At 50.6% G+C, this 140954-nt stretch overlaps 3 protein-coding genes across 8 annotated transcripts; 1 reads left to right on the forward strand and 2 right to left on the reverse strand.

Annotated features, from left to right (window-relative positions):
• The first annotated feature begins 2273 nt into the window (after positions 1-2273).
• On the forward strand, positions 2274-13759 carry LOC128338009 (glutathione hydrolase 1 proenzyme-like). The gene is made up of 12 exons (XM_053279870.1): positions 2274-2446; positions 3792-3919; positions 4700-4789; positions 5240-5432; positions 6125-6282; positions 6488-6637; positions 7709-7845; positions 8775-8959; positions 10590-10717; positions 10961-11073; positions 12120-12233; positions 13286-13759. Exons 1-12 carry the CDS (start codon positions 2274-2276, stop codon positions 13427-13429), a joined length of 1713 nt encoding a protein of 570 aa, XP_053135845.1. The 3' UTR covers positions 13430-13759.
• Positions 13760-21507: 7748 nt separating this feature from the next.
• Positions 21508-45573, reverse strand: GGT5 (gamma-glutamyltransferase 5). Of its 5 annotated transcripts, none has more exons than XM_053280385.1 (12): positions 45238-45569; positions 36105-36235; positions 34730-34819; positions 33194-33389; positions 31975-32135; positions 30354-30500; positions 29342-29478; positions 27558-27748; positions 25334-25431; positions 24084-24196; positions 23340-23450; positions 21508-22089 (listed from the first exon to the last, which is right to left on the reverse strand). In XM_053280385.1, the coding sequence occupies exons 1-12, from the start codon at positions 45399-45401 to the stop codon at positions 21943-21945; spliced, it is 1686 nt and encodes a 561-aa protein (XP_053136360.1). In that variant the 5' UTR covers positions 45402-45569; the 3' UTR covers positions 21508-21942. The 5 variants fall into 5 exon arrangements, 4 of the variants coding, with proteins under 4 accessions (XP_053136360.1, XP_053136363.1, XP_053136362.1 ...); XM_053280388.1 differs by lacking the exon at positions 45238-45569 and adding an exon at positions 44743-44761; XM_053280387.1 differs by lacking the exon at positions 45238-45569 and adding an exon at positions 42173-42281.
• Positions 45574-58251: 12678 nt separating this feature from the next.
• SEZ6L (seizure related 6 homolog like) lies at positions 58252-121249 on the reverse strand. Of its 2 annotated transcripts, none has more exons than XM_053279946.1 (17): positions 121049-121249; positions 84441-85160; positions 82777-82910; positions 81303-81495; positions 78291-78476; positions 78023-78188; positions 74307-74473; positions 71548-71742; positions 70410-70548; positions 64806-65002; positions 63933-64127; positions 63437-63628; positions 62743-62937; positions 62606-62638; positions 61468-61579; positions 60898-61000; positions 58252-60185 (listed from the first exon to the last, which is right to left on the reverse strand). In XM_053279946.1, exons 1-17 carry the CDS (start codon positions 121128-121130, stop codon positions 60156-60158), a joined length of 3039 nt encoding a protein of 1012 aa, XP_053135921.1. In that variant the 5' UTR covers positions 121131-121249; the 3' UTR covers positions 58252-60155. The 2 variants fall into 2 exon arrangements, with proteins under 2 accessions (XP_053135921.1, XP_053135920.1); XM_053279945.1 differs by having other exon boundaries at positions 61468-61582.
• Positions 121250-140954: the final 19705 nt, after the last annotated feature.

Below are 140954 nucleotides of genomic sequence, written 5' to 3' on the forward strand. Positions count from 1 at the left end.
GTTGTTGGGGGGTGAGGGGTGGGGGGTGGTAGTCCCAGATCCAGGATCATGACAGTTTGGTGCCTTGGCATGAAGTTCTCCTAGTCTCTTATTGCTGGGAATAATCCACGCTGAGGAATGTTTATGAGGTTTATCTTCACAGTTCTGGGGGTAAATGATCCACCAGTCTCCAGGGCTCCCATGGACCTTAAGAATCTTAGTTTTTAATTCTTCCACCTGTCAGTGTGTTCTTCTGAGAGGCTGTCGATTGAAAAGTAACTAAAAGGAGCATCAAGGATCTCAGAACTATCAATGTGGAACAAAGGAATTTATTGCTGCTGTTTCAGTGGGTTCACTTCTGATCCCAAAGAAGGCTTTCGGGAGTGAGAACAGAAAAGACTTCGTTGTGTAGATAGCAAATGTTTGATTACTGGGTTGATGGGCATCATGGTAGCATGCCAAAGGGACCGGTCAGATGTAGCCTTCCTCAGAGAAATGGCCTCAAGGCATTTAAAGCTGCAAGCCCATGCATTTGGGAGTGAGCCCCAGGGAAACACAGTGGGACTTCATTCTAGGTATGTATGGCTAGAAGTGGGGTTGTCTTTCCTGCTTCTCCTAACCGAACTCTGTGTTCCCACTAGAATCCCTGGATGCCCAAACATTAGCTTGTAAGCCCCTGATGAGAAAGAGTTTTTAGAAATCCTGGCCGAAGTGGGTTGTACAGACAGGGAAGTTGAGAGCCAGCTGGTTAGAGTTAGGCTAAGACTGAGGCATCAGAGTTCAAATCCCCATTCAGCCATGAAACTCACTGGCTGAATCTGGGCTGGTTGCTTCCCTCTCCAGCTAACCTACTTCACAGGCCTGTTGTGAAGATAAACACAACCATGTGCACTGCTCTACCTCACAGGGTTGTTGTGAGGATATAAATGGCCATGTGCATCACTCTTGGAGGAAGAGAGGGATAGGAATGCCAAAATAAACACATGCTGTTCTTGTCAGAACACTTCACCGGAGGGCTGCTGTGGCTCTGGGCCTCTAGCCTGCAACAGGTCTTTAGCAATATGGTTCTTGTTGGAGGAGTGGCAAGAATGCATGTATTAAATCCAGGTTTGTATGGGTAGCAACAAGTTTGTATATGTGCCACTGGTCAGCTGCTAGAATGTGCAGGTAGCCCTGGAAACTATCTGCTGGTCACTGTGACCATTAGAAAAGAAACGAGCTGGGTGTTCTGTTCTTGCTATGAGCCGGCTTAGCTTACTGACATTGTCCTCTGTTACGGAACAAAGTTTCCTGTTCCTTCCAGCTGTGAATCACTGCTCAGCTGTGACGATTCTCTGCCATAAAAGGGCAATCTCGATTGCATCTCACCCATCTGTCAACAGAGTGCAAAGGTGTCAACGGACGGTCCCAATGCACTGATAGCAGTTCCGAGTCAAATACTGGCCCTAGTTTGCCTTCGGGGGAGATCTTAGTGTGGGTCTTTGGAGCACCAGCCTCTTCCTCAGGTGTCCCAGAGTTTAAAGTCTGAAAGGGGGAAGGTGCACTTTGATGTTTGCATGCAAACATGCACAGGCACACCCACGGATTAAAAAACCCACATAGGTTCCCATAGGCCCACACTGCAAGTGCCTATCGAGGCCAAAAATGCTGCTGAATATGTCTCAGCTGCAACTGTCGATAAAGATCACAGGCAGATCCATTATGGGATCAAATATTACACAGGCACGAGAGTAAGTCGGCAGCAGTCTTTCTCAGTTCTGACTGGAGACGCTGCCAGGGACTGAAGCTGGGGCCTTCGGCAAGCAAAGCAGACAGAGGCTCTCCCACTGAGCGAGGGCCCGTCCCCTCAGGGGAAGATCTTTCAGCAAACCACACTCACATGTGGCCACCCATCCACATGCAAACGGAGGCAAATCTTGCTCAGCACAGAGGACTGTTCATGCTTGCTGCTGCAAGGCCAGCTCTTCACTAGGGAGGCTGGGGAGGTGGTGGTGGGGGGGCTGGTATTTTGCCACCCCACTGGAGTCCCCAAACTCTGCCGCTTGAAGGAACTACCTCACCTGGCTTCATGGTACGCCCACTCCTGACAGGGAACACCTATGAAAACAGGCTCAGGTAATGGTGATGGATCTCTCTTAATACTTCCCACTTCCTTTTCTTAGTCTTGTCATGGGTTTCTCCCTCTCCAGAGCCAAAGCTGCTACTTGGGCTTTCTCTGTCTTCACTGGAATCTTTTTTTTGAGCCCGGGTAAGAATTAATTGTTTAATTCTTTCCTGAATTTCTTCCCAGAAATATGAAGAAGAAACACTGGGCAATTGGGATTGTGACAGCACTACTCCTTATCCTTATTCTTTTCCTTGGACTTTTCTTTGGGCTACACTCTAAATCATCACTCAGGCATGAAGCACATGTCTACAAGAGGGCGGCCGTGGCCACAGATGCGGGACCATGCTCCATCATTGGGAGGTAGGTCGGCTTCTCTCCGGTTTCCCTTCCTAGGCGAGGAATCAAGCAACGATATGCCTGTCTTCAGCAATAAAGCAATTAGGGGAGCTGTGTTGGCCATGTCTATGGCAGAGAAGCTCTATGTACCATGTGGAGGCCCTGCCTCCAGAGCAGCAGTCACAGCATGGAAAAGTCATCTAGGGAGGCCATTTGTGCTTCCTCGGGATAATAAGTTTGCATGCATGATGGATTCGGAGCCTTTTCCTAATATTTGACTGTGGGCTGAGGAACATACAGACCTATTGGTATTCTCCGAAAATGTGGAAAGAAGCTGAAGTGTGTCTAATGACACACTGTGTGTGATCCTATGCCTCAATACGACTACTAATAATAAATAATATATTTTGTTTGTAAGCTGCCCCATAACAGATTGTTCTCGGGGGGGCTCACAACACAGCATTAAAGCTTCAAGTAAAAACACATCATATAGGAAATCACAACACACCAAAACAACAACAATCAAAACCAAAACAAAACACAAAATACAGTACAAAACAATCTGACAACTTTTATTAAAAATTCAGTTCTAAATATCAAATTTAAAAATCAAAATTTTAAAGGCCAACCTCATCTGCTTTCTGAGATGGTTCCTCTGTCCTTTCCTCCTTACTACCCAGGATGCCTGGAATTCCCTCCCATAAGAGCTACATGGTGCCTCCCCTCCTTCAAATCCCTGCTCAGCCTCTTTGGCGTAACCTTTAGTCTCTTTGTTCAGGGTTAAAATTTTTATTCCTGAAGGGCCCGTTTTACTCTGTCGCAAGAGAAACCTTTCATCTATCCATCTGGCATCTATCTATCTATCTATCTATCTATCTATCTATCTATCTATCTATCTATCTATCTCAACTGCTTTGGAAACCTTTGTTGAAAAGCGGTATATAAATATTGCAGTAGTCGTAGTAGCAGAAGCAACAGAGTCTTGGAGCACCTTAAAGACCTCTCTGGAGTCATCTATAGTGTCAACTTCTTGAGGCCATCTCCCTTCTGTTGCTCTGCACAATGCGTATGTTAATTGTCATGAAAATTTAAGAGACCACCTTCTTCGTTATGAACCCTGCCGCCTATTAAGATCTTCAGCTCAGGTGCCTCTGAGGGTGCTGCCAGCTGAGGACAAGCCTTCTCTGGAGTTGCCCCAGGGCTGTGAATGCACTTCCTGCTGAGATTAGAGCTGCTCCATCCCTGTTGGCTTGGAGGAAAGAGAAAGTGGCTCAAATGGAGCTGCAGTCACATGGCTACCATAAGACTGTGATGGGGAGCTGTGCCACCGTCAGCTGGCCCTGATGCTGTCGTCTCTTCTATTGTGCAGGGATATCCTCCAAAAGGGAGGGTCCGCCGTGGATGCTGCAATTGCTGCTCTTCTCTGCGTGGGCCTGATGAACCCCCACAGCATGGGAATTGGAGGAGGCCTCTTCTTCACCATCTACACAGCTGACGGTAAGGACAGGCAGAGGGAGCTCTCTGCGTGCTGCAGAAAAGTTTCCGAAAGACATGTGTCGTAGAAACTCTCCACAGAAAGAAGACCACAGTAGGGTGAGGGTTGTTTCCTAGGACCGTTTTCATTTTTCAGTGGGACTTGGGTGTCTTGGACTGGTCTTGTGAATACACCCAACCCCAACCCAGACATATCAGGTGAAGGTGGACTGAAGTGGTCAATAATACACAGCATTATGGATGTGTTGTTAAAGCCTTGATAAGCCCCCGGCTTGAACTGAAACAGTCTCTGTGTTGGCTTTAGTATGTGAAAGATGGTTGTGTGAATCAGTCCCTAACCGTGGGGTGGGTAGAAGAATTTGCCAGCTCCCTTAATGGAGGTTACTTAACTTATCCTGTGCTTGCAGGAGAGGTAAACCGATCTCTCCATCACATCACATCACATGTTGCTCTGACTCCACCCTAACAGTGTGGTGTGGCAGTGCACTGAGAAGCTCTTGTTCCCCTAATAGTTCATTTTAACTCTTAACCTCTGCTAACTGGGCCACGAGGCACCTTTTTAATGTGGTGATTCTTTTTATTTAGCAGGGGGAGAATAACTGGCCCTATCCACCCCCAGATATGTTTTTTAGATTGTGAGCCCTTTGGGGACAGGGAGACATATTCTATCTATCTATCTATCTATCTATCTATCTATCTATCTATCCATACAATTTTGGTAACTTTTTGTTGAAAAGTGGTATAGAAATATTTGTTGTTGTTCCTACTTTTGTCTTTTCAAAGGGAAAGTGGAAGTCATTAACGCCAGGGAGGTGGCCCCAAAGAACTCTTCCAAGGACATGTTTGGCAACAGCACAGACCTTTCCCTAAAAGGTAACATGGCGTGTGTCTCTGATGTAGTTGCCACACGTACGTTCAGGCTGATAGTATCTGGCTCATCTGGATTCCAAACATCAACTGTTTTTGAATTTTCCTCTCTGCATGAGGCCAAGTTTCCTTACCTAGGTTCCCCGAAGCTCCACATTCTTACTGTGACTCTTCAAAGGTTGTGATGCAAGCAAGGATGGTAATTGATCAAAAAGGCTTATGGATTAAGAACCCTCCACTTAAGACCTCCGATGAGTGAAGGAGGGGTGGCCACCATCCTCCATAAGGTACAAAATACTTTCTTCTGTGATGGAAACAGCAGCAGCAGCAGCAGGAAGCAAAGATGGTCCCTCAGTAGCGGCATTTCCTAGCGAGAAGCTTCCCCAAGTCTTCTGCTCCTGGGTATCAAAGCCAGGAATGCAGCGACCTGATCCATTTGTTCTCTGCCTGCTCCAGGAGGATTGTCCATTGCAGTTCCAGGAGAAATCCGTGGCTATGAAATGGCACATCAACGTCATGGCAAGCTACCCTGGAAAGAGCTGTTTTTGCCCAGCATCAAGCTGGCAAGAGAAGGGTTCCCTGTCGGGAAAGGTGTGGGAGCATCCCTCAAGTCAAAAAACCAATCCATTGAAAGCAACCCATCCTTGTGGTAGGTTCTGCAGGAGACTCTCTAAAGTAGGGCTGCACAACTTTGGCCTTTCTGCATAGGTTGGGCCACAACTGGCTAATGTGGCAGGGGATTATGGGAGTTGTAGTCCAACAGCAGCTGGAGGGCCGATGTTGTGCAACCCTGCTCTAAAGTATAGGGAGAGCTCAAAGGAGCCAACAGGGAGCCCCTTATGGGAGAGTGTGTAAACCAGGCAGGCATGGCTAGTTTTGATATTCTCAGAGTGGTGGGTCTTTATTTGGCCATCCAAACAGACCCCTTCATAAGTGGTCAGGCTCCATAATGAAGTCGGCACCATCTAGCAGTAAGGGCTTTTGGCTATTGAGCCTTTATGCTCAGACCTCTCCTTATGTCTGCCATGAACATTCACAGGGGATGTCCATACCAAAGTCCCAAATGACAATGTGGGCAAGTGTTTTATCTTCCTCTGATGGAAACTTGGTTGAGTTACCAGGGGCTTGATGAAATGGCTTCAAAAGTTGAATCCAATTCCTAGGCTGCCAGTTGCCTGCAAGTTAAACCATCGCAGTGATTTATTCTGGGGTTCATGAAACCAGCTAAAACCTGGCTTGGAACTGACATACCGTTCTGCTAAAGTCAAGCAGTGTGTCCTAGGCCAAAGGGTCTCCCAGTTGAAGCCTGACTCTCCCCATCTCTTCTTCTTCTGTCCTCAGCGAGGTCTTCTGTAAAGAAGGGAAAGTCCTCAGCGAGGGGGAAATTCTCAAGTTGCCCAAACTAGCAGACACCTACGAGATCTTGGCCAACGAGGGACCAAATGCCTTTTATAATGGGAACTTAGGTCAGCAAATTGTCAGAGACATCCAGAATGCAGGTGAGAAATCGGTATCTAATATTGTAATGAGAGCCGATCATTGCAATTTTAATATCTTTTCTTTTTGTCTGTGTAGACAGAATTGAGCTGGATGGACTAATGATCTGACTCAGTATATGGCAGCTGCCTATGTTCCTATGCCCTTATACACATGTCTGGGAGCTCTGATCCAATCAGGACCTCCACTGCTTTCCTCTTTTCCTAGGGGGCATCATTACAATGGAAGACCTGAGGGACTACAGGCCAATTCTAGAGGAAAATCCTTTAAACATCTCCCTTGGCGATTTCACCATGTATGCTCCTAGTGCCCCATTGAGTGGCCCTGTGCTGGCACTCATCTTTGGCATCCTGGAAGGTAAGATCACTCCTCCTCCTCCCTCTGCCTTTAGCCGCAGAATGTTCGGAAACAGAGTGGCTCCAAATAAGCATGCTGGGCCCATAACCTCTTGTGAGAGAGAATGAAGAAAACATGCAGGGGGTGTGGCTGTCGTACACAAGGAGCTGCCAGGGAGCAGGGAGCTCTCCTCTTTAGGAGAGGAGAGCTGGTCTTGTGGTAGCAAGCATGACTTGTCCCCATAGCTAAGCAGGGTCTGCCCTGGTTGCATCTGAATGGGAGATTTGATGTGTGAGCACTGCAAGATATTCCCCTCAGGGGATGAAGCCGCTCTGGGAAGAGCGGAAGGTTTCAAGTTCCCTCCCTGGCTTCTCCAAGATAGGGCTGAGAGAGATTCCTGCCTGCAACCTTGGAGAAGCTGCTGCCAGCAGTCTGTTAAGACAATACTGAGCTAGATAGGCCAGTGGTCTGACTCAGTATATGGCAGTTTCCTATGTTCCTAGGGAGAGGGGTGCACACAAGCCCACTCTCCCCTAGCTCCATGCCTGAACAGGATCCTGGCTCTGAAGGCTCCTTGCTATGATTTAGCAGAATCTGCCTTGGCTGCTGTGTGCAGCTCAGCCTCTGCACAGACCTTCTTTCTATCCTTGCCTTCCAAGCAGATAGACAGGGAAGGAATTGGCATTAATTTGGTTTTGGCCATGCAGGCTTTTTGGGAGGACTGTTCTAGGATTCAATCCTAGATTTCCCTGTGGGCTTTATGGCTGATGAACGATCAATAAGTATCCACAAGCTCGTGAAGAGTTGGACTGATGCAATCAAGGGTGAGACTGAGAGCTCAGCTACTATCCCTGTTCATCCCACCACATTGTCTTTTCCAGTGGTTATTTGCTGGTGTCACCCTTAAGGACAATGAACCATTTCCCCCCAGTGGTTTTGCTGTGTCATCTACTTTGGAACCCTTTTCTGTTGAAAAAATATAGAACACTTCTCAAAGGATTATGAAGCTGGTCCAGAACCAGTCTCCCCTGCTTCTCTAGGGAGGGGTCCACTTGCATGTCTGATGCCTCAGTCTTTGCCTCGTGTTGGCAGGATTTAATTTCTCCAGCAAGAGCCTCGAGACTTTGGAGGAGAAGGGCCTCACCTACCATCGCATTGTGGAGGCTTTCCGCTTTGCCTTCGCGAAGAGGACATTACTGGGGGACCCAAGATTTGTCAACGTCTCTGAGGTAGATAGCTAACTAGTCTGTAACAGGGGAATGTGTCATGTCATGAACTCTGTCGCCTATTAAGATCATCTGGAGAGGTCCGGTTACGGCTTGGTGGTGATTCGAGACCAGGCCTTCTCTGTGGCTGCTCCGGGGCTCTGGAATTTGCTCCCTGAAGAAGAGCATCTCCTTCTCTGTTTGTAGGAAGAACCTCAAGACGTACCTGTTTTCCCAGGCTTTTAACCGACATTTAAATTTTAGTATGTTTTATTATGCTGTTACTTACTGAGATGGTTTTTATCTGTTTTATGAATTTTGAACTGTTTTATATTGTTTTAATATTATGTTTTAACTTGTACACTGCCTGGACATTTCTATATCATGGTATAGAAATATGACAAACAAACAATTAAATAAAAAATGTTTTTGCTATTAAGGTTAGGCTAGGAGAAGCCTCCTTCCTTAATTCGGGAGCTGGGGACACTCCAGATTTTCAGTCACGTGCTATATAAAACAAAGTATGGTGCAGGGAGTTTGATCATCTCAGCTGGGTAGGAGAATTTCCCCACCAGCCTTGTTCAGAAGTTGGAGATGGAAATCTGGATAGGCCGTGCTCCTCCTACTCAGCTGGCACTTGACTGATGACCAAGCTTCCCAACTTGTTTTTATCTAATACATGATCAAAAGTCAGGAGTGTGCCCACCTCCCAAATTAGGTCGATCATGAGAACAGCCCTTATGGGTGGAGCAAATATCATGCCTTGCAAGCCTAGACTGATCTGCTCTAGGAGGGTTCCTTTTATTTGCGGTAGAAGAGACAGAGATCTCTTCCAAGACTTTTGCCTTTCTTTGGAGAGAAGGTGCTCCAAGTCTCTGATAATTTTAGCCGCCATCTTGTATACCTTTCCCAGTTCTGTGGGATAATCCTCTTCTTCTTTCTCTTTTATCCAGGTGATCCGAAACATGACTTCAGAATCCTTTGCAGAGGGTCTGTGGGCCAAAATCACCAACGTCACGCATGAAGTGAGCTACTATGAGCCAGAATACTACACTCCAGATGATGCTGGTACATCCCACGTCTCCATTGTGGCTGACGATGGCAGTGCTGTGTCCGCCACCAGCACCATCAACCAACAGTATGAGCTGAAATTTTATTTCCATGTAGGGGCTCTGCTGACGATGGTTGGTATAACCCTCACTGGATTGGTATCACTGGAAGAGCTTAACGGGGAGAATTCAGACTGGCGTAGCTCATGTTCTCTAGTTTGCACAGCTATCGAGGCTGCATATATTGAGTTATGCCTTCTGTACCTTTACCTTTCATTGCAAGGCCTGGGAGCCAGCAATGGCCTCCATCAATCCTAAGGGTGGATTCCTGCTTAATTGCTTATTGGCACAGCCTTCTTGACAGCATGCAGAGTTGATCATTTCTACTGCACAGTGCTGGACTTTGCCCAGTGCTGTTAGGGCTTCTTTAAGGGGAAACAGATCCCACCGTGCGTTCCAACGCTATCTTGGATGGTGCACATGGAATGCTGGGAATGTGGTTGCTTTCCCCATAGAGCTCTATGGGGAAACCAATAATGGAAAGGATTACATTACAAAGCACATTGATCTCCATCAGTTGCCCAGTTGAGTTTCAGCACCATCTTGGAAGACACTCTGGGACTCAACAGGGCTCCATTTCTCTTAGTGTGTACCTGGATGCTGGGAGAAACTCAGCATTGCACAGAAACAAGCATGAGGGGAAATGCCTCTCACATTGAAGGGTTCTGGGTGGGTTTTTTTTGCAAGGTAGTCCCTGCTCGAAAAATCATCAAGATCACTGCTTTATGCACAGTAGTTGCAGATTCAGTGTTCTCCATGTGGTGGCTGCAGTGAGTTACATTTGGTGGTGGAGCAAATTAATATACCAGGAGGTTTCACAGAAAGAGCTTTATGCTGTGGAGTATCCAAGGAGCAAATCTACTTCGCAGCAGATTTGAGAAAGTTTAATCCAGGGGATTAGGTGGACCATTCACATAGCCCTCAGCTGCTCCCCTACACATATCAAAGACAAGCATCAGAGTTTAGCAGAAACATTGAAGGTTTTTTTCAAAAGCTGCTGGAAATAAAGTATTATTTTAAGTCGGACATATCTCGTGCTAAGACAGAATTTGGAGCCTCCCTTTGGGGAAAAACAAAGCCCTGTCTGTCCTGGTCCCTGATAGCCCGCAGGGAGGTCAGGTTAAATACAGCGAATATGTGGACTGGCGCACTCCAATCAGGAGTGGATTCGGTGAAGTGGGTGGGGGGAACCCTGTCTGTAAAACCTCCAAGAGGTCCATCTAATCCCTTGAATTAAAATGCCTCAAATCTGCTGTGAAGCAGATTTGTTCGTTGGATACCCCAAGGCATCAAGCCATGTGTGAAAAACCTCCTGGGCAAGTTCCTGAAGAATAAGGTCCCAAATACTCAATTCAAAGGCAGGATACAAACTCTACATATCTAAATAGAAACTCAGAGATGCTTCTGGGTCCATTTCTACTGTAAAATTGGTCAGAGATCTTTGCTATCTGCTGTCTCTACCTGCATAGCATATGCATACACTCCATGCGCATGTTCACATGGAAAAATCACTCATGTGGAAAGCAGCTGGCCATGGTGCTGGGTGGCCACCTCACTCTCTCCTGAGCTTGTGTGAATTGTTGACCACCAGCTTTCTGCATGGAGGCTTGTGGTGCCCACTCAGGTTTTGCTCCACTCAGGTTTTCTTGTCTGGCTTAGCTTTGGCTCCGAAGTTCGTTCCACTGTGAGCGGAATTATATTCAACGATGAGATGGATGACTTCAGCTCTCCTCATATCATCAATGGCTTTGATGTTTCCCCTTCCAAAGCAAACTTCATTGCCCCAGGTAAGACCCCTGGAGCTAGCTTCTGGTTGCAGACTTTCTATACAAAATGGATCCCATCTGTTATAAAATCAGTCGTTTCATTTCATCACAACAACTTGTGGCAGCAAATACGGTACATGAATTATGTGTTTTGTGACAAAGGACTTTCTTTTGCCTGTCCCGAACCTGTCACATCATACACAACTGTTGTTAATTCATTTTGCCAGGTAGAAAAGATAACCTGTGTTTCTCCATCCCTAACAGGTAAACAGCCTTTCTCTTCCATGTGCCCATCTATCTTGGTGGATAAGAACAATAGGGTTAGGATGGTGGTTGGTGCTTCTGGAGGGACGAAAATCACCACAGCTATAGCACTGGTAGGTTCCACTCGCTGGACTGGGAAAGGCTCCCAAGAACCCAAAGTGGCTGGAAAGGAAAACACTTGGTGATTGCAGGAAGGCCTACTGCTGGGGAGTATGGCATCCTTCAGCTGATAGCCCATGGCGGGGTAGGCAACCTTCGGCCCTCCAACTGTTGTTGAACGACAACTCCTGTCAATGAATAGTAGCTGGGAATGACTGGAGCTGAGGTTCAACAACAATTGGAACACCGAAGGTTGCCTACCCCTGGCCTGTGCCATCCCAAAGGCATGGCAATAGGAAATTACACGTATGAATACAGAATCCAAGTTGTAGGGATGTGCACAAAACACAAAAAATTCAAACCGGTTCTAAAAGGTTCTACATAGGCTATGATGGGGACTCAACTTCCCTCCTTCCTTCCTTCCTCTCCCTCCCTGCTCCCCCCTCCCTTTCTGAGTTTACAGATCTTGATCATCTTGTTTCCTCATCTAATTCACACAACCTCCTTCTCCTGAAGGGGCTCTTTCCTCCCTCACAACCCCTCTCTTCATAGACCCCTGCCTACTATCCTTTTATATACAGAGATTCCTCTCTTCGACAATCAAGAACAACTTCCGACCAGTAACAGTTGCATTCCAACTGACCTTAACCATCACAGGCTCCTCCCCACTATCTGCATATGGAATCCCCACTGCCCAATCACCATGGTGCTTCTGCTCTCACAAGCTCCTCCTCCCTATCTGCATATGGAATCTCCACTGCCCAACTCATACAGCAGGAAGTCCAAACACAAATTGGTTTATTGGTTGCTATATGAGTCAACTCAAGAATTAAAAGCAGCAGCACACACACACAGTCACACCAGGGGGGAAATGGTTTAAAACAGAGAGGAATGGCGGGGAGGAGCAGAAAAGCAGGCAGGCAGCGAGGGACCGAAGAGAAAAAACATAGCACAGATTGGTGGGGCACTATGTCATTATACCTAGGAGAGTGCAGATCTCATAAACGCCTTTAGAAATGTGGTATTATACGCTAATGTTGTTGCATTTTGCCTTGTTCAGACAATAATCAATTCCCTTTGGTTCGGCTATGATGTTAAGACGGCTGTGGAAACGCCCCGAGTCCATAACCAGCTGTTTCCCAATGATACCGTACTGGAGATGAAAGTGGAAGAGGTCTGTTTGTTTCTGGGTAGTAATTTCATCACCTTTAGTCATGTTTCATTGTCTTATGGTTGACTAGTCACTGTGCAATTTTAAGATAACATAGATCTCAAAAAATATGAATCAGTGTCTAAAAACAGGTGGAAGCAACAGTTCAGCAAACGCTTTTAACACAGCCTTATTCAAATGCCATCAGGCTGCCTGATTACTGGCAGGTACACAATGAGAAATTAATGCATGGCATGTGACTGATGAAGGCCACTAACAGAAGGCTGTAAAACAAAGTTACGCAAGCCCACCAGTGACAATTAACCTCCATGGAACTCCTGTATGAAAAGGGAATATACCTGGAGGCCGGGGAAATAACAGAGATGGGCCATAATGACATGTGCATATATTAAGCTGTCTTGTACTGAGTCAAAACACTGGATGATTTAGTCAGGTCCTCAGCATGGCCTACCACCGAAACTAGGGAACAGCCACAGTTCAGGTCTCCGGGGTAGGCTGGGCCTGCTCACCATTTCCCCCCACAAAGTTATGTTAGAGGCATTGCGACCATCAGTGAGGAGCTCAGGTGACAGTGATGAAAAAGAAGCAAGAGTGGAAAGACCCATAGGTGCTGCCCCAACCAAGGTAACCGCCTGCCACACACACAAATTTTATGGAGTCTAGCCTACCCACATAGGAGAAGGCTTGGCAGAGGACACTTTACCAAAGGCCTCCTTGAACCTGGAGCTGGTCTGCATCTTGCCCAGTACTGTCTACTCCGAATAGCAGCCGCTCTCCAAGTTACCAAACAGAAGCCTTCCCTTGCTCTTCCGCCTGAGATCCTTTTAACTAGACTAGCCAGGAATGGAAGCTTCCAGGATGCCTCTAGCTAGTGTCCACTGGCAACAGCATTGTCAGTCAGCTGGGTCTAATCCAGATGGTGCAATCCAGATGGTCTAATCTAGCCAGGCAGTTATTAAATATGGAAATAAGTTAAAATTCTTAGACAGAGCTGGAAATGGTGTGCAATCTGCATTTGTGTTTGTTTTTGTCCCCCCCCCCGCCCCCGCTTCTAGGGAATAGAAGATGAACTACGGAAAAGGAGGCATAAGATTACTCGAAACAGCTCAAGGGCTGTTGTGCAAGCCATTCTCCGGACAGATGATGGCTGGGCTGCTGCTTCAGATTCCCGGAAGGGAGGCTTCCCAGCAGGCTACTAAACTGGTTTCAAGTTGTTCACATGGATTGGGACTTAATTGCAGATCTGAATGCCAGTTTTTGGAGATCACCAGTGCAAAGTCACTTACACTTCAGTGGGCGTGACTTGCATGTTATTAAGCAAGATCTGTGTTTCTGATGCTCCAGAACTTCACCGTTTCAGATAAACTTGGAAATGACTACTCTAACCACTGATCTCTTCTGTTCCATAAAATACCAAGAGCACAGGAGAAAATTCCAAGCCCTGGCGAACTTGTTTATGAGGGGAAACATCTAAATTGGGTGAATGTTTGCACAAGGAAGTTGCTTGAGATTCGCTCAAACCTAGGAGGTGCAGCAGATTTATCTTGCATCATTTCGAGATTCTGAGCACCTGAAAATAAAACTTTCTACTGTGACAAATGATGCCAAAGAAATAAGGATAAATTCTATAGTGAAAAGCATTATAATGCTAATTAGAACAATTACAGAATAAACATGCTGAAATGCAATATGATGGTAACTCGAAATGCAATAATGAAGATGTGCCCACGTATAATAGTGATGAAGCGTATCAGTAGAAAGCAACTTCTTGACACATTGCGAAATATGTCAAAAGCATGCTTCTGAAAAATGGTGGTGCAGTAGCACTAAACATCTAGACCTGAGGACATTTAATTATTTATTTAAAGGTTTCAGTATCCCGTCTTTATTTTTTTTAAAAAGTATTAATCTTGTATTGGTTTTCCAGCAATGAACAATAATAAACATTTTGACAGATATTAATATACAACAATCTTAAGTGTGCAATGCATGACATATTTATGGTATGGTGTGTGTGTGTGGCGGGGGGGGGGAATAACTGGACCTTTCCTATTTACTGCAGTAATTTACTTAGCTGCTGTGGTAAAGTTTAGAAGACTAAACGGACCTGCGGAAATCTGGTTACAGTTACCACCCGCTCATCTGGTGGCAACTCAGGGCTGGGCTTTCTCTGTGGCTATCCCTGGGCTTTAGGATGCACTCCCTGTCAAAATAAGAGCTTCTTCATCTCTGATTACTTTTAAAAAGACTCTTAAGACACAGCTGTCTTAAATCTAATTTTAAACTGTTTAATTGTTTTACTTGGTGAAATTGTTTTTATTTTATTCTGTGAATTGTTTTTATTCTGTTTTAATAATTTAACGACAGCGATGAATGCACCATTGAGAGACCTTAAAAGCCAAATTGAAGACAGATCATCCTGGAGAGAATCTATCTATGTGGTTGCTACGAGTCGACACTGACTTGACGGCACTTAGTCAATCATATGCACATGCACACGCGCGCGCGCACACACACACACACACACACACTTACACTTACACTTATATATACATATACAGTGTGTGTGTGTGTGTGTGTGAGAGAGAGAGAGAGAGAACAAGAGAGAGAGAGAGAGAGAGAGAGAGCTGGTATATAAATATGATCAATCATTTGTTGCTTTGTAGTCGCAAAGAGACTTACAATTCCAAATACATGTAAAAATATAATAAAATTAAAATTTTAACAGCAGCAACAGAGTAAAATAAACCAAGTATAACAACAGTTAAGCACAGGCAATAAAAAACGAATCAATTAAAAGCTTCACAGAAGAGGAATATTTTCACAGCCTTTCTGAAAACCGCCTAAGGGGTTGCACAATTGTTCTGTTCTTTAAAATAAGATAAGAAAAAGAGTTGTCTCTTCCAAGATCTAAAAATTTATGGAGGCAACATGGGGAAAATACAGATAACACTACGGTGACAATATCACATAGATGCTCTTTAAGTGAACAGAGGGTGGTGGTGATCCCAGAGTAAAGGCCTTGTCAGGAAGCACCCTTCTCTTAAGGACTGGGTTACTATATTTCCCTTTCAGAAAGGTCTTTGTTTTATGCTCCTACTGTTGAAAATATGTTTTGTGTTGTGACCAATTTTGTTTCTTTTTAATGTGATTGTTCTGACTTGTTTGGTAAAATATTAAAGTGTGTGGACTAATCATTGACTTAACAATCATGACCAATTTAAAAGGCTATTTTGGTTGCCTTGTGACAGGAGTAACTGAGGGGATGAAAAGGTTGGCTTGTCATTTGGATGGCGGAGTCTTGAATTGGATATTCTCCAAGGCCATTTACTGGGCAACATCAGTGCCTTACAGGAGAGTACATGAAGAAAGGGACAGACAGAGATTTATTCTGGGACAAATGAGTTTCCTTCCCTTACTGGACAATTTCCCTTAGGAATTCCCCAGCGTGGCCTGCAAAGGCCTGTTGGTTAAGCCCCTCATGCTGCTGTCTCAGGGGAACTTTGGCCTGAGTCTATTGATTATTGAACCTGTTAAGAAATAGCGCTGGGTTGAGTACAGAATGTGCCTTGACTCGTCTTATTAGGAGCAGGGCCCAGTTGGTGGTTATGGCTATTTATGTCAGCCAGCTTGGTGTCGTGGTTAGAGTGCTGGACAAGGACCAGGGAGACCCAAGTTCAAATCCCCATTCAGCCATGAAACTAGCTGGGTGACTCTGAGCCTGTCACTTCTCTCTCAGCCTAACCTACTTCACAGGGTTGTTGTGAAAGAGAAACTCAAGTATGTAGTACACTGCTCTGGGCTCCTTGGAGGAAGAGCGGGATATAAATGTAATAATAATAATAATAATAATGCCACACAATACACCAGATATAACTGTAGTTGAGAAGAAAGAAAAACAAGTCAAAATAATCGACATAGCAATACCAGGGGATAGCAGAATAGAAGAAAAAGAAATAGAAAAAATCACCAAATACAAAGATCTACAAATTGAAATTGAAAGGCTGTGGCAGAAAAAGACCAAAATAATCCCAGTGGTAATACCCTGGGTGCAGTTCCAAAAGACCTTGAAGAGCACCTCAACACCATAGCGGCCACAGAAATCACCATCAACCAGTTACAAAAAGCAGCTTTACTGGGAACAGCCTATATTCTGCGACGATATCTATAACAACTGACAATAAAATTCAGCCATCCCAGGTCCTTGGGAAGGACTCGATGTCTGGATAAAACAAACCAGCCAATAACACCTGTCTGACTGTGTAAACAAGAAATAATAATGTGTGTGTGAGAGAGAGAGAGTTGTGTTGTGATCTGTGTAAAAGAACGCCATTCTCATTGTGACGTCTTTCCATTCACCAGCAAGCACAGACGCCGGAGTCTTTAACAGAACATACATTTATTTGATAGGGAAACTGTGAATATAATTCTCATGAGTGATCTACACTCACAGAGGCTGTTTTACCCTCTCTAGCCTCCCAGAGGCAGCCATTCATTCTCCCTAGAGTTCTGCTCCCCATCTGCTGGGTTTCCCGACCACAATAATGTGGGGAAACACCTGTGAATTATAAATCCTCCTGCAAAAGTCTGGCTGCTGCACTAACCAGGGAGGAGAGAGAAATTCCCTCAGGGAGCTGAGGAGGCCTCTTCAATAAACCCACAGAGGGAGAAGTACTTTGGCCTAAGCTGAAGTCAGCCACCAAATTAATAGTGTTGGTATTTGAATTTAATTGATAATATGTGACTCAAAAAGAGCTCAGGTGATTTATTTGAACAAATTAAGGAACTGTATATAAACTGACGGCACTCAATCAATCAATCATATTCCAAATTCAACCATATTCCAATCAATCAATCAATTCCAAATTCATTTGAAAAGAACAGCAGACTGATAGGAAGGAAAGTTTTCCCTCAGGAAACTCAGAAATCAGCACATCAGATTAAAGGCCTCTACAAACAAACAAAAACACAACCCACATTACGCCTGAGGGAAACATTGGGCTCAGTTTTAGTCACCACATTAATCGTGTTTATATCTGAATGTGGCAAATATTACAGGACTCAGTTAGAGGCGTGAGGAGAGGCACCTAGCCGAGGGGCAGAATGACTGGTGTGAGGGACCATTGTGTTGTGATTTGTCTAAGATAAATTGTGTTGAGATTTGTCTAATTAGAATGGAACATGTACACCCACTTTTAAAGGGGCTAGAGATTTGCATCCCATCAGAGTTCTCTGAGGGGAACATTGGCTAATAGGGTTACAGCAGCTGAAATAACTATATCGTTTTGTTCAGGGCTGATACTTGAATGTGCTTCATAAAGCATGTAACTCTACTCAGCAGAGCCCAGCTGAGCCTTATTATGGGACTCGTTTCTATGTACACCCCTCCCCCCCAGATATTTATATACTGCTTTTAAAAAAAAAGTCCCCAAAGCTATGTAGAAGGCTGAAATGATGTAATTCTGGAGATCTTACACACTTTCTCTCTCTCAAGCACTGGAAATGTTAATATCCTTATGGACAGAGAGCCAGAGTGCCTACAGGAGAGTGGGAAGTACTGAAGTACTGGCTGACTAGGGGTGATATATATATATATATATATATATATATATATATATATATATATATATATATATATATACAGTATGTGTGTGTACACAGAGAGCGAGAGAGAGAGAGAGAGATCTGCTTCTCAGAAATCTGAAGAAAAAACCTTAAAGGGACCAAACTCCCTCAAAACTGCCCCACATGAGGCCATGGGGGATAAAATGTTCATGGGCTCATGGAACTCCTCCACAGCAAGGGAAGGAGGAATTCTGGAAAAAGAGCGGGAAATTTCTGAGTTTGAGCTGCCCCTTCTGCTTCTGAGGGGAGAGAGAGAGAGAGAAAGTTGTCTGCAGAAAAGAAGGCTCAGAGTCTGTGTGGCTCCCTCACCAGTTCTGTTTCTGAAGGGGAAGGAGTCAGTTTGACACAATTAGTCTCTTGGTCTTATGAAGTGTTATGAAATGTTGCCCTCTCATGTGGTGGGCAAGTTTTGAGGGAATTTCCTTACAATTCCACAGCTTTATGGGAACACTATAGGGACAGCACAATCAGATATAACAGAAGAAATGGACCCTAACCCACTATGTAGCAATTACACAAAACTGAAGCGCCCTGCTTCTTAATATTACCCCTTGAAGCTTTAAGGCTGGATGAAAAAGTGGGACTGAGCACCAGTACCCCCCTTCAACCCTGCTAACTTGGCAAAGAGGCACCTTTCAACGTGGTGATTCTCTTTACTGAGCAGGGGGAGACTAACTGCCCATATCCACCCCCAGCACAGTATCCCTTCAGCAGTGACTGTGGATGGTGTCTATCTTGTGTTTCTTTTTAGATTGTGAGCCCTATGGGGACAGGGATCCATCTTATTTATTTGTTATTTCTCTGTGTCGCCCTGAGCCATTTTTGGAAGCGCGGTGTAGAAATCGAATAAATAATCCCCAACCCAGTGGGTGGTGGGGATTGTGAATAAAGGTTCAAGTTGCTCACTTTTGCTTTTTCACTATGCTCAGCTACTCTTGCACACTGTGGGATATACAACTGCAACATTCTGCTGCAGATCAATACTTGTCCATGAAAAATCCACTCGGAAAGGGACAGGCTGTACAAGCCAGGAAGGAGGAGGATTTTTCTTCAGGGACCAGCACACTAGAGCTGCTTGTTCAATAAGACCCACACAGAAGGGGAACTCTGGTCTAATTCTGCTAGCGAAGAATATGTGAGGAATAAATCCACCTGGAAAACAGAGGGCTACACTAGTGTGAGAGAAAATTCCCCTCAGCAAGCAGCATACCAAAGTGATCTAACTTAAAGTCTGCTCAATAAGCTTCACATTTTTCTTTGTCAAGAGAAAAAGGAAGCTGCAGCAGACTCATAGCCAGTACAGTCATGCCCTCTTGGATTCTCTTACACAGTCTGTATGAATTACTGTATAAAGCATTTTTGACTAAAGATCAGCAGGAATATAGGCTAGGGTGCATGCCTCCAAAGTGGCTGCTGCCACCAGAGAAAGGGCTGGAACGGCCCCAAAACTGGCAGAAACGGCCCTTGGAATAGTGGGGGGAGGGGAAAATGGAAGAGACCTCCCCCCCACGTCTGCAACAGCACCCCCTGAGGCCACTGGACCCGGTGGTGGGTTTAAAAAGAAATTCTTGTTTAAACTTTAGAACCCCTGAACCAGCCCCGAGCCAGCCCAGGGGGTTCGGCTTGAGGTAGAGCCGAGGTCTGGCTCAATGGCAACCCGGCTCGACCTCGAGCTGGTTCGCATATCCCTAACCAGGAGGATTTCCAGATGGGGCTTTTAGCTCACTTCTCCTCCAAAATGGAGGGTGTGTGTTCACATATCTGCCAGATTTACTCTGAAGTCCCTGTGAGTTATCGGGGAGCACTCCAGACATGATTCGGGTTTTTCATTCATCCATGTTAAGAGCATAGCCTGATTTATGTCCGGGTTAAAAACAAAACAAAACACTTTTAGTGTCGTCTTTGGGTGGTGGGGGTGGTGGATTCAAACTCGCAGTAAACCTGCAGTAAAGTCTGCTGTCTGGAAATCCTCCAGGCTGCATTTTCTTGTGTTGGGTTCTTACTAAAAAATGCATAGTGTAAAGGGGGGGGGGGAAGTTCCTTTCAATTTAGAAGCAACTTCACTTTCCTTTCTTTGCTTTTGAGTTACTTCAGAGGCTTGGCTGATGGCCCAGCAGACTCCTTCTCAGCCCAGCTGCATCACATATAGTGGCAAAATGTGTCCTAATAAATGCTAGCAGAAGTTAGCTAAAGTAAAGATGAGTGAAAATTTTTATTCCCAGCAGGCAGAGTTGTTCCCCACACCCAAATGAAGAACAGTGATGGTAATGAGTGACTGAGAGAGAGAGAATTGCCAACATGATAGCCAGTAACGAATCCCTCTGCTACAGCCAAGAAAAAAATAATGTAAAACCAATTTTATTAAAAAACAAAGCAATTTTGCAGAACAAACTTGCACAAAGAAAGCAAACTTTATGGTTCTTGGATGGGTCTCTTCATATGCAATCCATTCTTTGGTATCCACAAGATTATAGTGGGGAGGGACAAATCTCACACTCCTGCTTCTGTTATGGCTTTTGATTGAATCACACAAGGTGCAGCTGCTATACCTAAATGGCTGTGTTTCTTGGAAGTCTGTATTCTGTCTGGAGGGCAGGGTCTAGATCAGGACTTGCACTTCCGAAAGGCTTTCTCTTGTTGTCCAGCAGCAAGTGTCTCAACTCAAAACAAAAAGACCACCATCAAGACAGAGGGTAAGCTCTGCTCACGACAGGAATACGAAAACAACCCACTTGATACATGACACACATCCCAACACATACGTCCACCTGCAAACAGGCCCTGCTGCTAGGAAAAGCAGAACACAAGACTAGCATGGAGTGCAAACTGCAAAGGAAGCCCAGCACAAAGCGGGACAGCAGCTAGGCGGGGCAGAGGAGAGGAGAAGGGCTGGTGCAAATACGCGTGAAGCAGCAATAGCAGCAGTCCCTGAGTTAGAGCACAGAATCAAGGTTCAGCAATAACCTCAGGCAATTCCAGAAGATCCAGAGTTCTCCTGTTCCTTGAAGAGGCTCTAAGCCTGGCAAAGGCAAGCAGAACAATCAAGGCCAGCGGTTCTAATGCTTGCAAACAAAATAAAAATTAGTCATTTTATGAGGGGAAGTCTTGGCTGTGAAGAGCTCCCTTGCATGTTTTAGACATTTTCTGGGGACAGAGACACTGAGTTGGTCTTTTTTTTTTTTTAGTACTGTACATGAAAGATAGTGTGCATGCTCATGACATGTGTATGCTCATCTCACCAGTCTTTGCTTATAGATTTTTTGTTATGCTTCAAAAACATAAAAACCTGTTGGACCAGAAAGAGCCGTCCCTTCAACTCTTAAAAACACAGGTGGTTCGCCCGTGCGCCTATGTTCCTTCTATCCATTCATTTGAATTTTGGAGCATGCTCTTCTGAGCTCACTTTAAACACCAACAGACATTTTGTTGTTCTAAGAACTAAGAAAGCTTGTCCCCCAACTCTTCAGACTGGAAAAGCTCTTCAGAATTGCAAAGGTTATTGACTGATTTTGCTCGGAAGCATGAAAAACACCACATTCCCCAAACAACCAAGGTGTTGCTGGCAACAGCCTCAGCAGCCTTTAAAAAACATATTGAGGGCCATTATGAGGACACGGGCTCCATTCAATGAATATTCCCACCCCACCCCACCCCACCTGCCCTTCACAGTGTAGCAGGCCCTAAAATAAGGGTCTGCCTTCCCCTTAAACATTCAATACTTGACAGGTAAGAAGTTCCACATTGGCTCACAGGTCACTCTTTACCCTGAATGCTGCAGCCAGCAGCTACATCCATGCAATCTCATCACACAGCCTGGATGGAAACTTCTGAAACTTGCAAGAAACTAGAATCCAGCTCTGCTTCCTCCTCAGATACTGAGACTGCAATAGAAGGCAGGCACACATGGCTGCTTTTTGGCTCAGTTCTTCATCTTCCATATAGCTGCCCTGAATAGGAATCCATATGCAGTGAGTTCATTTGCTTTGGGTAGGACCCAGACGGGGCTTGCAAAGCCACAAAGCTTCAAATAGGCTTCAAAAATGTCAGGAGGGGGCAGACAGGCTGATCCTCCAGGCCCTCTCCAGTGCTAATAGCCAGATGCTTCCCCTAGCTTCCGTTTGTCAGAGTAGGGGAAGATGCAAGAGCCATCGGTGGAGATGCCTTGCACGACATTTAGTGTCAAATTAGAAACCGCAACCTTGTGTCCCTTTTTGCGCAGTTCCGCCATGATGTCCTGCAAGAAAACCAAGACGAAAGAGTTCAATGTGGCCAGCTGCGGTTTTATCCACAGCTGTTCTGAGACAGTAAATTGCAAAATGGCCTTGCCCTGCGGCAAAATGGAGCAGCCATCTCAGGCAGTGGATTTGGGGGACTATTAAATGGCAGCAGTGGAGTGGGAGGCAGGTGGTCTGATCCACAGGGCCCACTTTGCCAGGAAGCTCCCCTGCTTGAGCCCCACAGAAGTGAAGAGGAGCAGAGCAAGGGCATGAGGAAAGACTGTACAGAACTGGTGAAGGCCAACAACCTGGATGGCTTTAGGGGGGTTTGGATAACTTCATGGAGGAGAGGTCTATCAATGGCTACTAGTTGGAGGTCTATAGGTCACCTCCAGCCTCAAAGGCAGGATGCCTCTGGGTACCAGTTGCAGGGGAGTGACAGCAGGAGAGAGGGCAGGCCCCTTTCAACTCCTGCCTATAGGCTCCCAGTGGCATCTGGTGGGCCACTGTGCAAAACAGGATGCTGGACTAGATGGGCCTCCTTGAGCCTGATACAGCAGGGCTGTTCTTACATTTTTATGGGGCTGCATGTGAAGGTAAACCGCCCTGAGCCATTTTTGGAAGGGCGGTATATAAATCAAAATATAAATCAAATAAATAAATGAAGGTGCACACCTGTACTATTTGGTGACCTTCCTTTTAAATAATTCAATACAAACTACGCCACCCAGAATATATTCTAACCAGTCCCAACATTTGCATCTTTGCATCACACAAGGCAAGACTCAGAGTAAATTAGTCCTGTCTAAGCACTACTGAAATAAGACATCTTGAATAATTTAAATGGTCCTTAGTCATGACTCATTTAGTCTGGATCCTGCAACTGATGTAAACCTCTTCTTCCAATGGTTTGTAAATAAAGTCCACAAACAATGTAACAAACTTGGAACAGGGGTGTAGATCTGTCCAAGCATTTGAGTCCCCCCTGCTCACTTGACTCAATGCACTTATCCTCAGAGTGTTTTTGTTTTCTAACCGTGTTTCCCGCCCCTGTGCTTTTCTGCCCCCCAAAACATACTTTTCTCCCCACAAAGTATCTTCTCTCCTCCTCGCAAAATTCAAGTGAAGAGTTACTCCTTAAGCTTTCCCCTCTGCCTGCACCCCATTATGGAAGCCATGTATTCCGAGAAGATGTAATTGTAATGGGCCTATAATATTTCCGAGAGGCATCTCAGTTAACAGAGTGGAGGCTGGTCACATCTCTCACCAGACTAAAGTTCTTCTCAACCTCTATCTGGTTGTTCCAGGAGGCATAGAGAATAGGAGCTGCAATAGCGCTGTCCAGATCATAGCCAAACCACAACTTGTTGGTGATTGCCTGTAACAGAAGGAGGTTTTGCGGAATGAACAGATACTATCCACGACAGCTAAACCAGACTTCTATGTTCAGAGGCAGTGGTTTCACAGGTTACTCTTTCCCCTGAATGTTATAGCCAGCAGCTACATGCAATCTCAACACATAGCCTGGATGGAAGTTTAAAAGACATTCTCCTGGGCAGAACATAACATAATATTTAGGACTGGTTTTATTCAGATAGATAGGAACATAGGAAGCTGCCATATACTGAGTCAGACCATTGGTCTGTCTAGCTCAGTATTGTCTGCACAGACTGGCAGAGGCTTGTCCAAGGTTGCAGGCAGGAATCTCTCTCAGCCCTATCTTAGAGATGCTGCCAGGGAGGGAATTTGGAACTTTCTGCATGCAAGCATGAAGATGCTCTTCCCAGAGCAGCCCAATCTCCTAAGGGGAATATCTTACAGTGCTCACATGTAGTCTCCCATTCAAATGCAAACTAGGGCATTTGGGGGACAGTTCATGCTTCCCACAGCAAGAGCAGCTCTCATCTCTCTGATGTGTTGTGGATTTTGCAAATTTGTCAACTTGCATGGAACTGGAAATTTGGTTTCAGTTGTACAGGCCAAGGTTAGGGGTCAAGAGTTGCCTACTCACCAGGGCTACAGCAGGGACAATTAGGAGCCCACCTGAGCCTCCGATCACCAGCTTAGACTGGCCGTTCTTGGAAATGAGAATGGATGGCGTCATGGAGGAAGGGGGCATCTCTCCTAAAGAAAAAACCACACACACACACACACACACACACACACACACACACACACACACAGGATGAAAGCGTTAGCTACTCATAAATTCCTTTTTAAAAGCAACGCCCTGTACATGTGGTGTTTAGGATATCGAGTTTTGCAAAATAGCAGCGTGCCAGAATGTTAGCCCGAGATAAGGCACAATTTCATTCATTATGAAATGATGGCCCTGGCTTGCATTTGAATGGGAGACTACATGTGTGAGTGCTGTAAGATATTCCCCTTAGGGAATGGGGCCGCTCTGGGAAGAGCAGAAGGTTCCAAGTTCCCTCTCTGGCAGCATCTCCAAGAGAGGGCTGAGAAAGACTCTTGCCTGTAACTTTGGAGAAGCCACTGCCAGTCTGTGTAGACGATACTGAGCTAGATAGACCAATGGTCTGACTCAGTATGAGGCTGCTTCCTATGGCTTATTCTCTTCAAGAACCATGTTGTCATCCCTCAATCTAGGTTTTTAGCTCTCATTAGAAAGGTAACCCAAAAAAGTGAAAAGTAATCCTATAGTTCTTGTGAGAAGATAGCCAATTGGGGCCAAACTTCCAGATTGTTGGAATTACAGGAATTACTGGATGATTTCTAGCCAGAAAATAAAAAGTTAATGTTACCTTTAACTTCTGAAGGGGGGTGGGCATGGAGAAATTGATAGGTTAATCAATTCCTGCATGCCAGCAGGTGCATACTTCTCTCCTTCCCAAGTGCATGTAACCCAGCTTTCTCATCCAGCAGGGATAGCAAAAATCAAGTTTCTTATTTAATGTAAGCCTAAAGTAAAGTTTGTTACACTGATGGCTTGTGACTCTGTCTGAATTCCTCAGAAACATCTCTGCTGGCACAGGTGTCCTGAGACAGCATGAAGAACAGACACACTGGCCTCTGCCCCAGGCTGTCAGGTTAGGGCTGCTGGGTGAAGGTTTTCATCACAAGCCGTCTTGGAGAGCATTTGATCAAAAGCTGGGGTATTCATTTTCTAAACAAACAATCCTCTTAAATTTTTAGCATTGTCGCTATCTTGATTCAGCATCCCCAAATCAGAACACTTTATCCTTCTCCTACACAAGTGGTTTTGGAGCATATTCCTCGGCAGTGGGGTGGGGGGCTTACCTGGAGATATCTTTCTGCTTGATCGTTTCATGCAGAAGTCAGCAAGTTCGTTATTTAAAATAATCCCAGTTTTTTCAGAATATACCATAGAGCCAAATCTAAGCATGGGGGAAGAACACAGATGTGAGCTCATCACCACAAGATGGTTATTTATATACACCTTTCTTAAAAGAACAAATAATTCTCATAGGAAAAGAATGAAAAGAGGATTCTCTGCCCCCAAAGGTATTATGTAATGCAAGAGCCCTCTCCAGCTGTATTTCTGCCTGGGGTGGGGTGGGAGGAAGAGTTATAAGTGTCAGGAAAGAAGAGGGCTGAACAACCCACCCTACTAGCCCCCCTGCCCCCCCATTCCCAAAGCCAGACTCCTACAGTGACTTCTCATTTTTTGAAAGTGGGGTTGTGAGGAAGAATAATAGAATTGCCTGTCCTAAACAGGGCATCAAAAGATGAAGTCAACTGCCTGCAGAGGAACCTCTTTCTTGTGCGCAGTCTTGGAGCTTTCCAGATTAAACCCTACAACAGGGTCACTACTGATCTGCTAAGTGTGCTTCCGTACTTTCTGTGTTGTGACACTGCAGTTGCTGTGCTGACAGCAAGGTTCTGTGTTTTCTGTAGCTGTATTTTCCCGTTGTAGGTGTTTTGCGCAAGCTAGAAAAGACTGCTCCCCTTACTGGTGGCTTTGCACAAAAAACAGCTGGACCTTCTATTTATGTTTCAATGCAATCCTGCCAAGCCACATTTTACCTAAGCGCTTTCCAAATTACTCGCCAGAACAGGGGTAAAATGCTTCAACTTGGCAGGATCGTATTGAAAACAACCCCCAGAATCTCTACCTCCTACAACAGGAAAATACAGCTATTTTTCTGCAATGGACTTGCAACATTGTAGCACTACAATGCAAAGATAAAACCTGAAAGAAGGCATCAGAAATGTGGACGGCACCTTGCTGTCAGCGCAGAGACAGCAGTGTCACACAACACAGGAAGTACAGAAGCACACTTAGCAGATCTGTCGTGACCCTGTTGTAGGGTCTAATCTGGAAAGTGCCCCAGCAGCAGTTAGTCCACTCTTTCCTGGACTGGAAAGAGGCAAATCCAGAGAAGCGACTTGCACAGCAATACAACGGGCAACCTCCTCCAATATCAGTCATTTTGCAGCGTCTGCATTTGAAGAGATAGGACAATCAGCAGAGGAGCTGTGCTGGCACAGGACTCTCCGTTACCCCGCTCGCTACGATTCCACTGCCTCCTTTGCTGCCCCAGGACAGCTCCCTGCTCACGCCCAACCCCCCTGGGTCGCTTTGGAGGATCTCAGCTCACCTCAAGCCTTTTTGCCTATCTGCACTCAACGGAAAGGGGGCTACTCTCCCAGCCCAGCCTGCTGCCCTCCCCAGCACAAGGGCTTCATTGGAACAATCCGGCAGCAGTCTCTCTGGAGTCAAGGCAAAAGCTGCTCCTCACAGGGATGTGCACGAATCGGTTTTTTCAATTCGATTTGTACCCGAATCAAATCACCCCCGATTTGTTTTGGGTCCAAATCTGGCCAGCTAGCACAGGGGCGATTTGTTTTGTCTACAAATCTCCCAAAACAGGTAGATTCGGGTACAAATCATTTTGTACCCAAATCAGTTTGCACAGACAGCAGGTGCAGGCAGTGATTCTCTCAGCTGCAGGAAGCGGGTGAAAAAAATTCCCTTCTCTTTTCCTCAGTCAGGAAAGCAGGAACAAAAAGCAGAGAATCCACTCCTGTCACCTTAAGTACATTTGAAAATCCCTCCTTCGAACTCCCCCCACCCTTGTTCCTTCCCCTAGCCAATGCGGTATCAGTCACCCTTGGCAACACAAGATTTGAATGGAAATGAGCCAATCTGGAACCGGGGGGGGGGGAATTGCCAGCCGATCGCTGCACACTGTAAGTCACCAATCTGAAGCTTGGGAGGGCGGGATTTTCAAAACAATTTTCTGACACAAAATGGAGACCGTAAGAGAGAGCGCCACAAAATGGAGGTCCGAATCTACAAAATTTTCAGGTCCAAAATCTGGTCGATTTGTTTTGGACCCGAATCTGGCCAGCTTAGCTAGCACAGGGGCGATTTGTTTTGTCCACAAATCTCCCCAAACAGGTAGATTTCGGGTACAAACAGTTTTGTACCCAAATCAAATCACACACCCCTTGCTCCTAACTCTCCTTTGCTGGCATGTCTTAGCCACTTCCCACTTACGGGTGGTTGATGGTGCTGGTGACTGAGACAGCGCTCCCATCTGCGGCAACGACAGAGACATGAGCGGTGCCGAAACTCGCCATTCTCAGCTGTGGGTTGTTGTAATGGGAAGCTGAATGGTCCCCTCTCTCGTCGATCAGCTGCCTTATGTGGTCAGCAAAGGGCTCCGATATCAGAGCACGTACAATTCCCTAAGCAGAGAGTGTATCTCAGTCAGGGGGAAAAGGAGACAGTAGCCAACATACCAAGGAAAGTTACTCAAAGTTTCCCAATGAAATTTAAAAGTTCAGCATTTCAGAAGTTATGTCAGCCAGTGAGCAAGTTCTCCCAAGGACTAAATCTACACAGCACTGGTATTTGCAACAGCTTAGCTCTGTTTTAAAAACAAATAAATTGAATCTTGATCATTCAACAAGCAGAGCAAGAATCATTATTTTGCTGATTAAACATACATAAGATATTGTGCTGCAGTTCAAGCTAAGCTTTGCAAGAGGTGTTTTGTCAGAAATGAGCTTTAAAACATCTCTTCTTAAAGACTTGTGTACCACCATGGGTGGCATACCGCCATGGCAGGAAATTTTCCAGAGGGTGGGCAGCAAAAGTATATATTTACCTTTAAAGAGCTGTAAATTGCTCTGCATTACTCTGGGCATGAATCCCCCTTACTACAGACACTCATGAATATCAGTCCTACCCTCCTCAAACTGGAAGAGGATTGGGGCTGGAAGACCTAGGTAAATGTGGGGATGGCCATGTTGTAAGCAAGTACAATATGCAAGGCTGTAGAATGTTAGTGTCCGCATAGCATGAAGTTAAGGGATGTGCCTCAACTGGCAATTTTCATGCTTCGTCTTGCTGATGTGCATTACCTCATGATGATTCAGTCACGTGCCAGCATACCCACCTGCCCTGAGATGTGTGTTACTATCTGCATCCTCTATTTGTCTCTTCGCACTATCCAATGCTCACAGCTACTATTGTCATCTTCTCCAATTCAAATGAAAGCATATATAGAGCAAGCAGAGAATTAGTATGTAGCTGTTTGGCCAACAGAGTTTCCTGGGTCTCCAGAACTATGGAGGAAGAGTACTACATTTGCCATTGATGTGGGCACGTAACTGCACTTCAGAATTAAATACAGGCGCACTCACAAACTGGTAGTGGCTATTTTTCGTTTGGGGAAAAGGTTCCACTAGGGAAGCTTCAATATATCAGAAAGATGTGAGCTGCACAAACTACTCTGTGTTAAATGATGCATTAAAATGGAAGCTTTGAAACCTCCTAAATGTTAGGAACATGCAACTGATTTAAACAAACACAAGCAAAGGAGAATAAGGAGAACTCTGCAACATCCTTGGAAACGTTACCTACCCTTAACTGCCCAAAGGGGACATGCTAGGTGGGCAGAATCTAGGCTGGTCAGCCATGGCTAAGCACCACTGATATCAATGAGACAAGTCCCATTAATTTTGATGAGTCTTACCTTAACTGAACAGTCACTCCTGTGGTTTTAGTCAAGAAAAGGAGGAGACTCTCCTACAACCACTTCCTCCACACCCCTCTTATCTTCCCCCACCAGCAGTAGGGTTCTTTCTCCTTGGTGACACAGTGGAGACCCAAACTTGAGCCGTTTGGAACTTGAACACTCGAATGTGTTTTATTCTTCGATTCTTTTTAGACGCATGCATGTCTCTAAATTATTTTGCTCCAGCATTGGGGTGCAACAGGCTACAGCATTTAAGCAAATAAGCTCACAAAAGGGCCTTCTTCCAAAGTCCACCTACCTCTTTTATTTTGGAAAATTCCAGGTCTTCCACTTTTGCTCTCTGGCCATTGGCAAACTTCAAGGTTTCGGCAATATAGTGGAAAGCCTCTGCCTTCCTGACAGGTGTGCTCATATACTCCTTGGTGAAGTTGAACCCTAAGAGGTAGGAAGAGTTGGCAGTGAGTGCTCAGGAAGAAGGCAAGCAAGCAAACTCGCGCAATGTTGTTTCTGCCTCCTATGAAACAGACAGCTGACAACATCTGGCCTTTCTTTAGTGCCTACATGCAAGCCAATGGAAAGGTTCCAATTTCACAGGCCACAGGTGTGTGTGTATATATATATATATATATATATATATATATATATATATATAGCACTTGCTAAACACTGCTCTACAACTCCTGACAGCTCTTTCCATGGGTAGCGAACAAGAATAGAACTAGCCACTTGTTCATTTGCAGGAGCTAAATTAATCCGAACGTACGCCCCTCCAGAACTGCCAGTTTATAGTCATTGACATTGAGCTTTCACAAGAAGACAGGGCAAGAAAACAACCTTCCCTGTGCTACAGACCAGGATCTGGACTGGAGGAGAGCTGGTCTTGTTGCAAGTCTTGGTTGCAAGCATGAATGGTCCCCTTTGCTAAGCAGGGTCCACCCTGGTCTGCATTTTGATGGGAGACTACATTTGTGAGCACTGTAAAATATTCCCCTTTAGGGGATGGGGCCGCTCTGGGAAGAGCACCTGCCTGCTTTCACGCAGAAGGTTCCAAGTTCCCTCCCCGGCAGCATCTCCAGGCAGGGCTGAGAGAGATTCCTGCCTGCAACCTTGGAGATGCTGCTACCAGTTTGGGTCAATAATACTGAGCTAGGTGTACCAAGGGACTGACTCGGTAGAAGGCAGCTTCCTGTGTTCCTATGGGCCATGGTCATCATTTGCAATGAAGGCTGTAATTCTTCTCCACTCCCCAAATGTCTTTCTGCCCAAAGAGCAGCACACAACTGGCCAGAGGTCTCCCTTTATCTAGTTACCTTTGAGGACATTGAGGATAAAGAGGATAAGGGGGCCTGCTGCCGGCTGGGGGGCAGAGTACATGACATATTCCCCCAGTGAAATATTCACGGGTTTCACCACTTTGGCACGATAATTCTTGAGGTCCTCCAATGTCAATCTCCCACCTAGAAAACAAGGCGGAAGTGAAAAACTCTTACAATACATACCATTACTTTAGTCTGGTTTTTACTGCTGTGTGCAATGATTTTTCTGTTCAATTGTTCACATTTTACTATGTTTCTGGTTTGTTTTGTTTCGAATGAAAGTTGTATGGTGAGAAAAAGGGTGCAAACTTTTTCAGAATGGAAGGAAAGGGTGTGGGCTTACTACTGTTACATCAAAGGCAACAAAACAAAGAAGGCCGGAAAAGTCAGCTGGGAGGCAGTCTAAAAAGGGAAGGCAGAGACTAAAACAGGCAAGAGTGAGCTCTTCTTGTAGGCATATGCATATGCATTTTTAGGATGCTGGGAGACTAAGAAGTTTGCCTGCATCCTCCTTGGCAGTGCTACTGCAGGGATGCACAGGCTCCAGGCTGCTGTGATATATTTTATTTAAAATATTTATATCCCAACCCTTAATCAAAGTGGATTAATTGAAAATTGATCAGTTTTTTAAAAACTGGGAAGTGGCTAACAGCTTTTGTCTTTAAAATCACATCAGTAACGCACAGGACACAAACATGGCAGAAGAAAAAACTAATCATTAGCAAATTAAAAGCTGGAGAAAACAGCCCTTTGCTTTTAGTTAGAACCTCTGAGACCTAACACCACTTGGAGCAAGATTCAAAATTGCTAGTCCAGGAATCGAGGCAATAACCAAGTGCATCTCAGAAGCCCTTGGCTCAGAGAAATGAATTTGTACTTGTACACACACACACTCAACTCTACCTTGAGTTATTACTGATCAGGGATCGAAACACCACACTCCAGAAATCAGCCGGTAGTGCTACACAAATCTTGTGAAAAGCTGCCAATTCATTTATTCTGGACATGCACACCCTTGTCCTCTGCCCACATGATTGTCAAGGGGGTTTACAAAAGAATACAATACTATAACGAGCTGTCCACCAGCTACCTTTGTTTATCCAGCCAGTAGCAGAGCATGGCACAAGGGCACACAGTACAGCCACCTTGCTGAAATGAAACAGCTCTTGGCATGGTCAGCGCCCGGATGGGAGACCCATGGATGCCACCTTTGGTGATGGTGCTGTGGCTTTGCATGCAGAAGGCCCCAGGTTCAATCCCACCCTGGCAGCATCTCCAGGTAGGGCTGGGAAAGACTCCTGGCTGAATCCCTGCAGCTGCTCAAATGTGCATTTTTTCCAGACTCAGTTGGGGGGACGGGACTTGGGAAAACAGGACATGATGAGGTGGCCCTTCCTCAGGCAGCAGATTACTTGCTGGCCAGCAAGATGCCCTCCTGCTTTAGAAGAGGAAAAGAGGGAAGGAGGATGTGAGCCGGGAGCACCCTACCTCTGGGCTTGAGTTGTCACTGTAACGGGATTCCACAGTGCCTTAAATCAGGTGCTTTAAGTTAATTCAGAGCCTTGGCAGGCACTGAAGGAGACCATGCCAACGAAGAGGCACAATAGCTGCCTACCTTGCTCCTGTACGTCCCTCACCAACTCTTCTGCCGTCTTCCCCATGTAAAATTCGTCAGTTCCATTTTCTGCCACAGCCTTCAGGGTTTTCACCAGGGCTGGCCAGTGGAGGGTTTCCCCAGTTGTCATCATGGCGCCTCGGCCATTGAGAAACAGTTTGCTGTGAGTGAGAGAGAAAGGATGCCCTGCGTCAGCTGCTGACTTGGATTCCAACAAGAGTGGAATTTGCAAAAGGGATTCAGGGCCAGCTCGAGATCTGAGGGGGCCTTTTGGCAAGTGACCCCTGGTGGGTCCCTTCCTACCTGGGTGGCCCCTTCCCCTTAGGGTGGTGGAGGATGCAGTGCCACATGGTTCACTGTGCGGGGGGACATGGACCACATTTGCCACCTAGCATGCTGTTGCTGGACTACTGCAAGGGAAAGAAACGTGCATCTATTGCCATGGCAAAGGGAAGTGGGCCACCGAAGTAGGAGAGATCCCAGAGGGCATCTGTCTGCGGGACCCCTCAGATCTGGAGCAAGTCCTACAGCAATGGCTCTCAGAGGCCTCAGCTGCTGCTCAAGGTGCTTTGTGCTGGACAGCAGCCCTGCAGGGATTGTTCTTGAGGTCTGACTTATTAGCAACTGCAAGTGTGCCAAGTGAGTGAAAAGGGCTGCCCTCCCACCCCTGCAAAGTTTGAACTTGGGAAAGTCCAGCTTCCATTCTGCTTTGGTGATGCAAGAAATCTGCCTGCTTCACCTCAAAACATTTACACTTCTGCACTGCAGAATAATCTCATCTGTTAGAAATCTTGTCATATTCAACAGGCCTGACTCTTTTAGGGTTCTGCCCTACAAGCATGTGTGGACACAAATCCTTGCTAAAGATGGGCTAAATGTACCCATGATGCCAGTTCTTGGATCAGCAGCACTTTTTAGCAGGAGCCATATTTTGAATTGAATGAAGGCTAGGGAACAAGCAACTTTGGTTTCGCCCACCAGGGTACACTCTGAGATACAGGCAGAGATTAGAGGCACAAAATAAGAGAAGGAGGTCCTTGGGATCAGAATTAAGCCCCTACCCTTCTTCTTTTAAGCCTTCTTGTCAAGGCAAAATCAAGGAAGATTTTTCCCATTAGGAACATTATTACTGCTGTTTCCGGGACTCCAGTAAAGAAATATCTAAAGGGGATGAATTGCTACCTATTGTCTGTGACCAGTTTTCATAGGTTTCCCTTACCCCAAGGATGAATTTTTCAAAGCCGGCTGCAACTGTTCGTGGTTGAGGAACTTATTCAAAACCTCAGGAATCTTGATTCCAGCCTCCAGAAGTTGGATGGTTGGTTTAAACAGCCTCCCCCATGGCAACTTGCCATAGCGTTTGTGGGCTTCTTCATAGCCACGAAGCTCTCCTGGAACTGCAATCCACTGAGACCCTACACAAGCAAGATTCATGCTTTTCCATTACCCATATTGCAGTAGCTTCTCCACAGAGAGGTTTTGGAGACACTCCCTGTTTCCTTTCACTGTTAAATGAGTCACTATTCTTTCTGGCAACTGGGGGTGCTCCCAAACTCCATTCCAGTTTTCAAGGACAATCTCAGAATCCCAGCGGAAGAATCCTTCACAATCCCAATTCTCATTCAAAGTAGTAGGGATCTAGTCCTCATGCTTGTATACGGAAGCAGGGAGGAACAGAAATCTCATGGCTTTATGACCTCAGGCTCATTCACCAGAAAGGAGCTGGCTGTGAGGATGGCAAGGTAAGAGAGGTGCCAAAGAGGAATTATTTTTGCCAGGGGTCCCAGTTGCCGACAATGCCCCCACCTACAAGCAAGAGCCTCCGTGATTCATCCTCAGAACAGTGGGAGATGTGCAATGCTAGCATTGAGTTGCAGGCCAATGGGACACTGTAGACCAGGCCTCCTCAATTTAGGCCCCCCCCCCAGTGTTTTTGGACTACAACTTCCATAATCCCCAGCCCCAGTGGTCAACAGACAGGGATTATGGGAGTTGTAGGCCAACATCTGCAGGAGGGCCAAAGTTGAGCAGCCCTGGAGTAGACGTTGGAAGACACTACGGTCTGACTAAACATGCCCGCCCTGGGGTTGCCAGTTGTCAGGGTTAAAAAATGGGTAAAATAGTGCTAGTACACTGGACTGGGTGCTGCTGCTGTTGTTTTATTGTAATTATAAAAATTGCCCAGGGTGCTTTCCAGATTACCTGCTCAACAGCAGTAAAACGCTTTGGTGTTGGGCAGAGCACATTGAAACCATAAACAAAGGCTGTTGTGCAACACCACCAGCAGGGGGGCAGTCTTGCAAAAATTCCACAATGGGTAAATGCAGCTATTTATTTGCGGCACGCATGCGACGTTATAGGACTATAATAATGTGGCAATAAAATCCGAAAGAAGGCATTGGAACTGTGAATGGCACCTTGCTGTCAGCGCAGGGACTGCGGTGTCACAACACAGGAAGTATGGAAGCACACTTTGCAGATCCGTAGTGACACTGTGGTAAGGGTTAATCTGGAAAGTGCCCAGGATGGGGAAAGCACAGCCGGGCACAGGAAGTGTAAGAATGCAATGATATCATCGAGATCTTCCAGAGAGTGAGTGAAATGTGGAAAATTCCAAAGAAAAGGAGTAGTGCGCAAGCAATCAAGGTGTGCCCTGTGAGAAGGGAGGGCCTTTTCCACCCACACCAATTCTCCTCCCAACCTCACCCTCTCTCATCCTTAGATAAAGGAATTTTGTCTCTGGTTCTATGGTTACCTGGTAGGAAAGTCAGACGACACTGATTCAGCAAGCTTTCCGTCATGTTTTGGGGGGCTGTCTCACGGGCATTGATCACCTCGACTGTTCCTGGAAATAAAGAGAGGAAACCTCCCTGTAGCCTCAGCCTAGTGCTGGAGGTTTTATTCCAAGCATCGTTTGCTCAAAATCGTGGAGGAGTAGGGCATCCAATGACCCTTGAATTATACATATGAATTATGCAGCTCAGTGCAGGCTCCAGAGGAGGATGGTCTCTGGTCAACATGGCCACAGTTGATGAGCCAGGCCCACAAATTTTGGCCATCGGTACCATAAGTGGTGCAGCGGGGAAATGCTTGACTAACAAACAGAAGGTTGCCGGTTTGAATCCCCACTGGTACTATATTGGGCAGCAGAGACATAGGAAGATGCTGAAAGGCATCATCTCATACTGCACGAGAGATGGCAATGGTCAAGCCCTCCTGTATTCTACCAAAGAAAACCACAGGGCTCTGTGGGCGCCAGGAGTCGAAATCGACTCGATGGCTCACCTTACCTTTTACCATCTCAGGCGACAAATGCCCATTGTGATTTTGGGCAACATCTACCCCCTAGAGATAGAAAACAGGTGAGATCACATTGATATAGCTTTCTCTGTGTTCTCCCCGCTTCTTTATCCCGGCCCCCAAACAATTAGGGTAAAATTGCAGTCATTTTTGCACAGAGGGAAGGGCCAGGGTAGAGCTCTGCTAGGATAACAACGGACAACTTCCTGCACTCTCTCCATGGAACAATCTTTGGAGAACATTCCTGCAAACGGACATTTCCATTCCTCTGGCAACATCGATAAAATGTGTGTTTTAAAATCTTTTAAAAGCTTTTAAAACAGCATTGCAAATTTGGACACTGCAGGCTTGAGGGTCAGGACTATCAATGCATGATAACACAATGGAAGCATTGTGATGCTATCAGTTTTTCATCTTTATTTATTTATCATATTTTTATACCGCCTGATAGATAAATCCCTAGGCAGTGTGCAGGGCTTTAGGAGTGCAGGGCTTGTCAAAAATCACAACGAGCATTCTTCTCCGCAGATGTACCAATCACCCCAGCTGTCTCATGGATTACCACCACCACCACCACATTTCCCCAATTTTGCCCAGACCATAATTTAATTTCCCTTCAAACACTTAAAACAACATGCTACCAAGACATACGGTTGCATTGTTACGGCTTGTAAGAGCAGGATTTAATACATGCCACACAGAATTGCTGCAGAAAGCAAACTACTCTTGATCTCCCAGAGACAGCCTTGACCACCCCTTGGATGCCTCCACCCACTGATCTGATATTCCCCTACGGAGTAGCATTCCCCTACAGGTATAGCCGGCCATACCTGTGGTTGCGTTATAAATGGTAAAGATGACACCTCCCCCCAAGCCCATGCTCTGAGGGTTCAGGACCGAGGTGCAGATCAAGGCAGCAATGGCAGCATCTACAGCAGAGCCGTCACATAGCAAGATATCCCTGTTGGGCACAAAGGAGGGAGGGAGGAGAGAAAGAATTTAACAATCAGAACACAAAGAAGAGAAGGTAGAACAGCTTCCTTACTAAAAATGGAGAGATGTGTGGACAAACACATGGAGAGATGTGTGGACAAACTGGGATGTCATGGATGCTAGAGGGAACTACCACCTCCCCAAATAGATATTGGTAGAACACAGGAAGCTGCCTTATGCTGAGTCAGACCAATCGTCCACCTAGTTCAGTATTGTCTACACTGACTGGCAGCGGCTTCTCCGAGGTTGCAGGCAGGAGTTTCTCCCAGCCCTATCGGGAGATGCTGCCAGGGAGGGAACCTGGAACCCTCTGCATGCAGGTGCTCTTCCCAGAGCTGCCCCATCCCCTAAAGGGAATACCTTATAGTGTTCATGCATGTAGTCCCCCATTCAAATGCAAACCAGAGTGGACCCTGCTTAGCAAAGGGGACCTTTCATGCTTGCTGCCACAAGACCAGCTCCCCTCCTAGGGTTCCTGATCTTGGGTCCTCGGCTGTTGACTACCATATTCCCCAGGAACTATTGCCTTGGTGGCGGAGGGTGATGGAAGCTATAGTCCAACAGTATCTGGGGCCCTAAGACTGAGGACCCTTGACCTAATCTGTAGTTTGGCCCTCAGGTTCTGGGCAACAGGAACACTGAAGCTCCCAGGGAAACTCATTTTAACAGCACTGGCAATGAAATTGGGTGGTGGAAGCCAGCCCCCGTGAGACCTCGTTGAAATTGATTTCTGCACATCTGGGAATGATGTGGATGAGTGTTACACAAGCAGTGTCAACACCAGCCAATTTTCTTCTCCCTTAAAAAGAAAAAAACCCCAGAGGAAACGCAACATGAAATCCAAGCCAGCCTTCTTAACCAGCTCACGATGCTTCACAAAAACCAATCAGACGAAAGTGACAAGGATGGTGACGACAGCTAAACAGACGAACAAGGTCTTTGTCATTTCTGATCACACAAGGCTGGTCGGTGTATCCAGCAGCCGCCTCGGGTACCAGAACTTGGGGGGCAGGTGGCCATGGAGGTGGCGACCACTGCCCCCTGCAGTGAATAGCCCAGGCAGCTGGGGTGGGGGCAGGTGGTGATGAAGCAGATTATACTGTTAAGAATTTGTTAAAATGTCCCATGGCTGCTGCCCTGCTCCACATGGAGTCCACTCCTTTTCAGCTGGTGGGTGCACCAAGGTGCCTCTTTGCTCCGTGAGCAGGGGAAAATATGCCTAATATACCTAATCTCGCAGCTGCTAAAAGGTAGGCTTGAGCTACCATAAATGAATAGGGAGGAGAGCTGGTCTTGTGGCAGCAAGCCTGACTTGTCCCTTTAGCTAAGCAGGGCCCACCCTGGTTGCATTTGAATGGGAGACCACATGTGAGCACTGTAAAATATTCCCTTCAGGGGATGAAGCCACTCTGGGAAGATCAGAAGGTTCCAAGTTCCCTCCCTGGCAGCATCTCCAAGATAGGGCTGAGAGAGACTCCTGCCTGCAACCTTGGAGAAGCTGCTGCCAGTCTGTGAAGACAGTACTAAGCTAGATAGACCAATAGTCTGACTCAGTATATGGCAGCTTCCTATGTTCACTTTCGCCATTGCTCCTGTCCCCTCCCCACCAGTACTGCTCCAGTTACTACTTTCCCTGCTCCCGTCCTGACATCCAGCCCCCAGACAGTTGGAAGCAGAACAGAAATTGAGAGGGAGCACGTGGGAGCCGTGTACTACTGAGATAACCCCATGCCTCTGTGGCAAACACAGGCCATCATCTCCTCCTTAGCTACACCCGGGAATCCAAAGCAACATAATTCACCATCCAATTTCCATGTGGTTTATTGTTTGAGTATCTGAGTCCAATTTGTACTTGGCACCAAAGCTCATGAGGATTGAAGGAGCAGGAAAAGAGTTCAGCAACAGAAACACAGGAAGGAAGAAGTGCTGTAGTTATACTTGAGAACAACAGCATGTCACTGCTCTTATCTGGAGGGGTCAGGACGGACACACACTTAAGTCTTTTCACATGATGAGTTGATCGCTCACAGGATATGCCTCATCGTAGATGCTCATTAAGACAAGGTCAATACCCGGCAAGCAGCCGAATCAAGCCACGAGACACTCAGCCCAGCAAGATTTAGGGGAAGTTTCAAGACTCCTGGCCTCATACTTCATGTTGTGACTGAGCTCCCATGGGGATCATTTGTGGCTTTTAAAATCTGCAAGCCCTTAATGAGGAGGAGTGTATCACTTTATTGGAAGTGGCTGAGAAACACTGAAAACACGTAGCAAACCCATTGGCGAGAAGGGGGTTATCTTGATGTAGAGGAAGCACACCAGGAAAATAATTAAGGGGCTCATTGATGAAGGCTCAACCTTCCCGTATAAAGCAACATTCTGGGCAGCTGCAGCTCCAGACAGGGTGAGCCACTCAGAAAGAGGAAATTCTCCTCCCCCAGCTGCAAGGCTTAGTGAGATATCATACAGATCCAAGTACAGCCAACTTTCTCCCGTGTGGACAGCAAGCCAGGAGCGACTCTCGAACTAGTTTGGGAGAGCAAAGCGGTGGCAATGACACCATCCAGAGGCTTTACACTCAGGGCGTATGAGCACGGTGAGCAGTCCCAGAGATAAGAACATAAGAACAGCCCTGTTGGATCAGGCCCAAGGCCTATCTAGTCCATCATCCTGTTTCACACAGCAACCCACCAGATGCCTCTGGGGAGCCCACAGTTAAGAGGTGAGGGCATGTTCTCTCTCTCTCTCCTGCTGTTGCTCCCCTGCAACTGGGATTTGGAGGCATCTTGCCCTCTGAGGCTGGAGTTGGCCCACAGCCACCCGACTAGCAGCCATCGATAGACCTGTCCTCCATGGATTTGTCTAAGCCCCTTTTAAAGCCGACCAAGCTGGTGGCCATCACCACACCCCATGGCAAAAGACTTGCATAGATTAATTATGCACTGTCAATTATGTCAATTCATGATGCCAGATCAATCTGGCAGCCACATTTTGCACCATCTCTCGTTTCCAAATACTTTTCAACGGCAGCCCCACGTAGAGCGCACAGCACCAATTCAAACGCAGCATGGCTACGGCATGGGTGAGAGAGGCCAGGTCAGCCCTCCCAAGGAAGTGTCTCAGCTGGTGCACTCACCGAAGTTGAGCATGTTGCAGAGCAGCTGAAGTTACACCTCAGAGACCCATCCCTCTCAAAAGGCACCTCTTTCCCCAGTTAGCAGGAGCGGGCTGCACAAGAACATCTGGAGGCTTCTTCTGCTTGGCAACGTGCCCCTAACTCCTCAATCTATGTATCAGCTCCGATTTCCCCGAAGCCCTTGCAAGTCATTCATGACCCGGCTGGTTGCTCATGCAGGCTCCCTGTTCTCCTTCCAAGTCAGGGGTGGGTGGCGGGAGTCTATGACATCATATGTAAAGTTTCCTTTTGCAAAAGTCCCCATAAAGGCGTGCAGGGACAAAGATGAGCAACACACACACACACACACACACACACACACACACTCACACTCACACTCACACTCACACAGGCATTCCCTTGAAGCAGCAAGGTGTAATCAGATAGGCTGGCACATGGGCAAGACGCAATGCCCACAAGGCAGGACTTCCCTCCCAGTGACAAGACAATGCCAGCCTGGTGTCTTTGCTAAGGTTTCCCCAAATCTGAAGCAAGCTTCTGCAGCGCTTGGGCTGCTTTCCTGCTCTCTCACAAAACGTTGCCTGCATTCGCACATAACGGGGGACTGGAGGTGCAGGGACCCATGGTTTCCTTACCGTTACGTCTGAACATGTGCAACCCCAGTCCCATCTGTAGCGCAGCTGGAGGTTGCACTGAGGAGACTCAAATTTGAACCCTCTGTTTGTGGTGAGTTCTGCTGCTCCAAACCAAGGGTCCATGGAGCCCCTGTTCCGTCTGAATGCGGCACTGGAGGTTGCATTCAGCCAGACTGGAGTTGAGGGAGGAAGATCCACCCTCTCTCCCGCCTGTGGCTCGGCTTAATACAGCTGCCTAAAGTGGATTTCTGGGGTGGTAGGAAAGAGCTGTTGCTCAAATATTTTGCAGGTCTCCTCAGGCAATGCAGGCTTTGCACCCTTTTTGTAATGCTGCTTGCTTCTCTTTCAGATGTGTCTGTAGGTCTTTACCAGCTAAGCTTGCAGCAGTGATGCTGAACAAAATTTGCATACATTTTCCCTTTAAAAGCCCTACATGTGATCTAGTACTCCAATAGGTGTAGCACAGCCATCATAGGAAGAGGCCTTATACTGAGTCAGACCCTTGGTCCATCTAGCTCAGTACTCTCTGCACAGACTGGCAGTGGCTTCACCCAAGGTTGCAGGCAGGAGTCTCTCTCAGCCCTATCTTGGAGATGCTACCAGGGAGGGAACTTGGGACCTAGATGCTCTTCCCAGAGCAGCTCCATCCCCTGAGGGGAATCTCTTAAGGTGCTCACATGTAATCTCCTATTCACATGCAACCATCTCTGAGATGCTGCCGGGGAGAGACCTTGGAACCTTCTGCTGTACCACCGAATGATGGCCCCATCCCCTAAGGGTAATATCTTACAGCGCTCACATGTAGTCTCCCATTCAAATGCAAACTAGGATGGGCCCTGCTTAGCATGGTGATAATGCATGCTTGTTGCTACCCCAAGGCCAGCTCTCCTCCTTTGCCAAAATAGGAGCTTGGGTTCTCCAGATCAGATCCATTCTTCAGAAGCCTCTTTACTTTTTGAACGGCTCTCTTTTTGCTGTGCCACTGGACTGGCAAAGTAATGGACTTGCAGTGTGTGAACTACACCCCATTATTTGTCAAAGCTCTTTGAAATGCCTCCTCCTGCCAAACATGGAGGAATGTCCGGGTCCAAACGGAAACGTGTCCCCACCCACCTGCAAAGACCGATTTGCAGTGTGTGTCCCCGGCTTGGGAATGTACTTCAAGGGAACGCACTTCAGTGTATGTTTAATTGTAATCAGTCAGAAGGCAGCTTCTCAGAGGCCTCTGGAGGGCCATGTGGAAAACGGGACGCAGGACTAGCAAGACCTCACGCCCGCTCTGGGAAGGCTCTTCTGTTCCGAGGCTCCTTCCAGGCCTGGGATTCTGTTATTGGAAGCCAAGCCTCAGCTGCCAATCTAAGCCAATCCTAGCCAGATGAGGCATCTTCCAGCATTTTGCTGGTGAGCCCAGGCAGTTTCCTGGAAAACAGATTTAGGACAAGAGGCAAAAGAGAAACAGACATGAAGGAACAGAGTGGTGGTTTTGTCTTTGACTATACCTCATTTGATCCCAGTAGAGCATGTTTTAATAAGAGGCAGTGATTGCCAAGTGGCTGGGGAAAGGGGGGAAAAAAAGCACATTTTCATGGCGTGATGATGTACATCTGGATCACTGAAGGCCAAGCCACTCTTAAAGGCACCGGAGCACCAACTATGATCTCACTTAACGGAGCATGTGGGAATCAACACAACAGAGTGCAGTTTTGAATAATGTCACATCCTCCTCTTCATACTCACTACAAACTCAGTGAAACAAGATTTCATTGCCTGCAAGCTTGGAGAAGCTGCAGCCAGAAGCTTCAATAACATACAATGAATATTTATATACTGCTTTTCAACCAAAGTTCCCAAAGCAGTTTACATACAGAAATAAATAAATAAATTAAATGGCTCCCTGTCCCCAAAAGTACTCACAATCTAAAAAGAAATGTAAGAAAGACACCAGCAACAGCCACTGGAGGGATGCTGTGCTGGGGTTGGATAGGGCCAGTTGCTCTCCCCCTACTAATTATGAGAGAATCACCACTTCTAGAATGTGCCTCTTTGCTCAGTTAGCAGGGGACAACACACAGGGCTTCTACCCTGAATCTACTTCAGAGGAGAATATGTGTGTTCACACACCAGCCAAACTTACTCAGAAGTCCCTTCGAGATTCTTGGACCAACTCCACACACAAATCAGGCTTTGTGATGCGAATTCTAGCTTATCTCTATGTATTTCCGAGTTTTTTTAAATGCTGGTTTTAAGCTACTTTTTCTGAAAACACGGAGCAAATAAGGAGAGGCACTGATGTAGAACCGTTAGCATGATAAGAGGGATGTTCTCTTTAGAAATGCAGCTGTAGCTCATTAGGAAGCTCTCCCCCACCCACACGCCACTGGCTAGAAGGAAAACACGGAGCATGCCATGTGAACTTGTTTCCAACAAAATCTGAGAGCAGAGGGGAGGGGATGCTTCCCTCAATGCTGCGAGTGCGATTCGAAGTGGCTTCGCTCAACATTTACCCCGAAGAATGAAGCCAAGTGCAAATAACTCCCAGTCTGGGTAGACAATACTGAGCTAGATGGAACAATGGTCTGACTTGGTATAAGGCACCTTCCTATGTGGGAACATCTTTCATAGGAACATAGCAAGCTTAGCTGCCTTATACGGAGTCAAACACTTGGTCTAATGTTTCAGGCAGGAGTCTTGCCCTGTCCCAAGGATTGAACTTGGGATTTTTTGCATGCAAAAGCAGCTGTTCTAGCATTGAGCTATGGCTCTGAACGATGGCATGACACCAGCGTTGCTTCCAACACTTCCAGTTGATCAAGACTACATAATTGGCTCGTTTGCTCGGCATTGTTACAAGACCAGACACTGGGAAGCAACACTTTTTTTTTACCCTTCTCCAGTCTCACCACATTCCCGGCCTCAGCTCATCCTTGGGCAATAAGTTTCACACAAACCAACAAAAGACAGGGAACAGCTGCTTATGTCCTCCAAGACCCTATTCTGTCATTCTCAAGTTGGGCAAGAAGCGTTCTATAGAACTGAAGATCCCAGAGCAAACAGATTGCCCAAACAGGCAACTGGAGGTCCTCCAGTTTTCCTTGCCTGGAGCACAAGCACTTGGGACAGCGAATGTTCACTGTCAAACATCTTTTTGCCCCAAAGCATCAAGATCTCTGAAGCTTCAGCATCTGGAGAGAGAGAGAGAGATGGGCCAGACAGGGCTTAAGACGGCTGGTTTTACTGTAAAAGACATTGGGGGGGGGGCCACATGGAGAGGAACGCACAGGAGAGCAGCACAGAAGGAGGAGGATGAAAGGACCTGGATCACCCTAAGATTAAGGGAGCTCAGGGAACTGCAAATATTTGCGCTCGATAAGGGTGCTCAACTGCTTTTCAAAGGGAGCTAAAGTAGCCCAGTGGAGGGTTATATGGTCCTAGACAATAGGCTCAGATGAGATACCGGAGGGGGATCCGATCAGCTGACACATGGTATGTCTGACCTCCAGTACACGTTCCTTAGAAGCTTTTAGAGAGGAGGGCACACCACTGCCCAAGATATCTGATCGGTCACACAGCAAAAGACTAACACGTTAATCCTTCTCCTTGAAGCGTCTCCCAGGTCTGGACAAAGAATGGGAGCCCCTGGAGGATTGTGACCGCTGTCAATTCCTCCCTCCACCCCAGGCCCTCCCCAGGGAAGCTGTGTGTGTGTACCCCGTGGAAAGAGACTCTCTTTAAAAGCTGTTGCTCATCTCCAGCCCAAGTCTCTGCTCATCCAGAGGCCAAACATGACACACACACACACACACACACACACACACACCTGCCCCCGAGTCAGACCCCGGAGCTGCTCACTATCTTGAAGCACAAGGCAGAATCACCAGACCACATCAGCTCCAAGCAACAGGGTGGGCAGCACCCTGCACATCTTTAGGAGGGCTTGCATTCGGTCCTGCTGGGAAAGCTGGTGGTTGTTCTGACAGGTGAAGGAAAACCGGGGTCCATATAAAAGCCACAATCCTACAGGGACATTCTCCTGCATGTGTCTTGAAAGGAAGAGTCCTCCAAGCTATAGGAATTAGAAGATCATGGCCCCTTTGCCCAAGGGGCTTACAATCGAAAAAGAAATACAAGGGAGGTACCAGCAGCAGCCCCTAGAAGGGACCCCTCTTCTGGGTTGAATAGGGACAGTTGCTCGCCCGCTGCTCAGTATGAGAAAGGCGCCTCTCAGGTGCCTCTCCACCACCAAAATCACCTTCTCCACCTCTAAATGCCCCCCAGGACAGATGATTGCAGAGTCCGTGCATACAGCAGGCAAGAAAGAGCTTCTCCGGTGTCAAACAGCAAGGGTTTGGGATGTCCCGGTCACTATGAAAAGTTCCCAAAGTGGGTTACAAGCACGTCCCCATTTTCTGCACATGGTGTCTAGAAGGGCTTGGTGTATCAGGTCTATGCTTTGGGGAAGCTGCTGCATAGGTCAATAGGATGCTTTTTCAAGCACAGCACACCCAGCCTAGCCGCTTTCCGAGGGCATTGACTTCTTTGCCTAGTTAATACATGATGAGGCCGCAGCAAAAGTGAGAGCCCACAGCCTGCTAAGCAGTGCGATGTGTCAACAGGCAGCCCCAGGAGGACACATGCTGCGCCTCTAGGGGGTCAGCTGACGACAATGGCACATGTGCCGAAAGGGTTTTGCATCATGGCACTTACACCAGCTCCGAGAGAAAGCTCAGGGATTTAATGGCGACAAGTTCAGCAATTAGCAGCAGGACCCACTTCGTCTTCTGTACTAGATGGCCTTCCTCCCCTGCCTCCAGAAAAGGACCCTGGGATTTCTCCACATCAATATCCAGGGTTGGACATCATTAGTGGGAGGGTCTCAGAAATCCTGCTTGTCTGGGAACAACTAACCAGGTAAAAGCTGCAGTTTAATTTATTTAGAATGAAGCATTTTAAAGACATTATTTTCTTTATGTACAATAATAGGAGAGAGAGAGAGAGAGAGAATTTCCACATGTCCATTAAAATGAGTGTTAAACTGTTTGACTGGCCCACCAAACTTTTAATTAGAGAGAATAAATGAAGGGGGGGGGAGACTTGGCACACCACTTCTGAAACTTCCAGGCAGGCCAAAGAGCTGCATTGGGAGAAGAGCACAAGGCAGGCTTTCCCCCCACCCCCCACCCCCCGCCCCCCGCCACCTACCTGCCAATGTCCGAGCAGATCTTGGCGTCAGCAGCCACAGCTGCGTGCTGGAACCTGTGTGGGCCACACCTGTGTCGGGTCAGGATCAACGCCAGGGCCAGCCCAAGAGCCACCACAGCCAGGCTGAGCACCACCAGGCAGCCCTTCCTCTCCCAGAGAGACATCCTAGCAGTCGTCAGAGAGGGGAGCTCTGCTCCAGCAGCTCGCACTCAGCCTGCCTTCCCTGCAGCCTCACTCTGGGAGGGGTCTCTCCTAAGGAGCTCTGCTTCTCATGGGCTGCCCCACTGTGGACTGGAAGAGGAGTGACCCGCCCCGCCCCTCTCCACTGCTCAGCAGTGAGGAGCTTTCTCTTGGCTGCTGCTGCTGCTTCCACAGACCCAGCATACTTCTGGCTTGACACAGGAGCAGTCTTGGGAAATTTGCAAGAGGCTCTGTTTTCTTTTCGAATTTATGAGAGCAGTTCACGAAGTCCTTCTTCACTGCTGCTCCCATTGCAAAACCTCCAGCCTTTCTGGGATCAGCCTGTCTTGCCTGTTCAACTTGGATTGCAGAATTGAGGCACCACACAGCTCTGGGTAGCTTGGCTGGTTTATGAGCAGGTTTACAAGCTGCTCGCACCCTGGCAGGGCGTCTGGACACCAGCCTGCAGCAGAGTTTCTCCAAGGCCCAGGGAGGAGGACAGGGAAGTGGAGGCCGTGTGCTGTGTTTAGGAACGTAGCAACATAGGAAGCTGCCATATACTGAGTCTGACCATTGGTCTGTCTAGCTCAGTATGGCAGCGGCTTCTCCAAGGTTGCAGGCAGGAGTCTCTCTCAGCCCTGTCTTGGAGATACTGCCAGGGAGGGAATTTGGAACCTTCTGCTCTTCCCGGAGCGGCTCCATCCCCTGAGGGGAAGATAGTTTTATATATTTTCAACCTCCCTTGACTCCATAGCCACCTAATGACACAGCGAGGAAATGACTTGACTAGCAAGCCAGAGACTGACAGTTCAAATTCCTGCTGTTTCCCAGACTATGGGATACTCCTATATCAGGCAGCAGTGATATAGGAAGGTGCTGAAAGGCATCATCTCACACTGTGCGGGAGGAGGCCATGGTCCACCCCTCCTGTATTCTACCAAAGACAACCACAGGGCTCTGTGGGCACCAGGCGTCGACACCGACTCGACGGCACACTTTACCTTTAGTGGGACCAAGGGTCTGACTCAGTATGAGGCAGTTTCCCCCGTCCCTAGATCAAGCGCAGCACTTGGACATTGGGACACTTGCATATCAAGGGAAGGACAAGCTTGATGGACCGAGGGTGCCGAGAACGAGAAGGCCACACAGCTGGCAGCAGATGGGCATGGGGAAGTGTCCGTAATGCCACTGGAGACCACGCGATGGCAAGGAGCAGGTCCTGCATTAATGGACCCATGCTATGGCATGGTGTGCACCTTGACTTCCCCCAGAGCTGGACTAGCCTAGCCTCCGGCCCCTCCATCTGGCCACTTGCAGGCTTGACCCAGCATTCCAGCTCTTGAGCCTGGCCACAATTCAGGATGATAATGCAGGCGAGCGTTAGTGTGCCTTTTCAGCTCAAGGGCCCTGGAGCCGTTCCGTTTCTGTCCCCTCCGTGGATTGGCTCAGGAGCCGTCGTGGTGCTTCCGGGGACTGGCGTGTGGCTCCTGTCTTGCGCCGTAGGCACCCTCGCGATTCGGCCCTGGGGAGGGGCACAAAGAGCCCAGCTGCAGAGGACTTGCTGCAAGACAGGACTCACAGCTGCAACCCGTCCCAACCCTGGAGCTTTTCTCCAGTGGCAAGGCCAGATGAGTGCCTCAGGGCTTGAGAATGCTCCTGAGGGTGTTTTTCCCTCTCACAGCTTCTGTTCTCCCACTCACTTGCCTTGAAATAAAATAAATAGTGTCAAACAGTTCAAGAATTTCTAGGATGTTTGCCAAGCCTTAGGGCTCTCTGTTGTTCCCTGCCTCTTCTGCATGGCCTGTACAGAGTTTAAATAAAGCTGGGCAGATTTGTTCGTGTTCAAAGGGACAGTGTGGAGCTGTGGTGTGCTTGTTATCTGGGGCAGAAGTGGCCCATTCCAAACCATGTTCTCTTGTGGCCTTTGAAACAGGGCCCAAAATGCAAGTTTCTGGGCTGTCCAGGGACATGGCAACCCTACCAAGACCAATCACACCCTAAGAGCAATCGGGGATCATTACCAGGATGGGTGCACACCTCCTCATCCCACAAGGCCAATGTTTGGCTATAAGTGAAGCTCGGTTGTCCTCACCCATTCTGTGCTTTCCCTCCCCATCCCCTGGGTGTGCTGCTTCCAAAGGTCCCCTGCTTTCCTTTTTGAGAGTACCCCTTCCTTGCTTTTCCTTTTCCTCTCTTTTGCAAGGTATTTTTGTGCATCCCCTTGATCCACCGGATACCCCTGTGGTACCCTCTAGTCAGTGAACTCGGGCAACTGGGAGTTCTAACAGGCCCCCTGCCTTCCAAGAAGGACGTCCGCATCTAATGCCAGGGAGTTAACCTGAGACCTTCTGCACGCAAAGCAGACGCTCTATGGCCCCATCCCCTGAGGGGAATCTTTTACAGTCGGCAATGCTCACAAGTAGTCTCCCTCCCATCCCAATGCAAACCTCCTTAGCAAAGGGGACAATTAATGACCACCACCACAAGAGCAGCTCTTCTCCCCAAAAGGGAAGAAGGGGACACGGTGTTGCTCCCTGCTGGCATTTACATGGCCTAAAGCTGCCCAGAGCCCTTGTAGGGGTGTCTAGGGAAAACTGCATGTCTGCTTAAGCTGGATGGGTTTGTTGGAGAGCCTCCAGCCTGTAGTTTTAAAGGGTCTGGGTTAACATGAAGGGAGCAGGCTAAGATGGCTACGAACCATGTTGACTTTGGGTCTCGCACATTCTGAGAAGGCTTCTCACTGGCCTAGGAGGAGAATATTTTTTCCAAAAAGTGGTTTATTGTCCTAATTTTCTGGGAGGCCTGATCCCTTACTGTTGCTATTTCATTTAATTAAATTAAAGAATTGCATCATGTTCCTATGAGGACGACACAAAAAGCAGTCCTGCTCTATAAAGCTGAGCCAATTTTAATCAGCTCTGCTAAGGATTCCATTTCTTGGATGGATTCTTGGGGGCTGCGTTTCCATGGCTGAACATGTCCAGGCCTCCATTTCTGACCCGACTTGAGAAGTCCATACATTGCTGTGTATGACTGCATATCCACCGAAGACATGGCAAAATGCAAAGACATGACAACAAACTGAAGTCCAGCCCCCCCGGTCTGCAGCACAAGGCAAAAGGCACACTGTGTCCTGGACTATTTGGTTTGTTTGGCTTTATTCTGTGGGGCTGTGCTCTTCCCAGCCGTGTCTGCACATTCCTTTTTTCACTTTCTCTACCGCTGACATCATTCACTCTCTTGTTTAAGAACCCAAAGAGCTCCATATCAAAGAGGCACCTTTTAAAAGTGGTGATTCTCTTTATTTAGCAGGGGCAGAGCAACTGGCCCTATCCATCCCCAGCACAGCATCCCTCCAGTGGCTGTTGTGTTGCTACACCTCACCTTTTCAGTTATCGATAGCTTTGCTGTGGTGCTACCATCCAGTACGAAAAAGGCCCCTCTTGGGACAATCATGAGAAGTGGTGGAAATGCTGGGGCGAGAACTTTCCCCTCCACCATTCCAATCCTGTCATCCAAGTTATGGTTAGAACAAACAGTTCAAATCCTTTCTCTCGACATTAATTGGTGTCACATTCTTTAGGTCAGTTCTTGGAGTAGCTGGAACAGGCTCAGCCTCTGAAGGCAACAAAAACACATTTTGAGGATTGAGTCTATTACTTGCACTTGGTTAATGAAAGGATGAACGTGTTTTATCAAGTAACCAAAGAGAATAAGATGTTTTCCTGCCTGCCTCTGCTACGATCAATCCCCCAAAGGGTCACAGGAGTAAGCCCCCACTCACCCTCCAGCCAAAGATGTATGGGGTGAACTTTAGCTAAAGTGTGCCAGATGGGTGTCCCTGCATGCAGAAGTGCACCTAGGTAATTTTAGAGCCTGGAGCTAAAGGTCTTTGGAGGCCCCTCCCCCCTTGATAATGCAGATTAAGCATTATCCTGCTCAGCTGGGTGACCACACTACCCAGGGCAGAATACAGAGGATTGGAGGGTCCCCAGTGGCTGTGGAGGCCGGTTTACTTCGGCTTGGCAGGATCATATTGAAACCGTAAATAAAGGATGTTGCGCAAAGCCACCAGCTGGGGGAGCAGTCTTTTCTAGCTTGTGTGAACCTCCTACAAGGGGAAAATACAGCTAGCTTTTCAGAGAGAGAGAGTCTGGGGCTGGTGGGGGTTGTGTTTCAGCAACATCTGGAGGCCCCCAGGAGCTTTCCCAGACAGCCAGCTTTACTGCGGGTTATCTCCAAGGCTTTAGTTCAAAGTTGCCCCCAAAACCTGATGTAAAAAGTGGATTTATCTATTTCTTTTTATTTATTTGTTTATCAAATTTGTACTCCGCCGCAAACTTTCATCTCTGGGCGGTTAACAATAACATAAAACAAGTTAAAAGCATACACAAAACTTAAAACAATTTAAAGCATTTAAAACACCCCACACCAAATCCCCTGGTGATCTCTCCCAGCGGTTTCATGTAGATGTTAAAGAGCACTGGAGAGCGTATGGAGCCCTGAGGGACACCATACTTATGCTCAGATTTCGAAAAGCAACACTCTCCAATCGACACCATCTGGAATCTGTCTGAGAGGTAGGAGTGGAACCACTGTAAAAACAAAACAGTGCCTCCCACCTCCAACGCTCTCAGACGTCCCAGAAGGATACCATGGTCAATAGTATCGATTCTACCCCGAGTATAAATCGGGCTACACTCTAATGCACGATGAAAAACCCGAATTGTGTGTGAAGTGCTCCCCGATAATTCACAGGGACTTCAGGGTCAATTGGGCTGATAACACACACCTTCCATTCTGGGGGAGATGCAAACTAAAAGGCGGGTGTGAAAAACTTTCCGGTTGGGAACCACTGATTTATAGTATATAGATCTACACGATTTATGGTGATTGAAGCTACAGGACCCTAATATGCACCGAGGAGGCAGCTGCAACATTCCAGGGTTTGAACTGCCACTGATTCTTGCACCCTTCTGGCAACCTAACCAAGGTCACCATCTCACTCTCTCAGCAGTGCCAGAGACCCAGCTCATCAGCTCTCATTTCTGCATGAGAAATCTGGTGCTGGGAATGTATTTTTCTGACTCTTTCGGGCAGGGCTTACCATCCCCCACCCCACCCCACCTACACCCCCCTCTGTGCCATGAGCCTCAAGAGAAGGGGAACTCCCCAGCAGAGAAAACTGGAGTGTGCCATCAGCTTCTTTTTGTGTATTGTCTGATGCTTTGCTGTAAAGTTCTGGAGTGGTGGATGGGGAAGTGGGATTTATTTATTTTGGCAGGGATTGGCCACTACCCTTTGCAGTCACCCCTGTTGGTATCTTAATTGTACATCATCATATCCAAGCTGCGACAGAAAGGAAGAGAGTCCTCCCAAGTCAGGCTCACAAAGACCTTGATTCACCCCGTCCTCCTGACCGTGGAGAACGTTCTGGCTGCCAATAAACACACATAGGAGGCCGGGGTAGGGGTAGGGGTTGTGTTTTCCATGCTTTGGGATCTGGGCCCCCAGCTGGTGGGAACCGATGCACGTCCACCAAGAAGGCACATAGGGCGTTGGTGAGGATGGACGGAAGTGAAGGGACACAGCAAGACAGGAAGCTGCCATATACTGAGAAGGAACCCCCTCCCGCAGTCCGAGCGAGTGAGCCTGCATTTATTGCGGCCGTTCCAGCAGCTAGTTTGGACAGTGCCCTGGCCCCTGGCCCTTTCTGATTCCCAATGAGTAAATGCAAAGCTGTGCACCTAACCAGGGGTGAAGCTAGGGGAGAGGGGGCCCATGTTCGCCCCCTCCCCGGCACCCCCTTGGAGTGAGGGAGGTAATGACGAAAATAGGGAGGGGTGGAGCTGGGGGCCCCTCAGGAGCTGGAGGCCCCGGGGTCTTTGAACCCAGCCGCTCAATTCTAGCGACATTCCTGCAACTAACTAGCTGAGAGTCTTCTGGCCGCTGCTGAGCCTCTGATTAATGCTGGCCGAGAAGCAGAAAGCAATCCAACGTTATGCAAGAATAATTCCTGAAAGTGCTGGCCTCTGCTCAGAAATCTGAGGAACAGGCAGGGAGGCGTCCTGTTCCCACTGCATGGGAGCTCACTTAATGCTGGGCCTTGGAAATCCCCTTCGAGACGGGTGTCTTTGAGAGAGAGAGAGAGAGAAGGGGGTCTTTGTGCTCCAGTTCCTTGCACCGTTTGCTGCTCAGAGCTCTCTTTTGGGCCAGCTGGGGAGGCTGAGCCTTCTGTCCCCAGCCCAGATGCTGACATGTCCGGGCTTGCTCTGCTGCTCCAGCCCACGTGTGGGGCATTCGAGGCTTGCCATGCTTCCACGTGGGACACGCAGTCTGCAAGGGCCAGGTTTTGCTCCCTCACCTTTAGCGGAGAAGCCAGATGCTGCTGCAGTCCCGCGGCTTCCAGCCTCCCTTGGGGACCTTCCACCCCACCCCCTTAAAGGGCACTTGCAGTGGCAGCCTCTCTGGCCAGGAGTCACAGAGGGAGTCTCTGGGGGCGGGGCTACCGTGCCGTTAACGAGAAGCCTTTCCCTGTGGAAGGGTCTTGGGGTCGCAAGCCGGAATTGCCCCCTTTGCTAAGCAGGGTCCGTCCTGGTTTTGTCATGGCTCAGACCTCTGAGTCAGAGGAGCGGGAGGGCTGGCCTGGGAGAACAAACTCTGGAGCACAGCAGGAGGACTTGGCTGTGAGAACAGACTCTGGAGCTGAGCTGGAACAGCAGCAGGCAGGGGGATCTGGACAGCTGGAGGAGATGAGGGCTGACGAGACTGATCAGGAGGAGGCTGGCATTTCACCTGTGTGAAGAAGACAGGCTCAGTGGGAGACACACAGGTGCGCAAGATCTCGCAGGAGGGGGAATAGACATGCTGAGTCAGGACAGCCTGATTGGCTGCCCCGTATCTCAAGCCCCATAGCAAGCCGACGCTGTTCTGTCAGCAACATTGCCTTCTGCAGACAGTGTTCCTCGTGCTTATCATTGTTCAGCCTTTCTTGTTTCAGCCTGTCCTTGTTCTGTTCCTTCCTTGCTCCTTTGTTTCAGTCATTGCTCAGTTATCGTAGAGGGGGGTACCTAGTTTAGTTTCAGGGGGACTTTATTTTGTTTCTACCACTTTATCTTTGAGAGTCATTCTTCACTTTCATCTGTGCAGCTAAGCTGCTACTCCTGTTTAAAGAATTTCTATCCTGACTCACAGAAGTAGAGCTGAAGGGATCCTAAATCCTGTCAGGTCAGCCATGCCAACAGATTTACAAAAGGTTTGCATTTGAAAGCATTGTATGGTATTCCCTGGCAGCATCTCCAAGTAGGGCTGAGAGAGACTCCTGCCTGCAGCCTGGGAGAAGCCGCTGCCAGTCTGTGTAGACAATCCTAAGCCAGATGGACCAAGGGCCTGACTCAGTATATGGCAGCCTCCTCTGTTCCTTTGGAAGGGGTCCCTTCTTCTGTCTCCAGTTGTGTCCTTCTCAGTGGGGTTTACTGGTCATGCTGAATAAAAGCCACGAGAGACAGAAGCCACTGGCGAGAAGGTTCCTGATAATTCATTGGGGCATTTTCCAGATTACAAGCTGCAACAGTTTTGCAACATGTCCATTAAGCACCTCTCTGCATTTCTCATGTTGTGACATCACGGTCACTGATACTTCCCATATTCCCAATTCCTTTATTCAGGTTTTATTGATGTGTTTTGGCCCTATAACATTGTAAAGGTGTTGCAGGAAAGTTCTGTGTTTTTCTGTTGTACAGAGGCTTGCCCTGTGTTTGATGCATTGCAGCGTGGTGTGGTCTGGGCGGTTCACTTGGATTTGCCAACCTTTACAGCCTCTTTCCACCCATTCCTGAAATAATGTTGCCGCTCATGTAAAATGATCTCTTTAAAATTTTCAACCCAAGTTCTTGTGCAAGGGTGTAACTTGTTTCTCATCTGCTTTTAGCTTTTGATTTCAATCGCTCATGTTTTTCATTAAGACTTTTCTTTTTTTAACACATTAACACTGTGGATTTTCTGGCTCATTCAGCAGATCAAGGATCTGTTATGTAAAGCCACACAATATATTTTTATTAATATATTGTCACCTCTTGGTTTTTCATTTCTGCCTTCGGCCCTAGGTTTCAGTCACATTTGTCTCTGGAATTGGATATGTAAAGCTGATTTTCTTTCCTTTAAAAATATATATCTAATGTATTTCCGCTCCATTTCATTTCCGCTTTCCTCCTTGGCTTTTGATCCCATTGGTCTCACGTCCCGCATGTTCAGTGCTTCTGCTTGTGCAAAGGAGCAAGTTATATTTTTTTTTAAAGTTTGTCACATCAGCAGTTCCCCTCTGCGACCCTATTGGCTGGAAATGGAGTAGTAGTAGTAGTGAATGCAACCCAGGTGGAATATGGACTCCTCCTGCCTGGAAAATCCGCTGCAGTGGCGGGCAATACGGACATCCCAAACCCTGTCACGTTGCATAGAAAACAGCATCAAAGCCACTGCACTTGCAGTTTCAAACCGCTGCCTAATTCCACCGCACTTTGCAACACTCTAGCCGTTGCAGATCTCGTAGTCTGGAAAAACGCCCAGGCTCACAAACTTTGGCCATAAGTAGCATCTCAGGGGACGGATGCGCACAGTGATTTCTGGCAACACCTACCTTGCAAAAGATGGACAATAGCACTGTAGCGTCCACAGCTTTCTCTATGTCATAACCCCTTCTTTATCCCAACCCCCACATGAACAGGGCAACAACATTAATTACTTTAGCTCTATAAGTATTTAATGCATAGCAAAACGCTCCCCTAATAGCATTACTTGCTACTCCTTTGCTCCCCAAGTTAGATGTTCTAGAGTTCCCCTGAATTAGTTCAAACTGGAGTCACTCCTTTGGCAGAATGGCCCCGGAGCGGCCTAGAGAATACCCCTGCTAACTGAGCAAAGAGACACCTTTTTCAAGTGGGGATTCTCTTCTATTTAGCAGGGGGAGAGCAACTGGCCCCATCCAGCCCCAGCACAACATCCCTCCAGTGGCTGTTGCTGGTGTCTATCTGATGTTTCTTTTTTAGACGGTGAGCCCCCTTTAAGGACAGGGGACCATTTTATTTATGCATTATTTCTTTTTCTATGCAAATCGCTTTGAGAACTTTGGTTGAAGAGCGGTATATAAATATTCGTAGTTGTACTGTGTGCTCCTCCTGCTTGCTCTGAGGTGCTCCCGAGTTCCCTGCAGCTCCCAACCAAGTCTCTGCTTCCCAATTATTTTATTTACTTACTTACTTAATAACTAACTTACCTATTTATTACCTTTCTATACTGCCAAAAACTTGCATCTCTGGGAGATTTACAATTAAAATAATTTAAAACCTCAAATCACTTAACAATTAAACACATTTAAAACACTAAACATTTTAAAACATTTAAAACTCAGTAGTAACTTTAAAAAAACCACAAATTTAGAACCATAGATCTAATTAAAAGCCAGGGCGAATAAATGCATCTCCAGTGCCTTTTTAGAAGTTGCCAGAGATGGGGAGGCCCTCATCTCAACAGGGATGATGAAATAAGTGGCAAAACAGGCTTTCCGGGGTCAAAGAGCAGGGAGGGTTGCTTTTGCTACTGCTTGTTGTGGATCCAGTGGGGAGGAAGAGTCCCTCGAGGGCCCGCTTCCTCTAAGCCAACCCAGCACAGGCCATAGAGACGTTTCTGCAGTTGGGTAAGAAGAGGCACAGATTTGCCAGCGGCCTCTTGCTCAAGCAGCCTGGTGCCCCGCAAGAGGATGCACTGCTGCTGCTCTGAGCTTCCTCGTTTCCCCATCAGGATGCTCCCTCCGTCAAAGAAATGCCCTTTGCAGGAGCTGCGTCTGCAGAGCTCGGAGAGGTCCGTTTCTCAGGCGTCCCAGAGGGAAGCAATCATTCTTGGAGGCTGCATCACTGGCTGGAGAAGAGTGGAACCCTGTAGAATGTCAGCGTGATGCCTCTGGGGTCCATTAATACAGGCAGAAGGAATGAGGAAAGCAAAGGTCTGCAAAGAGACTGCACAATTCGGTTGTGGCTGAGTTTGTAACCTCACGGAGAAGGAAGGCAGGAAGGAAGGAAGCAAGCAGGGAAAGTTAGAGATTAGCGGCAGGGAGGCGCAGGGGAGGACATCTGATGTTAATCAGAATTTGGAATTAGCATAATACAGATCCGGCACGCAGGAAATCCAACCATTTAGCTCAGAACCAATGAGTTCGGAGGCCTTGTATGCAAAGAGATCAACATCTGGCAGCAAGGAATGTCTTGGCTGTGCAGCCGCAAGTGGCCTGGGGAACCTTTGGCCACTGCACTGAGAGATGCAGGAGGGGCCCAGGCTGCTGGGGGAGAATGGGGGGCCCTTGGCTGCTGTGCCGTGGGCGAATGTGGGCCTCTCCCACAGTGAGGGGAGCTATGCCTCTGACTTGTCTGCCCCAAGGCCTTGTGTGACATCTTTGAGTCAAAGCAGCTTCAGCAGAGAAAGACTTGGTTTTCTTTCTCACACTTTCCCCTTCTCCCTTCATAGATGTTGGCCTCGGAATACTTCTCTTTGGGGAGAATGAATGAGGCATTTTCGAAATAAGTATACACTTTGGTGGTGTTAATAGCAAGGCAATTGTAAACTCATCAACCATCATCTGGGACCATCTGTATAGGGCGGTAGGGATGGGTCTGGACCGGTCCGGAGGCCATTGTAAAGGCCTCCGGATCATCCGGACCGGTCCGGACCTGGCCGGTTCTGTTCAGGTGGAGGGGGCAGCTTTAAGGGCGGGGGAGGGTTTACTTACCCCTCCCGCCGCTTTCCCCCCTCCAGCGCTCGTATTTCTTGTAATAATTGGGGCGGCAGGATACCTCCCTGCCGCCCGTTCTCCCTCTTCAATGCAAAAGGCTCACGTCACGCGCGAGCTTCATGTCTCCCCGGCGCACAATTGAGCTAGAAAATTGCCCCAGAGGGCAATCTCATGAGGGGTGTTCCTCTTTTTCTGTGTTTTTCACTTCTCTCATCATGGCACCAGAAGAAACCTCACCGGTGTGTTTTCTACGGACATGCAGCTGGTAAAGGGAGAGGAGCCCTGCAAGAGAAAAGTCTGCAGACTCCATGGCCCGATGCCCCCACCCACCCCATTTCTGTGCTTGCCACAACAGAACCCCGATGCCTTAACACGTTAAGCTGGTCTAAGGACCGTAATAAATTTACTTACTTACTTACTTAACATGAGTGCAACCAAATGCGTCCATTACAGAAACAAATCCTACCCACTCCCCCCGAATGAAATGATTTTCTGTGTTTGGGGTTTAGTTTAAATGCAGATTGGGAACCAAATCCCAGAAAAGAAAATGTTTTCACAAGAACGTGCAGCTGAAATTTATGAACTAAGAAGCAAACGAGGGAACGGCCATTTCCTTGGTACCTCTCCACTACGAATGCAAGAAAAGCCCTGTTAGCACGATGGGGCCAGCATCGTCCACCCAACCTCCTGCTTCCCTCTGTGGCCAAGCAGATGACCCCCCTGCGAAGCCCACAAGCCAGATGTGAAGGCAAACACCTTCTCTCCCCCTGCCCCCAGTTTGCGGTGGCATTGGGTAAAACATGGCGTTTCTTCTAAGAACATACAGCAGATTCAGAAAACGAGAAACCTATTGCACAGCCATCTCCGAGAGGTGTTTGTGGTGCATTAAAAAGGAGGGTTAGGGTGAGAGAACTGACCACGCTCTTATCGGGGAGTATTGGTAACCCAGAATTCCAACAGATTCCCTTAACATCTTCTACCGTACCCCAATTTCAGAAATTGCTGTGGGGAAAATAAATAGGCAGGCACAAAACCACCATTGCTGGGGGAATCGATTGAAAACAAGTGTGTATCAATGCAGCTGTAAAATTGGCAGCAGATTGAGAGGTAGGGAATGATGGAGGCCTCTTCCACCTCCAGGTCCTTCAAGAGCTGCAAAGGAAGGAGGATATTGCAAGGTGTGGCCTCTCTCATCACAGGGCTGCTGTAATGGGAGAAGCGGCACCCATAAGAATTCTCACTCTTTGCAACAAGCTAAGACTGGGACCTCCATGTCCCCAGTGGTAAGATGACTCCGAAATCCGAATCCCTTTTGCTGGGGGCTGTAAATAGCTGGGAGGGTTGCTACCTTCTGAACTGGCCAGATTGTTCTGGGCGCTTTCCAGATTACTCGCTACAAAAAGCAGTAAAATGCTTCGGTTTGAGCAGATCGCACTGAAAATAAATATTGTAAATAAAGGATTGAAGCTGTTTGTTGTGCAAAGCCACCAGCAGGGGGAGCAGTCTTTCCTAGCTTGCGCAAAACTGCAATGGGCAGATACAGCCTTTTTAAAATTAAAAAAATGCTGCACCTGCAACGTTATAGGACAGTAACGCAGCAATCAAACCTGAAAGAAGGCATTGGAAATGCGAACAGCGCCTTGCTGACAGTGCAGGGACTGCGATGTCGAAACGCAGGTGGTTCTGAAGCACACTTAACGGGCGCGTAGTGACACTGCTGTAGTGCCCAATCTGGAAAGCGTCCTGGCCACTGCGAGGAACAATATGAGGTTGGAGAGGCCCTCCTCTAAATGAGAAAGGCAGCTCCTAAGCTCTGGTGTTGCGCAGTGGTAACCAAACACACTGCCAGGAAGATGATGCATTCATTGGGCCCAGATCCAAATGCAAACCCAAGTCACGCGTGCTGTGGGATCTGCCTATTCAGTGTGTCAGATAGCAGCCGTGCAGGCCTCTGCTACAGCCCACAAGCTTGTTATTCACCCTTCTGACACGTGGCACAGTTCGCACGAAGGTTACTTACACTCCATTCTGGCACTTCCTGCGGAAGGCTTAGCTTACCGTGTTCAAAAATCTTTAATCCATCAATCTTATAAAAAGAGATCTGTAAGGACAACGACAGAAGGGCGGGTACATTATTTTGGCATTTTCTCTGCTTCCCCTTCCGGTTGGGTGTGTGTGTGTGTGTTACTATTACAAAGACACTTCCCATTTTGTTCCTGCATTTTCAAAAGGGAAATAAATAAATAAATAGACCCAAACGCTTTTACTCTTGACAACCGCAGAGATGCACTAACTTTGCCTCTAAACTAAAACAGACGTTTAGAAAAACACTGTCATGGTTACAATTCCACCATTTTTACAAAGACAGGGAGAGGGGTTAACGGAGGCGTCGCCAGCCATTTATCCAGCCCTCCACTTTGTCCACATATCCGCTGACGGCTCAGGAACGGTTTGACTGGGATGCGGGTTGGGAAAAAGGACAGATCTTTTCACCAGAGCAGACAGCATGTCTTTGGGGGAAGTTTTTTTTGTGTTCCTGGGGAAAGAACGTGGGTTGGGGGCGATCCTTCTCTTTCCAAATCTGCTACGTCCTCGAAGCAGAGAAGGCCTGACTCTGAACGGCAGGCATTCCAGTAGGGACGGAGGAAGAGAGGGAGATGCTGGGGGATGCATTTTGCCGGTGAGCCAGTTGAAGTTTGCATGTGGGCTACAGAAAGGACTCATGGACTGGGTTCTCCTCTTGACCAGGTGAGCTGAGTTCTACAGTGCAAATCCTGATTTAGGGCTGTGAGGCCGAGTTCAACCCACCAGGAGGTTATCCAGTGCGAACTGGGCTGAATGGGAACTTTGCAAGCGCACATGGATAGCGCCTTGTGTGGGTGCAGTTATTTTGCCTTGGCCCATGAGCCTCAGGTGCGGCAGGCTGGTTGCTTAGACTCTGAAGAGCCCAGGGCTTCTTGTATTCCTTCCTCGCAATTGGGAGACAAGAAGGATGGGCAGGACGTGTTCTTTGCCTCCAGGCTAGGAAGCTGCCAGTCCCCACACACAAACACACCTCGACACCTTTCCTAGAACCACAGATATCCGACACCATCAGCCTCAAAGCCTCGACTCTTCTACTTGTTCTAGGAGCCTGATCTACAGGGAAAGATGCAAAAGACGATCTACAGGGAAAGATGCAAGAGATTCCAGGTGGTGGCCACACTTCTTTTTAAAATATTGACCAGATGGGAGTTGAAGACATGCAAACTCTGATCTCCATCTTCTAGAGATGACATTCGCTGCAATTCTTTCCCCTCATCCCTTGGCTGGTTGCACAGGTCAACATCCATTATTCAGGACCAATGGGGCAGGAAAACTGCAAAGGTTTCCCCCACTGGTTTGGCCAGGGTTGCTCCCCAATCACTTTCCAAACTCCTCTCTCGGTCGGCACTACTGTCCCACTGCTGCAGTTCAAAGAGAGGCGCACAGAGCACCGAGTTCAAGTCCAGCAAGAGAGCAGGGCATTAGCTGCCAACAGAAAGACATCCTCTGTCAATATGGTGAAAAAAAGACGTTGGAACCTGCCAGGCCTGATCGGTAATCCAAGGTCTGTTTGATGGCCAGCGGCAGCTTCCTTTCCCAGCGACATTTGAAAAATAAAACAAACACAAAGGAAGAACCAACAGGGCTCCTTCTGACGTAGCTGTACAAGCGGCCGCAGCGCTGAGCAGGGCTTAGCTTCACAGCCAGAAAGCCTCGAGAGAAGCGCCCTCCTGTGATACTCGGAGCAAAACTGGAGCAGAATTCACGGCAGAGAAGAGATGGGCACATCTTCAACTGAAAGCAAGAAGAAAAGGAACGACGCCAGGTTCAAGTTCCCAATCCAAACTCCGCCGAGCGTCCAAATTTGTCACTTGAGGAAGTTCTGGGGGAGAATATCGAGAGTGTGTCTGCAAAGGGTCCCACGTGGCTGACTTTATATGGACACTTCGTATTCTCGTGTTTCCTGGGGAAAATGAAACACTCCGGTCATAAGAACATAAGAACAGCCCCGCTGGATCAGGCTCAAGGCCCATCTAGTCCAGCATCCTGTGCACACAGTCGCCCAGGTCAATCACTGCTTTTGCTCCCCCTGGATGCATTCAGGACTTTGGGTTTTTTGGGTTTTTTTAATAGGAAAACTGATTAGACAAAACCTCAGACTGGCAAGGCCGACTCTGCAGTCGCCTTCTTTGATTGTAAGAGTTGTATGGAGGTTTAGGAACCCAGGAAAAGCCTTTCTGGGTCAGTAGGGTTGCCCGCTAGGGACTTGGACAGAGGACATGCAACTATTTGCAGCAGCACACGGGTGGGGCGATGGGGCCTTTGGGGTGCTGAGCAAGGGCTGCAATCCAAGCAGGATGAAATGAAGCCGCCCCTTTCCGTCTCGCCTAATTCCTACAGCAGTCCTGCTCAACTCTGCCCCCGCCCTCCAGCTGTTTCTAGACTACAACTTCCATCATCTCCAGCCAGAGCGGCCCATAGCCAGGGATGACGGGAGTTGTCGGCCAACGTCTGCAGGAGGGCCGAAGTGCAGCAGCCCTGTCCTAGACGAAGCAGGGCGGTTTTGTGATTTTTATGGAGCTTTGTTGTATTCTGACGTTTGCAAACCGCCTTGGGATGCCTGACGAGAGGCGGTCGAAAAACGGAGCAATAGATAGACAAGCAAACCAACTCACCCCTGTCTCGTAAATGGGGTTGTCAAACTCTGTCTCCACTGTGATCTGACTGTACGGATGAGAGTACATCAGGGGCAGGCGGAGGCTGGAATAGTATCGGCACCTGAGGACAGAGGAGAGAGAGGGGAGAGGGGCCCAGAGCAAAGTCAGCAGTTCACGGAGCAGAGGGGCCACTTAGCTACAGGGCCCTCCCCCCCCATGAGCCCTCAAAGGCCCAGCCTGGTGCTTTCAGCAAGAAGTGACACATTTGCTGGTGCCCAACGGAGGGGCTGTGCCAACTGTGCAGGGCTGAGAGGGATCCTCCCAGAGCCAGATGGAGGAGGAAGAGCCTAAGAACATGTCCATTGGCCGTGATGGAGGAGAGCTGGTCTTGTTGGGTGGGACGGTCTGGCGTGGCTCTGATCCTGCAGGACTCTGCCCGTGTTTAGGCACACTGCAGGAAGACGCCTCCTCCTCCTCCTCCTCCTCCTCCTCCTCCTCCTCGTGGCCCAAAGGCACATCTTTGGGAGGGGGGCCCAGTCCCTCCAGGGTCATTGGAGAGCAGCATTTGCCCCCGCTCTCCCTCCCTACCTTGTGATGTAGACGTACGCTCCCCCAAGCAGCAAGGAGACGACCAGGACGGGGATGAAGATCGCCAGGGCCATGTTCCCGCCTTCCAGCGATGTCTCTGCAGCTGCTTCTGCTACTGGAGGGAGAAGCGGGCGTGAGATCCCTGCTGGCCCAACTAGGATCTCACGGCCCTCCAAACACTGCTTGTCCAAAGGGGCCCAGACCCTAAAGGCTCTCTCTGCTTGAGAACTGGGGGCTCCTCTTGAAGTTGTCAGCAGAGGGCTCCCCCCACCCCCAGCTTCGAATGCCGCAGGACCATGGCACTGGATGGCCATCGCTCAGTTCCCACCGTGGAGGAAACTTATGGGGATGGCTCAGGGCTCTGTGTCGTTCTGTAGCTTGGCACAGGCGGGGAGAAAAGCGGAGTTTGCCAGCTGTCTGAAGGCACCTTGGGGTGCCAGAGGGTCTTTTGTTTGGGATGGCTTATGAGAGGCAGGAGGGAAGAGAGCTGGTCTGGTGGGAGCCAGCAGGACTGGTCCCCTTAGCTAAGCAAGGTCCACCCTGGTTGCATGTGAATGGGAGACTAGAAGTGTGAGCAGCACTAGAAGATCTTCCCCCTCAGGAGATGGAGGGGAGACACTCTGGGAAGAGCATCTAGGTTCCCAGTTCCCTCCCTGGCAGCATCTCCAAGAGAGGGCTGAGAGAGAGACTCCTGCCTGTAACCTTGGAGAAGGAGCTGCCAGTCTGTGAAGACAATACTGAGCTAGATGGACCAAGGGTCTGACTCAGTAGATGGCAGCTTCCTACGTTTGCTAGGGATCTCACGCAGTTTCATGGATCTGCTGCCTTGTAGGGGCGCCTGCTGTTTTGAATCTACTTGGGTGTTATCTCTGGGCAGAAAGCAAATGCCAGAGGCACTCTGTTCAGTCCCCAGTGCTCTCTCTCTCTCTCTCTCTCTCCTGCTAGGGGATGGGGAGGGGCTCAGTTCTGGCAGCATCTCCATGTAGGGCTGGGAGAGACCTTTTTCTGCACATCGAGCCTCTGCCAGTCAGTGCTGACAACTCTGGGCTCCACGGACCAAGGGTCTGACTCAGCGGAAGGCAGCTTCCTGTGCTCCCAAGGAAACCAAGCTGGGCCACGCTGCCCCCGTAATATTCACCTTCCAAAACATGTTCAAAGCTGTCTTGATTCACTGGAAGAGAAGGGCAGACAGGTGAGACCAGCGCAGGCCAGTGCTTGGAAGAGAAGGAGACGCGCTCCCCTTCCACCAACCCCTGCACGCCCAGGCGAGGTTACCTTTGCAGACGGGGAGTGGCCCGCTCCAGCGGGACGGTTGCCCCAAGATGCACTTGATGGTGACTTCTCCCATGAGCTCGAAGCCCTCGTAGCACATGAAGGTCAGCGATTCGCCAGGCAGGTAGAGGCGCTTGTACAGGATCTGGTACCCGTTCTCGGGCAAGCCCGGGTTGTCGCAAGCCAGGGACTCTTCGGCTGGAAGGAAACAGCCCAGTCAGGCCCTGGGCTCAACCCAAACCGTGGCCCCTTCCAGCTCAGGGCTGGGAGAGGCAGAGCCTCCTTGTCCAAGCACCAGTGACTGACTCTCCTTCCTCCCGCTCAGGAGGAGACAGGCTTTGGAGCATCACGTCTCAGCCTGTGGTACAGGGTACCCCTGGGGTGCTCGAGACCCAGGCGGGCAAGCGGTACCGGTGTGGGGGAGAAAGGAAAGAAGCCCAGCAAGGAGGGCTAACTGCACAGCTCTACCTGGCGAGTAGCCAGCCTGCAGGCAGCGTGGCTCTCAGGCAGGAAGGGAGAGAGAGCAGCAACCCGAGCTGCCTCCGTGGGTCCCCCCTCGGCTCGTGAGGCTGAGCCCTGCGGCTTCTTCTACAGCCATACTGGCATCTCATTCTTGGAGGGTCGGCCGCTGGCTTTGGGCATGTGTGTGTGTGTGTGAGAGAGAGAAAGAGAGAGCCAGAGTCACAGCCAGACTCACACACACAGTGGGGCAGCCGGGAGGTCCAGATGGGCGTCCCCGTCTCTCGGCTGTAGCAGGTCAGGAGGGAGCTCCCTTCCAGCACGAAGCCCGGGTTGCAGGTGTACTGGATGGTGGTGCCGACCAACAGCACCGGGTCGGAGATCAGGCGGGCCGAATGTTCCACTTCCCCGGGGTCTGTGCAGTACATAACTAGGGCAAAAAGTGAGGGGGGGGGAGAAGGAAAGAGGTCTCAGTCTGGAAGGACAGAAAGTGGAGAGACGTCATGGTGGGAAAGTGCCACTCTAAAGGGTTACAGAATGTTGGGGTGTGCGTGTTCCATTTTGTGATGAACAAAGCATCTAGTCCTCATGTGGAAGAAACCAAAGAAGGCTGAGATCAGCCTTCTGCTTAGAGAGGGGTGTGTGTGAGAGAGAGAAGGGGAGGGGGATCAGAATGGCACATGGTATTCTACGTGTGGCCACCCTCAGCGAGGCAGGAATGGCGGAGCCCATACTTTTCTCGCAGAAGGGCGGGTCGCTGCTCCAGCTGAGGTCCCACTGGCAGGTGAGGGTGTCGCTCCCGACAATGTCGTACCCCGGATCGCACTGGTACGTTATCTTGGCCTCCCGAACGAGCTCTGTGTGGGAGGTCGTCTTCCAGCCATTCTGGATTTCCGGCAGGTCTGAACACGAGTCGTTCCGCGACACTTCTGCAGCCAGAAAGGGAATTTCAGGGACAACTCAGCCAGCAGCTCTGGTGTGCCGCTGGGCTCTGCCCTGGCAAACCATTCAGCAGACGGGGGCAGCAGCACAAGTCAGAAAGACGGGGAAGCTGAAGAGGCCTGTGAAGCTCAAAGGCTTGCATGCTCCAGGCGTAGCTCCCGCCACATCCAGCCTGGGGCTTGAACATGCATCTCCGTTTGTCTCAACACAAACTGCACCATGACAGGATGGGCCCCTTGCAAACTATTGGCTGCACTGCTGTGATGTCACAGCAGCTCCGCAATATTCTACTAGCAGGGTGCGGTGGGGGTGGGAGTCACAAAAGGATGGTCCCCATTTCCCAAGTGAGGCCCCTAGTTCAACACGGACAGGCATGACATACACACCCCGAACCACAAAACGTAATGCACAACACTTGAGGAATTCAAGTTTTTCCCCAAATGCCAAATAGAGGAGAGCTTTTTGAGGGTGCCCTTTCCCCCATGATTCTCTTCCCAGCTGTTCAAAGGAAAAGGAAATAAATCCAACTGGGCGAGCACAGCCTTTAAGGCCACCTCCCTGCCCCGGCCTGGCCCAGCCCTACACCAATCCTGCCCCCTGCCCCCTGCCTAGGACTGTTCCCAGCCAGGAAGGGCCAGGGCTTTGTGGGGCTCCAGCTCACCCACCAATGTAGTTCATGATGAATCCTTGCCCCTTCCCAAAGATCAGCCCGGCGGGGTCCGAGTGGAACTGAATGGTCAAGTCTGGCGTGGAGGAGTAGAGCTTCTGGGGCCCGCTGCTGCCCAGGTACTGCCCCAGGATGTGGGTGCTGAGGTCATCTCCATCATAGACGGTGAGGATGTCGCTGTTGCTCAGGTTTAACCTGCAAAATACCGACAGCCACTGAGAGCAGGGCAGCCTAAGAAGAGCCCGAGAACCTGCCCGCCCCAGTGTTGTGTCTCCGATGACGGTCAGCCCCAGGAGGCTCACAAGGCGAGCTTGAAGCGGAGAAGCTGCCCCTGCTGCTTGTGTCCAGCATCCGCTGTTGAGTGGTAAACTGAACATAAAAGCAGCCCCACTGGATCAGACCCAAGGCCCCTGTAGTCCAGTATCCTGCCCCCCACAGGGGCCCAACAGAAGCCTCGGGGGATGACGTGAAGGCATGGCCCCTCTCTTGCCCTTCCTCCCCTGCAGCTGGTATTCAAAGGTAGACTTCCTCTGAACATGGAGGATCTATGGATCTAATACCCAATGGCAGGCGCATGAGAGTTGGTGCAGCTGGTGGTTAAGGAGCTGAGCTGCGGCTCAGGGCTTCCCTGGTTTGAATCTTGCCTCCGTCAGGCAAGCCGCAGGGTGGGCGTAAGGATACTTCCTTTCCACCAGTAAGCATATGATGGGCGAGTAGCTGGGAAAGGGAGCCTTAGGGGTTCTCGGCCTTGGGTCCCTAGATGTTGCTGGACTACAGCTCCCATCATCCCCAGCCACAAGGGCTGAAGAAAGAAGCTACCCCAAGTGAGCCCTGAAGCAAATTAAACCCAGCACAGCGGGTTTGAGAAGGATCTGCTGTACCTGTTCGATCGGAGGGGGGCATGGGAAAGTGAGCTTAGCACAAGCAGAGACGTGAGCCCAATTCAGACATCACGCCGGATGACTGTACAGATGTGTGTGCACTCGTACCTGTGTTTGTCTGAATGGCTACACCTGCGTTCCTTTTAAAGGGGAACCAGCATCCAGGCCCTTCAAATGCAGGGCACAGATCAGAAGTGGAATTCTATGCCTGAGTTCAGCATAACATGTGAACGGCTGTACCTTTTTACCCTCTACACTCATTGTATGAGGGCTGAACATCATGTGCGGATGGGCCTTCAGTCTTCCGAATGGCCTCCATTTGTGATTTCTGAACAAAACCACCGTCTTCAGCGCAGGGTTCCCAACAGGCCAGAGAGAAACCCGACCTGTGCCTTCCTGTCCCTTTAAAAGCTCGTATGAATCAGCAGGTGAAGCTTTTGCTGGCACGCAGAGGAATATTATCACCTGCTCAAGTCTGTGCCCTTCAACCAGTTTTTAAAGGCACAGGAGCAGAAGCCTGTAAGGAAAGCTGGCAACTCTGTCTTCATTTCATACAGTTTTAAAAGTTATTCCCCATGAGCTTCTGGTGCCCAGCAGAGGGCGCTGCTGCACCAGAAACCAAGCACTCCCCTAGTCCAACCCAGATTTTATGGAGATAAGTGGGGGGGGGGGGAGTCCATGAGACATCTACAGTTGTCAACTGACCAGAAAAAAACACCCTGCAGTGCCCTGCTGTTGTGTCTCAGCAGCATTTTGACGTGCAGGAATCAGCAGGTACAAAGCTTTCCACACTGGGGAGATAAATATTCTCACCTGCTTCTGCCTACACACTGAGCTACCGTTAAAGGCAGAGGAGCAGGAGGTGATTTGTAAGTTGGCAATCTTAGAGAAACCTATAGAAAACACTTTATGGCTTTCCTTGCCATCTGGAAAACTCTCCAGGACGATGCAATTAATTCCAATATCCTTTTGAAGTGGGGGGAACATTGTTCTTCCGACAGTCAAAAGTTTGGAGGCACTCAGACAGAATTCTTATTTCTGGAGACTTGATGCTGTGTGGGTTATCGATCAGCCACTCCTCTCCCCCCACAAACCCCAAGTGGGGGTTCTGTCCGTGAATGACTGCACAAAGGACAGCAATTCCCAAGGTGAATGCAGTGATGAAAAAAAACCCCATACCTCTTGAATTTCCCGCCCATTAAAAGCACAAGAGTCTGGCCAGGGAGAAAAAGGTTGACCACCAATTGGGTGGATAAAACTTTTCTTCAGACTCAGAATTTGAATTGGTCACTGCAGCAGATTAGGAAGCAATTCCCACCCCTGGGCTAATGGCCTTGGGCAGAGACTGCCACACGAGTCACCTCTTCCTGGCAGACCGGCTCTCACAAGCGCTTGTGCGTCGCCTTTCCGGGGGTGGTGTGGCTGGGCTCACTTACTTGAGCGACCTGCAGCACTCCACTCCAAAGGCAATTAGCAACCCCTTCAGGAAGAGAGGGCAGGCCTTCCTCTCTTGCCTGTGGGCTTCTCGGAGGCATCTGGTGGGCCACTGTGGGAACCAGGAGGCTGGAGTAGAGAGGCCTGATCCTTGGGCCTGATCCAGCAGGGCTGTGCTTATGTCCATGGTGCTCCTTTAGGGCTGTTTTGTCCTGCTTCAAAACCGAGCCATTTCCAGGATTCCTTGCCAGGGAGGGACATGATGGGGCTTGGAGGCTTCCCAAGTCCTCAACCGCCCCTCTTCTTCACGTTGGTGGGGTGTGCGGTTCCGCCACCCCATGCCCGGCCCCCTCTTGCAGCCACCTCTTTATCGCATGCTGGGGGGGGGTAGGAAATGTAGGCTCTTGTTCCTGTGCCCAGTGGGAGCTGCCCGGCTGGCTAGGTGTGTGCCGAGCGGTCTGTGCCTGCCAGGCTCTGCACGGCATCGGGGGCCATCTGTCTCCTCACCTCACTAAACACAGAAATGAGATGGCAGCCCGGATGCAGACGCTGGGCAGGAGAAGCTGCGCTGGTGGGTTTAGTGCAACCCTGAGACTCATCGCGCTTCAATAAATGGACGGAAGATATTTGCACAGCCCTCAGCAAGCTTGAATGGGCAACTATGTAATAGAGGCGACTTTCCTCTGAGGAGCAGAGAGGCTTTTGGAAGAGAACTCCCGCCCCCCTCTCTCTTCTGTGAGCTCTGAACCTCTGATCCTCCATTGCCAGTAGCAGTCTCTCTTTCTCCCCCACCCCAATTCCTGCTACTCGCTGGACAGATTCAGGCAATATTTTGAGGACAGAGATGGCAAAGGTGAAGGTTCCTGCCACTTGCCACAGTGCCCCAGAGACCAGGAAGTTTTCCACACCCGGCTTTTAGCCCGCATCTCCACACATTGCCCGCGAGCCAGCCTGGGGTGTTCGACTTGAGGTGGAGCTGAACCGGGCCTGGTCTGGCTCAATGGCAAACTGGCTCGACCTTTAGCCAGTCTGCATATCCCTAACCAGGAGGATTTCCAGATGGGGCTTTAGCTGGCCCACTGCATTGTCATATGCCACATTATTCATTTGTATCTGCTAAATATCAGGAGAGGACTTGCGATATCTTTTGACATTACTTCTCCTCACTTGAAAACAAACAAACAAAAACCCCTACCAGAAACAGACCAAGACCTATAAATAAGCTTTGGGGGGAAATAGGAAACTGCTTCATAGTGAGTCAGACCCTTGGTTCATCTAGGTCAGCATTGTCTACCCAGACTGGCAGCGGCTTCTCCCAGGTTGCAGCCAGGAGTCTCTCTCTCAGCCCTGCCTTGGAGATGCTGCCAGGGAGGGAACTGGGAACCGTCTGCATGCAAGCTGGCAGGTGAGCTCTTCCCAGAGTGGCCCCGTCCACTAAGGGGAATATCTTACAGTGCTCTCATGTGTGGTCTCCCATTCAAATGCAAACCAGGGTGGGCCCTGTTTAGCAAAGAGGACAATTCATGCTTGCTACCCCAAGACCAGCTCTCCTCTTGCCTGTTTCTTATAGCTTGCCTATTTCTGGCAAAATAAGATAGGGGGTATTTTTTACAGCCAATGTTGAGTCTTCCAGAAACATCCTGCTAAACCTGTCATTATTGCTTTTGGGCAGCTTTAACCGAGGATGGCAGGAGGAGAAAACATATGATTGAAACACTCACTCCTTTTTTGAAAAGGAACGCTTGGAGAAAGGAATTCCACTTTAGCATACAAAGCCAGGGAAATCACGGACTGCAGGTCCATCCATGCTTCCTGCACAGCAAACCTTTTCAAAACTGCCTCTGCCTTGAGAGAGACAATCAGGGTGTTTGGACCCAACCTGCATGCCAATCAAGCACACAGTGGGGGCCGGCACACAGGCAGAGGTCAAGAATCCAGGGTCTCAAGGGAAGCTTGTCAATTAGCAGGAATCGTGGTGCGAAGGGCTGGCTGGGTCCTGGGAAGAAGGAAGAAGGACCCCCGTCTCCCCCCAGGGCTGCAACTGAACTAGAGGAGAAGCTACGTGCCTAGTCCAGAGTTCCATCTCCTGCCTGTGAATTGATTTTTCTTTGTTTGTGTACAGGCTTGTTTGTATGCTGTGATTTATACAGGGGTCCATTGCTGGGACCATTGCAGACATACACAATCACTACATTTGCTCTTCTGGCAGAGAGATGAAAACAGCATGGAAATCTGCAGTTAGATGGCTTGCGTGCCGTGCTTGTTAAAACACCCGGCATGCAGCCTTTGGAGACGTCGGGCCACCACTCCAAATGACTACGTGTCAGGATCTGTGCAGTGGCCCCGAAGGACCTGTGCAATGTCAGTGAGGCTCTTGTGTTTTGTGAATGAAGCTCCTGCCACTTCATCTTTCTTGTGCTGTGGAAACCCAAAACTGCTAGCAATAATCACTTAAAAGAATTATGAGGACTTTTTGAGAACCTTTTAAGAACTCTGTGGAGAACTGGGTTTTTGGAAAGTGGTGTATAAAGACTTTAAATAATGGAGCAACATAAAAAGTTAACCACCAAAGGCACAGCAGCAAATGTATAATGGAATGTTTAGCCAGGAATCATGGCAGAATCCCCATTTAAAAAAAATAAACAAACCTGTCCACAGTCTAAAACAGGGTTTCTCAACTCCAGCCCTCCTGAAGATGTTGGCCTCCAACTCCCATAATCCCCGACTATGTAGTAGCCCTGATCCATACCATACAATACAACCAATATTTATATACCGAACCGAGAAAGCTGCCTTATACCAAGGCAGACCACCAGTACATCTCGCTCAGTGCTGTCTCTACTGACTGGCAACGGCTCTCCAAGGTTTCAGGGGTCCTTCCCAGCCCTCCCTGGAGATGCTGCCAGGGATTGAACCCGGGACCTTCTGCAGGCAAGGCAGAGGCTCTGCCACTGAGCTGTGACCCCACCCCAAATTCCAGAGGTGTCAGTGATCCGACGACGCTGCTGTGTAGATGTGTGGATTACATACGAGGAACACATGCAACCCACAGCTAGGATTCCAGACCCGCACTCCAGCTCATCTACTTTCCCTTCTAGTCAGGCCAATCTATTGCCCCTCATAATTGGCACAGATAATATTTGCGTGGGAGGCCACAATCTTAGGAGGCCGAGAAACTGCCCAAGGATACCTGCCTTCTCCCCCTTGGGAGCAGCCATGACATTCCTCTTGCACTGGGGAAATTTTGGTCCCCACTGTAGAGGCACCCCAACCCAGGAAATACTCACAACTGGATGTCCAGAAAAATGCGCTTCTCCTCTCCGACGTGAACCCTCCAGACACAATCTTCCCCCTCGGCGTAGGGCTCTGGCCAGTTAGGAGAAAGGATCACGCCTGCTGCCGTGGAGAGTTCGCCTCCACACATTGCTACGACATCAAGAGGCATCTGTCAAAGTTTCCCTGGGAGCAAGTTGGAGCTTCCTGCTGGGGTTGACTCTCTGAGCTTCATCCGCCACACCAACCTGACCTGTACTGCAGGTGGCGCTCTAGGCCTCCTCTACTCTGGGATTAGATTTACTTTCTGCAGATCAAAAGGGAGCCATTGTGTTTACACCAGGGCGCTTTCCAGATTAGCTGCCCAAGAGCAGCAAACTGCTTCCGTTCAGCCAGATCATGATTCGAAACGTAAACAGCTGGGGGAGCAGTCTCGCGGAAACTAACAAACCCCAAAATCAGCAACTTTTTTACGCTGGATACACGGTGTCATAGCACTAAATCGCAGCTATTAAATTCAAAACAAGGCATTGGCAATGTGAACGGCACCCTGCTGTCCGCGTAGGGGCTGTGGTGTCACGACACAGGAAGTGTGGAAGCACAATTCCGAGATCTGCCATGACCCCGTTGCAGGGTCTAATCTAGAAAGTGCCCTAGAAATCTAGGATCAACTTAAGAGCAGAAAGACTGTTTTGGAAGCATCCCCACCACTTTCAGCACACACACCCAATTTGGTGTCTTGAGGCAAGTTCAGAAAAAACCAGATCTGCAACTTTTCAGGAAAAGCCAGCTTCGCAGAGTACCTATTGCCTAGTACCCATGACATCTGTGACCACCTCGCCCTAAACCTAGGAAGTTTTTGTATTCCGGGAGCATTCAAAACAGTTGCAGTTCTTGCAAACTTGCTTTTTCTAAGGATGAACACGTAAATATATATTAAAAAGGCCACAAGCTGCTCAGAAGGATGACAGGAGGGCCGGGTTCTGAAGCCAAGATCACACCACGGCTGATGGGCCCACCGTGTGTCCACTGTGAACATGGCCCTTCTGTCTTCACCCTCAACCATCCTAGTGATAAGAAATGGGAGAAAAGTTCCTCAGGATCTGGGGACTCAGATCCTGAGGGTGAGGGGATTTTCTTCCCCTCCCTCACCTCTGCACAGTGGCTCTGTGTCGTTCCAGTAGGGGTCCCGGATATTGATGCACTCAATGATGGCCGGTCCTTGCTCCAGGGAGTGGCCAGGGTCACAGGTGAACTCCACAATCGTCCCAAGGTTGTAGGTGGCATCAGAGGCAGTGAAGTTCCCGTTCTGGATATATGGCTCATAGCAATGACCTTTCTCGAAAGCTTGAAGAGAAAATCGCACATTTGAAATGGTGTGTGTTCATGCAACACCCAATTTCCTCCTCTCTTTCAAACCAGTTTCTTGGACCTCTTGGACTTTATCATGGGGACATGCACACTCCATGGTATGCATCAGATTACTACTTAATCTTGTAGGAGAATTTGGGAATTGCTAGATTGTTCCAGGACTAAACCGGACCAGTAGTTAACTGTTGGCTATTGCTCGTGAATATTTTCTGAAGGAACATTCTAGACCCCAGATATTCTGGACAGTGATTCTTGAGCTGTGGGAGGTCTTGAAGATCAGGGGGGGAGAAGTGGCATGGGGTGGGGGCCAAAGGTGTTGAGAAGGCTTTTATTGCAAAGTGTTCAGTAAGAATGTTGTGTCTGTGAAGCATTCTGAGCAACCTGCCTTTCTTCAGAGCCCAATGTATATTCTAACATTTTCATCTTAAGATGCTCCAATCCTGGGCCAAAGTCTTGCAGACCCCAAGCTGAGCTGAGGCCCAGCCGGAGGAGAGAGGATTGTGCAGGCCTTCTGAGTAAGAGCTTTTGATAACTGAAGCCCTCTGATCTGAGCTTGGGGATTCAGACTTCACAGGGAGGAGCAAAAACCCATCACTTTTCTAGCCACCACCCTACAAAGTCTTGGCTGAGAAGGTGGCCTGCATGCCATGGAGTGCCAGCCTCCATGTGAAGGCTTTGCCCCTTTAAACGCCTCCTTGCGGCCACATAAGGGGCCAGGCCTGCTTGGCTATGGAGGTGCTCCTGAGCTAAGGCCCTGTCAAAGGAACATCTCCCTTTCCTGGTAGCTGTCCACGGTCCTGCAGAGCTCAACTTCGCCATTCCGCAATGCTTGTGGCCCTCTGGAAGCCATCCTGTGGCTTGCGAACCATGGCTCTGGCTTAGCCCTGCTCAAGCCCTGATCGGAGCATAACTTGTACCCACCAGTCACACTGCGGAGGTCACTTTATAGGGTCTGCGTCCAGAGGCAGGGACCTCTGGGGCGGAGAGCAAGAGAAATCCAGGATGGTGCGCACAACACATTCAGGGGGAAGGTTTTGCGAAAGGAGCGAGAGTTCAGGAGGGACTCGAAAGAGGAGAGGGGAGAGAAGAACCTGAGGAGTGTGAGAGGGAACGGCAGGATGGGAGGCACAGAAAGAGCAGGGGCAGAAGAAGAGCGACAGCCCGGGTGGAGAGCAGGTGGATATTTGCAGAGAGAGTGAGCACGAAGGAGAGAGGAGAGGAGAATATAGTGGGCAGGGGGGTGGAGGTAGAAAGCTTTAACGATCTTGCAGTGATCTTACAATGCACACGCATGTGGTCTCCCATTCAAATGCACCCGGGGTGGACCCTGCTTGGCAAAGGGGACCATCCCGGCTTGCTACCGCAAGACCAGTTCTCCTCCCCATGCCAAACGCACTGCGGCTCCAAGAAGCACCTCGAACCATGGGATGGGTGCAGCTTTCCTTTTCCAGAATGGGGATGAGGGTACATGGACACCCCCTCTTCAGACCTGCCAGTGCACCCCCCCCACCCACCGCCCCACCTCCCAGCCCCACCTCCATTGGCCCTTTCCAAGCAGCTGCCTTTAGAGACGGTTGATCCGTCTTGAGCTGCCCAGCTTTGCTTGAAGAAGGCGCACTGGGCTGGCAGGGGCTGTGGATTAATCGGGGCTGAGCCAGGATTATATGGAGATTGTGCGAAGACAGTGAAGTTCAGGGAAAGCGGATCCCTGGAAGCAGAACGTATCTCAGTGCCATTTCTGGGGGACAAACCACAACCGGTGTGAATACAGCCGCGGCTCCATTTCTGAGCCTCCTTACACCCCACCCCCAGCACAAAGTCAATTGGAAGCCCACTTCTTCTGCAGAGTGAATAATCCCCCCAGGAGCGTCTCCCTGCACCCGAGCATGAAATGATCAGCAGGAAGGGGATTGGAAACAAAACAGCTCATGTTTTCGTGCCCCAACACAAATCTGTAATGGGGCCAAATTTGGAGTACTGCGTGCAGTTCTGGTCACCATATCTTAGGAAGGGCTTTGCAGAACTGGGAGAGGTGCAGAAGAGGGCCACCAAGACACTCAAGGGCCTGCAGCACCTTCCTCACGAGGCAAGTGCTAACCAATGCCACACAACCATGCATACCCAGGTCAGAGGCTGCACCCCAGCTATATGTGGTCATGTGAACGGGGTGACTGCTCCCTAACTGGTGGGATTGCGAGGCGCTTTTTGCCAGGGGGAGTGCCAGGTTTGTCTCTCTCCTGGCTGCTAGACTGTGTCCCTCCATGCTGCTCGACTGTGACACGGCCTTGTTTGCTTCTTCAGGGCCTAAGAGGCGGCCTCAGTTCCCCACGCGAGAGAGTCAGGGGCCGATCAATGCAGGCACGGAGACTGCAGGGGCCCAGAGCAGAAAACCCTGCACGGCCGCAAGCGCTCCGGACTCCTGCCAGGGTCAAGGCAATCAATGCCCAGCTTAATTGCTTTCCTCGGCCGAGCTCAGCACAAGCGAAAGGCCTCCTGGCAGTGCGAGTGGAGAAGGGAGAGCAGGGGGGGGGGAGAGTTACCTTCAAAGCGGATGTTGAATGTGGGGCCTGCAGCCGGGTCCTCCGAGGTGAAGTCGACGCGCAGGACCGACCCTTCGCTGATCACCCCTTCGAATGGCACGCTGTCGCTCTGGCGGGAGTGGTAGAGGACGGCCGAGTGGTTGGTCTCTCCACTGTAGACGACCATCCTGGGGATGGGACAGCAAGGAGAGCTGGTCTTGTGGCAGCAAGCACGGATTGCCCCCTTTGCTAAGCAGGGTCTGCCCTGCTTTGCACTGGAATGGGAGACTCGCTGTGTGCTCACTGTAAGAGATTCCCCTTAAGGGACAGGGTCGCCACTCAGAGAGCATCCGCTGTGCCTGCAGAAGGTCCCCGGTTCAATCCCTGGCAGCATCTCCGTGTGGGGTTGAGAGAGACTCCTGCCTGCAATCTTGGAGAAGCCGCTGCCGGCCTGTGCAGACAATCCTGAGCTAGATGGACCAAGGCTCTGACTCAGTATATAACAGCTTCCTCTGCCCCCAAGACTATTCCAGGCCACTGTTTTTCAAACCAATTCAGGGGATTCTGGGAGGAAAGAGTCCTGAAAAACGTCTAAGTTTTCCTCTAGTAGAAAACCAGGCAAGACAGGAAGGGTTTCCTTGCAGAGAGTTTGCCAGCTCACCTCTGCAAAGTGCATCGTGGGAGTGCTGGGTGTCTTCTAGGGAGGGCTCTCTCCCGCCCCAGAACTGGCCTGCAGTGTCCAGGAATCGGCACCCATTTCCAAATGACGGTTGAAAACAGTCCAGGGTGCTTTCCAGATTAAACCCTACAACAGGGTCACTACGGATCTGCTAAGTCTGCTTCCGTATTTCCTGTGTTGTGACACCGCAGTCCCTGCTCTGACAGCAAGGGTGCCGCTCACATTTCCAATGCCTTCTTTTGGATTTTATCTTTGTGATTTAGTGCTACCATGTTGCATGTGCATCGCAAAAAAAGTCGCTGCAGTTTCCCAGTGTAAGAGATTTGCACAAGCTAGAAAAGACCACTCTTTCTGCTGGTGGCTTTGCGCAACAAACGGCTGGACCTTTTATTTACGTTTCTAATACAATCCTGCCAAGCCGAAGCATTTTACGGCTGTTGTCGCGTGCAACCTGCGAAGCGCCCCGGAGATGTCAGTGGCTGGAGAGTGTGGGGAATGTTGGGGGAAGCATCTCCCGGAATGGCTGCAGTCAGCTGGCAACCCTATTTCTTGGGCGCACCCAATTTGCACGGGTGCAAGCGAGAGCAAAGCTCAAGCCCTGGAGCGTGGCCCTGGCTCTTCTGCCAGGCATGCTCCGGCAGCTGCCCTTGATGACTTCCTCGGCTGCTCTGTCCCCTGTGCTGGGGAAATTGCGGGTCCGAAGCAGTGTCCCCTTTAATATCCCCAGAAGTTGTTGACTGCAATGGCTTTTGCTTGGGGATTCTGGGAGTTGTAGTCTGGGAATCCTTGTTAGAGGGCACACTGGTCCTAAGTGGCCTTTTGGGGAGAGAGGCTGGGTCTCCTCCTCAACTCTCCGGAGGGATCTGCCATTCTCAGGGGGCTGTGTGGTCAGTGTGGCCTCCTCCATCTAACTGGCCGCAGCAGAAGTCCGGGGAGCCAGCCAGGGGCGGCCCCTAGAAGCCCAATCTCTGATCCGGGAGCCGATGCAGCTTGAGACGGATGCATGGCAATGTTGCTGTGCACTCAGGAAGCCGGAAGCCTGCCAGCGCATGGCTCCCCTTCCACCCCCTCAGCTGTCAATCCCAACGGTAAATATTGTTGAATGTCTCTTTGAAAGGCCGCTAGAGATAAACACCACTGCATCCATTGTGAGACGAAACTGATCCCCTTCATGCCACACCGGTAAGCTTTTCTGAAACATGCACATCGGGAGTTCTCAGACTTGCGGCTGGGGGTGGCGGGCGCGGTGAGCCAACCACATCTGGGCATGCAAGGTGGAGATGAAAGGGGATAAAAACTCTGGCCACTACACTATGTTGGCTCTCCCGCGTGGCTCCCACGCTTAGAATGCCCAAGGAACCTTATCCTCCCAGGCAGGACCACACCTTCCCACACCCCATAAATACAGATCCTTTTAAAATGGAAAGGATGACTCTTACTTTCTCCCCATGAGCCCAGGTGTGTGCATGTGCCCCACTGACATCCCCCTTGGCAAATCTGCGCCCTCCTCTGCCTCTTGCATGATGACGCCCGTCTTCTGGAGGGGTTCTACAAGCAGAAACTCTCCTGCGAGTTATGTCGTGTTTACTGCCGCCATAAACAGGTGTTTTACTCTCGGATTTCACTACAGCTCATAAAGCTGCTTTATTGTCTGTTCCCCAGCTGGATTTTTTAACGCTCCTTTAAGCACCAGCGTCACTCCCTCAAAAGGCATGTCGTGGGCTGCGGGATGCTGGGAGGTGATGCCATTAACAGACCTGGGGAGTTCCAGGCTGGTTCTCCTGGGGGGCCTCAAATTCCTATTTGTGTGATTTACTGGTTGGGCAAAACATTGCATAACAGAAAGGAAACAGCTGCTGTTCAGAAGAGGGCACACGCTCCCTTTTATGCACTTGGAAAGGGGCCTCTTGGGGCCTCCGCTCTGGGTCACGGCCAGCAGCCTTAGCTCAGCACGTTTTGCTGATGATGGGGGTGCTTTCCAGATTGGACCCTGCAACGGGGCCGCATCCCTGAAGTGTGCTTCCACACTTCCTCTGCTGTGACACTGCAGTCCCTACATGGACAGCAGGGTGCCGTTCGCATTTTGGATGCCTTGTTTCGAATGCAATTGCTGCGATATAGAGCTAAGACGTCATATATCTGGCGTAAGGAAGTTGCTGGTTTTTTGGGTTGTTCATTTCTGCGAGACGGCTCCCCCCTGCTGGGAGCTTTTCTATGTCTGTTTTGCCTGAACGGAAGCATTTTGCTGCTGTTGAGCGACTAATCTGGAAGACACTAGGGAGAGAAACTGTCCACTTTTGCTTCCACTGATTGAGAGGATGTGCTCTAGGGCCATCGCTCAGTAGCAGAGTAGTGCCTGCTGTGGATACCCTAGGTGTGGTCCTTAACACCTTCAGCAGGAGGCGAGAGGGACCAACGGTCTGATTCTGAATTGCACAGCCTCCTGCATTCAGCCGCCTGAAAAGGCCACCCCTCCTGCTTGATGGATTGAGCCCCACTCAGCTAATCCATCTTGGTGCTGTCTTATCCCACCTGTCACACCCCATAGGGACATAAGAAGCTGCCATCTACTGAGTCAGGCCCTTGGTCCATCTTGTTCCGTATCATCTACCCAGACTGGCAGCAGCCTCTCCAAGGCTGCAAGCAGGAGTCTGTCTCAGCCCTACCTGGAGATTCTGCCCTACCTGGAGCATGCAGACGATCTTCCATGGAGCTCCGGCCCCATAGTTGTGCAGCTCTACCTGACAAATGGCCACCCTGTAGCTCGCACGAGAGCAACTTTAGCAGCCTCCTTGGGCACCCCGCAGACCCCTTAAGACTAGCCACATCTGCCCATCAGAAGCTCTGATGTGCTTCTCCCCAAACCCTGGCATGTTTCAGCGACACCACAGGTGTATCGGCCTCGGCACCTGCTGTGAGTTGCCCCGTCTGGACTGGAGCGGGGAATGAGCTTTCGGGCCTCTATCCCCCCCTCCCCGCCACATGTTGGACAGACACCTGAAGCGGGCCACCACGAAGCCGCGCTCGGTGCTTTCTTCTCCGGCCGAGCCCAACTCACCTTTGCTTCTCGCCCAGCAGCAGCCGCTCAAAGTGCAGGTGCAGCTTCTGGCCTTCCGGGGCACTGATGGTCCACACGCAAAGCAGGGTGTCGGTGTGGTTCCGGGGGGACGTCGGCGCCAAGATGCGTCCGATGGTGGCGTTGTGGACCGTCCCCCCGCAGGGCGCTGCAGGGGAAGCCCGGCAGGAGGAGGCGGTCAGCGAACCCAGGTGCCCGCGCATGTGCCGGCCCCCGCCAGCCCTCCACCCCACCCGCCAGCTCCACCGACCTGAGCAGAGCGGCTCCGGGCTGCTCCAGTGGGGCTTGGAGGCGTTGGTGCAGGTCAGGGCCTCGGGGCCCTCCAGCTCGTAGCCCAGGTGGCAGTGGAAATGGGCCGTGCCCCCGGAATGCAGCCCCATGACTGTGACCTCGCCAAAGTCCGGTCTCCGGGGGAAGCTGCAGCTCAGCATGAACACTGCAAGAGAGAGACGCCGACTGGGGTTCTCCTGGGGAGGCAGGCAGAGGCGCTGCCCGTTCCCAGGTGTGGCGGACTACACCCCCCAGGACCCCCAAGCAAAAGCCATTCCAGCTGGGGATTCTGGGAGTTGTAGTCCTCCACAACACCTGGGGATCCCTGTGAGAGGCGACACTGCCCCCAAGACCCCTGCCTCCCACTTCACTGCTATGCCAAGCCTGGTTGCTTGGCTTCCTTTTGTGTGCATAGAAACTACGGCACACGTAATTCTTTACTGCACATTTTACAAAGATAGTCGTGCAAATTTTATTTCACCGTTATTAATGGAGTTTCCTGGCCACGCTGATGAGTTTTATTGAGATTACCTGCTGTCCAATTTTAAAGAAACAGTCTCTAGCAATATGGCCAAGTTTTGCGATGTAGTTTGTAAAATAAATAACTTACTACTTGATTGGATGCTGTTATTGTACATTTATCTTGCTGGTCAATGACCGAAATAAAGTATCGATCTATCCTTTTGTGTGCTGTACGTCAGGGCTGCATAACTTCGGCCCTCCAGTTGTTTTTGGACTACCGCCCCCATAATCCCCTGCCACAGTGACCAACAGCCAGGGATTATGGGAGTTGTAGTCCCAACTCTGCAGATGTGCAGCCCTGCTCAATGCGCATGTGCGGTGTCTATACATGGTGTCCAGCACAGTTATGGGAAGAGATGATGCCATTTGTACCTAACCTGTACAGAGAGAGGTGAGTCCATAATCTCTATGCACCTCTATGCACATGACAGGTCTGTAAAATCATGCATGCTGTGGAACAAGTAGACAGACAGAGGTTTTTCTCTGTATCTCATAAATATTAGATCCTGGAGTCGTCCGTTGAAGCAAAATGCTTCAGGACAGATTTTTAGGAGTACTTCTTGACCCAACGTGCCCCCGGATGTGGTGACGGCCACCAGTCTGGACGGTTTTGAAAAGAGATTAGACAGATTCGTGGAGGGTAGGGCTCTCGGTGGCTACTAGCCCACTGGAGAGCTGTATATTTCTGTCAGGAGCACGTCGTGATTTTCCATCTGCTCTCCGGATGGAGACACGGGCTCACATCCCACTGCTGATGCCATGTTATATTTGCAGCCAGCCAGCATAGAGAAATCAATGAGATGGAGGCAGGATGCAAAACAAATTCTGTAGAACCGGATGTTTTGTTACTTTGCTGTGATTTTGTTGTGTTTTATGCGGGTTTATATCTTGGTGCGTATGTTGACTGGTCACTGACCGTAATAAATTATCTATCTATCTATCTATCTATCTATCTATCTATCTATCTATCTATCTATCTATCTATCTAATGGCACGAGTGCAAGTCAACCCACTTTCTCCTGGAGCTGGTGCCACGGCCACGATTCCTCCTGCCTGTCAGGGGCACTTCCGCCCCATGGCAATGGCTCTTGGAGCCTCTTCTATGGTTTCTTAGGAGCCGGAGGCTGTTTCCCATCAGCCTCCTGCTCCGCTTTCCTGTTCCTAAAAGCAAACGCCAAGGCGGCCCTTGATCTTCATCGACAGAGCGCACCTCCGCACGTCCGGCCGGGAAGGGAAGGGAAATAAAAGGCCAAGTGGCCGGAGGTGCAATGACAGGCCTGGGAAATGTGCCAGGCAGGCTTGTGGTGCTCAAGTCCCTGCAAAACGGCTCCTCTTTGCTGGGCTGGAAAGGATCATGAAAGGGACACTTGATTGCCGGCTTCACTGGAGCCAGTGACGGTTTGCTGGGGAAGGGAAGGGGAGGGAAGGAGAGACGGTGCCGTTGAGTCAGTGTTAACTCCTGGCGACCACAGAGCCAAGTGGTTTTCTTGGGAGAATACTGGAGGGGTTTCGCATTGCCTTCCTCCTGCCCAGTATGTGAGCATCTGGCTCCAGCACCTTCCTATATCGCTGCTGCCCGGGATAGGTGACTACAAATATAGATTTACTAGGCACAGTCAGAGGTGCACCTAGGTCATTGGGGAGCTTGGACCTCCAGGCCTTTGGAGCCCCCCCCCGTCCCCCGCCAATTAAGCATCGTCATGCTCGGCCAGGCGGCCACACCACCCGGGACAGACTAAAGAGGATTGGGGGGGGGCTGGGGGCTGTGGAGGCCCTGGACTTCGGCCCCAAAGTCCAGGGGGAAGAGTGCCTCTGGGCATGGTCTGGGATTTGAACTAACAGCCTCCTGCTCCCTAGGCAAGCTGCTTCCCCACTGAGTGGCCACCAGACCCCCTGGGCTGCGAGGCACCAGCCAGGTGGAGCAATGGCTTCGGTTCTTGAGAGGCGCTCTGTTGCCTTCATTGGGACGGGGGTGAACAGCCCTGTTTTGTGGAGGAACACCAAACGCACACGCTTAGCCCTGCTGGGCCAGACCAAAGATCATCGATGCAGCCTTCCCCCATCCCCGTTTATCCTATGCCCTGTCCTTAGAGGTAGACTGCAACTTTACATGCAGGGTTTTCTTAAGCTATTGCAGTCCATTCACTACCAGCGGGCCTGGTTTTCGTGAAATATTTGCACTCTTTATATGGGCAGAGGACACTGCCCTGCTGCGTTGGACCAAAGGGGGCTGGGAATTCTGCTGCTCACGTTGACCAACCAGCTGACTCTGGCAAGGCCACAGGGAGGTGAGGGAGGCAAGAATGGTGTGTGAGCCCAGAATGCCCTATGGGGACCCCAAGGGGGTCCAGCTAGCCCAGTCTCCTGCTTCCCACAGGGGCCCACCAGAGGCCTCTGGGAAGACCACCAGCGTGCTCGGCAGAGAATCCGCCTCTTGCCTATCAACGGACCCCTTCTTGACACTCCGTACCTTGATAGTGGAGTTGGAAGGTGCCAATCACGTCGTCCTGGAAGGTGCGGAAGTAAACGGAGATGGTGTTGGTCAGGCTCCGGATCACCTGGCCTTCCACCAAGAGCGTCTGGTTGGCCAAGATCACCATGTGGCCGTTGTCCACACCGCGGATGGACAGCACTTCTCCCTCGGACAAGTTCACGCTCTTCACCTTCGAGCCAAGGGGGAGAAACCCACACAAATCCATGAGGAGAGGGGCGGTGGTGTCATGTTGGGACCTCAGCGCTCAACCAGGGGAACATTAGTTCACGGTGTGGGTGCCGTCTGACTGAGGGGTTTGCTTTATTTGCCTTACCAGCATGGTGGTGTGGTTAGAGAGTGGGAGCAGAACCAGGGAGCTCTGAAGCAAGCATTCCCATCCCTAGGTTATGGGACTGCAACTCCCATAACGCCCAGCCACAAGACTGACTGTGGAACTCATTGCCACATTAATATTCTGATGGCCATGAGCACAGCACTGAGGTGCATACATGGAGGAGAGGTCTCTGTCTGGCTGCTAGCCATGTGCTATGGCTACCAGAAGCTGGGGGCTAATTAGGAGAGGCTTCTGGTGAGGTTCCCAAGCTGGCTACTGTTAGCCGAGAGAATGGTTGCCCGGGCTGGACTCGGTGCCCCGCAGAGCCTTCTTTCCCTCGCAGGTTCTGCGCACGTGAATGCCTGAAAGCGCCTAAAGACGCACAGTCTGTGTGTCTCAAACGTCTGGAACACTTGCTTCTGCCCGAGTCAGGCTGCTGGGCGGGGGGGAGTGTTTGTGGAACAGCCTCCCCCAGGTTCAGGCCTGCTTGTCTGCCTGGGGAAAGCAGATTGATATTGCCAGCTTGGCTGGGATCAGCTTAGCGGTTTCCTTTTCTTTCTTGATCCTTTAAGCTGGAGGGATACGATAAGGGGGTTTGACCCCTGTAATCACAGGGGAATTCTTCCCACTAAACCCCAGCAGATGGGGGCTCGGGCTGGGCAACTGGCTGACCCTCTCTGGCCGGCTTCGGCTGTGAGCCTCTCCTTGGATTATTCGTGCCAAGGACTCCTTGCCACCAGCTGCACTGCCCTCTCTGTGGCTGACGGAGCAATTACACGCCCTGCACTACAGATCTGTCACCAGCGGGTTATCAGCTTCCTTTCACTGATACTCCAATGGAGCACAAGCGGGCTTTAAAATACGGCATGCACCTGAATCCAAGATTTGTTTTGTCCAGTTGTTCTTGGATGTTCGGAATCCGGAGCTCATCTTACATTCAGAATCCTCTTCCTTTTGAGTAAATATAGGTATCACCTATCTCTAACCTCTACTTCTTAAGGGGCTCGTCTTCAATTCAGAATCGTCCTGAGTGTGGGCAATGCCATCACTGTGCAACTTACCCTGGGCAGGGGGCTCTTGGGTCCGCCCTCAGGACCAGAGCAGGGCTGGCCCAGGTGGGCCCCGTTGGCGTCTTACCTGCAGCTCCACCCCATATCCGGTGTAGACCGTCACGTTGTACGTGCATTCCAGGAAGTTACCGCGAGGCAGCGGAGGGTAATCGGTCGAGTCGATGTACCCGTCTGGCTCATAGAAATTCACGCCACAGAGAACTGGAAAGAGATTCCGTGTCAATCCACCATACTCTGAAATGATCCAGGAATATGCACGCTAAAACTGAAGAGGGTTTCCCCTCCATGAAAATGCAATTCTCCCGAGTCTGACTATAAGTCCCTTCATTCGTTCATTCATTCATTCATTTGATATACAGCCCTTCCAAAAATGGCTCAGGGTGGTTTACATCAAAATAAAAGCAATTAAGATCCATTAACAATCAAAAGCATTTAAACAATTAAAATCATTAACAATAAAATCATTTAAAACCCAACATTAAAATATTAAGACAATGAATCTAATGAAAAGCCTGGGTGAATAAATGTGTCTTCCGCACCTTTTCAAAAGTTGCCAGAGATGGGGAGGCTCTAATTTCAACAGGGAGCACATTCTAAAGTCCAAAGGAGGTGAGAATGGCCGGGTTTCAGACAGAGAAGGGCCTTCCCCATCTCTTGCTACCAGATCCTTTTTAACTGGAGCCTGGGATTCAAAACAGGGACCTTTCCACTCAGCGATGTTCCCTCCCCTCGATAGGCCACTGCTTCCTCGGGGGCTGCTGGCCCTGGAGTGGAGCCCTCCTGGCTCATAATGCTGAGCGATATGGCGAGCCCCTAACCTGCATCATGGCAAATGCACGGAATCTATAAAGGACGCTGGAACTCCTTTGGCAGGATGTGCGTCAAATGTGCAGTTGAGATTGGAACAGAGCACTGCTGGCACACATAGGAACAGAGGAAGCTGCCTTATGCCGAATCAGACCCTTGGTCCATCTAGCTCAGGATTGTCTGCACAGACTGGCAGCGGCTTCTCCCAGGTTGCAGCCAGGAGTCTCTCTCTCAGCCCTCTCTTGGAGATGCTGCCAGGGAGGGAACTTGGGACCTTCTGCATGCAAGCAGCCAGGTGCTCTTCCTGGAGTGTCCCCATCCCCTAAAAGGACTAGCTTACAGGGCTCATGCATGTAGTCTCCCATTCAAAAGCAAACTAGGGCAGTCCCTGCCTAGCAAAGGGAACAATTCACGTTGCTGCCACACAACCAGCTCTCCTCTTCTTGGCATAGGCCAGGCTCTGAATGCTCTGAAAATGGTAGTGCTGAAGACAAATTGGTGCACTCAGAAAACAGACTGCAGCCTTCCAGGGACGATCCTGTTTTTAAACGGAGCAATTATCTATCGCACCCTACAAGCCATCTACTGAGATGACCTGTATAGCCAGCTGTGTCTAAAGCTAGCCAGGAGACGTTTTCCCTTGATACCCTTTTGAGTCTTTCCTGCAACATCCAGCCATGAACATCTCCAGGGTCAGCTGGGGACAGGCATCGATTCCTGCAGGCTCCAGACCAACCCTTTCGGCTGGCCACCTGAACACAGGGGCAAACCTACATCTGAGTTGCTGCAGGTCAGGGATTCTAATGGCCACGTCAAGAGAGAGGGCATTTTGGGTGTTGCTACGATTAAAGAGTTGGGGGTTGGACACCCTGGACGACCGCCTTCAAACCCTCCCTGACCCAGTCCAGACATGACATGGCTTACTTGGCGTTTGCTCGGTGGTAATCACGGTGGTCGTGATGATGGTGGAAGTGATAGTTCCCCGGCTCTCCTGAGAGAAAGATCTCCTCCCGGCCTCGCCTTCTCTGCTCTTGGCTTTCTTGTTGACCACAGTCCTGATTTCCTCCCCATGTAGGGCTATGCCGAGTATTTCTTTTGACCCTGGACTTTGAGAAGGTGTCTGGAGAGTCACCGTGTGGGTGGTGAAAGGTGAGATTTGGAGCGGGGAATGACTGGTTATTCCATGGCTGCCTTTTCTGCCCCCCCACAAGCTCAGCTCGGGTACGGTGGGTTTCTCTTCCCCACCCAGAGCGACCATGGCCTCCTCCAGGCCGTGAAGATTCTCTGTGGCGATCGGCCCTGAGCTTGTGAGGCCGGACTGGGCTGCCGCTGTGGTCGTTCGGAGTCTCTGGTGTTTCTTGGCTGCATTTCCTTGTTTGGGAGAAGATGGCGGCTTCTTCTTGGGAAGTGGCATTTGTCTCGCGTTGGCGGAAGGGGGAGCTGTTGGGTCTGGGAGGACTTCCTTTGGAGACGAGGTCCTTCGATCCGTCAGATAATCCAATATGTTATCTGTTGATGGCACAAGACCCTCCATGGCGTTGTACCTGGGCTCCAGGTTCTCTCGGAGAAGGGTGGTATTTGGGAGTCCATCAGCATGGAATGGTGAGGGTCTAGATGGATCTAACTTCTCCCCAGGATTCCCACCTGTAACAGAAAGGCAGGGGGCAAAGGCTTAAAACACACGGAGGCTCTTGATATAGCTGCATCACAGGATTCATGTTCTCTTGGTCCAGCATGCCATGGAGGGTTTGCTTTCTCTCCAACCTCTCTGTTCATCTCCACTTACCAGGGTATCTGCTTTAGCTCTCAAATCCCTCGTTTTCCCAAAACGCAACAGCCGATGGTTTAATTCAAGACCTGACAGGCCCACAACAGTCTCTATTAATATCCTATTTGCAAATGCTGAATGTTATGTAAAACCCAATCTTATTACCAGCCACCTGATAAGCAGTCTTTCGTAAAGAGCTCATTATCACCAATGCAATTTCCCCCCGCTTTCTAAGAGGCCCATTATTGGCAATCGTGTTATGAACCCAGCTTGCCATCCATGTGCATGCACACGTGCCCAAGATGCTGCTCCCGTCTCGTTGTTCCTGATGTGGAGCTCTGCACAACTCTAAAGCTTGCACATTCCAGGCTAAGTCAAGAAAAGAAAGAATGGCCTCCTTTATAACTTCTCACCCCACCCCCAACAGAAGAGCAACATGGACTACTTTTTTTTAAAGTACAAAAATATTGAGCATGGACTTGTACAATTATTTACTTTAAAATTTTATACCCCTCCTCCCTTTCAAAAGAAAGAGATTCCTGCTAATCTGCTGATGAGATTGATCAGAAATGGGAGAGGGGAAGTTAGGGTGTTGGTTGTTTTGCACCATGCTTTATATGGGGGAGGGTCTTTGCTTCTCCAAAATACTTGAAAAGCCCAGCACAATTTCCTTCCTTTTCTACCACAAACATGTTTACTTTACTTTGGGGGGAAACAAGATTGATTACTGGGTTGATGCTGCCACCAGCCACACTGGGAGATAAGCCTAATTAAGCTGACCTCTTGCTTCCTTTTGAGAAAGCAACCGACGGGTTTTTGATTAGGGAGATTCGGCTCTTAATGAAACCTATAAAGTTTTCATGTTAAGGCAAATCTAGGGCAGATTAATCACTGCAACGTGTGCCAAAGAGATTAATTGGTATGAAATACAGATTTATTTTTGGACAAGAATCACGGAGCATCGCTCTGCGTCCTGAGGGTGGGAGAGATTTTGGCTCTGGCTAAATGCAGAAAGCAGTGCCTAGGTTTCCTATTTAGACAGGAAATGGCTTTGAATGGCAGGTACAAAAAACCCCTCCCTCCCACTCCCTGGGACATTTGCACACTGAGTCCCAACCATGTGGTGCTGAAATGCCACTCGGTAGAAAGGATCATTCTCTCGCCTGTCATCCGCTTTCTTTAGCGTGCCAGCGTTTTCACAATGAAAAATGTCCTCGGAAGAAAGGTGAGCAGCTCTGAGCTTCTGCCAAGATATTCCCATGTGGCCCTCCAGCCGAGAAGCTATTCAGAAGGGGCAGCTTTGGAGTTTGCCTCAAGGACGATGTTAACAAGGACAGATGTAGAACAAATAGAGGCACATGCAGAAAACAGAATGCAAGCTGTTAGGGAGGAGGAGGCAGCGACGCAGGGGGCTTTGAGCTAATCAGGGGTGACAAACTGTATGTGAGCCTACACTGTGGAACTGCAGCAAACAGGACCAGGACCATCCGGGGATGGATTAACAAATGCACCATGGGCAGGACCTGGGAGGTCTTCGTGTGTCTATGCTGGAGCACAACAGTCAGGGTGTGAATTGTGAAGGTAATGGAGTCGTTGATAAGAACTGCACACCTCACCCCCTAATTTGAGCCACATCATGGCCCTTTATAGCTTTCTGGTAACAGGGAGCAGGATTTTCCCTCTCCTTCTCCCTCATTAGCCAACCAAAGGTCAGACGCACTGCCCCAAGCAGGATTCTGGAGGCCTTGCCGGTGGAATGACCCTGTGCATCTAATCGCCTAACCTCTCTGCCCTCGGGTGTTCCTCTGGGGATCCTTCCACGTGTGACTGACTAATGGGATCGACGAGCAAGCACCTTTCGGCCACCCCACTGAGCGGAAGCAATTACGGGCCGGACAGCTCTGTTTTCTGGCTTCCTTTTCTCCTATGAGGCTACACCGTGAGTTGGCACGGTTTATTTCGCCAAGGCCAGGACCCAACTTAAAACCACCTGGGGCACATTTTCTTTGCAAAGGAAACACATGTCCTGCAGACTACAAAACAATCTAGCGGCATCATTATTTGTCATAAGCTCCGTGGCAAAATGGAACACAACATGGAGAGGAGAGCCGGTCTTCTGGTCGCAAGCATGACTTGTCCCCATCGCTAAGCAGGGTCCACCCATGTTGCAAATGAATGGGAGACTAGAAGTGTGAGCAGCACTGTAAGATATTCCCCTCGGGAGATGGAGCTGCCACTCTGGGAAGAACAGAAGGTCCCAAGTTCCCTCCCTGGCAGCATCTCCAAGAGAGGGCCGAGAAGGGGGTAATTCACACTCACTACCGCAAGACCCGCTCTCCTCCCCTTCAGTGGGTGGGAGAGCACAGATCAAGGCCCCCGAAGTTGAGCTGAGGGTATGGAGAAGTCTTTAAGGGGCAGCGTGGTGTAGTGGTTAGAGTGTTTGGACTAGGACTGGGGAGACCCGAGTTCAAATCCCCATTCAGCCATGAGACTTGCTGGGTGACTCTGGGCCAGTCACTTCTCTCTCAGCCTAGCCTACTTCACAGGGTTGTTGTGAGGAGAAACCCAAGTATGTACTACACTGCTCTGGGCTCTTTGGAGGAAGAACGGGATATAAAATGTATAAATAAATGCACCACATGTATGAATGCACCACTGAGAGACCTTCAAGGCCAAGTGGAAGGCAGATCATCCTGGAGAGAATCTATCGATGTGGTCACTAAGAGTCGACACCAACTTGACGGCACTTCGTCAATCAATAATGACCCTAAGGGGCCTTTTGCAACACGCGGGTTAGGATGCAATGAGTCACCATATGGCAAACGATGGTTGGCGTGTGCCTTCGGGTGGGAATCCGTCCCAGAAAGGCTTGCCAAACCGGAGATCTCCAATGCCTGCCAAATCGGTAGACAGAAAAGTCTCCAAGCTTGCATTCAACAGATTGCCTGAGGGGAGGCAGCATTCCGAGCAGAACTCCCGCCAGCCCCCCAAGAAGGAAGGAGGACCCCCCTGCGGCCTCTCCCAGGCCTTGCGGCCAGCACATCTCCTGCATGAAGGCACGTTTGTCAAGTCTTGTGTTTCGCAAAACCACCTCCATCTGGTGAAGGAGGACTTGAACTCCCCGCACCGACGGTTCCTCTTACTTTATCCAAAGCCAAACAAAGAGAGGGGCAAAACGCCACCCCACGGCAGCCGGCCCGCCTTCCCCACCTGCTCGTGATGCAAAATCTGAAATTTGGGGATAATTCAGGGCCATTTAACCCATGTGAATGCCAGCCCCCCCCCCCCCGCCCAGCCTGATGATTGTTTACTTGGTTCAGCTACGGTTTAAATGCCTTTGAACGTTCTGTTCTGAAGCCTGGAATATTCGGCGGGTGCGGTAACAAAGCCCTTTTGCACAAAGGAGGCGCTGAAGGTCATGAGAAGCAATGCTGGCGGGGGTGGGGGGTGGGGGGGGAAGCCAACCCCCCCCCATACACACACCTTCATGTGGAAATGTCACAAAGCCAGAGTATTCTCATTTGCAAGAAAAAGAGAGGCAATGATGCCTTGTAAGGGCCCAGCATTGCAAAGGTCCAAAGTGTGCTGGGTGGGTCTGTGGGGTTGGCATTCTCCAGCAGATCTGAATGGGGCTACTCGATTGCACAGCCCATTTTCTCACTGTGCCAGCCCAGACGCCGCATGAGAGAGGCCCTGCTGGTTGGCTCGGGAGGCGGCCTTGGGAGGAACAGGGGCGTTGCCGCTAGGTGCTGACAAGATCTGGGGCTCAGGCCCACAGCCCCACTTTGGATCCCTCGCCCTCCCCAAGAATAAGCGTGCATGTTTTTTACAAAGTCTCCAGTCTCCCAATGCAGCACCTCTGAAGGTGGCTGTGGCAGGAGAGGAAGCCAGGCGCAATCTGCCCTGCTCTGTGCGGGCCACGCCTCTGTGGCTGGCCTTTCTTCTTGGAAGAGGCCAGGGAAGAGGGAGGGAGCTGATGTGATTCGGGGCTCTGAGCAATTCACTGCAGGGGTGTGTGTGCGCCCCATGGACCCCCCCTTAATGATGCCCCTGCGAGAGGTGTGTGTCTATACAGAAAGCCCCCCTTAGCTTTCAAGGGAGGGAAAGGGAGGGAAAGAAACCACCCACTGGACTAATTTTTGTGCCAAATAGCCACCTAACGGCACAGCGGGGAAATGACTTGACTAGCTAGCAGAAGGTTGCCGGCTCAAATCCCCACTGGCCTGTTTCCCAGACTATGGGAAACACTTATAGGAAGATGCTGAAAGGCCTCATCTCACACTGCGCGGGAGCTGGCAATAGTAAAGTGTGACGTCGTCAGGTCAATTTCGACTCCTGCTACCCACGGAGCCCTGTGGTACCCCTCGGCACACTTTACCTTTTGATCATCCCAAACATTTGGACTGGGGTGGAGAGCTGGTCTTGCAGTATCCAGTACAAATGGCCCCTTTTGCTAAGCAGGGGCCACCTTGGTTTGCAAAGGGATGGGTGACTATATGCGAGCTCTGAAAGGGAGTTCCCTTATGCGGATGGGTCTGTGGCTCAGTGGAAGAGCATCTGCTTTGCATGCAGAAGACCCCAGTTTCCAACCCTGGCAGCATCTTGAGGTAGGGCTGGGAGAGAAACTCCTGCCTGAAACCTTGGAGAAGCTGCTGCCAGTCAGTGTAAACGATAATGAGCTAGGTGGACCAAGGGTCTGGCTCAGCAGACGGACGTTTCCTACGTCCCTATGGACTTGTGCCCTCACTTGTGACAGTCCTGCCTCTATTCCCTGGGGAATACAGATCAGGGGGGAAGCCACAAATCAGCAGAACCAACAGCGCTGTGCAGAAAATGCCCTCAATGCTCACGCGCCGAATTTCATGAGTCAGTGTGGTCAAAGCAACGTCTTTTTGTTTCTCCTTTTATAGCAGCCACTCTGCCATGGACCAGACGGCCAGTTCTTAATTTCTTAAGTAAATCACTTAAATGGCTTGATCGAATTTAGTTTAACGCTCCCCAGGCCTAATCTCACACTTGGGATGTCAAACGGTTCATCAATGGAGAGACCTGGTGAGGAAACTTGAGTGCCGCATAAAGCAACCGTCTTGGCGGCTGATGCAATGCAGCATGGCGCCTATCCCTGAAAATGGGAGACTGGACAGCGATATAGGGTGTGTGCATGTGTGTGTGTGTGACTTTAGTAGGAGTGTGCAGCTCAGTGGAAGAATATCTGCTTTGCATGCAGAAGGTCCCAGGTTCATTCCCTGGCAGCATCTCCTGGTAGGCCTGGGACAGACTCCTGCCTGAAACCTCGGAGAGCTGCTGCCAGTCAGTGTTGACAATACTGAGCTAAATGCAACGATGGCCTGACTGAGTAGAAGGCAGCTCCCTACGTGCCTCATCAGTTCAACACTGCAATAGCAGCTTTTTGGCGGAAAGTCAATGCGAAAGCTTTCCCCAAGGTAAGAAGTATGAGCACCGCTGATCGACATGCAAAACCTGTGATTGAAAGGACAAATCCATGCACCGTGTCAACTGAGGTGTGAATGCTCTCCTATCTAGCGTTTTGGCTGGAATGTCTCACCATGGAGAGATCTGCAGCCAGCTCCAGAGGTGATTTTGCACCCCCCTGATGGCAGCGGAACGAGAACGGCAAACCCCCCTTAAGCAGGGCACCCCAGCAACGGCCCTTGCTGTGCCCAGGGTGAGCCCCAGACCTGCGCCAGATGCTGCTGGGAGGAATCAGAAGGCTGTGCTCAGCTCCACGTGGCAACCCCTGTAGCCACACGGCCTGGGCGCTCTCCAAAGCTGCAGGTGTCCGCGCTCTCCTTGCTGGGAGCGGGAGGGAAGAGGCTGCCATTTCCTTGGGAAGGCCCGCTTGGTCTCGTCACTCTTAAGAACTAAATCATAATCTGGTTGCAATTAATTGCATAAACAGCCGGCAAGGATGGAAGCGCTAATTGGAAAGCGGGCAAACACAGACGAGACTGGCAGCTTCCCCGCAAGGCAGTGAGCCGAGCCATTTGTGGCATGCTCAGGAACACGTTGAGTATCGCCAGAATTAAAAACCCACCCTGTCTCTGCTCCTCTTTTGCAAGAGGGGGACCCCAGCTCTGTGGCCAGCCGGGGGGGAGAGAGAAGAAGGCTCCCCACTAGCTAATATGGGGCGTCCCCCTGCTAACTGAGCAAAGAGGCCCCCTTTTAAAGTGGCGATTCTCTCTGCTGAGCAGGGGGAGAGCAACTGGCCCTATCCGTCCCCAGCACAGCATCCCTGCAGTGGCTGTGGCTGGTGCCCATCTTATGTTTCTTTTTTAGATTGTGGGCAGGAAGCCATCTCATTTATTTATTTATATCTCTGTAAACCGCTTTTGGAACTTTGGTTGAAGATATATATTCGTTGTACTCAGATTCGTTCTGTGCTGCTCACCATGCAAGGAGTGGACACCAGGCCTTTGCAGGAATGAAAATGCCAGGATTGGGGCCGACCTCATCTTTGGAGACAAGGAGCCGTGGAAAGCACCTATCCCCACACTGCTGGGACCACCTACCCTGGAAAGATGGGGGCAGATCCAGCATCCTCACCATGGTCCAAGGATAAGGACGGCTCTGCCCTCCTCGAGTCACAGGAGTTCCTTGAGCACTTGGCAGTTGGGGTGGAGGGCCCTGGCCCCATCTGAGGCCGTGCCTGCTCAATCAGGCCTTTAAGCCACAGAAGCATCTCCAGGTGGGCCAAGCACCCTAACTAGCCAGCAACCTTAAGTTGATAAAGTTGTGCCCTCGAGTCAGTGTCGACTCCTGGCGGCCACAGAGCCCTGTGGTTGTCTCTGATAGAATGCAGGAGGGGTTTCCCATTGCCATCTCCCGCGCACTATGAGATGATGCCTTTCAGCACCTTCCTATATCGCTGCTGCCCGATATAGTACCAGCGGGGATTCGAACCGGCGACCTTCTGCTTGCTAGTCAAGTCATTTCCCAGCTGCTGCCCAATATAAGTTTCAGGGAAACAGACCAGCGGGGATTCGAACCAACAACCTCTTGCTCCCTAGGCAAGTTACTTCCCCGCTGCGCCATTAGGTGGCTTTTGCCAGGAACCTACTTTGCAAGATAAATGGACTCCAGGTCTTGGCTGGAAAGACTTCCTTCCTGCTCTGTAATGTCGGTTACAGTCCAGTGGGGCTCAAGCGCTTGGAGCTCTCCAAGGTCCTGAGCCCTTTGCCTGCCTCTTGCCCACCGCCTGAATCTCTCCCTCCAGAAACCCAGACCTCCCCCTGGAACAGGACAACCCCCAGTTCCGGCCTCCTTTTTGGTGTGGGCAAGTGTGTTTATTTTCACCCCGTTGGGTGCTTGTGCCACTCAAGGAGGGGAAACCGACCAGTATGGTGAAACAGCCATTTTGCCTCTTCTCATGAACATTGACGGCTGAATTTCAGCAAAATGGAGGGACAAGGAAATGTGTTTCTCTCCATGACAGCAATTCAGCCTTCCTTGATTTCTGGGCATTCAGCAGAAATGGCTCACATGTCCGGGATGGCAAGAATGGAGATGCCATCTTCATTCTCCACCACCACCACCACCCTTTTAATTAGCTATATTAGTTTTTCTTTTTTGCCTCCTCCAATTCTCAACTGGATCAGCCGGAGAACACCCCAAGCTGCCAATCAAAACAGGAAGCAGGATGGTGTGAGAAGCGACCAGGCGGTTAGCAGACAGATGGGGAAATTTTGACGGGAGTGCTGTTGGGCTGGGAAGCGGGTCTCATTCACAAGGGCCGGGTGCTGAGCAAGGCGCCCATCGCCACGAGGAATGGAGGGTAGAGACTCTTGGCTGAGTCCTTTGGGTTTTCTAGATGACTCAGGTCAGCCCAGAAGGAACGGCCGGAGTGTGTGAACTCTGCGGGGAAAGAGGGCTGGAGATCGGTGGCCTTGGAATGGAACCATTTCTTATGGAGGTGGGAAGCTGTTGAGAGAAAGACGCAGCCTCCGTCAGCAGGCTCTCTCTCAGAAAATGGCTCGGCCCCTGAAATATGTTCCACTGGCTGCCTTGGGCTGAAATCGCAGTTAGCTGCTGCCATGGTTAATAGATACTGAGGCTGTTCTCACAAGCAGCCAAGGTCAGGTTGGCTGCAGTCTCTGTGTGATTGATTGATTGATGGATTGATTGATTGAATTTATATACCGCCTAGGATAAAAATCTCTAGGCGGTGTCCAGAATTAAAACATAAAACCTGACACATTTAAAATTCATAAAAAGATAAAATCATAATAGATAAAAACACATTAATAACCCGTTAACATTTAAGAAACTGAATCACACAGAGACGGACGCCTAGAGTTCCTGTCCCCTCTGTTGATTACGGGTCCCAGCCTCTGTTGATCCGCACCGCCAGCAGCAGTGCAGAGAGTGACCAGCACGGGTTGTGTGGGCACACTGCTTGCCACCGCAGGGGTAAAGAGCGATTGTCTGGGGGGGGGGGGTAAGATGAACCCTGCCTTCCCTCCCCACCTGCCCGCCCACCCACCCAGCCACAGTCATGTGAATAGCCCCATTAATTGGACAAATTCAGGGAGGACAGGTCTAATTCCCCTTGAGAGCTAAGCCAGTGGTCATTGCCACATCTGGTGGCAGTGAATTCCACAGGTTAGTTTTCTGTTATGTGAAGAATCCCCGCAAATCTCCTGCCCATCAATTTAATAAGGTGACCCTGGGTAGAACTGGAAAAGGTGCGGAAGAAGGCAATTGCAGTGATCAACAGTCCATCTAGCTCAGTATTGTCTTCACACAGACTGGCAGCGGCTTCTCCCGAGTTGAAGGCAGGAGTCTCGCTCAGCCCTATCTGGAGATGCCACCAGGGAAGGAACTTGGCACCTTCTGCATGCAAGTGTGCAGATGCTCTTCCCGAAGTGGCCCCATCCCCAGAGGGGAATACAGTAGCTTACAGTGCTCACACACGTAAGAATGTAAGATCAGCTCTGCTGGATCAGGCCCAAGGCCCATCTAGTCCAGCATCCTGTTTCTCACAGTGGCCCACCAGACCACTGTGTCTCCCATTCAAATGCAATCCAGGGCAGACCCTGCTTAGCAAAGGGGCCAATTCATGCTTGCATCCACAGGACCAGCTCTCCTCCTTGATCTTAAGTCACATCTCTGTGAGCTTTGTTTAGGAAAATGACGTTGTGATCGAATTCATGTCAAGGGGAGGAGAATAGAGACTTGCTATTTTAAAGTGGATGTTGCTATTTTTAAAAAAAAAACAATATTGCATGAAAGTTGACTAATTTCTCATTAGATCCTCTGCTGGGATGCACTGAAATGAGTCTCTCTTTAACAAGGCATGAAATGAAAAATGTAGCATCACCAGCCCATAATGAGTTCTGTTAAAAACCCTTAATTCCCTGAAAGGGTGCGTGTGCTGTTTCTGTGGCACAGACTCTGTTCACATCAAAGCTACAAGGAGCACAGCCTCCCAGTTCCCCGAGGGGTCCAAATGAAGGGTGCAAATTTTCTTGGAGCGGAAGAAGTTGTGTGAACTAGCAAGAGAAGTTCTGTTGCTATGACTAGCTATTGTGGCTGTAAGCTTGAAGGAAGGAGGACCTAGAACCAGAGAGTGCACGACAGTGCGAAAAGAAAGAGACTAAAAAAAGAAAAAAGGAAAAAAGCTGAATGGGGCTTCCTTGTCCAGTGGTAGTCTATCTCTGAGTACCAGCTACTGCAGGGAAGACCGTCACCTTCACTCATGCCTGGCTTGTGAGGGCCCAGAGTCGCCTGCTAGACTTGTGGTCTTCTCAGACCCTCTCTGATCTTCAGCAAAGCAGTTTTTTAGTCCTTTCCAGAGTCTGTATAGCAGGAGGGATGTTACAATGAACGGCCACAAGATTCGAAGCCGAGCATGAACGGAGGGAGCACAAAACGGCCGCGTGGTGGAAACACTTCAATCTCAGCAGCAGGGATGGGTAGAGAAGGGAGGGGGCGGTCAGGAAGAAAGGGTTTGGCCACCTCTTGGATACAAGAAGAGGAAGGCGGGGGGACCCCAGACTGAGCTGGGAGCCGCTGCTCCAGGCCCTCAGGAGTATTTGCCTAAAGCCGTGGGAGACATTTGGCTCCCTGGGCCGGTATCTGGAGGGTCCCCGTGTTGTGCTTCGTAAGCACAGCCCCCTTGTAAAAAGGGCCTGTGCCACAAACCAGCCCAAGCGGCCACAAGGCTAGAGGCGGCCCGAAATGGCTCATCTGTCCATTGCCTCTCCCCCCTCCACCGCCTGGATGGATGATTCATCCAAACTGTGTCGGATGAGCTTATCTGATCCAATGCATGCACACCGCGCAAATAATATTTCCCCCGAAAACGACGCCCGGTTAAATCCAGCATGCAATTTCTTATTATTTAGGCACAGACTTGAACAGACTTCAATATGGATCTTTCTGCAAGGCCTTAAGAGATGCATAATTCCCCGCCAGCCTGTCTGAAGGCGGAAGCTGTCCTGTTCGCCTCTGGAAGCAGGCAGCCTGGCCTTCCACTCCTGCAGAGCTCAAGATGCTTTCATTTGAACCCCAAGCGGTGAAGTCCAAGCTGTCCGAGGACACAGGATGATCCAGGCCTGAACGAGGGATTTCAGACTGGAGACGAATGAATGCCGTTAAGAGACCTGAACGGCGAATGATGGTGGCATCAACAGCCATGGCACCTGTTATTTTTCTCCTTTTGCATCTCTGGTCAAATAGCATTAGGGAACAGAATGTTTGGACGTGGCGCAGCAAGAGTCGAGTTCGAATCCCTCCTGAGCCATGAATGAGGCTTGTTGGGTTTCATGTTAGGAATACAGGAAGCTGCCTTATACCGAGTCAGACCCTTGGTCCACCTAGCTCAGGATTGTCTGCACAGACGGGCAGCAGCTTCTCCGAATCTCTCTCAGCCCTATCTCGGAGATGCTGCCAGGCAGGGAACTGGGAACTTTCTGCATGCAGATGCTCTTCCCAGAGCAGCCCGCTCCCCTAAGGAGAATATCTTCCAGGGTTCACATGGAGTCTCCCATTCAAGTGCCAACCAGGGAGGACCCTGCTTAGCAAAGGGGACAAGTCCTGCTGGCTACCACCAGACCAGCTCTCCTCCCTGCATGGGGGACTCAAGGCAGCCGGGGACAGGATCCTCTGGTGCACGCCGCTCTGAACCTTGCTTGGAGTCCTTGGCTCGTTTTGCCGCTCCCCTTCCATCTCTCTCACAAACGCCATCCCTCTTTTCTTTGCTCCCAGATTTTTATTCCAGTCGTGCAGCTGCCTGAGAAGATCTCATGTCGCTGCGCATTACGAGAGAAGATGGGACGTGTCTCTAATCTGCCGGGAGCAGCAACCTCTTCCGGGCTGCTGAGCCGATTGCGATGCCGGGGAAGGGGGGGGCGTGGAAGAGGGAAGAAGATTTATTAGCAGCCCCCAAGAAAGTTCAGTCAATGAATGAGGGAGGGGCGGGGAAGAGCCACTGGGAAGGGATCGGCTCAATAAGCCAGTCAATGGGCTGGGAAGAAGCCGAAAATGGGGCCGAAGTAATCCAGCAGGGAGGAACGTTGTTAAGTGTGGCATAAAAAGAGGGTCTTTCTTATTTAGAATCATTTCTATACCACTCAACAGAAGAATCAATATTTGTCGTGGCTACACGTCAAAAAGCTGAATAAAACCCTACCGTGAAGTAAAACAAATGAAAAGCAAGGTTGGGCTGGAAGAGCTTCACGGAGGCCTTAGATCCCGCAGGAATGTGTTCCCACGCCTTGCAGGCCAACCGATCAGAGCTGGTTTGAGCTCTCTTTGGAAGCGACTTCCAGGTTGCGGGGGCCACTCTGGAGAAGGCCCTGCTTCCGCTGTCCTCACCCTTTGTTCCTTCACGATGATGCTTCTGCACAGTCCCATTATTATGAGTCTGGAACTGGGGCTGGTGGTAGCATTCAGGAGAACGGGGCTCTCCACTGTCCTGCCAGAAACCAAAAATCTGTCCACACTGTCTACAAGCGAGTCATGATTTGGAGGACAAGTGAGAATCCATCCCGAGAACGTTCTACCTTATGAAAACGCTTACGGACTGACATGACCTGTCACTCGGAAAAACGGAAGCATTTTTTCACACAACACATAATCAACTTGTGTGGAATTCTCTGCCACAAGAAGAGGGGTTTGGATAACTGCATGGAGGAGAGGTCTATCAACGGCTACTAGTCGGAGGGCTACAGGCCACCTCAAGCCTCAAAGGCAGGATGCCTCTAAGTCCCAGTTGCAGGGGAGCAACAGCAGGAGAGAGGGCAGGCCCTTTTCAACTCCTGCCTGTGGCTTCCAGAGTCATCCGGTGGGCCACTGTGTGGAACAGGATGCTGGACTAGATGGGCCTCCTTGGGCCTGATCCAGCAGGGCTGTTCTTATGCTGTTTTTTCTGCTTTGTTGATAAGTAGATGGGTGTGTTGCTCATTTCCCAACCTCGGGTCGGAAAGCTCTGTGTGTCTTAGAAATATAGGAAGCTGCCTTATACTGAGTCAGACCTTCGGTCCATCTAACTCAGTCTTCTTGTCTACACTGACTGGCAGCAGCTCTCCAAGGTTTCAGGCTCAGGAGTCCCTCCCAGCCCTACCTGGAGATGCCGCCAGGGGTTGAACGTGGGACCTTCCTGCTCTTCCACTGAGCGATGGCCCCATCCCCTAAAGGGAATCCCTGACAGTGCTCAGATATACTCTCCCATCCAAAAACAAACCAAGGCAGACCCTGCTTAGCAAGGGAGACAAGTCCCGCTCGCGGCCACAAGACCAGCCCTCCTCTCCCTTTTGTCTCCCAGGGCATGACACGGGGACTGTGCGTCCGTGGTGCGGGCAGGTAGGCCTGCTTTGCGCAGAGATGACTTTGCTCCGTATTAAACATGCGGACATGGCAATGGATGTGCCGTCACTCGTATTGACCCAAACGAGAGCTGGCATCTTCCTGCCACACACCTGGGATTGCAATAACAGAGCCCAAGACACACAGGAGTGATTTATGGCCTTGCACGCGGGCTTAAATTAGAAGCACGGGAAATGTGACAGGGGAGGGGAGACGCTGTCCCAGCTATGCGTCCTCCCGTCCCCCAAAGCCTCCCCCACCCCGCCCAGAAGATCAGGTGTTTTTTGCTGGCGCTTGTCTTTGGACCCTGCAGCCGAGGCGTGGAAGGCAAGGCAGGCTGTCCCTCATGAAGCCGCTTGGCAGCTACGCCGGCAGGCAGATGTTGCCTGGATGGTTGTGGCAAACCAGAAAGGAACCTTCTGTCCAGAGAGCTCTCTGAAAGAAGAACCGCTAGCAAAGGGATCGGCAGCCCCAGCCACACGGTGACAGGGGATGATGGGAGTTGTAGTTCAACAGCCGCTGGAGCGCCAAGGTTGCTTAGCCCGGCTCTAGCAGCGCTGTTTTGCAATCCACGAGAGTTTCTGAGCAGTCTTCAAAGGCAGCCCTGCATGCCATGTTAGGGTAGCAGTCTAGCCTGCAGTTTACAAAAAGATGGCCGGGAGGCCTCTGTCTGGGATGTGGGGGGGCGGGTCCACTGGCATGCCACGGCTGTTGGCAAAGCTGGATCTAGGAGCCCCTCCAGACCAGGGTCCCCTGTAACAAGAATTCCCAGCTGTTGTTGACTACCACTCCCAATATCCCCAGCTGCAATGGCCTTTCTCTGGGGATGACGGGAGTTGTAGTCCACAACACCTTTAAATACCCGTTACAGGGAAGACTTTGGCAGACCCAATCCTGAATGAGCTGCCAGCCATAACAGAAAGGCGTGGGTGAGTCCAATAGGGTGGGACGAGGTCGAGAAAACTGTGTGTGCCACAGCCTCCATCTCCAGGACGGAGAAGCCGGGGCATTTGTCTCGTAACGGCTTCTCATTCCTTCGTCCCGTGGCGGCTTTATGATCCACATTCAGTATATTTGTTACTACCATTTTTGCTGGCCAATGGCCGTAATAAAACTGATGATGATGATGACGACATATAGAGCCCTAGTGAGGACCGTCCCCTTTCAGAAAGGAGCTTTGTAAGCTTTAGGAACCTAGGAACCTTGGAAGCTGCCATATACTGAGTCAGACCCTTGGTCCATCTAACTCAGTATTGTCTACCCAGGCTGGCAGCAGCTTCTCCAAGGTTGCAGGCAGGAATCTCTCTCAGCCCTCTCTTAGATATAGGAAGATGCTGAAAGGCATCATCTCACACTGTGCGGGAGGAGGCCATGGTCAACCTCTCCTGTATTCTACCCAAGACAACCACAGGGCTAGTCTGTGGGCGCCAGGAGTTGACAGCACACTTTACCTGTTATCTCTGGAAAACAAGTCTGTGGATTTCTCCAGCAGCTTTGGAGTTTAGTCAAGAGACACACACACACACACACCACCTTACATTATAAGCAAGTTGCAGGGGAGGCTGAGATATTGAGCCCCGCCTGGAGCAAAACTGGGGTGGGTGTTGTTTAAAAATAAAAATAATTTAAAAAAACCCAGAAGGTGCCCTGTGAGGGGAAGACCCCTCTCTCTGTGCGTGTCTCTTGCTGGGTCCTGCAATAAATCAGAGGGGACAAAAATTCAGTAGAGCGAGGAGTGGAACAGAACCCATTTAGAAAGAGGCCGTAACGAGGGAGATGAATGGATTCGGTGCCCCCATGTTCAAAGGGAAACTGAAGGTTGCATCGAGCAGAGACAGTTCCAGTCGGGAGGGAGGGAGGGAGAGGTAAAAATGCTTTATGATCAGAGCAGAGCAGAGTCTTTCGAAGGGGATGTTAATGACCACAGTCGGCATTCTCTTGAGAAGACAGGAAGGGGTTGGGCTGGGCCAGCGAGGAAGGCGGAAAAGAACCACCGGGGAAGGCTGAGGTTTGGGGACTGGTGTCTGATGGGCTGCCATGTTCCCCCCCCCCCCGCCCCACTGATCAACCTGTGCCTCGTCTTAGGTGAGAGATGATTGAACGTAGGAAGCTGCCTCTTACTGAGTCAGGCCTTTGGTCCACCTAGCTCAGTACTCTCTGCACAAACTGGCAGCAGAAGCCCTCCAAGCCCAGTTTAGACAGAGAAGGGTCTTTCCCTGACTTACCTGGGGAGGCTGGCAGCAGGGGTTGAAAATGGGACCTCCTGCTTGCAAAGCAGAGGCTCTTAGGAACAGAGCAAGCTGCCTTCTGCCGAGTCAGACCCCTCGTCCCTCTAGCTCAGTATTGCCTACACTGACTGGCAGCGGCTTCTCCAAGGCTGCAAGCAGGAGTCTCTCTCAGCCCGATCTTGGAGATGCTGCCAGGGAGGGAAGCTGGAAGCTTCTGCATGCAAGCGGGAAGGTGCTCTTCCCAGAGCGGCCCCATCATCCCCGAAGGGGATTATCTTACAGTGCTGCTCACGCACATGCAGTCTCCCATTCAAATGCAAACCAGGGTGGGCCCTGCTTAGCAAAGGGGACCATTCATGCCGGCTCTCCCCACGTCTCTCCCTCCCACTCAGAGCTCTGGCCCCTCCACATACATTGTCCTATGGACTAAGGAAAGGGGCATGTGCAGAGTGCCAGCCCCACATCAGAGCGGAGGGAAAGGCAGACCTGACGCTGCCGAGGTTAAAGAAGTGAGTGACGCTGTAGCAGGCAAAGCCCTCAGGATTCCTCCTTTTGAACACGGTGCCTCAGTCGCCAGCGTGGGTCGGGGCCTGTCTCGTGCATGCCGTCTGGCGAGATGTGTGCACTTCCCTTTGAATTTGTCCGGGGAGGCTCCGTCCTTTGGAAAGGAGGGAGAGCGAGTGTCGCGGGCGTCGCTGGTGCGCCCTCTTAAAAATGAAATGATAATTTTTGCAGTACAAAGAATCCAGCCAGAGGGACTCATTAAACCAGGCGATAAAAAGAGCCATTCAGCTGAGAAGGGTTATGAAAGGCCCCCTTTCCCCAGGAATTTATCTAGGGCAGTCCATACTGGCCTCCGCTCGCTCCGTGTGTGGCGGGGCCCCTCCCTCACCCGAGATTGATTTGGCAGGATTAATTATCTCGATAACGTGGCACAAAAAAAATCTGCAAAGAGCTGGCCCAGATCTCCACGTGGAGGAACAGAGCTTTGCCGACAACATTACAGTGACTCAGACACTAATTTAATCTCAGCGTTTTAATTCTTTTCTTTCCTCCCCTCAGGGGAAGAAGGAAACATCTCCCCCTGCACCCCCCCACAACCCCCCCCCCCCACACACTGTGTGAAAGTCAAACAGAGGCCTGCCTTGATCAGCTGAAATGCAGCGGCTTCGGAGAATCTCTCTGAGCATTCATTACTCTCCGAGCCGTTCCAGAAGGACTCAATGGGGCTCTTGCAAGGCATTCATTTTTGGTCTTCAAGCAGCGCAGCGGGGGAAGTGTGACACTTCCCTGCACAAGCACAGAACATGGGACGGGAGAGCCTTCCTCATCGCAGAGGTGGACTGCCCCTGAAGATGGAGGATCCATTTTGCTTTCATAGCTAGCTGCTGCTGCTAGAGCAATGCCCCAAGACCCCATCCATTCATCCTTCCATGCCGGGGCCTGCTTAGCTTTAAAAATGCAACAGAATCCGGTGTCCTCAAACCATTCCCTGCAGCTGACAAATCTGCACAATAGATGTCCTGGCTTAATTGTGCTTTTAGGCCCATTTGCACATTATCTCCAACACTCGTATGATGAGTGTACAGTGTTCACAGGTACAGATCTGCACACTGGCACAGTTGTTCACATGTGATGCTGAACACAGGCACAGAAACACACTTCCTCTCTGTACCATGCATTTGAAGGGCCTGGCTCCAGGTTCACTTTTTAAATGAACACAGGTGCAGTCATTCTCACAAACACATGTACGAGCAGGCGTACAGACATCTGTACACCCGTACAGCGTAATGTCTGGATCGGGCTTTAGTCACTTCTAGAGGCAGGAAGTAGATCCTTCCCTTCCTTGAGCTCGGGGGGCATTCATAAGTTCCTCCACTTTAATCTCCACCACAACCCTGTGAGGTAGGCTGGGCCAAGAGCGAGCGAGTGGCCTATGGCCGCCCAGTGGTTTCACTGCGGAGCAAGACTTGGACACAGACCTCCTCCCTGCTCTCAGTTCAAAGCATCCAATCCCTGCGACTTGTGAGATGACGACGCAGCCTCCAATCTGCACAGTTCCAAGAGCTGCTCCTGGCGGCTGGGCTTCTCCCGCACAAGAGTCGACTCAAGGAATGGAGCGACTTGGCAGCCCTTCCAGAGACAAATGGAGCCGGGCGAGCCAGAGCCCCTTTGCCGCTCAGCCAATCACCCAGCCCAGCCATCTGTAGCGCAGCCCTGATGGAACGGCTTCCGGAACGGAGCAGATTTCAGTTAGGGATGCATGTTCCTTTTTTAAAGAAACCCAGCCATGGCTACAGTAATCTGCCATCACAGTCTCAAAAGTGTGGCACCCGGTCTGCAGAGATGGATCTTTGCCACACCTTCCTGGAGCAATCTGGTCCAAGTGCAGGCTCCCACAGTTGCTCTGCTAGTCTCTGTTAAAACACAACGCTGGGAGTTGCCCGTCTTCTTGGCATGGAAAGCAGAAACCACGCAAGGAGAATCCTTCCCAGGAGATGTCCCTTGGACCAGTCGACGGGCCCATCCTCAGATCTTGAACTGCCTCCCCTGCCTTTCCAAATCTGCTCCTCCTAGTCCTTGCCTGCAAAGCAATTTCCCTTCTCAGCCTTCTCCTTGGATTTATTCTAAGCTTTCCCTCTCAAACAGCCGGCAAAGTTCTCCCTCCCACCCCATCCACGAGCACTATATTGTTTCACTCCAGATATTTTTTTTAAAATAGAAAAAAGAAGAAGAAGAAAAATAGAACACAGAAGGGAAAATAAGAATGCAAGCTAGAGAGAGGGCGAGGCGGGAGAACGGAAGGGAAGTAACAAGGAATGACAGAGAAAAAGAAACCCGGAGGTGCTTTGCAGAGGCTGGGAGAAGAAGGGGAGGCTCAGATAAATTTTTAGTATAAGGTTGTGCCTATTTTCTAGTCACGGCTTTTCTCTTTATTTTTGTCTTCTCTTTTCCTCATCCGTTTCTTTTGACAACCCACCTAACTTCAAATTAAACACAAGGCCTTAAGTCCCCACTGACCAACATTTTTGCACGGCACAAAATGCATCCAGCTGCACCTTAGAATCAGCCTCGTGTGGTTCTCCTAGCAGTGGATGGTTGCTGTGGATGGCTCCGGCCTCTCTGTGAATGGCATTCGTCCAGAAACCTCAAAAAGCCCTTTGAATTGAAAGGGTTGCAATAGGCGGGTCACATTAACTATCGGAGGCATCTTGGCTGATAAATTGCATGAGCTCTAGTTGATTAATCGATTGATTAATCAATCAACTGGTTGGTTTTAAACCTGCATCTATTTGCACATGAGAAAAACCAGAGTTCTGGAGGGAGCGGAAAGAAAGGATCTGCTTCATCTCTCTTTTCTAGCATCTTAGGAGAGACACTCCCTCCTGGGTTAGAGTGGAGGGGGACGGATGTGCCTCCTCCTCCGCTGTTCTAATAAGGATTTGCATCAATAACTGAAGCACTGTGAACACAGCCCACTTGACCCCCCCCCCCACATAATCCTGCGCCGCCTTGCCTCTTCCCACACAGATGCATTCTTTCCTTCTTGAACTGATCAGCCTTCTTCTTGCTCTTTCGAGAGGACCCCCATGTGGAGGTTAGGAGCCTAATGGGTTCTGACAGGTTTTTCACAGCGTTGCTGTCAGGGAGGAAAAGAGGGAGAAGTTCGATTCTGTGGTGCTCATTGCAAAGACTGGAAGATTGTCTGGGCACAGCTTACAGGCCTGCAAGCACCTGCTCTTTCTTTGTGATTTACCTGGAAGTCTGAGGTGTCTCAGACCAGTTGACACACCCCTGGACTAGCCAGGACCAGGTGCAAAATCACGCCTCAAGGATGGAGCCCACTTCCTGTCGAACTTCTTAAACCAGTCACTGGCTGTCCAGCATCTATGGGTACCAACGTACACCTCACAGATCACAGCATTCAAAAACTAGCCAGCAGATATGCACAAAAACCTGGCCAAAGGGAACCCATTAATATGCCCATTTTACAGATGATGGACACTGAGGCTTAGAGAGGAACAATAAGTACAAGACCAGCCATGGCGGACAATTTGTTTACTTGCAGTTCTCAAATTCTTGGGAGTCTAAACCCCTTGCCGATCGACTGCAAAGCATAGAGCGGTCTACCAGGAGGCCCTGATCTGCCTGCCCTGAGTTTCTGCCCAGGATATTTATTTATTCAACTTATATGCTTAACATATACTGAGAGAAGCTGGATTGGAAGAAGATGAGCGTGGTTTTAAAGTGGGAGGAAGAAACATCAATAACTTGCGCTACGCTGATGACACCACCCTGATAGCTGAGAACGCGGATGATCTGCTAGCTCTAGTAATGAAAGTCAAGGAGCACAGAGAAAAAATGGGACTACAACTAAATGTCAAGAAGACTAAACTAATGACAATGGGTACAGCCACCAGCCTCAGAACTGACAATGAAGACACTGAAGTGGTGGAGAGCTTCTGCCTTTTAGGGTCGACTGTCAACAGTAAAGGATCCCACAGTCAAGAAATACTCTGCAGACTTAGCACTTGGTAGGGTTGCAAGGAAGGCCTCGGAAAGGATATTTTTAGATGCTGTGACATGTCTACACCTACAAAGATTAGAATCGTTCTGCTAATGGTTCCCCCCATGACACTCTATGGATGCGAAAGCTGGACTTTGAAGAAGCAAGATAAGAAAAGCATTGATGTTTTTGAACTTTGGTGCTAGAGAAGACTTTTGAGTATCCCATGGACAGCCAGGAAAAGGAACCAATGGATCATAGAACAAATCAATCCAGAATTTTCACTCGAGGCACAAACAACCAGGCTCAAACTATCATACTTCAGACACATTATACAAAGACCCAGCTCCCTTGAGAAGTCCATAATGCTGCGGAAAGTGGAAGGAAAGAGAAGAAGAGGATGACCAGCTGCAAGGTGGATGGACTCAATTACGACAGCAATGAATACACCACGGAGAGACCTTAAAAGCCATTTCATTTATTTATTTATATCTATGCAAACCGCTTTGGGGACTTCTGTTGAAAAGCGGTATATACATTTTCGTCGTGGTCATATTCATATTTGTACTATGCAATGTTGACAGATACAGTACACCACTGCATGGCAGCTACGGAATCCTAAGTGCTATTGTTAGATATCTATCACGTATCGCAGTCATTTGATGTCATAGCAGATCAACACTCTCAAAGGCCATTTTGGTTTTTGTAGGGGTGAAAATGACCCCTAAAAAGGGGCCGTCCCATTTCCCAGACTCAGGGCCCTAAATGCCGTGGCCCTTCCTAAACTGGGAATTCTCAGCCAATAACCTGGAGTGCAAACTCCCTGAGACTGTTTTTCTGGAACAAAGATTTCTCTCTTTCCATCTCTTCATTAGGATTCCAAAGCTGATAACATTATGAAGCATGCGAAGTAATTTCTGAAAGTTAAAACAATTAAGATGGCCTCCCTGTATTCCTCTGTGATGAATGCAGCCCCCGAGGCCCCCCGTGGAGACACCACCCTCCGTGACCTCCGCCTTATTATTCGGCTCAATTGGTCTTAATTATATTAGAAAGGATAATGATAGGCCTTGATGGGGAGAACGAGGACATTCGGGATGGAAATGAACAGAAAGGCTGTGCAGCAAAGAATTGAAAAGGGAACACGAGGAGGAGGAGGAGGGAGTCCGGCATTTCCCACGCCTGGCCCCGATGCTGCCAACACTGCCTTGAACTGCGTGCCTCTTAGATCCACCTTCACTCTGTGGCAGAGCACCTGTTCTGCAGTCTCTGCCATTTCCATTGGCAGCTCCCAAACGTGGCTTGGGGTCCTTGAAGGCTTTCCTGGGGGTACCTTCCCTCCCAGTAGGCCAGCCTCCCACATCAAACAGAAGTCAGACAAAAAGATGTCACAGCAAAACCTTTTTTAAAAAATGAAATACGGAGCCATTTGCGGTTCCCCGAGGTCTTGGATGCCTGCCCCTCCCTCCACAGCCCTCTTCGACCCACAGGTGATCTCCTCCATCCTCCTTTCCTCTCCTGTCCCCCCCCTCTCCATTTGTTCTCTCTGCAGGACTCCAGAGAGGTGACTCATCCACAGGTCCTGGCTCAAAACCATCCTCTCCCTGCTCTCCTCCACGCCACTCCGGTCCCCCTTGCTATCCTCAAGGAGATCTCTGCTTCCAGACTGTTAATATTGGAGCCAGGACGATAGGATCATTGCTTGATCTGATTTAATATTCTCTTGTCCCAAAATAAACAATGCCATTGCCTGCTTCTGGCTGCCTTCTCTCCGCACGCTGACTCACACGCGCACAGACGCTGTTTTCGGCTTGTAAAACAACCCCAGAACCAACAAGGACAACTTTTCTTTCCATCAGGTCGAGGACACATTTCCTGTTGCTTGGGGGCTGGATGCATTCACGCAGTCAACTTGCAGATGACACAAAACTATTTAGGGTAGTGAAATCCACAATGGATTGTGAGGAGCTCCAAAAATATCTCTCCAAATTGGGGGAGTGGGCGACAAAATGGCAAATGTGGTTCAATATAAGCAAGTGTAACGTGATGCACACTGGGGCAAAAAACACCAACTTCACATCTATGCTGATAGGACCTGAGCTGTCAGTGACTGACCAGGGTGCTTTCCAGATGAGACCCTGCAACGGGGTCACAGCGGATCTCCTAAGTGTGCTTCCACACTTCCTGTGTTGTGACACTGCAGTCCCTATGCAGACAGCAGGGTGCTTTTCACATTTCCAATGTCTTGTTTCGTATTTAATTGCTAAGATATAGAGCTTGGACGTCATATATCCGGCGTAAGGAAGTTGCTGTTTTGGGGGGTTGTAAGTTTTCGCGAGACGCCTCCCCCTGCAGGTTTTATGTTTTGAATGCGATTTGCCGGAAGGAGGCATTTTGAGTGGTTAATCTGGAAAGCGCCCAGGAGAGAGATCTCGGGGTCGTGGTGCACAGCTCATTGGAAGTGTCATCTCAGTGCGTGGCAGCTGTGAAAAAGGCTAATTCCATGCTAGGGATCATTAGGAAGGGGATTGAAAATAAAAATGCTAATATTATAATGCCCTTATACAAATCTATGGTGCAGCCACATCTGGAGTACTGCGTAGGTACAGCTTTGGTCACAGTATATTAAGAAGGATATTGCAGAAGGTGCAGAAGAGGGCAACCAAGATGATCAGGGGCCTGGAGCACCTTCCTTATGAGGCTAGGCTACAGCATCTGGGGCTCTGTGACGAAGGGGAGACAGGATCGAGGTGTATAAAATTATGCATGGAGTGGAGAGGGTGGAGAGAGAGAAATTTCCCTCCCTCTCTCACAACACTTGAATCAGGGGTCACCCCATGAAACGGAAGGTCGAGAAATTTAGGACCGACAAGAGGAAGTCCTTTTTTATTCAGTGCATAATTCATCTATGGAATTCTCTGCCATGGGATGTGGGGATGGCCACCAGCTTGGACGGCTTTAAAAAGGGGATTAGACAAATTCATGGAGGACAGGTCTATCAATGGCTACTAGATTTGATGGCTATAGGCCACCTCCAGCCTCAGAGGCACGATGCCTCTCAATCCCAGTGGCAGGGGAGCAACAGCAGGAGAGAGGGCATGCCCTCACCTCTTGCCTGTGGGCTCCCCGGAGGCATCTGGTGGGCCACTGTCTGAAACAGCATGCTGGACTAGATGGGCCTTCTTGGGCCTGATCCTGCAGGGCTCTTCTTATGTTCTTAACCATTGCAGGCAGAAGTGCACCTAGATAATTTTGGAGCCTGGTCCTAAAGGCCTTTGAGGGGCCACCTCCCCTGCCAATTAAGCATCATCATGCTCGGCCAGATGACCACCCCACCCAGGACAGTCTAAAGAGGATTTGGGGGGCCCCAGGAACTGTGGAGGGAGGCCCTGGACTTTGACCCCTCTTAGTCCAGGGGTAAGAGTGGCTCTGATTGCAGGGCATCTGAAAAGATGCCCTTGTTTTTGCACCATGGCCCTAGATAGAAAGGCACGAGAAAAATGGTCCTGTTACAGAAAACTCTTTCCAGTGTTGTGAATTTTTAACTCTAGTTTCTGCACAGACTGGCAGCGGCTTCTCCCAGGCTGCAGGCAGGAGTCTCTCTCTCAGCCCTCTCTTGGAGATGCTGCAGGCCAAGCAGCTGCTCTGCCACTGAGGAATGTCCCTGTCCCTGTCCCTGTCCTCAAATGCTAGTATGGGGCCTTTTAAGCTTGGTCGCGCTTGGGGTCCTCTGCGGCACCGTGCCATAATCTGGCCCTGGAGGGGGAGACATCTACCCTCCTCTTGCTCCTCCTGCTTTCTCTCTCGCTCTCTCTGCGTTTCCTCCTCCATTCTCCAGCCCACGTTTTTTTTTCCTACCATGAAACTGTCTCCAGCAGAGCCCACTGGCTGAGTAATGCGAAGGGAAAGGATCCGTTTCCAAGTTTCCCAGCAGGTAATGAGCTGGTGAATTAGAAAGGCTGGTGGGGGGTCCAGCTGGGAGATACCCCCCCCCCACGCTCTGCCCTGGCCACTTCTGATGCGCTTGCCTTCCATGGGGAGAGAGAGCAGCTGCCCTTTGCAGTGGGTGGGTGTGCTGAGCTGATTTGCTCTGAGTGTGTTTCTCCCCCTCCGCCCCCCTTCTGGCAATCTGTCTTAATGAAAGGAGGAAGAGCGTGGCGAGCCGTGCAAAAATGCTAGATGGAGGGGAATCGAGGAAGCTGCCATCTACTGAGTCAGACCCTTGGCCCACCTAGCTCAGTACTGTCTACTCTGACTGGCAGCAGCCTCTCCAAGGAGTCTCTCTCAGCCTTATCTGGAGATGCTGCCCGGGAGGGAACTTGGGACTTTTTGCATGCAAGCAGGCAGGTGCTCTTGCCAGAGTGGCCCCAGCCTCTAAGGGGAGTCTCTTACAGTGCTCTCACATGGATTCTCCCATTCAAATGCAAACCAGGATGGGCCCTGCTTAGCAAGGGGACAAGTCATGCTTGCTACCACAAGACCAGCTCTTCTGGAAAGAATGCTTCTCTCACACACACACTTCTGCTACTTGCAGGTTGCCCATTGCTATTGATTGGCTATAGGTTCAGCTCCAACAGTGCACTCTTCATGCATTGCACAGTTGACTGTGGAACTCACCTCCACATGATATTCTGACAGCCACTAGTTTAGGTGGCTTTAAAAGACCAGTTCATGGGAAGTAAAGGGGCTTCCCAGGAACGGCTCACCATCATAGCTAAATAGAACCTTCTGTTCCAGGGAAAGGGTGGAAGTGGATTGCCCATTAATCAGCCTTCATGATCCCAATCAGAAATCATGTTCCACCATAATCAAGAGAATGGAAATTCTCCATTTAGCAAGAAAGGAATGACACCACTACCTTGACAGACCCATTTATCCTCCATGGATTTGCCTACTCTCCTTTTAAATCTATTTAAGCACCTGGTCACCAGCATTACATCTCGTGGCAATGAGTTCCACAAGCTAATTGTGTGAAAGATTTAGCAGAATGGCCAGTGGCTGGATCTCTTCTTATAATATAATGCAATAAGAAATGAGGCTATTTTAGAGCAGCTTTCAGTATATTTCCGCTTCTTATAAGTATACATTAATACATTTATTTCAGAAATGTTGGAGCTTTGAGAAGGTAGGGGAAACATAAGGGAGATTAGGAGTTATAATGAGATTTGGAATTGCGTTATACATTATTAGAATGGGAGGCTTAACCAGCATAGATCTTTTACAATATTGACATTTTTAATGCATGTTTAGGAAAATGGAAAATCTATTAACTCTGATGTGGAGTTGACATTACAATAATGGTACTGGGGACCAAGGTTTATTTGTTTGCTAATAATCTTACATGAATAATTTTTTAAATGTAGTTTAAAAAGGTGGGAGCGGGGGGAGAACTCGTAGGACTGACCATGTTGGGATGGCCTGTCTTAATAGTCAGAATAAATCCTCCAGGCCGTGATGGGTGAATGCTTGCCTCATTAACTGCAGACCGATTTGCTTCTTGGGCTTCAAGGCATTGCAATCAAGTTTAATGCAGAGTGCAGAAGCCGTAGACGATGGTTTCTCTGGCTTCTCGCAAACGCAGCAGGGTCAGGCTGGCTCAGCAGTAGTACTGCTGCTCCCCTGTGAAAGGTGCCACTTTGCTCCTGGGAGGCCTACAGGACGGGGTGCCTGTGCCCCCCCACCCCCGCCATGGGGGATGCTGGTCAGAGGAGAAGACAGGAACATTGGGAGCTGCCATCTACTGAGTCAGACCCTTGGTCCATCTAGCTCCGGATTGTCTTCACAGACTGGCAGCGGCTTCTTCAAGGCTGCAGGCTGGCGTCTCTCTCAGCCCTCTCTTGGAGATGCTGCCAGGGAAGGGACTTGGAACCTCCTGCATGCAAGCAGGCAGATGGTCTTCCCCTGATCTACGTCCCCATCCCCTCAGGGGAATGTCTTACACAGCAGTGAGTGCACACATGCAGGCACCCATCCAGACGCAAGCCATGGCAGACCCTGCTTAGCCAAGGGGAGAATCGGCCTGCCCCCTTAAACTTGTGCCCTCGAGTCGGTGTCGACTCCTAGCGCCCACAGAGTCTTGTGGTTGTCTTGGGTAGAATACAGGAAGGGTTTGCCATGGCCTCCTCCCGCGCAGGCTGAGCTGATGATGATGCCTTTCAGCATCTTCCTAGATCGCTGCTGCCCGATAGAGGAGTTTCCCCCAGAGTCAGGGAAATATTCCCATAGTCTGGGAAACGTACCGGCAGGGATTCGAACCGGCAACCTCTGGCTCCCTAGGCAAGTTACTTCCCCGCCGTGCCATTAGGTGGCTCACCTGTGTCCCCTTGGCCACCCTGAAATGGACAGCAGGCCACTTGGCAACCCTCCAGCAAGGAAGCTGCGATGGATGGCTTCTCCGTGTGAGGAGAAGGCAGCTGAATCCCCCCCCCCCCGCCCACCGCCCCCCTGCTTTCGTCTTTCACCTCAGATAGCCCTGATCAAGGAGATGGAAAATGATTCTGACTCCAGCCGCTGTAAAAAGCTGGAAATAGCTGAATAAACAGGCTGGCCTCAGGGGAAAGGAGCTAATCTCTCCACAAGTCACTGCCATAAAAACAATATGAAGTCGCAAGCGGGTCTCCAGCCAGGAATCTCTGGGCTGGGCTACTCGGGGCGTAGACCTCCTGGGCTTCCCTGCTGGCAAATGAATGCCAAGAGAGACCCTGAGGACGGACGCCTGGCCAAGACGGTTAGGGGGAGATGGGGAGACCTTCTCAGCACATGGCAAGAGGTGGCTGCAATGGCAGCAGAACTCACGGGAGGTGGGCAAGGAAGTGGTGACGGAGGAGAGGGCGGCTGTCCCACCACCTGGGCATCAGAACAGTGATCAAGTCCAGGAAGGTTCTTTGGGGGTCCACCTCCCCTGCAAGATCTTCCCCAGATCCCTGAAATTCAACGGGGGATGCCGGAGATCTGTACGCCAACGCCTGTGGAGATGCTGGGGACCGAGGCTTGGCTCTTGCACATGCAACGCCCTCTGCTGTGCTGGGCCCCCTTGGGGAGGCGGGGGGGGCATGGCATTCCCTTGCTGCCTTCCGTCAACGCGCTCCTGGTTCCCGTCACTGCCTTGTCGAAGGCTTTGTCCTCTGGCCTGGCCTTGCAAGGAGGCTTGGGTTTTATTAAAAATATGAGCTCTCTTTGTCAAGAAGCTTATCTCATCCATTAGATCTAATTGGGCCTGTCTGGATGGGCAATTTGTCCAGCTGCCTTCCTGTAGATCTGATCAGGCAGGAGGGGCGCTCTGGCAGAAGCCCAAGGCAGCTGCGGGGAGGTGTCCGGCCTGCCTCTGGAAAGGACTTCGGAGACCCTGGAAAGACCCTGGTGTGCTGCTCATCATGACCACTGTGGTGTGGTGGTGAGAGGGTTGGCCTAGGACCAGGGAGACCGGAGTTCAAGCCCCCCTGCAGCCACGGAACTCACGGGGTGGCTCTGGGCCAGGCATGCCTCTCTCAGCCTCGCCTACCTCACAGGGTTGTTGTGAGGCTAAACATAACCATGTACACCACTCTGGGCTCCTTGGAGGAAGAGCGGGATATAAATGTAAAACAACCACCATCACCACCAGGAGGTGGGGTCTGGAGTCCCTTTCCGACTCACCTCTTCTCTCTTCCTAGGAATGCTTCATGACAAAACCATTACTGGCATACGATGCAGAACCCCGCCTTGTTCGGTTCACACATGAGCAGGAATGTAGCTGCATATGTGGCAAAAGAGTTCTGTGCAACCTGTAAATCTACCTCCTCGGCACGCCCTGCCTCTTTGCTCTTGAGCGCGCGGGATCATAAACATCCTAACGGCTTGGGCGGGGAGGAGGAAGACCAGTCACAGAACGTTGACAAAATGGCGCAACAGCCATAAAGCACATCAAGGCCACTGCCCCGAGACCTTTTGCAGGCAAGGAGTATGCTGTGGCACTGGGCTGTCATAGTCCCCTGCCATGATTAAGTGTGGATGGCATATGTATGTCTCTAGCTGCAGGGAGGTCTCTTGCCAATCTGAGCTCCTAAGTTTTAATTTGGGATGGCAGGACTTGAACCCAGGACCTTTGGCATGCAAAACCCGCATTCACTGAGCGATGGCCCAGAAGAGCCTGTGTGCAGCAGGAGGCTCAGGGTGTTGCTGAAAGAGCCATTAAGGCAAAGTATCTCCCCAGTCGACTCCTCCCAGAGAGCCAAAAATTGATTCAGTTTCCTGGCCCTGCATTGCCTGCTGTCTTAACATCCAGCCAGGAGTTTTAGGCATGGCCTTGAAAAGCAGTCAGGGTGTAACTAGAGGGAAGGAATCGGCACAAGAACGAGGGCTCCCTCCACGGGGATGATTCCATCTTCTTTGCCTTTCTCTGCGCATTTAGGTGCTCGCAAGAAGCAGCTAATGGAAAAGGGGATTAAGTGCCGGTGATATCAACAATTGCCGCGTTAGACGCCCAAAAGCAGCAGCTCTGGCCAAGGCTGTGAGGAGCAGAAAACATCCTTTTGAGTTTAATCACGCCTCGCCACAGTAAGACAAAATCCTGCCTGGGCATTTTTCTGCTGGGAGCTGGCGTCCCGCTGCACAACCATTTGTCACCTTTTTGCTACGCTGGTGCAGAATTATTACCCCCAGGGAGCCAATCGCTTCCTCATGCGCAGGAAGAAACAGCGAGCTACATTTTCCATCCTTCCCCGAATCATTTGCTTGCATCCCTGTTTTAAAATGCGCTGCTGCATTTGTGTGGAAATTGCCTCCGATGCGGACAGAACAGGCAGGTTTACTCTTTGATCTTTCCAGACTGGTGTTTCCTGTCGAGACCTGCACCAACTCTGGACTATGTGCAAACTTTGCAGAGCCTTGCTATCAGGCTTAAAAAGCAAAACTTCTACTACTATGAATATTTATATACCGCTCTTCAACCAAGGTTCATAAAGTGGTTCACAAAGAAAAATAATTAAGATGTAAATAAAACAGTTCCCTGTCCCCAAAGGGCTTACAATTGGAAAAGAAACATAAGGCAGATAGCAGCAACAGCCACTGGAGGGATGATTACACTAGTACCATGAAGGTGACTGTGCATTTCAATGGCCAGGCGATATCTGCCATGCTTAGACGGGGCAAAAAACTTTTTTGAGGCTCTCTGGAAATTCCTTGGCTCGATGGGCATGCTTGAACGTTTGCAAACAGACAGTAGTGTAACTGGGGTGGGTGAGGGCACCATACGGACACAAAACGGGCATCTAGAATCCTGTCATATATTGCTGATTAAGAAAACGTGGCTTAATTTGAAACATTTCAGTGTGGAATAATCAAGCATCAGTCCAAGGTGTTGACGAAAAGCTGCTTTGCAAAGGAGGCTTAGTGAGGGCAGATGGCCAGGCAGAATGGCAATATAAAAACAATTAAAAATAAACAAAAACCACCCCAAACCCTCCCCCTCTCCCACACTGTGCATAAGCCTAGTTCACACAATCATTCATTTGAAACTAGATTTACTCTTGTCCTATCTTGGAGATGCTGCCAGGGAGGGGACTTGGAGCTTTCTGCATGCAAACAAGCAGGTGCTCTCTCAGGGAGCTATGGCCCCATCCACTAAGGGGAATAGCTCACACTGCTCACACATGCAGTTGCCCATTCAAATGCAAACCATGGAGGACCCTGCTTAGCAAAGAGGACAATTCATGCTTGCTGCACAAGACCAGCTCTCCTCTCTAGCTTTTCTTTTGTGGCAACCAGAAATTGGCTTGCATCATGACGAGGGTTGCCATATTCTGGCTTTCTAAATCCGGGTGCCTAATTTGCACATATTATGTCAATTGGCTTGAAACTAATTTTTGAGCTGAATAGTGACTGCATGTTTTGCCCTGTAACTCCGCTTCTACAAGGGCTGGAGCTTAGCTTTTCTAAAAAACCGAAAGCTGAAATCCGGAGCGAATCTGGGTGGGCTAAGCAATCTGAATGAGATGCTTAAAATCTGGGTGAGACCCGGAATTCGGGGGCGGGGGGAGCATGGCAACTCTAATCATGATGTGATGATGCTGGCCTGGCCTTTTGATGGCCCTGTCCCGCCGCCGACCCCTCTCATGGGACTCCCCATTTGAACCCTGGCACAACTGGGTTAAAGTGTTGGCACCGGCACTCAAGCACACAGCCCATCTCCAGACCCCATCCTCTCTCCCTGGCGTCTCTGGCCTTGGCTGCACAAAGCAGCCCCTGCAACGGGTTCATTAATCTCTGCAAGCCGGAGACCGCAGCTGGGTTCCTCCTCTCTGCGAGCCTCTCTTCCTCCTCCCCTCCTCCTCCTCCTCCCCCTCGTTATTCACTGCAAAGGGGGATTCTCCGTGGGCCTGGCTCTGGAGCGCTCGGCTTAATAGACTCCCAAAGTGCCAGGGCGTTTGCTGGTGCACAGACAGCCCCATTGTGGGCTGCAGGGAATGGGGAGCGGAGGGTCCTCCTAATTGCAGGGGGCTGCTGGGGCATCTTCTTCCCGCTGCAGTGTTAATTGTTTCAGAGGTGGAGAAGCTCCCCATTGATCGCCGAGAGGCAAAGGGCTCTCCAGACGGGCCCGGCAGTGCCGTGGGGCCAGCTTTTGTATCTGGACAGGCTGCAAAATAAAGGCCTTCTGTGTGGAGGGAGTCGCCAGCCAACCCTCACGCTGCCAGCAGCGTGATCCTATTTCAAGCCAAGAATGCCATTTCTCCTGGGTTGAAAAACTCGGGGATGTTATGGACCAGAAAAATGCCCGCCATAAGAATGGGTCTGTGACAAAGTCGGGTCTTCATATTTCAAGGCAATGTGTGGGTGCCCACACGTGGAATCTCTTCGTGATTTCTGCCAGTGAGGGTCAGGCGATCCACAGTGGGTTGTCTAGATTATAGGCCCATTCCCATGTTATGTTCAACACATGTACAAGTGTGCCGTGTACACTGGTACAAATACGTACACACGTACAGTCATTCATGCAGGTACAGAAGGTACCACTCCCTATCCGTACCATGCACTTGAAGAGCCTGCATCCAGGTGCACTTTTAAAAGGAACCCAGGTACAGCCATTCACACAGACATCTGTACACTTGTACAGCATAATGTCTGTATCGGGCGTTTTTATTTATTTATTTGATTTACTTATCATTCGATTTCTATGCGGCCTTTCGTAAGACTCACCCCAAGGCAGTTTACAAAAGTTAAAATACAATAGAACTCCATTTTTAAAAATCACATTAAAACGTTAAAACAAAGCGGGGGACGACGAGGACACTAAGGACCATAAAAAGGAAAGAAAAGGCCAGGACAGAGCAGCAGGGGAGCAGAGAGACTGGCAAACCCCTAAGGCGTAAATGTCTGAACAAATAAAAAAGTCTGTAGCTGCCTTTTTAACAGCAGCCACAGAAGTCATTCCAGCCAGTGACTTTTCCACCCCAGGGCAAATGGAAACCATTCACAGCTCTAGAAGGAAGCCAAGTAATGGGCTGCTGAAGTGAAGGTTGATTCTGGTTCTCCCAGCAGGCAGCAGGGGTGGGACACCAGTCATTATATCTGATTTCTAGGGAAGGGCAGGGGGGGCCCCTGTTTTGTATGCAAGAGGCCCCAGTTCATGCCTGCTGCTGCCTCCAGGTAAAGGGGCATCAGGGGGGCTGGGGGACACTTAAGCACCAGCTTGAAACTTGGGTCTGATTCTGCCCCACAGCACGGGCCACGGATAGAATAGAATTCTATGGATTAGTCCAACGGCCATCTCAAGCAACTGCAGATCCAAAAGCAAATGTAGGCACAAAACAATAAATTAAACCCAAAAAGAACCCTATCAAGGCACTGGAGGCCTAGGTGCAGAGCAGAAATAAAACATGTGTTAAACCTTGTTTCGTTAATTTAAAATGAGTTAAAATTCATTATAAAAGGAAGATAGGAACATAGGAAGCTGCCATATACTGAGTCTGACCCTTGGTCCATCTAGCTCAGGATTGTCTTCACAGACTGGCAGCAGCTTCTCCAAGGGTGCAGGCAGGAATCTCTCTCAGCCCTCTCTTGGAGAAGCCAGAGAGGGAACTTGAAACCTTCTGCTCTTCCCAGAGCGGCTTCATCCCCTGAGGGGAATCTCTTCCAGTGCTCATACATCAAGTCTCCCATTCATAGGCAACCAGGGCAGACCCTGCTTAGCTAAGGGGACCAGTCATGCTGGCTGCCACCAGACCAGCTCTCCATTCCTAGACCAGCTCTCCTCTCGTAATCCATCCATCTAGACATTAAATCAACATTTAAAAGAGAGGTGAATCTATTTAGGCCCTATCGTGAGAGCAGGGGGAATGGGCAATGCTGAGAAGAGTTTTCCCAGCCTGTGTCCAGGTCTCTCCACAGCTCCATACTGGCTCCCTAGTTTTTACTTCACAGACTGATGCTTGCAAAGCTGGGGAGAACCTCTCTGACCTACAAGAGAGCGGCATCATCCAGCCACGTAAAACGGAGCGCGCATAAACCAAGGGGGACGATGGCCCCTGATTTAAAGGTAGAGGCTGCTTAGGAGGTTGTTGGAAGCCCAGAGACAGGATGGAGCTGTGTGTGCTTTCTGATGAACCCAGGACAACCTCGAGCGGCCAAGAGTCTGCATCTCCCCTCTCAGAGCAAGGAGAGGGAGGAATCTCCCTCCCCTCCCAACCTGGCGAAAGACCGAGGGGGCCTTCTTCCTCCCCAAGCTGCCTAGAAGGGCAAGGTTCTCCACACCCACCCGTCGTCCGAGACAGCAAGCCCAATCTTCCCAAAAAGAAGTCGCACGAGGACTCTTGCCTGCTTCATCGGTCACCGGCTCATGTTCACAATGCGCGAAGCCTTGGCGCTCAGCACCCTGGCTCCAACTAGGGGAGGCGGGAGGACCCTGGAGGGCACCCCAGGGAAGGAGACAGCAGCCCCCACCTCCTTGGAGGCCAAGCACCTGCTGCAGAACTGACATGGCGTTTTGGAGACAGGGGAACATCTCGACTCAAGCTTTGAGTCCCAAAAGCAATTCAGTGGCAGGATTGAGGATATGGAAGGAGATTTGCGTCTAGACCCGTTCCAGAAGAAAATGAGTCGTACAGAAGCGAAAAAGGAGCTCCTCCAGCAATGATCTTTGTTATTTTTCAAGCGGGGCCCACTTTGGCAAAAACCCTTCGCCGTGAAAGCAGCTTCCAACGTTCCTAACTTTCACCAGAATTATTTTGCTGAGTTGGACAGATGAACCTTTTGGGGGAGAGTATTCCACAACCAAAGCACGGCTAATTGTTTGGACAATGCATATTAAGTGAGAATTAAGCCACCAAGGAATATTTCCTCATTCGGCTTCAGAACTAACCCTAGGAGATGCATCTCAGGGCAGGCCTCTTTAATCATTCAAACTGGGCGGCCCCAACGGTAATCCCAGCGCCAACCCAGGTCGCCACGGGAATGCACAAACTTTCAAAGTGTCACAGAACCCTTTGCTTGAGGCAGGGGTTCTGTGACACTTTTAAAGCTTGTGCGTTCCGATGTCAACCTGTGTGGGTGGGGTGATAAGCTTTTCGGGAGGCTTTGGGAAGAAAGAGCAACATTTCAGGACAGGCCCATGATGCTTGTTTAAATTCCACATAGCTGAGAACGTTCCCATTCAGCAACAAGAGCTGGACACTCCCCCCCCCCCCCCCGTGGGGTACTAAAGACCGTAAGGAGGAGGACCTCAGAAATCAGGCCTCCGTTGACTTTATCCCCCCCCCACCCCCCGCTTTTTAAAACAGCAAGGAAAATATCCGGTCAAAATTGCCTGTCTTCAGCAACTGGACCACCCCGGATGAAGCTGGAGAGAGGCCGCAGCATGAGGGTCTGGGCTGGCATGTCTGGGTCTGAGCCTCGTCCAGCAATGACCCACAGAGGGGTGCTGCTCTGTTCTTGGCCCCCAAAGGCCACCCTAACGCTCCAACCTTGACCCAGAGAGGGAAGCAAACGCAGGGCTTCCAGACGTATTCCATTCTGCCACAGGCCATCAACTCGGGAGGAGGGGGAGTAAGTCCAAAGGCTGACACATTCATAAGAACATCATACAGCCCTTCTGGGCCACCACATCAAAGGCCCAACTAGCCCAGCATCCTGCTCTCCGTGGTGGTCAGCCACATGCCTTCAGCAGGGCATGAAGGAAAGGCCCCTCCCTTCCTGTTTTCCCTCCAGAGGTTGGTAGTCAGATAGACTGCCTCTGAACCTGGAAGTGCCATGCAGCCATTAAGACTGATAGTCAGTTGATATTTTACATAAACGATACATAAAGAAGATGGGCCTCTCTTCCTCTGTGCATTTGCCTAAGCTCTTTTCGAAGCCAACCAAGCTAAGAGCTGAAACCATAGGAGCATAGGAAGCTGCCCTATACTGAGTCAGGCCCTTGGTCCATCTAGCTCAGGATTGTCTGCACAGACTGGCAGCGGCTTCTCCAAAGCTGCAGCCAGGAGTCTCTCTCTCAGCCCTGCCTGGAGATGCTGCCTGGGAGGGACCTTGGAACCTTCTGCACGCAAGCAGGCAGGCGCTCTCCCCAGACTGGCCCCATCCCCTGAGGGGAAGATCTGACAGTGCTCACACATGTAGCTGCACAACACACCAGCAAATCCTAGATGTTAAGTACATGCGGTATGATGAAGTATTTCCTTTTGCCTCTCCTAAATCCACTGCCAAGTCAGTTTGATGGGATGACCCTGTTTCTTTTATGAGAGACAGGCAAAAACCTCTCTCTCGGCTTTCACCAAGGCAGGCAGAATCTTACCAGCCTCTGTCACGTCCCTGGCGGGGAGCCACCTGTTAGAAAGCACCGCAAACCTACCAACCCGCCCCCGGTCACCACAATGGGTGTGATCCTTTCCTGCTGGGCAGGCCAGGTGCTCCACTTGCTGCTCCAGGGCCCTCTTTTTCCTGCACCTAAGATCCCAGCTCTCAGATCTTGCTCCAAAGAAAAGGTGCCGGGCTTCCTTTCACATGGCGGGCCCTTTTGGCCTCTCATTCTGAAAACCAAGGTCGGGTCAGCTTTCTGAGGGGAGGGAGGCACTATGAACTGCAATCCCTTTGGATGGGCCCTGCTGCATGCGTAAGCAAGCCTCCCTAGTCCTCATGAGAGAGAGAAGCAGTAGTGCCTTGATCGCTAGGCGCTCTCCTCGCAGCCCTTCCAAAGAGAGACCCACTTAAAATATCTCTCTATCAAAATATGAGATTCCGACACCGTTGCGTGCACAATCCTGCCAAGCCTGAATGGATTTTAACTCTCCGGTGACACCGAATGCGAAACCCAAGCAAAGTGGAGCGGCGGGCAGAGCTCTTTGAGACGGCGCTGAGCGCTCAATTAAAGCCTGCGTGGTTAAGAAAGGGCAGCTGGAATCAAAGCAGTTGTTCGAATCATGTTTTTCATTAGAGAGTCTAATGCAATGGCTGTGGGGTGGAGGAGAGGCGCGACCCTTTGGAAGCTCTGGGGCTTCAGCCTTGAGTGGAGGAGGGAAACACCGCGCGAGTTGGCTGCTACGGGAAGTTTCTTGGAGGGGATCATGAGGCAAGGAGGTCCGCGGGCGGCACGGGGGAGGGGGGGGGGGAGCAGAGACAGCAGGAAAGCGGCTATGGCCGCAGCACTAGGAGCTGTCCGGCGCGGTGGTGCTGAAAGGAGGCTGGGAGAGGGCTGGCCCCAAGGACTCGTCTGGAGGGGCGGCTTTGCCCACTTAGTAGGAGCCACTCGCCTGGCGGGGGTGGGGGTGGTGTCCTCGACAGTAGCCAAGAGCACAAGTGATGCGGGGGCGGGGGGAGGGAGGCTTGGCCAGCCCCCTCCCCTCGCCCTAGCCAGACGCCTCTCTGGCCTCTTGCTCCGAGGCAGCCGACACGCGTCCACCCATACAGACGCACACGCGGCCTCTCCGGCTCTCTCCTACCCTCAGCTTCGACCTTGGGCCCCAGGCTCAGCTGAGAAGCCAACAGGTGGGCGAGGAGGAGCCCCCCCGCCCGGTTTCCTGGGGATGGAAGTTTTGGAGCCGGAGAGGCGGCAGGAGGGCTGCGGGGATTGCGCGGGAGGGGGCTAGGGGGAGGAGGGCGGGTGCAGCCCTCAAGCAGAGACCCCCACGACCCCCCCCCCCACTTCGCACGCCCCACCCCAGTTCCAGAGAGACCCAGCCCCCCCCGCCCGAAATAGCCTCCTCGACACAAGGCTCCCTGCCCCGATCCAGGGTCCTACCTTGGGGGCGCCTCGTCGCGTGGCTGCCCAGCAGCAGCAGCAGCAGCATCAGGAGGAGGGCGAGCCCCCCGGGGGCCGGCATGGTGCTGGGGGTCCCGGTCCGCTTGGAGCTGCCGCTGCCTCCTCTCCCAGCCTGGTTTGGTGACGGGCGGCGGCGGCGGCGGCGGCAGCAGCAGCGAAATCCCTCCTTTGCAAAGCCGAGCCGAGCCGAGCGGGGGGGGGACGAGGGAGGGAGGGGAGGAGCCGCGCGCTGGCTTGCCCCGCCCCCAGCCCGCCCAGCAGAGACCCCGCCCCCCCCGCCACCGCCCCCGAGAGCTGGTGTTGAATTCCAACCTCCGGACGCCTTCTCAGCCCTCCCCGGGGGGTGGGATTGGGTGGGGTGGATGAGTAGAGGGGATGGGGGGGGGAAACGAAATTAACAGGGCCTCTGAACATATGCAGAGTGTTTTTCTCAGGCCTGCGTCCTGGCGCTTTTCTTTTTCCGGCGACAGCCAAAGAGCGTCTTCCCTGCTCTTCCAGACCAACAACCCGTTCAAGAGAAGACCCTTCTGCCAGAATCCACCCAGACAGAAACCCTTCCTGGTCAACAAGCGTGACTTCCAAGTCACTTCCAGCGCTTGGCTGGTCTTTGCTAAGCTGGGTCTGCCCTGGTTCCTTTTTGGATGGGTGACCCACCCACCCCTGGGAGCCCTGTAACTGATATTCCCCTTGGGGAGATGGGGTCACAGCTCAGCGGCTTGGCATGCAGATGGTCCCAGGTTCAGTCCCTGGCGGGCAGCATCTCCAAGTAGGGGACGAAGAAGACCCTTCTCATCCTGGAGAGTCGCTGCCTGTCCGTGGAGCTAATACTGAGTTAGAGAGACCAATGCTCCTGCTTACTATGTCGGAATAGTGCCAGGGCCCCCCCATGTCCTGCCTGTATGTGGGGAGGACTTAAGGCAAAGGAATGGGACCCACAGTGCACCATCCTGCCTGCCCTCCTGGCTGTGCACCCACATGGGAGGGCTCTCCCTGCCTGCACGAGGCATGGATGGAGGTGTCTGCGGGGGGGGGGGGTTGTTCACATCTCCTCCTGCAGCGCTCCAGGACTTTCCTCCTGTCCAAACAGAGCACAGCCCAAGCCCTCTGATTCCACAGCAGCAGCAGGCCGGATCCTGCTCCGCCTGCCTGCCCTTTCCCCCGGCTCTCAGTTCCGGCCACGCGTTGGTGCAAGGAAAGGGGCTCCCGCCACATCAGGCCCAGACAATTACGGGGAGATCAGCTCTGTTGGCACTGCTGTCTAATAAGCCTGTATTACCTGTTGGCTTTTTTAAAAAGCAATTATGCTGATTTTGGTTACCTCAGCAACAGACATCACAGAGAGAGCCGCACCGCTGAAGAGAACTCAGGAGGGGAGAGCCAGAGCGAAGAAGAAGCCGCCTTCTGCGGAGGAGAAGTTGGGATTCCCTCCTGCCTGCCTGGATTCCAAGCAAAGTCGGAGACTCTTGTGCACTACCTTTTTTGGGGGGGGGATGGAGCGGGGAGCTGGTCTTTTGCTAGCAAGCAGGAATGGTCCCCTTTGCCAACCTTCTGGGTGGCTTTAAGAGCAGCTTAAACAAGTTCAGGACGGGTTGGGCTATCCATGGCTCCTAGTCTCAATGGCCTGGCTAGAGGCCACCACCTCCAGCCTCAGAGGCAAGAAGCCTCCGAATACCAGTTGCAAGGGAGTAACAGCAGGAGAGGGGGCCTGCCTTCATCTCTTGCTGATGGGCTCCCCAGCGGCATCTGGTGGGCCACTGTCTGAAACAGGAGGCTGGACTCGATGGGCCTTCTTGGGCCTGATCCAGCAGGGCTGTTCTAGCGGCTTGCGACACAATATTAAAACGTGAGATCAAAAACACGCCACATATTAAGTCATAACACACACATACCCCCAAGGGGGGGGGGAGAGAAAATACAAAATACAATTTAAAATACATTTTTAAAAAACCAATTATGATCAGATAGAAATTTTCAAGGTCTGAGTGAACAAAAAGGTCTTCACCTGGCATCTAAAAGAACAAAGCGACGAAGCCAGGCAAACCTCACCCGGGAGGCTATTCCATAAACGGGGTGCAGCCACCAAAAAGGCCCTCTCCCTGGTAGCAGGGGCTCTCAGAGGAGGGCCCCCAGAGAAGTAGAGCCAATTGCAGCCCATCTGGCAGTCCTCTTGCACGCACTCACTCTAGTGGACGCCTCTTAGGGGACAGCGACCAGCCTCCAGTCTTAATCGGCACTGGTTCTTTTCCTATAAGGGCCTCTGCATTTTTCACTTAAAATCTCTGCTGACTCAGCCGGGGAGAAGAGAGACAGCAGGCAAAAGAAGGACAAATGAAGACAGAAAATCAATAGCCAGGACACGATGTATTTTGCTGTGCTTGTTACCATAGGCAAAAGGAACGGCCGGACCGACTCCCTCGCTGGGGACCCCACTGCCTGGGATTGGCACGGCTGCAAACTGAACCTTCTGCTGTTGTCCTTTGGAGAACCAACTGCTGCTTCCCAGTGTGGCAGCACCAGGGGGAAAAATATTGCTGGGGGTGGGGGGAAGAAAAGGGACAAGCTGCATTTCTGGGTGGGCAAGCTGTGTCCCACATGTCCAATTTCTGGAACAGAAATTGGAGACAGATGCGGTCGGGGGCAAACTACTTGTCTGAGGGGGTACATCTCCCCCACCCGGAGCTACCCTTGCTGCTTCTTTTCCTAACCACTCTTCTTTTCTTAATTTGCTATATTTATACCCTGCTCTTCCTCCAAGGAGCCGGGAGCAGTGTCCATGGTTATATTGATCCCCACAACAGCCCTGCAAGGTGGGTTAGGCTGAGAGATAAGTGACTAGCCCAGTTTCATGGCTGAGGGAGGATTTGAACTTGGGGTCTTTCCGGTCCTCGTCCAACACTCTAACCACCACATCACACAAGCTCTCAATTAAATTTGCCATTTTACTGTTGAGTGGGTGAATGAGTGTATTATTATTTTATTAGTTTAGTCTCCACCTGTGTGACTGTTACGTGTTTCTTCTGGTCAGGGGCCGTGGGGATGCTGATGATTGCCCTTAATTTAATTTTAATTCTATGTCATTCAAAAACAAACCAACCCCAAACTTCAGGTATTCTCTAGTATCTTCTTGGAGGAAAGTCCAGGATCAAGAGTTCCTATTGCTCAGTCGCCTGTCTGGATGCCCGGATCTACAGCAAGAGGCAAGAGCGACCCACAACCTTTCCCCACATCCTACGATGAAAACTGCGGCCTGTTGCAAGCCTGGGCAGCTGTGCCTGTGGTTGCTTTTGATCCAGGATGGGCCCGGAGCAACAGCAGGAGGACCTCTGGCCTGTGAGCTCCCCAGAGGCATCTGGTGGGCCATTGTGTGAAACAGGATGCCGGGCTAGAAAGGCCTTGGGCCTGATCCAGTAGGGCTCTTCTCATACTCTCATGGACTCCGGGAATCAGTCCCCATCCCTCTCCAGGCAACTCTTGAAAGCCATCCTGCCGATCTTGATATTGGGATGAGGGGAACTCCAGGGATCATTTCCGCCAGAGGGGGCAGCCCAATTTCCTGAGCATCTCCAGCCCCACATCCTCCCTGGGGGATCCCCTGCCTCGCCCCCCCCGGCTTTGTTTCCACTCCTGGCCTAGTCTGGGTCCCAACGCGGTCACTGGCCTCAGCACAGCCCTCTCAGCCCAAGCGGCCAGCTTTCCATCAGCAGAGCCAAGCGTTAGGCTCTGGGTTCCTCCCGGCCGCTTCTGAATGGCTTTGCTTTGCTTTGCTTTGGGCCTGGAGGAGGTTTTGTTTCTCCCCTTCAAGGAAGGAAATCCATAGCTGTCGCGGACACGTTTCCTGGCGCGCGGCTTTTGTGACTGCACGTCTTCCGAAGCTTGATGGCTTAATTGATTCACCCGTAAAACGCCTGACAAGAAATCAAATATGGTGTTTGTAACTTTTTGGCAGGGGGGCCGCCTCTCTATAGATTCCGAGCCCACGTTTCCCGTCTCCAGCTGCCGCCTCCCCCCACCCCGCGCACATGAGCGTGAGCCAAAGAAAGGCACAGACAGCCCCTTCCTTCCTTGGACCCGGGTCAGGATTGTTCTCCAGCCTCCTCCAAATTTCAGCGGGGATGCTCGGTTTCCCTGCTGGGTATTTCTGTCCAGCAGGGCCGGCTTCCTGGCTTTGAGCTCTCCTGCCCTCTCTACAAGCTCTTGTCCTGCAGCACAAAAAACTGGCTCCTCTCTGTCCTGGCCCAGTGACTGAGTCGGGGCAGATGAGGGCCCAGAAGCCCCCGCCTTCCCTGGGCCCCCACATTTCGAGGGCTCTTGTCGAGAGCTCGGCCACAGATGCAGACAGAACAATCCCTTTTGCAACGGTCGGTCGTTTCTCTGGCCCTTCCTCGGCCAAATGGGCTTCACAGTGTCCTTGGGCTGGGAGGGAAACGAAATCCCTCCAGCTTTCTCCTAGAGATCAAGCCCAGACTTGTGACTCACTCCCAGGGCAAAGCAGGCCAAGAAGAGAGAGAGAGAGAGAGAGGATGAGGGATGACAGCAAATCCAGTGGAAAAACCAAGCCAGGCTCAGCTAATGTACTGAAAACGATGCAGAGCATCCACAAAGGGAAATGTCTTGCTCAATGCAAATCTTTTTCTGCCTCATTGCCTGTTTAATGTGGGCCATTAACCCCTTGCTTGCCCTTAGCAGCAGGAAATACCGGCAAAGGTGAGGAGGCTGCGTGTATATATTTGCAGAGGGAGAAGAGTTTGGGAAGTGAAGGGAGGGCTGGGCAAGGGAGGAGGTTCTCTTTGGCATGCCTGGCAGGCTTCAGCTATGCTGGTTCAGCAGCTGCCTGGACGGACTTTTATTATTTGTTTGTTTGTTTGTTTGTTCAATTTCTATACCGCCCTTCCAAAAATGGCTCAGGGCGGTTTACACAGAGAAATAACAAACAAGTAAATAACATGGTTCCCTGTCCCCAAAGGGCTGACAATCTAAAAAGAAACATAAGACAGACACCAGCAACAGTCACTGGAGGAATGCTGTGCTGGGGACGGATAGGGCCAGTTACTCTCCCCCTGCTAAAGAAAGAGAATCACCCACCACGTTAAAAGGTGCCTCTTTGCCCAGTTAGCAGGGACCATCTGGCACCTGAAGTGGGTGGATTAAATGTCTGGGACCAGCAACCTGTGGTCTGCACGGTCAACCAGTCTGAGATTCTAAATATCTGGCAGCTGCAGGCCTGACCAAAAAAACCTCTTCCTTCTTCTTAAACCAAACATCCATCCATCCATCCATCCATCCATCTGATTTATACCCCCCCTCCTTCCAAAAATGGCTCTTATCCCATCCTCCAGTTGGTTCTCCTAGGATCTGGATTCTAGACCTTAGCAGGTCTTTGCTGCTCCTCTGAATCCTCTGCTACCTGCTTGGGCCTTCCCTCCTTTTGCTGCTGTGAACTTACGTGAGCCTAGAACCTGCCTTCTGCAGAGTCTGACCTTGGGTCCAGCTACTCCAGGGCGCTTTCCAGACTAGACCCTGCAACGGGGTCACGGCAGATCTCGGAAGGGTGTTTCCACACTTCCTGCGTTGTGGCACTGCAGCCCCTACACAGACAGCAGGGTGCCGTTCACATGTCCGATGCCTTGTTTCAAGCTTAATCGCTGCGATATAGAGCGAGGACGTTGTATATCCAACATTAAAAAGTTGCTGTTAGTTCCCATGAGACGGCTCCCCCTGCTGTTAACGTTTAGAATGTGACTTGCCTGAACGGAGGCATTTTGCTGCTGTTGAGCAGCTAGTCTGGAAAGCGGCCAGGATTGGCTACCCTGACTGGCAGCAGGATCTTAGGCAGAGAAAGGCCGTCCCCAGCACTTGCTATCTGGTTCTTTTAGCTGGAGCTGCTGCCAGCCAGGGACTAAATTTGGGAGCTTCTCCATGCAAAGCAGGGGCTCTGCGACTGAGCTGAGGACCCTCCCCAAAAACTGTGCCTCCAAAAGCTGACACAGGCTTTCATGACTGAGCAGGATCGACACTCAGTCATGAGGAGAGGGTCACTGTGAAACCAGGGAGGCTTACAAAGGGAAAACACAAGGCGTGCAGCCTCTATAGGGACATTGGAAGCGGCCATCTACTGAGTCAGACCCTTGGTCCATCTAGCTCAGGATTGTCTTCCCAGACTGGCAGCGGCTTCTCCAAGGTTGCAGGCAGGCAGGAGTCTCCATCAGCCCTGTCTTGGGGATGCTGCCAGGGAGGGAGGGAACTTGCTCCATCCCCTGAGGGGGATATCTTACAGTGCTCACACATCGTCTCCCACTCAAATGCAAACCAGGGAAGACCCTGCTTAGCTAAGGGGACAACTCCTGCCTGTGGCTTCCGGCGGCATCTGGTGGTCCACTGTGCGAAACAGGATGCTGGACTAGATGGGCCTCCTTGGGCCTGATCCAGCAGGGCTCTTCTGATGTTCATACTTGCCACTACAAGACCAGCTCTCCTAGAGAGGTCACGGCATTGCTCTGCAGACTTGGCATTCAAGTTCAAGTTTTCGTTTTGTTTGCATCTTTTCTCCAGATTTGTGCTACAGAAGTAGGTTTGTGCTTTTCAGGCACTCACTGGTGTGTGTGTGTGTGTGTGTGTGTGCTCGGCAGTCTGCAGTCCTAACAAGCACATTGCATGTATAATTTTTTTTAAAGATAAGATTCTTCCAATCCTTTCTAAGGCTGACATTCTCTGTGCTGCTGCCCAGGAGACGCTCGCAGCAACTGAAGCACAATTAACAGCTTCCTCAGCCTGAGAATGCTGGAAAGTTCCCCACCAGAACCGCACAGCGGCATGAAGGGACATTTGGAACGGGTTCCGTGCTGGCCGACCCAGCACAGAATATATAGCTAAGCAAACGACTGAGGCTTAAGGGAGGAGAGCTGGTCTTGTGGTAGCAAGCATGCGTTGTTCTGTCCCCTTTGCTAAGCAGGCTCTGCCCTGGTTTGCATTTGAATGGGAGACTACATGGAAGATATTCCCCTTAGGGGATGGGGCCACTCTGGGAAGAGCATCTATGCTTTATCAACATAGTTCCCTCCCGGGCAGCATCTCCCAGAGAGGGCTGAGAGATTCCTGCCTGCAACCTCGGAGAAGCTGCTGCCAGTCTGTGAAGACAATCCTGAGCTAGATGGCCCAGTAGAAGCCAGCTTCTTATGTTCCTGTTTCCCGGGGGCCTGATTTTGTTGTTTCCTTGGCACAAAAGTGGGCCAAACGGTGTGCTCCTCCCTCTGCTTTTCTCCTCCAAGCAGCTCCCCCCCCCGCCGGCCCTTGGAAGTCCTGGCTGCCGTCCGTTCCTATTATCATGGGCTGTAAATCTCCCGGTTTAATGAAAAAGGTGGTTGTGGTGCCAATTTGAGGCTTATAAATATGAAGGAGATTGAAAGCAGCAATTCCTTTTAGTGAAACAAGGAACCGAGGGAGGGCCGAGGGCGGAATCAGGCCTTTGTTTTCAACTGGAGCCGACAAACATTTATTTCAGTCACTGCAGCCAAGGGTTGTGAAAGCGCGAGAGAAAATCTCACATTCTGGGTTGGCTGGTCCCATCACCTGGGGAGGACCGCTAAGGACCCTTATGGACTTCCTCCCCTCTCCTCCGCTCTTCCTTTCTCTTTGACATCTTAATAAGGTCTCCTTCCCTCAGGCCTCGGCTTGGCTCCCATGGGAAGGATGAAGGGGGGGGAGGGACTGTCTGGCTCCTTGGATGGGCTGCTGAAGCACCACCGCTGGGGAGGATGCTCTGAATGCTGCCTTGTGAAGGGAAGAGGGACGGCACTGAGGCCGGGTGGTTCCTATGGCAACCCCATCACTGTGCGAGCTGGCAATTAAAAGGACATGCACCTGTCATGGAATACAAGCATGCCATCTTGGGGGGGGCGGGGGGGCGGAGATCCGGGGCACTTTAACTCTCCGATGATGCATCCTCCAAACCAAAGCAGCCCAGGGTTGGGCCTAGTCCTAGAGACATCCGCTAGGACAAGCCGCGATTCCCCCTTCAAGTTGCAGAGGTTGAAGGGAATCTCCATGCAGCTTGTCTCGAAGGAAGTTTCTTCCCCAGGGTTGCTCAGGGACTGAAGGGGAGGGAAACCTTGGACCGCCTCCCTGCCCCCCCCGCCAATGTGGTTGGCTACCAGTGAGAAGAAGAGAGCTGGTCTTGTGGTAGCCAGCATGACTTGTCCTCTTAGCTAAGCAGGGTCTGTCTGGCTGCATTTGAATGGGGAGACTTGATGTGTGAGCACCGTAAGATATCCCCCTTAAGAGGATGGAGCCGCCACTCTGGGAAGAGCATCTAGGTTCCCAGTTCCCTCCCTGGCAGCATCTCCAAGATAGGGCTGGGAGAGACTCCTGCCTGCAGCCTTGGAGAAGCCGCTGCCAGTCTGTGAAGACAATATTGAGTTAGATGGACCAAGGGTCTGACTCAGTCTATGTCAGCTTCCTATGTTCCTATGTTCGTACCTCCCCAGTGGGAAGCTGCTCACAGCCCAGCCCTGCAAGGAAAGCCACCCTCCCCCTTACACCAACACACTGAAAGGGCTCCGTTTTTGAAATGTTCGTTTGGACAAGCGCTTTCAAAATAACTTCATGCTGACCTCTTGTTTGATTAAAAACAAACAAACAACCACCGTAAGGCAAGAGCATTGCATTCTCTCATCCTTGGCCCCTCCTCTCCTCTCCCCCGCCCACCGCTGCCCCCAGTCTCCTGCCCCACATGCTGTACTGGAGATCAGCCAGGAGGGAACCGGGAAAGGGAAGGTCTGGTAATCGCTGCTGCTGCTGCTGCTGCTGCAACCCAGGCACCACCCTCTCTGTTCTGCCGCCCTGGACAGCCACCTAGGATTCTCTAGGGGAGAGCCTGCCTGGACCGTGGGCTGCTGATCTGTGGAAACAACTTGCTCTGTTTTGCGGCCCTTGATCTTGCTGCTCCGGCAAGGTTTCTTCTTTCTGGCTCCACAGTTTGCCACCAGTAAGCGGAAGAAGCCAGGGCTGCCTCCTCGCCTGGGGTTCATCTGCCTTGCAAATCCCAGCAGATCTGCCCGTATGTGTGCGTGTGGAGAGGCGTCCTCGACTCATTAGCACAGCCAGGCTTGGGAGGCTGCGGGGCTGGCGAAATCCTCAGGACTTTCCTCTCTCAAAGCTCCTTCTTCTGCGTTGGCTGTTTATTAGCAAAAGGAAACGGGCAGCCCAGTCTCTGGAGGGGGAAGCCTGCGAGCATTTGCTGGCCCTCAGTCTGGCCTCTGCTTTCTCCGGTCCCATTTCCATGTGCACACACCCCTGAAGGACACCATTGCCTGCCAAAGCCTGCCTCACACAAACAATGTTGCAGGCAGAGCAACAACAACTCACCATTTCCTACTACGACAGAGCAAACTGGAACCTAGGAAGCTGCCACATACAGAGTCAGACCCTTGGTCCATCTAGCTCAGGACTGTCTACCCAGACTGGCAGCAGCTTCTCCAAGGTCGCAGGCAGGAGTCTCTCTCAACCCTGTCTTGGAGATGCTGCCAGGGAGGGAGCTTGGAAACGAACTGTCTGCATGCAAGCCTGCAGGTCCTCTTCCAAGGTGGGCCCATCCTCCAAGGGGAATATCTTTCCGTGCTTACACATGTAGCCTCCCATTCAAAGGGCAGACCCTGCTTAGCAAAGCAAGACAGCTCACAGGAACATGGGAAACTGCCTTATACTGAGTCAGACCCTTGGTCCATCTAGCTTAATATTGCCTACCCAGACTGGCAGCAGCATCTCCAAGGCTGCAGGCAGGAATCTCTCCCAGCCCTATCTGGAGATGCTGCCAGGGAGGGAACTTGGAACCTTCTGCATGCAAGCAGACAGGTGCACTTCCCAGAGCGGCCCCGTCCCTTCAGGAGAGTATCTGACTCTCTAGTATTCACAGCCATCCAGGCTAGTAGCCACGGATAATCCTGCCCTCCCTGAATTTGTCTTAGCCCCACTTATAAGCCATCCAAGCCAGTGGCCATCACCACATCCCACGGCACTGTGTAGATTCATTATGCACTGCGTGAAAATGTGCCTCTTCTTGTGGGTCCTCTTGCATCTCCTGACGGCCAGCTTCACGGGATGCAACAATTTCCTGCACCACTCCATGAGGAAGGGGAAAGGCAGACTCTCTCTCTCAGGTGGAAGGAGAGATCAGGAGAGGGGCACGAAGGCGTCTCAATCTTCACAGGCCTCTGCAGCCTCCCTGCATCTGGGCATTGATTAAGGGATTCCAATCACACCAGGAAGAGAACTGCAGACGCAAACGAAGAATTTAATCGCTTGCATTATCAGCTTAATTGTTCTGGCAGGCAAACGGCTCCAAAATCTCAGCTGTAATTGTCTTAAAAACCTCCTCCTCCTCCTCTTCTAAAAATACTCCCCGCTCCAAGCAGAATGTTGCCATCTGAAAGTCCCCTGATGTGCCAGAGAGAGAGAGAGAGAGTGGTGCAGCCACATTTGGAGTACTGTGTACAGTTCTGGTCACCATATATCAAAAAGGAAATTACAGAACCGGGAAAAGGTGCAGAAGATGATCAACCAGGATGCTCAGGGGCCTGGGAGACCTATCTGGTGAGGCAAGGCTGCAACATCCGGGGCTTTTTAATTGAGAAAAAAGTGACGAAGGGGAGACATGATGGAGGTTTATAAAATCATGCATGGAGCAGAGAGAGTAGACAGAGAGAAACGTGTCTCCCTCTCACATAACACTAGAACCAGGAGTCATCCCATGAAATTGGCTGAAATTTTCTCACAATGCATAATCCACTTGTGGAATTCTCCGCCACAAGATGTGATGACAGCCAACAACCGGGATGGCTTGAAGAGGGGTTTGGATCACTTCATGGAGGAGAGGTCTATCAACGGCTGCTAGTCGGAGGGCTACAGGCCACCTCCAGCCTCAAAGGCGGGATGCCTCTGAGTACCAGTTGCAGGGGAGCAACAGCCGGAGAGAGGCTAAGCCTTCACCCTCACCCCTTGCCTGGGGGGGCTTCCCAGAGGCATCTGGTGGGCCACTGTGTGAAACAGGATGCTGGACTAGAAGGGCCTCCTTGGGCTGTTCTATGAACTGGGCCAATCATGATCTAGGGATGTTTGCAGTAGTGTTGTCGATCTTCTGGGCTCGGGAACCTGTTAAAAATGTGGACTTTACAACGATAAATCTGAACGGCAAACACTGGAGCTGAAATGCATGGGGTCCCACATGCAAAGTGCAACTCCATTTCAGTTCCAATTCCACCCTTGTCCCTGCTCGGTTTGGACAGCGGCAGCGATGGGATTGCCAGGGCTCGAAGCGAGACTTAGAGGCCTGCAGCCCCTTTCCTCTTCTGCTTTACAAGTGTTATTGCTTATAGCTGCATGAAATTACAGCCAGGACTGATCAGCCTCTTAGCGGAAGATAAGGCAGAAACCTATCAAGTGTGGCAGCAGTGTGTCTGCTCGGCACCAGGGAGAGCAGGAGAGGGAGCTGAGCGTCCCGGAGACAACCAGGCGTAAAAGGCTAGGGACCAAGACCATGGTGGATTGGGCCCCTCATGGCAAGGAGCCAGGTTGCATTTGCACGTTTGAGGAGACCCTCTTAGAATGGACTAGTCTTCTATCTAGTGCCTCTGCAAACCGAGCAGAGAGGCCACTTTTTAAAGTGGCGATTCTCTTGATTGAGCAGGGGGAGAGCAACTGGCCCTATCCGTCCCCAGCACAGCACCCCTCCAGTGGCTGTTGCTGAGGTCTGTCTTATGTTTCTTTTTTTTTAGATTGTGAGCTCTTTGGGGACAGGAAGCCATTGTATGTATGTATGTATGCATGTATTTTATTGGGTTGTTTGTTTGTATCTTTGTAAACCGCTTTGGGAACTTTTTGTTGAAAAGTGGTATATAAATATTTGTCATATTCATATTCATGGCGAGCATAAATTGGGTCCACGTATGAATGCTGTAAGAGAGTCCCCTTAGGAGACAGGACCACTCTGGGAAGAGCTCTTGCCTGCTTGCATGCAGAAACTTCCAAGTTCCCACTGCCAGTCTGTGTAGACACGACTGAGGTAAAGGAACCAAGGGTCTGACTCATAGCAGCGTCCCATGTTTGTGTGAGCTAAGCAGGTCTTGCTTTGCTAAGCAGGGCCTGCCCTGGTTTGCATTTGAATGGGCAACTACATGTGTGAGCACTGCCAGATATTCCCCTCAGGGGATGGGGCCGCTCTGGGAAGAGCAGAAGGTTCCCAGTTCCCTCCCTGGCAGCATCTCCAATGAGATAGGGCTGAGAGAGAGACTCCTGCCTGCGACGTTGGAGAAGCCGCTGCCAGTCTGGGTAGACAATCCTGAGCTAGATGGGCCGAGGATCTGACTCAGTATGTGGCAGCTTCCTCTGTCCCTATGTAATGCACCAAGGCCTTGATGTCTGCGTCTGCTCTTTGGGTGGCCCTGGTTTACCGAACCTTGCAGGGGGTGTCACTTCAGGCACAAAACTCACTGGGTGTCTCTGGACCCGTGGCTTCCCCCTCAGCCTCACCGACCACCTCACAGGATTGTTGTGAGGATAAATATCACCATGTACCACTCTGGGCTCCTTTCAGGAAGAACAGGCACAAATGTCGCTGTTGTAGTAGTGCTCAGCCCTGTCGGCAGAAGAGCACAGTCAGTGCCGGGAGCGGCGAATGCTGCTTGGAGCCAAAGCCAGTGACTTCTCATTCTGCCCTCCTTGTTGCAAGGCTCGGGCAGGAGGACGCTGCTGCCTCCTGGGTGCCTGCCTTCCACCGGCCTCTTCCTTCAGCCCATGCCTGAGCCTCTGCTTAGAGGAGGGACAGTGATCGATGGCCTCATTACAGCCAGGTGTGTTGTGCAGGGCAGGTGCAAACGCCTCGGCAGATTCTTCAGGCTTAGGAAGAAAAACTGGGGGGGGGAGGGAGGGGGGGCTGGAATGCTCCCTGGGAAGTGTGGGGGGGGAATTCTCCCTCTCTCTCTCCAGAAGAGACCCAGCCCTCGAAGCATCCCCTCTCCACCTGCCTCCTCCGTGCTTGGGAGGGAGGACCCGGCCACACTCCTCCCATCTGAATTGCTGCTTCCCAGCCACTAAGGATGCAGCACGGGTGTGGTCTCCTTTGCTAAGCAGAGTCTGCCTCGGTCTGCATTTGGATGGGAGACAGCATGTGAGTGCGGTTAGATATTCCCCTTAGGCAACGGGGCCATCATGCGTCAGTCTTTTTATTGGTTGTTTTTATTGGTTTGTAAACCGCCCAGAGAACTTGTGTTTGGGGCGGTATAAAAACAGGTTAAACAAACAACTCAATGGAAGAGCACCTGAATGCAGAAAGTCCCCGGTTCCCTCCCTGGCAGCATCTCCCGACTGGGCGGGGAGAGACTCCAGCCTGGGGCCTTGGGATGCTGCTGCCAGCCAGTGTGACTCTGCTCTTAATAGACGGCAGGGTTTGCGGCAAAGGGGGTCCTCTCTTAAAGACCCTGGGCCCTAGCTGGTCACTGTGGATTCACCTGCCGTGACGGTGGCCCACTCTTGAAGCGAGCTAAGATTCGCCTGCCTTTCACACAGAGTTTTCTAAGGGTCAGCTGGCCACTTGAAAGCAGTCTGTGTGTGTGTGTGTGTGTGTGTGAACCCAAGAGTCCAGCTGCCATCCTGTGCATAGCTCCTGACCAAATCCAAGGACTTTCCTCCTAGGCAAATCACGCACCGGCCGCCTTGCACTGTGATGGCTGCCATGGCTAGGAAACTGCTGCTGGTGAGTCCTAACTCTGTTTGGACCCTCTTGGGACTCTTGCAGAAGTCTCGGCCCAGAGCCGGCCTCCACCCGCCCCCCCCCGCTCCACCGGCCCTCCCCTTTCAGACAGCAACATCTGGATAAGGCAGTTGTGGGCGCCTGAGCTCAGAGCCCCTTGAGCAAGCACCCTTCCAATAAGCCCACTGGCAACATTTTCTTTCTTTCTTTTCTTTCTTTGTTTATTTATCAAATTTGTACACCGCCCCAAACTTTCGTCTCTGGGCGGTTAACAATAGCATAAAACCAGTTAAAAACGTATACAAAGAACGGAAAACAATTTAACAATTTCAAAATAAACCAGAGATTAAAACCCAGAAATAATGAGGAAGCTGAGAAAGTTTGGGCGAACAGGTGGGTTTTCAGGTGGTTTTTTTGAAAATTGCCAGAGATGGGGGAGGATCATATCTCCTCCGCAAGGAGCGTATTCCACAATCTTGGGGCAGCAACCGAGAAGGCCCATCTCTGTCTAGCCACCGGACGGGTTGCTGGTAACTGGAGACGGACCTCCTCAGATGACCTCAATGGGTGGTGGGGCTCCTAGTGAAGAAGACGCTCTCTTAATTACCCAGGGCCTAAGCCGTTTAGGGCTTTGTAAGTTATAACTAGCACTTTGTATTTTATCTGGAAGTCTATTGGCAGCCAGTGTCGCTCCCTCATCAGTAAAGGAGTGATGTGGTCTCTCCAGGATGACAGTGGGGCATTTATCACTCCAGCGCCCAAACATCCCAAAGCCTGGTGCCAGAGAGCAGACCCTGCTTGCAGCCAAGCGTTCTCCTCAGTCCGATGTTCCACATGGCCAGAGATCAGCAGCCCATAATCGGAGCTGTGCGCACTGGAGCCAGAGAGCTTCCGTAATCGCAGAGCGCAGCAAAGCTCGCTAGTTAAGCAGGGGGTCGCGGTGAGGAGGATGTCACACACCTTGCGTTCTTCTAGCCTTGCTGGGAAAGGCTCTGGGGAGAAGATTTCCTGGGAAAGAGCCACAGCTCCTCCTGGGGTCTGCCAATGACTGCCTAAGATCCCCTCGGCATCTCTGTGCTTAATCTCAATATCCCAACCGTCTCGGGAGGTTTGTCTCCAGTCCCAGCTGGGCAACCCGTTCCCCCTGCCAGCCTCCACAGCTGTGCTTTGTAACAGGAGCTGATGTGCAGGCACTGAGACGGATCTACCTCGAGGAGCCTCGCTTGCCTAGTTCTGCAGATGCAGGTGGTGTGAAAGGCATCAGGAACAGCAACCGAGAGGGCCCAGCTGAGCAGCAGCCCCATCTACTAGGCACACCTGGGTGGTCGTCTAGGGCACCCGTTCTTGAGGGGTGCCTAAAGAGTGCTGGGATCTAGCATGGCCCGTTCTTCTTTCTCTGCCTCTTGTACTGCACCCCTGGAGTAACACAGTCTTCTTTGCTCATTGCTCCCCTGCCCCCAAGCAACAGCTGGCCTCCTAAGCCCCTCACACCCCCTCCCTGGAATATGAATTGCCTGCAGCGGCATTCACTTCCAAAAATAAACAGGCTTTTCATCTCTAAAGTGTTAGAGTTTTGACCCACATAATGCCTGGGGAACTCTCTCCCACTGGATCCTCAAAGCCTCATGGGCTAATCGTTCACAGGTCAGGCTGGTCCGTGGCTCAAGTGAAAGCCAGTTCAAAGGGAAAGTGGCTCAAGTTGAAGGTGTGCCAAAACCAAACTTTGCCTCGGGTGCCAAGACAACCATCCGGCTGGCCCTGCCTGCCGCCCAGACCTGCTGCTTTGCTGCTCCACAAAGGGGCCCCTGCTTCCCTTGGAATCACCGTTCAGCTCTGACCCACTGATGAAGCGAAGAAGAAGCTGAGACAACAGGAGGAGCCTCCCTGCGCCAGGGACGGGCCTCGATGTTTGATTCACACCGCTGGAACAAATGCATGATGGCTCTTAATTAAAACACACCGAATGAAAGATGCATGAGGACATGATCCCGAGAGCCTTCCGGGGCTTTTAATGGGGTGGGGTTTCTCTCGCCGTTGCACAGCCAGAAACTGACGATGAACTCCACGCGGCCGGATTTGGGGACCCGACCCTCCGAGAGGGGGTGGAGCACTTTGGGGTGGACTGGTTGGCCTCCTCAGATTTGTGGGGGGGGGAGCAGAAGCACCACAGCCTGGGCCACCTTGGAGGCCATCTGGGCTCCCACGGGGCCCTCCGGTGCTGCCTGGTTATCCAGCTCGAATCCTCACTGCACAGCCTCAAAGCTCTCCAGTCTTGCACAGACATTTTCCTCTGTTAAGGAAGGGAATCCAGCCTTCGTCTCCTCCCCTACATACGGATGTAGGAAGCTGCCATTTACTGAGTCAGATGCTTGGTCCATCTCGCTCAATATTGTCTACACTGACTGGCAGCGGCTCTCCAAAGTAGGTTCCAGGCAGGAGGAGTCTTTCCTAGCCCTACCCGGAGACGCTGCCGGGGGTGAAACTGGGACCTCCGGTGTGCACAGCAGATGCTCTGCTACGGAGCTACGGCCGGGTGACCACGCCACCCAGGACAGATTAAAGAGGATTTGGGGGGCCACAGGGGATGTAGAGGGCCTAGACTTTGGCCCGGAAGTCCAGGGGTAAGGGTGCCTCTGGCTGCAAATTCCGATCCAGAGCAGAGAGATGTGGCAGAACGTCCTGCCCTGGTCAACTGGAAGGCGGCCAGGAGAGAACAGTCAACCCTGCAGAGGAGCAGCCGGCATCCATCTGTGTCTGCATCTGGGGGCCCCAGCCTCCGGGCTCCTGGGAGCCTTCAATTGCTCCCTGAATGAACTTCTCGCCGCATGTCAGCAGTTCTCTGAGGGCAACACAGCCGGGGAAGGAGGGAGCGAGGTAGATTTATTTTCCGGTCAATCGAAGGCTAGGGTGGGAAAAGAAATTAATTACACACATCACTAATTTGCAGACCCTAATAAGAAAAAACAAACCCCGTGCAAAATGCAGGGCCTAGCAGTGCAAAGAAAAAATGGAGCCCCGGCAAAAGCAGCTGGCCTCAAGAAAGAAAGAAAGCACACACACAGCAGGCACCATCGTCCCCTTATTCTGTGCTGCATCTTCTGCTGGGGCGGCCCAAAGTCAATCTGGATGAAGGTGGCGGAGTCCTCCTCCTCCTGCTCCTGCTCCTCTGCTGGGCGCTGCCTGTCTCCCAGGCGGGGTCCTCTTGCATCTCTCCGCCGCTCCTCCCCTGCTGCTCGCCAGAATCCCTTGCCTGCTCGCCAGGGGCCCTTCCTGATTACAGCTCTCTCCGCTGAGCGCACAGCGTAATGGCGCTGCTGCCCTGCGGGGCCCCGGGCAGGAAGGGGGCTCCTCGCTGAGTGGCTGGAGGAGGGGGCTGTCTGAATCCGGCAGACATTTCCTCTGCCTTGGGTAGGCCTTGGATGGCTTGAACGGGGACCGGGCAGCAAAACGGGCCGGCAGGAGGCACCGGCTGAGGCCTCCGATCCGTTTCGAAAGGCCTCTCTGCGCAGGGACGGGGCTGTTGTGCCTGTGGGCAGGGCTCACTCCCGGGGGCATCAGGGTCTCCAAGGGGGCTGGGAGAGGAGCGCTGGCTGGATCTCACTCGAAGAAGACCTCAGCAACATGGGAAGCCTCCTACCAAGTCCGAACTTCCGTCCCTCAAGACCAAGATTGTTTGCACTGACCGGCAGCAGCAGATACTCTGCCGCGGAGCTAGAGCCCCCTAATCTTGCTGACGTAGGAACCTAGGCAGCTGCCTTCTGCTGAGTCAGATCCTTGGTCCGTCTCACTCAGTACGTGTGTCTACACTGACCGGCAGCAGCTCTCCAAGATTTCAGGCAGGAGTCTGTCTCAGCCCTATCGGGAGATGCTGCCAGGGATCGATCTTTGGACCGTTTGCATGCAGAGAGGATGCTCAGCCACTGAGTTAGGGCCCAGCAGCAGCAGGCAGTGGCTTCCCTTCATGGTCTGCTCCTCAGCACCTGATGTGGAGAGAGAGAGAGGGACGGCCCAACCTGGAGATCCCTTTCCACACATTAATTGGGTGGGGAGCTGACACACAACGAATCTCCCTTTATTATTCTTATTATTTGTATGAAGAAAACAACCCTCTGCCTTGATCACCCCAACCCAGCCCAAGGAGGCTTCGGGCCAAGCCACTCGGCTCCCAGCAGTTTCTCCACTCCGTGTTCTTGTCATTATCCTGTGATTAATTTTCTACACCGCCTTCCCAGCGACACCTACACGTTCCTCCTTGATTACTCAAGAGCCCACACAACAAATTAGCATGTCCTTCCCTCCTGGCAGAGGCCAGGAATGGAAAAACCCGTTTGTGTGTGTGTTTGTGTGTGTGATATTCAGGCACAGGTAACAGCTAGAGATGTGGGCGCATTTTGGGGGAAAGTGCTCCGATACTGTAGGCAATTGCAGGGCAGGCATGAGGCAGACCTAGGTGGTCATCTAGGGTGCCCATTCTTGGGGGCGCCGAAACAGTGCCCTTATCCTCTCTCTCCTTCTTGCACTGCACACCTGAAGGACTGCAGCGTGTCGTCAGAATGTCAGATGGGATCCTAAAAGGGCCTGCCCATTCTGCAATCCTGCTAACTGGGCAAGAGGCACCTTTTAAAAGTAGTGATTCTCTGTACTGAGCAGGCGGAGAGCACCTGGCCCTATCCAGCCCCAGCACAGCATCCCTCCAGTGGTTGTGGCTGGTGTCTATCTTGTGTTTCCTTTTCGATTGTGGCCACCTTACTTATGTATTTATTATTTCTCTATGAAAACTACTTTGGAAACGTTTGTTGAAAAGCGGTATATAAAGTGTTGTTGTTGTTGTTGCCTGCACTCCAAAAGACTCAGCCTTCTTTGCTCATCAGCTCCCAATCAACAGCTAGTCTCACAGTTTGGTACACCCCCTCTTTTGAAGATAAATAAATTGCCTGCTTCAGTATTAATTTCCAAAAGGAAATGGCATCAGGCTGGATTTCCAGATCAACAGCAGCCTCTTTTCCTCTCTGAAGTGTTAGAGTTTTGCCCCTCCCCCATAAGAGACTGGGAACTCTCTCCCACTGGATCCTCAAAGCAGCATGGGCTGGTCATCATTTCACCCCATGAATGAGCACAGCTCAAGTTAAAGCCAGGCCTTTGCTTTTCTTCTTGGCTAGGGAGGGTGCCAACGTTCAATAGTGCCCAGGGCCCCCAAAGCCATATTGTCGGACCTGGGCTCCTATAGACTCCCCGCTGGCCCTTTGAGTAGTACATAGGAAGCTGCCATATACTGAGTCAGACCCTTGGTCCATCTGGCTCTGTATTGTCTTCCCAGACTGGCAGCAGCTTCTCCAAGGTTGCAGGCAGGAATCTCTCTCAGCCCTATCTTGGAGATGCTGCCAAGGAAGGAACTTGGAACCTAGATGCTCCTCCCAGAGCGGCTCCATCATCCCCTAAGAGGGGAATCTCTTGCAGTGCAAACACACTTCTAGTCTCCCTTTCATATGCAACCGGGGTGGACCCTGCTTAGCTTAAGGGGACAAGTCATGCTGGCGACCACCAGACCAGCTCTCCTCTCCTGTTCTGCAGAGGGTCCACCTGCAGGAAGGCTGGAAACAGCAGCCACAGAGAAGCCAGCCCTCGGTCCCTTCTCCAATAAATGTGATTTGGAAACCAGAGTGCTGTGCATCATCACTGTTGGAGGTTTATTTTTAGCCCACCCAGGCCCCCAAATGTCTACTCCAAAGCACCCATTACATTGCTTCAGAACAAACTGTTCAAATGTGTATGATCAAAGCATCTGTGAGGTTTCTACGGCTGAATGCAAATGCACGCCGCCCCCCCCCCCCGTGCCTTTCTTGTGGTGAGCTTCCTCAGGCTTGCGTGTGAGACGCAGGGATGGATGAAAGGTGGGCTAGGCAGGTTTGGACGGATCCTGCACCAGAACGAGCCCTTCCTGTGCTGCTCTGCAGCACTTCAAGTTCATCTCCAAATGAACAGGTGGCCCAAATTTAGTGCTCTCTGCTCTGAATGGACGGGTGCCCACCGAAAAGCTCCCCCAAAAGGCCGCCCACAATTTATGGGCGCTCAAGGAAGGGAGAAGTGAATGCCGCAGATTCCAAAGAGCAGGTGAAAGAAAGAAAAAGCTGGGCTGAGCTGTGGATT

The sequence above is a fragment of the Hemicordylus capensis genome, chromosome 15 (assembly GCF_027244095.1).
Source record: "Hemicordylus capensis ecotype Gifberg chromosome 15, rHemCap1.1.pri, whole genome shotgun sequence".
In the NCBI taxonomy this organism is placed as follows: domain Eukaryota; kingdom Metazoa; phylum Chordata; class Lepidosauria; order Squamata; family Cordylidae; genus Hemicordylus; species Hemicordylus capensis.

What these genes read in the sequence shown, in the direction of transcription:
- LOC128338009 (XM_053279870.1), top strand. Translation starts at nt 2,274, where the DNA reads ATGAAGAAGAAACACTGGGCAATTGGGATTGTGACAGCACTACTCCTT. An exon ending in CACCATCTACACAGCTGACG is followed by an intron (nt 3,920 to 4,699) that starts GTAAGGACAGGC and finishes GTCTTTTCAAAG; the next exon opens with GGAAAGTGGAAGTCATTAAC. An exon ending in GATTTGTCAACGTCTCTGAG is followed by an intron (nt 7,846 to 8,774) that starts GTAGATAGCTAA and finishes TCTTTTATCCAG; the next exon opens with GTGATCCGAAACATGACTTC.
- GGT5 (XM_053280385.1), bottom strand. Translation starts at nt 45,401, where the DNA reads ATGTCTCTCTGGGAGAGGAAGGGCTGCCTGGTGGTGCTCAGCCTGGCT. An exon ending in CATTTATAACGCAACCACAG is followed by an intron (nt 34,820 to 36,104) that starts GTATGGCCGGCT and finishes CTTTATTTCCAG; the next exon opens with GAACAGTCGAGGTGATCAAT. An exon ending in TTGAGAAGAACTTTAGTCTG is followed by an intron (nt 22,090 to 23,339) that starts GTGAGAGATGTG and finishes GTTTTCTTGCAG; the next exon opens with GACATCATGGCGGAACTGCG.
- SEZ6L (XM_053279945.1), bottom strand. Translation starts at nt 121,130, where the DNA reads ATGCCGGCCCCCGGGGGGCTCGCCCTCCTCCTGATGCTGCTGCTGCTG. An exon ending in GATATGGGGTGGAGCTGCAG is followed by an intron (nt 81,496 to 82,776) that starts GTAAGACGCCAA and finishes CTTGGCTCGAAG; the next exon opens with GTGAAGAGCGTGAACTTGTC. An exon ending in GCCACTCCCCGTCTGCAAAG is followed by an intron (nt 62,639 to 62,742) that starts GTAACCTCGCCT and finishes CTTCTCTTCCAG; the next exon opens with TGAATCAAGACAGCTTTGAA.